The 144,179-nt window shown below is 38.6% G+C and overlaps 1 protein-coding gene across 1 annotated transcript; it reads right to left on the minus strand.

The window, feature by feature from the left end:
* Window positions 1-2,983: 2,983 nt before the first annotated feature.
* Window positions 2,984-64,382, minus strand: LOC122752958. The gene is made up of 22 exons (XM_043999983.1): window positions 64,309-64,382; window positions 63,689-64,017; window positions 51,050-51,163; window positions 49,649-49,778; window positions 47,045-47,138; window positions 44,967-45,117; window positions 44,668-44,827; window positions 42,932-43,057; window positions 36,512-36,574; window positions 34,549-34,671; window positions 32,127-32,282; window positions 26,081-26,134; window positions 25,463-25,683; window positions 24,525-24,601; window positions 22,949-23,059; window positions 17,463-17,549; window positions 14,478-14,531; window positions 13,292-13,399; window positions 8,004-8,125; window positions 6,854-6,976; window positions 4,971-5,010; window positions 2,984-3,883 (listed from the first exon to the last, which is right to left on the minus strand). The coding sequence occupies exons 1-22, from the start codon at window positions 64,380-64,382 to the stop codon at window positions 3,806-3,808; spliced, it is 2,595 nt and encodes an 864-aa protein (XP_043855918.1). The 3' UTR covers window positions 2,984-3,805.
* Between the last annotated feature and the right edge of the window lie 79,797 nt (window positions 64,383-144,179).

Here is a 144,179-nt window from a genome sequence, read left to right on the forward strand (position 1 = left end):
CTCTCCAACCTCCACTTAAAATCTTTTAAGTTTAGGTTTCCCCACCCCTAGGCAGCTGGGTGGCAGAGTGGATAGAGTTATGGGCCTGGAGTCAGAATCCAGCTTTGGGTACTTACTAGCTGAGTGACTTTGGGCAAGTCACTGCCTCAGTTTCTTCATCTATAAAATGGGGATCATAACAGCATCCACCTCCCAGATAGGTTTTGACTACTCATTACTAAAGCCTCCACAAAGTCTTACTCTGATGCCTCTATAGTTATTGGTGTGGAGGTGACCCTGAATTTTCTTTTTGGGGGGGTTAAGTGACTTGCCCAAGCTCACACAGCTAGTAAGTATCAAGTGTCTGAGGCCAGATTTGAACTCAGGTTCTCCTGAATCCAGGGCCAGTGCGCCGCCTGCCCGCGCCCCCCCCCCCCCCAATAAGTATAAAGTACTCTGCACATAGTACATGCTATTTAAGTGTTAAATGTCAATGATCTGGTGGTTCTTATATATTTTTTTATGAATGATCACTATTGAAATTTTGGAAGATAAATATGCAGTCTTGCCAATGAATTAGTAAAATTCCTGTCTCTTCTTCCTTTGAGGGTGGAGACAAACATTTATAGGGGACACAAACGAGCCTTACCTAGAACCCCACATGCTCTGTGTCTGCCAACTACTGATGGATGACCTGCTCTATAAATTGACCATGTCCTCCTTCAGGAGGCTTAAAGATCACCTGGTCCAACCATTTCATTTTATGGTCCAGGAAATGGAGGTTCAAGCAGGAAAGGCAACTTACCCAGCCATATCATATCCCTATCCCACAGTCTTCTGGATTTTTTGTTTTGTTTTTTTTTTTAGTGAGGCAATTGGGGTTAAGTGACTTGCCCAGGGTCACACAGCTAGTAAGTGTTAAGTGTCTGAGGCCAGATCTGAACTCGGGTACTCCCGACTCCAGGGCCGGTGCTCTATCCACTGCGCCACCTAGCTGCCCCCCTCCCTTTTCTTTTTACAATCAGGGAAGTAAAAACAGATCCCACTAATACATCATTCTCTTGTTCAGAGTGCTTTCCTCACAGCAACCTTGTGGGGCAGATGGTTGTTGAACTTTTTACATGGCTTCAATGTATAACAATCAGCACCAGTTGCTGGAGGAAAGAATGCCCCGGTCATCGTGTTAGCTAGTACTGGGCAGAGGAAGGACTGGGACCCCAATCTTCCAGCTTATCTAAGTCCTGTGCTATTTCCACTCTACTTCTCTGTCTCTAACCAAGGGGAAGGGGTGTATCAGTCACATGAAGAGACAGTACCCTTGAGTTTTCACAGCTGAGAGTTCCCAGAGCCACATGCAGTTAGAGGGATAATAACTCTCTTCTGGCTAACAAAGGATTATAAACAGGCAGTCTTCAGACAAAGAAATCAATGCTATCTATAGTCATCCGAAAAAAATACTCCATATATCACTACTGATCAGAGAGATGCAAATTAAAACAACTCTGAGGTACCATCTCACACCTATCTGGCTAATATAACAAAAAAAGGAAAATGCTGGATGTTGGAGGGGACGTGCGAAAACTGGGACGCTAATTCATTGTTGGTTGAATTGAGAACAGATCCACCCATTCTGGAGAGCAATTTGGAATTATGCCCAAAGGGCTTAAAAATTTTGCATACCCTTTGACCCAGCAATACCACTGCTAGGCCTATATCCCAAAGACATCCAAAAAAGGCAGAAAGGACCTATTTGTACAAAAATATTTATAGAATATCTTTTTGTGGTGGCTAAGAATTGAAATCAAAGGGATGCCCGTCAATTGGGGAATGGCTAAATAAGTTGTGGTACATCATTGTAATGCAATGTTATTATGCTATAAGAAATGATAAGCAGGATGACGTCAGGCCTGGAAAGACTTATATGAACTGATGCACAGTTAAGTATAGTGATGCATAGAGCAGAACCAGGAGAATGTTGTGCACAGTGACAGCAATAGTGTTTGATTAAGAACTCTGAATGACTTAATTATTCTCAGCAATATAAGACAATCCCAGAGGACTAATGATGAAGCATACTATCTACCTCTAAAGAAATGATATTGGGGGGCAGCTAGGTGGAGCAGTGGATAGAGCACTGGCCCTGGAGTCAGGAGGACCCAAGTTCAAATCTGGCCTCAGACACTTGACACTTACTAGCTGTGTGACCCTGGGCAAGTCACTTAACCCCAATTGCTTAAAAAAAAAAAAAAAGAAATGATATTGATTGAACAGACTGAAGCATGCTATTTTTCACTTTCTTTCATTTTTTTCCCTTTTGAGTCTTCTTATAAAAAATAATATGGAAATGTATTACATAATTGTACATGTATAAACCTATATTTGATTGTTTGCAGTCTCAGGGAGGCGGCAAGGAAGAGAGGGAAGAAGGGACAGAATTCAGAACTCAAAACTTTAAATAAAAATGTAAAAAAAAATGGGTACAAGTACATGTGATAAGGTTGTGTCCAATTTTCTTTAACTGGGAAGGACAAAATGACAATAGGTACTTTTTGGGGGAAGAGCATCTCTTTTTTCCCCCCAAACTTTTGAAAACCTAATTGAAATCAGGCAAATACAGGAAACTATGGGATTTATAAACAGAAGTTAAGCTAATGTTGGCTTAATCCTAGCCTTTCCACAGATCAGAGAAGAATAACTAATTTCACCCCCCCTCTGCATTTTAAACAAATCTGGCAGTGAAAGAAAGACAGTAGAGAAAAATAACAAAGTAAAACTTTATTTCATGAGGTTAAAGCAGAGCAAATAAAAAGTCTGATACTCTTCTTACATAATCTCTGAAAGTTTGAATATGATTTTTCAAAAATAATTTAGAGTCGGACAAATGAAGTAATTTCTAAGTCCCACATGTGCAAAAATACATCAGAAATCATTTCAAAGAAAATTGAAAGGAGGCATTTGGGAATACCAATTTCGGCAGGGTTTGAGGGACTTGAGGAACCACAGATCAGAGGCTGGACAAATGACACAAGCCAAGATACACTTCTGTTACCATTTTTATGAATTAGAACATAAATGGTAAATGTTAATGCAAATCATTAAGAACCTGGTTACTGACAATTTACGTATGACAGCAGCAAAGTGAGAAATTCTGAACTCCCCTCCTTTTAGGCAACTCTAACTAAAACAAAAAAAAAAAAAACAGGTTTGAAAATCTAGAGTATTTACTCAGATCTACCTTTATAAAACCTATGGTACTACAGTTTTGTTTAAATATTTAAAGGGGAAACATGGATCTTTAAATATTAGGTCAAAGGCCATACCTGTGATTTCTGATTGAAGGTTAAAAGAAAATTAACCCAGAAGGGGAACTACCTGAGTCCCTTTTTTCCCCCATGGGCCTGCTACCCTTCTTAATGTTATTTTCTGTACGAACACAGCTAACTCAAACCATACTCGCAAGAGAGAGTAATCTTCATGGCAGGGGATGCCTGCTTTGTCAGATGACAACTTAGATATTTTATAACTGTCCAAACCCTGGAAGGGGCAAAACTGGGTAGGGTGAAGGTAAACAATTGTCCCTACATAACTGAGACATCCCAACTGGTTTGTTTTCTATGAGGCACTCTTCCCCACTTCCCTCAATTCAGAATGTAATCGCAGGTGAATAAAAACACAGGCCATTAAGTTTGGCAATCGGGAGTCTTACTACCAAGACATCAAAATACAAAAAGAGGAAATTCTGAACACGAAGCAGTAATGGTAGGCTTGTAGGTGTCTGGCAGTGAGCTGTGACAAATTCCCAAGAGAAATGATTTAGGAAATACAGTTACAAATTCTCCAAAATAGATACAAATTTGTTCAACTGAAGATGATTTGCAGTCTCAAGATGAGGTCTTTTGAAAGCCTGCACAGACAACAAAGGGATAAAACAGATATTTGCTGAAGGAAATATTACAAATCGTGGTATGAAGTCAAACACCTAAAAAGTGTTAAAAGTACCAGAGAATGCAAAACATTTGTAGGGTCATAGGACTTAGAATAAACATTAGAGATCATCTCATCTAACTCTCAATTTACAGATGGGTAAAGAGAGGAAAGGATTTGCTTCAAGTCACCCAGAAGCAGAGCTGTCTCTGGAACCCAGGTCCTCTTTCCATAACATAATCTTTCCAATATACCATTCCAATATGTAGTATTCTTTTGGGAGATTAACAGAAAGGCAGAGGACTAAATAATCACTGAAAATGAAGTACAGACACATAGTGCTCTCAGAACACACAATAACTTCAACTCTAAAAATAAGAAACAAATTTGGGGGAGAGGGTGAATAGTCACATTACAGAAGAATTCTTATTTTGGCAAAGAGGTTCACTAAAGAGTTTTCTTTATACATGGAACTTGCCCGCTTTACATTTCAAATATGCTTTACTGATATGCATTTTTAGTCCTCTTAGCTTCCTAGGTCATTTCAAGCCAAAAAGTAGATCTTAATTCTTAAGCTGTCTGTCTCTATCACAAAGTGAAAGTAAAGTACATGGTGAACAAATGGGTGAAATATTCTATACCACTGGCAGAACTAATATGGGCAAAAATGAAACCAAAATGCCCACTTTATCTGATAACTTGGCTGATCTTACACAGATCGTTATGAAACACAGGATTATGTGAAAAGCAACTGCACTCCAAGGAGAGAAAATAAGGTAACAAAACAAGGCAAAAAGGGAAAATGTCATAATTTGGTAAATCACTTCAACACATACAATGTATGAGAAGATCCTATGCTTTAAAAAAATTTTGGGGGGGCTGGGGCAATGAGGGTTAAGTGACTTGCCCAGGGTCACACAGCTAGTAAGTGTCAAGTGTCTGAGACTGGATTTGAACTCAGGTCCTCTTGAATCCAGGGCCAGTGCTTTATCCACTGTGCCACCTAAAATATTTTTTTGATCCTATGCTTTAAAAAAAGTTTTTCTCATGAATGAACACAGACTTACTTTGAGACGAAAAACATCAAGTGACTTTGCCCAAGGACACCTAAAAAAAAAGGTAACACAATTATTTTTTCTTTTGATATCTTCACTGATCATGCTATTTTCCCACATAAAATGTGCAAGTTTCAGGATTCAGATTCACAAGACTGACTTACAGTTCAGCCCCGGGAAAGTTTTTTTTTTTTAATTGCATAGAGTTGGGGCAGCTAGATGGCACAGTGGATAGAGCATTGGCCCTGGATTCAGGAGTACCTGAGTTCAAATCCAGCCTCAGACACTTAACACTTACTAGCTGTGTGACCCTGGGCAAGTCACTTAACCCCAATTGCCCCTCACCAAAAACAAAAACAACCCAACACAACTTTCTCTAAACACATCAATCTTTTTTTTTTTTTTGTGAGGCAATTGGGGTTAAGTGACTTGCCCAGGGTCACACAGCTAGTTAAGTGTTAAGTGTCTGAGGCCGGCTTTGAACTCAGGTCCTCCTGAATCCAGGGCCAATGCTCTATCCACTGCGCCACCTAGCTGCCCCCTAAACACATCAATCTTACTGAAAGACTACTAGGCTTTGAATTTTTCTTTTGTTCTATCTGGAAGATGCAGTCTGAATGGAAGAAAAATCCCTTAACTATAATGGGAATGTTTCAAGTAGCAAATTAAGAAAACCAGTTTTGATTCATCTTCTAAACAGAAATAAATGAAAATGAATAGGTTATAAATAAGTCTATTTACTAATTATTAGTCTTCCTTTACATAGGATTAGGAATGAGGAAAGAGCAAGATTCAGCTATACTGTGTGCCAATTAGTGAGAGACTACTTACTTTTTTTAAGATTCAAAGACACCATCAACAAGAAATCAAGTCTTCTCACAAACCCACAGAGTAAGGTCAGTGTTTAGCATTTTAATTCTTTGAAATCCATAAGTATCAGTATCAAAGACAACTAACTTCTCTGAGTCTTATCTTTTTTTTTTTTTTTTTTTTTTTGCTGCGGGGCAATGGGGGTTAAGTGACTTGCCCAGGGTCACACAGCTAGTAATTGTCAAGTGTCTGAGGCCGGATTTGAACTCAGGTACTCCTGAATCCAGGGCCATTGCTTTATCCACTGCTCCACCTAGCTGCCCCCTTGAGTCTTATCTTAAAAAATAATAAAAAGAACATACTCTAAACAAGAATTTTTAAGTTGAAAGAAACAACTTTTTTGGCGGGGAGGGAATTAAATTTTCCCCTCCTTCTCTGTCCCCATAACTCCCCCTCTGCTCAGTCTGGTCTGAAAGAAGTGAGCAGCTGGATTGGCCCCATTGTGCGTAGGGATATTGACTGTCAGAAACATTAGATCAAGGCCTGAACTGCTCCCCACACTCCCCGACCCGAATCCCCCCCATTCCCCCCACCAAAAAAAGTTTTAGGAGCTGCACATTTAGCTGTTTCAGATGGTGCAGAGCACTGCAGCTTGATTTAGCTGAAATCAACTTTAGTTAACTTTGCATAACAGAAAGCCTTTTATAAATGAGACTATCTAGTCTAGAAAAGGCCAACTGATTTATTCTTAGGGGGTTACTAATGAAAATGTAAACTTTTTGTTTCCTAGAAGAACAAAGTTCATAGGATTTAATGGATTCTGGCCTCTGCATATACTAAAGACACAAATATATCAAGGATAATTACTGGTAACCCCCCCCCCCCACACACATCTGTGTTGAATAAATATTTTCAGTTCCCCACCTTCTAACAGCAGAATTAAAAGCACATTTAAAATACATCTTTCTACAGACCAAGAGACTATGCTGCTGCTAAGTCAGAAAGAAATTATCGGTACAACACCATTGGTATAAGTAATTGTTTTTAAATCATTCTATGCTAGAATTAATATTCATGATACTCACTGATTTAAGTTTTCTATTATCACATGTGATAGAAAGATGCCAACAGACTGCAACTGTGAATTCCTGAAGCTCAGGAAAAGGCAGAGTAGCTCCCCAACATAGTCTGGACCCAGGGTTTGCCACCTATTCAAACAAACATCTTAGCATCTAGTCATAGCTTTAAGTTAACCCTACTTGACAAGCTAAGCATCACTTTTGTCTCTCTTACAACATAACAAAAACACCAAGTGCCTCTTTTTTCTTTCCTACAGTGCAACCATTTTGAGGATGCTCAATAAGCACCTATTAATGTTGACAGCAAATACCTTCCAAGTCTATAAATGGGAACTTCTCAGAAAGGTGGGAAGGAATGGGGTAGAAACATAAATGTAAAGTTCATATTACTACTTAGAAAGGCTAAAGAAAGTGATTTTGTTGTAATCAAAAGGCTAATATAATATGTTATCATTACTCTCCCCATTATACAATTTTCTTCATAGGAAAATTACATATATGTATATTTATTGAAATCATAACTCTTTTATATACATCAAGTATATGTATCAAACATATAAATATAAAACATAGTTTCACTGAAATGCTAAATATTTAAATAATTGAAATCTTACCCAACAAACCCTGGATAAGAAAAGCAAGGAAGTACAAAAGCCGTATAATAAAATGGAGTTAATGCATATTGGGCTTGAACTTTAATGAGACAGAAGTACCTTTTATCAGGTAAAAAGCATTTATATAAAAATCACATCTCTTATTTCTATGAATTTATAAGCAACAGAGGCCAGTGACTTGTGAAACAGAAATTACTTATAGCAGAGCAGCTGTGCCTTCTAAGGCCTATTAACAGAATCATGACTCACTCATAACTGTGGAATATAAAAAATTCACAAAGCCTCACAGAAAGCCAATTTTCTCTACACAAAATATTCAAGGTTACATTTCTTCGATTTGGGATGAGGAATAGAAGGAAAGTAAATTTTCTTTCCATGCATCAGAAGACCCCATCCTGAAATAAGTGGCCAGGACAATTGCGTTCATCAACTACCACTTGGCAACAGATTGGTACCAATCATTATCTGATAAGCACCAACTGCTCACTCAGGTTTGCTTTCTGGCATTTTCTAAATGAGTAGTTCAAGGAGGAAAGACTTACAATTTTAGCAGAGTGTGTTTCTGGTAACTCAGATCTCTGGCAATCATACTGACAACATCATGAAGAACAGGCATTTGGTACAAGAGGCCTTCCAAAAATAGCTTTAGTGCCCAGAAATTTTTCTAGGAAAGTTAAAAAAGAAAAATCTAATTCACTGCCATAGGAAATTTTTCATTGTAATTCTCTTTTCCCTTTCCCTTTCTCTCTAACTTAACATCCCATACAGGTAACTGAAGTACCATTTAAGTATATGTCAAGGCCCCCAAAGTGACTCACATTTATAAATAAAAGCATTCACAATGTTCAGTCACCATCAAGGGCTGTGGTAGCTTTAAACATTTATAGGGTCCCCAAAAATCTTTGTGTAGTTGAAGTTTTAAGTTTTAATAGCTTAAAACTTGAGAATTTTTGGGATATCCTCCCCCCAAAAAATGTTTTTAATGTTTTTGGTTTGTTTGATAGCATGATTGCACTTGTATGCCCCTCATTTTATTCTGGGTCTTTGTTTTTTAAATGTGTTTTGTTGGTGGGGCAGATTCAATCTGTTACTTTTTTCTTTTATTGGACTGTTTAGTCCTGAGAGAAAAGACTCTTATTTGGACTCTTCCCAGAGCCCTAAAGGCAGAGAGTGAGTCTGGTTTCAGGTCCTACAGCTTTGTTGCCCAAAACTCCCAGCAGGGGGCTGCCTGGCACACGAGGCTCTGAGGAGCAGAGGCTCCTGGGCCTTAGGCCTGAGTAGGGCCTGGGTTTTGTGGGAGTGGGGCTGGGAGTTCACCTTGAGGTGCCTGAGGTGATTCCCACTTGACTTGGAGCTCAAGCCCTGACTTGAGTTTTGTTTTGAAAGGTTATGTTTACACAAGCACTGTTTAGTGGGAAATGGGGACATTCTTACTCCAGCATAGGGTTGGGGCCTAAGGCCGCAATCTGATTGGTTGATAAATGGAACAATCTGATTGGTCAAACCCCAAGTAAGGTGTTTTTTTTTTCCTCTTCTCTTGAAGATTTATGCATGTTAACACAGCATTGTTCTGAGGAGGAGCCAACATTCTTGCCCAGAATAAGTTATGGCCTGGTATCATAGTCTGTAAAATCTGATTAGTCAACCGGTACCACCTGACTAGTTTCTAGCACTGTGATTGGTCTACTTGGTACAATCTGATTGGTTGTTATTGTTATGCCATGTTGATAGGGTGAAAGTATGTAAATGAGGAATAGTAAAATGCCTTAATGTGATTGGTTGGAGGGGACCCCTTGAGGGATATAAATAGAGGTGAGAGATCTCACTTCAGTGCACTTTCCAGCCCAAGTTACCTTGACTGGATTATGCTTAAGTTCTGCTTTCCCTTTATTTTACCTAGTTAATTTAATACTTCCCATTTTCCCCTCAGTTAAGTAGTCAAGTAATAACCCTCCTCTGCACTTTCCTTTCGTTTGCTAGTTTTTAAAATATAATTTCCTGTGTCCTTTTCTAAAAAAAGAAAAAAAAATATTTTCCCTTCATTCTCTTTATTATTTATCTTCCCCTTTTGTCTGTTTGAGACTTATATTGTTTAATCTGTGGTCCTTATAATTATTTAGGCCTTTAGTGTCTGCATTCTCCATGGAATTAAAACTTATATGGTACCTATTTTAGGCTCCTTCTTCTAAAGTTTCTATATTATTGCCTTGTGGATCTTGCCCCATATGCCCTTTCCCCCATTTCTGTTGTGCCTCCTTCTTAGAAAAAACATTCTTGTAGGTGAAGAAGACTGTCTTCTTATGTTCCCAATCAGTTTATTACTGACTTCTGCCTGCCCCTTGGTTATTTTTTCTCCATTTGCCTCAAAATCTCCACCCTGGATCCATGCCCTTCCACTCTTCTCAGTCACTCTCTCCAGGCTCTCTTTTTTCCTGAGAGACCACAAAGGTTATTTTCCCTTCGTTGTTAGCCCTTAACCTGACTAGGGTACATCACATATTCCTCTCTACCCTCTTCCTCCTCTCAACCCCTTTGTGTCCACTCATTCTGTAATTTAGTCCCACAAAACCTGTGGATTTTCTAATAGGTTAAATGTTATGAGGTTTTATCCATTAGGTTTCAGGCCTGTTTCTCCACTATCTGCTTTCACTCATGACTTTTTGTGTACATTTAGAAAGAAATTTCTTCCAAGGTCTCTGTGTTCATCATATTTCTGTTGCCTTGGGTATTTGAGAAGCAAATAACTTTTTTGTCTGGTTTTCTTTCAAGGAATGTTTCAAATACCTCTTTTTGATCGAATGTTTATCTTTTTTAAGTTTATGGTTAGGCTCAGATTTGCAGGGTAAGTCACCTTAAGTTGCATTACATCTTGAGTTCCTTTACTCTACCGAAGACATTAATTCATTCTTTCTTCTGGTTTTCAGTGGGTTCAGTTCAGTTTTGTGTTATTCAAAATTCAAAATTACAGCTAGGTGGTGAGGTGCTAGGCCTAGAGTCAGGAAGATTCATCTTCCAGAATTCAAATCCAGCCTCAAACGATTACTAGATGTGATCCTGGGCAAATCACTTCACCTTGTTAGCCTTAGTTTCTTCATCTGGAAATGAGCCTGAGAAGGAAATGGTAAACCATTCCAGTATGTTTGCCAAGGAAATCCCAAATGGGGTCATAAAGATCCAGGCATGACCGAAATGACTGAACAACAATAACAAAAATTAAGATTTCCTTTCTATTTGAAGGTCTTTTTCCTGGTTTCTTACAGAATTTGTCATTTGTTAGTGGAATGGTTAAATTTAGCCTCTAGTTACTGTCTTGGAGTTTGCTTCTGGAGGTGATCTGGGGATTCTTTGGACTGGCACTTTTGTTTTCTTTGTTGAGATGGTCTGGGCAGTTTTCTTGTATTATTTTTTTGCATTATGGTGTTCAGGTATTTTGACTTGCCCTCTAATTCTTAAGTTATCTCTATTCATTTTGTGTTCAAGATCAATTAAGTTTTGCTTGTATGGAGACAATGCTTTCCTTTAATGTTACTGCTTTTTGCTTTTCTTTTTCCAGAATGCCCTACATTTCTATATATTTACATTAATTATCTTTCTATTGTTTAGTGAGACCAGCCACTGTGAATTCTTACCATTCAGTTCTCTCTTGCAGCAGTCCCACAAGGTCTTCTGCTTCAGTTATTGGAATAATTTTCCTTTGTCTTATAATACTTGTTCATAGAAGCCCAAATTCTCTAATCTGATTTGGAGGCCACGTGTCCTTTTGCTATTAGCATCTTCCCTGTTGGTTTATCTGCTTATGCTGAAGGTCTTTAATTTAGTTTTCTTTCTCCTGAGACCTTTGGCAATTTCAGTCCTTTTCCCCTTATTTTCCATTATTGTTCTTTGTTTAATCCTCCCCACCTTTGATGGCAGATGCCTTGGAGGCTACATCTCAAAGTGTCTGGTCTCCCTCCATGCTGGGTAACTCATGGTTTATTAGCCTTGGTTCTCTGGCCCAAAGGAATTCTGGGGGATCAGAGGTGGACCCAGCTGAATGCTGGGCTCTTTCCCTCCAGGATTAATAAAGTGACACAAAGGCAAATGCATATGTCCTATCTCCTTTCTCTCTGCTATTCCATTTCCTGGATGATCTCCTTGTCTGATATATAGCCTGAGACCAGCAACTACTCTTCACCTGGAATGCCACCCCCAGAGGCTGGTCCCCTCTTTAGTTCTCCCTGCATCTATGACCTGGAATTAGGCAATGAGCAACAGAGCTGCCGCTTGGCTCCAGTTGTATCACCTATCTTTGAGATGGACTGCATCACTTGGCATTCTTCTGGTCAGATGCCATTCCCAATAACCACAAATCTGTCTTCCTATCCTTACCTAGGCTAGAAAAATTACTTGCTGTCACTTTTTTCTTGTATTTCCTCATCAGAATCAGATCTTGTGCATTTTCTAGATATGTTTAGGAGTTAAGTGGAGACTGCTGTACTTCTTCCTGTCACTCTGCCATCTAGCATGACCCAAGCCCAGTACTTTTATCCAATATACCATATGGATTTTTATACAAATGCATAATAACTACAATGCCAAAGAGCATCTATATGGTGTGATTATAAGACAAGTACAAGTCCTTTAGGGAGGTCAGGAAAAGGAAAATATTTTTTTTTTTTAAAGTGAGGCAATTGGGGTTAAGTGATTTGCCCAGGGTCACACAGCTAGTAAGTGTTGTCAAGTGTCTGAGGCCGGATTTGAACTCAGGTCCTCCTGACTCCAGGGCCAGTGCTCTATCCACCGCGCCACCTAGCTGCCCCAATATCATTTTTTCTAAAGGAGTTTAGTGTTAGTATTTAGGGATCAGAAGAGGCTTCATGGACTTGACATCACTTGAGCTAGTCTTGAAGGATGGTTAGGATTTCAGAAGGCACAGATCTGGGAGAGGGCTAAGAGAAGGGGCAGTGTCTATCTCATCTTGGGCAATGGGACAGAGAGAGAAAGCTAGTTCTGTATGAGGACAGGAGTAGTCCAGTTTGCTGGTACATAGAGTACAAGTAGACTCAGGAGGAAAATCAGTGTAATGAAGGGCCTCCACCGCCAGGATAAGGAGTGTGGATTCATCATGTCATTCCCCTGTTTAAATCCCTCCAAGGGCTCCCTATGGACTACTGTAGTCATGCCTAGTAAAGGTTAATCTGGTAATAGGATAAAGAATGGAATAGGGGGTATTTGTGTATTTGGGGTGGTGGTGAATGCAAGGATGCAGGTAGGAGGAGGCTATTGATTGAAGAATTTCAGTCAGGTAGTAAAGAGAGTCTGAATGCATCATTATGGCAATAGGAATAGAGAGGAAGGAAAAGGGTGGTGACAGGGAATAGTGTAGAGATAGAATTCAAACCTGGTGAAGACTGGATGTGGGCTAAAGGGTTAGGGATTATCTTTGTATTTATGACTGTTAGTACCTGGGTTCAGATTTTTTCTTTTTTAAAGATTCATGCCCATAGGCTGGAAATATAGGGGTTCCTCATAGCCCGATACCACTTTGATCCACACAGGAGTTTTTCCCGGCTCCATTTCTGACCTGGGCTGGTTCATGGCCTCCCAATGCAATATAGTGGTCTCTCACCCCAAGGGATTCATAATATTAATGTCCAACCTAATGTAGAGATTGAAATGGCTTAGGTCAATGCAGCTAAGAACTCCCAAGTTTAAGAAATCTGCCAACCTCATCATCCCTACAGCAGAGATTATAGACATGTGCCACCATGCTTGGAGGTCTTTTGAAAAAGAAAAAAAAAATGGGGGAAATTGCTTTAATCATTTAAGATTCAAAATATTTAGAACTTACCCCAAAAGCTAATATTATTTCAAGAAAAGAAGTCAACCATGGAAAGTCAGTTAGCACCATCTGAAGGGCAGCTTGAATGGTGAGAAGAAAGCAGGCCTCAAGGTTTAGCTAATTAGAAAAACAAACAATAATCAGAGGAAAAGATCCACTACATTCATTCCTCTTTATTAAGCAATGCTGTGAGTGCAAAAGCACCCAGGACCTTATGGGCAAAGTAAATGACAGGTAGGACTCTTTAATCACAGAAACATGAAATAAATCTTGTAACAATTAACATTTATGAAGCACTTTAAGATTGACAAAGGGTGTTCTATTATCTCATTTGATACCCGTAATGACTCTGAGTTAGATAGTACATATTTAGGCCCAGTTTATAGATGAAGTAATTGAGGCTCAGAACTGATTGTAAGTAGAAGGGTCAGGATTCAGTTGAATTCAGCAAACATTAATTGTGTATACAATATGATAGGCCCTGTGTTAGGAAACAAAGACAAAACCAGTCTTCATTTAACACGGAGCTTAAGATTCCTGTAGAGGGGGTAAAACATCTGCAATTAAATCTATACAATGAAATACAAAGTAATTCAGTTTTCAACATTTGTTTTCATAAGATTTTTAGTTCCAAATTTTTCTCCCTCCCTTCCCTCCCCAAGACAGCAAGCAATCTGATATAGGTTATATACATACAATCACATTAAAGAGATTTATGCATTAGTCATGTTGTGAAAGAAGAATCAGAACAAAAGGGAAAAACCTCATAAAAGAAAAAAAACGAAGTGGAAACAGTATAGTTCAATCTGCATTCAGAATCTACAGTTCTTTTTCTCTGCATGTGGAGAACATTTTCCATCATGAGTTCTTTGGAATTACAAAGTAATTAAAAAAGAGGAAGCACTAAAAGAACTGCAGAGGTGAGAGAAGGTTTTGTGCTAACAAGTGGCATTGAAAAGAACTGAGAGAGAAGCTTAATTCTATGAGGTGGAGAGGAGGAAGGGAGTGTCAGATATGGGGCACTACCTAAGCAAAGGAGCAGGGGGTGGGAGCTGAAATGTAGCAAAGGGGAAACCAGTTTAAGCCAATTGCCTGTAAAGGAGTGTCCCTAAAATAAGAAATAAGATTAGACAAGACTATGGAGCCAGATCGTGTGGAAGGCTTTAAGTGCTAAATTGAAAATTTTGTATTTTACCTGGGAGGCAACAAAAACCCATGTCTTCTGCCTCCACATCCAAGTAAAACCAAGCTGCTTCAGCAATGAGAACATGAGAGAAGCACAAAGGGATTGCATGGATTAAATCACCCTTAGCAAGAGATATGATTATATCTTTCCACAGCCTAGAAGTTCTCCCCTGCCCACCAAAGTCTAAATTCCTTGGCTTGGCATTCTGGGCCATCTGTAACTAGGCTCTGATCTATCTTTTCAGACTTCCCTCTCTACTCTCTTTTCTGCATTCTCTTTGCCCAAATTGGACGACTTGCCCCATTCCTGCTGTTCCCACAAACGTGTCTCACTCTTATCTTGTTTCCATGCTTTTGCTCACATATTTCTTTATGACTGCAATACCCTCTCTATCTTTGCCTGTTGAAATTTTTCTCTTTCTTCAAAGCCTGGCTCAAATGCCAATTAAAAGAGAGCTAACAGTGACTTCTTCAAACTACATCTTATTTAGGTTTTTATTTCCTCTATTACCTAACACACAATGCCTTTCACATGTGTGCTTAACAATAAATATGAATGAATCAATCAATACTTATTAAATGCCTACCATGTGCCAGACACTGCGCTAAGTGCTGGGGATAAAAAAAGAGGCAAAAAACAATCCTTGCCTTTAAGGAGTTTACAGCCTCATGGGAGAGACAACATGCTAGCAAACATACACAAAGCAAGCTATATATAGGATTGCCGTTGTTGCTTGTCCTTTGCTCTCAAAAAGGACCATGAACATCAGGGTAATGTCATGACTTACAGTGAATTGGATTTTTTTTTTTAAAGTGAGGGAGGGCTGTGCAAGGTCACCAACCTCACTCTTTCCTCCAGAACTATCTGGGTCCAGTGTCAAGATATAGATCAGGCTGACTGGAGATGGTCCCAAATGTTTTAAGACAATTGGGATTAAGTGAATTGCCCAGGGTCATACAGCTAGTAAGTGTCTGAAGTGAGATTTGAACTCGAGTTCCCCTGACTCCAAGCTCAGTGATTTATTCACTGAGCCACCCAGCTGGCCCTATATATCGGATAAATAGGAAATTATTAACAGAGGGAACTCGAATCAAGAGGGGCTGGGGAAGCCTTCCTCTACAGGAAGGAAACCAACGAGGTCACTAGTCAGAATGGAAGAGGAAGAGCATTCCAGGCATGGGGGACAGTCAGAGAGAATGCCCAGAGCTGGGAGATGTTTCTTGTTCTTGGAACAACCAGGAGGCTGGTGTAACTGGATCAAAAAGTACATGCTGAGATTAAGGTGCAAGACTGGTTAGGCAGGAGGGGATTAGGTTAGGAAGGGCTTTGAATGCCAAACAGAGTATTTTTTATCTGTTTGTGGGGAGACTTAAGGCAGGCAGACCCACAAGTAGGCTGCTGTAATGATCTAGGTGTGAGATGATGAAAGCCTACACTAGAATGATGGCAGTGTCAGAAGAGAGAAGGAGATCTTGCCTTGGCAAGAGTTTGGATATGGAGGATGAGATAGTGAGCAATGCAGGATGACTCCTAGACTACAAACCTATGGACTGGGAGGATGCTGTTGCCCTCCATGCTAACAGTGATGGTAGGAGGGAGGTGGACGGGTGGATTTAGGGGGAAAGATAATGAGTTATTTTGGATATATTGCCTTTAAGATGTTTACAGGATATCCAGTCCAAGATATCTGAAAGGCAATTGGAGATGTGAGATTGGAGTTTAGGAGAAAGACTGGGGCAATTCCCAAGCTTATACATAGTTTAAATATTCAAACTGAGGCCTATGGTATTAAAGATTATTCACTGTTTAACACTGTGACCTCTGTAAAAAGAAATAATTATTAACTATAACTAACCTAACCTGGAAAAATGATAATAATTGGATTTGTGAAAAATTATGATCATATGAAAAATGCTAAGTTTAGAAAAATTATAATTGGGCTGTATGTCCTGCCGCGGTTGCCATTCAAATGTGAAAATATTTTGAATTGACTAGCCTAATTTTGGGGAGACTGATCTATGGAAGACTAATCTGGGGACTGTTGACTGTTGACTAGCTATCTGACTGCTATTATTTTAACGTAGGCCGTTTATAAAGTTCCACCACACTGCTCCACTCCCAAATTGATAAGCAAAATATTAAGAAGCCTCTTAACTAAATAATCAAAGGAGAGTTTATTTATGAGATACTATTTAAAATTAAGAATACAGGGAAATAAAATGTATAACCTGACTGCTTTCCTGCGGTCTCTTTCCCACCTGCTGCCATTTGAACTTCTTGAATACAATAAGGGCCTTAGCCGCCTCCTGCCTCAGGGCATGCTACACTTTCCTTGCTCAGCTACTTTCTTCTAACTCCTCTTAATCTTCACTTTCTCCAACCTGTACCCTGTGCTGACCCTTCTGTGCTCTCCGATGCCTCCTGCCGCCTTTGCTCCTAGTCCTGCATTGCTGTTCTTCTCATCCCTGTCTCTCCTTTCTAATCTCCTCAGCCGCTTGACCTCTTCTCAGCCTCTCTTGCCCGTCCTTGTCCCGAACCCCCTTGTCCATTCCAACCAAAAAACTCTCTAATCTCCTCAACACCCCCCCCCCTCTTAAATTTAAAAGCTAATCCTCCTAGGTCTATATATACACCTTTTCTTCTCTCCACTCAAATCTCGGGGCTGCCTGCACCCCCCACAGACCAAGCTAATCTGCTAGTCAGGGCTGCAGGTGGGGGGTGGGGGTACTCGAGCAGCTCATGCCTCAGCACAGGCTACGCCAGAGCCCAGCATCTCTCAGATACCTCCGCTCAGGTCGGAGGGAGCTGGGGGCTTATTCCCCGCAGCTGTCTGACCCAGCATCTTGCACAGCCCATGGGGCTTTCTCGCTCAGCTGACCCTGAGGGCCTAAGGCTTTCCAATCTCAGCCCAAAGGTAGGGTCCCCAAATCAAAATAAATTTCCACACCTCAAATATCAGAAAACAGAGAAAAAGAGGCAGAATTATAAACTTACAGAACCATAAAATACTTCTGAAGGCAAAGTAACATTGACTTTCAGTTTCAATTCTTCTAAAATGCCAAAGGACACGTCCCACACCATCTGCAACAAAGTCATATGTTGTGGAATTTAGAGCTGGAAAAGACCAAGCATACCATCTAATTTGACCCCTATCATTTTGAAAAAAAAAAATATAAAATTTCCATCCCCCCCCCCATTACAGGTTAAAACAATTTTTAACTTTTTTTTTTTGGTGAGGCAATTGGGGTTAAGTGACTCGTCCAGGGTCACACAGCTAGTAAGTGTCAATTGTCTGAGGCTGGATTTGAACTCAGGTACTCCTGAATCCAGAGCTGGTGCTCTATCCACTGTGCCACCTAGCTGCCCCCAATTTTTAACATTTTAAAAGAAGTTTTGAGTTACAAATTCTATCACTCCCTCCCCTCCTCTCCCCCCTCCCTGAGACCATAAGTAATCAGGTATGGGTTATACAAGTCCAATTATGTAAAACATTTTCATATTAGTCATTTTGTATAAGAAGACACCAATAAAAGAAAAAGAATGGAAGAAAATGAAAAATAGCATGCTTCAGTCTGTATTCAAACAGTATCAGTTCTTTTTCTGGAGATGGATAGTATGCTTCACCATTCATCCTTTAAGACTGTCTTAGGTAGCTAAGTCATTCACAGTTCTTCACTGAACAATTATTGCTGTTAATGTGTAGTGTTCTCCTGGTTCTGCTCACTTTTCTATATATCAGTTTCTAGGTTTTTCTGAAATCTTACTGCTTGTCATTTCTTATAGCACAATAATATTCCATTAAAATTATATACCACAGGGGCGGCTAGATAGCACAGTGGATAAAGCACCGGCCCTGGATTCAGGAGTACCTGAGTTCAAATCCGGCCTCAGACACTTGACACTTACTAGCTGTGTGACCCTGGGCAAGTCACTTAAGCCCCATTGCCCCGCAAAAACAAAACAAAAACAAAAAACAAAAAACAAAACAAAACAAAAAATTATATACCACAGCTTGTTTAGCCATTCCCCAATTAATGAGCATCCCTTTGACTTCCAATTCTTTGCCATGAGAAAAAGAGCTGTTATATTTTTATACAAATAGGTCTTTTTCTCTTTTTTGGGATGTCTTTGGAATATAAACCTAGCAGTGGTATTGCTGGGTCAAAGGGCATGCAGTTTTATAGTCCTTTGAGCATAGTTCTAAATTGCTTTCCAGAATGACAGGATCAGTTCATAGCTCTACCAAGAGTGAATATGTGTTCTAGTTTTCCCACATCCTGTCCAACATTGAACATTTTCTTTTTTTTTTGTCATATTAGCCACTCTGATACATGTGAGGTGGTACATCAGAGCTGTTTTAATTTGCATTTCTCTAAGCAATAGTGATGTAAAGCATTTTTTCATGACTAGATAGCTTTGATTTCTTTGAAAACTGTTCATATCATTTGAATTTTTATCAATTGGAGAATGACTTGTATTTTTATAAATAAGATTCGGTTCTCTATATATTTGAGAAATGAGGCCTTTATCAGAGACACTTGTTGCAAAAATTCTTTCCCAGTTTCCTGCTTTTCTTATAGTTTTGCTAGCATTGGTTTTGTTTGTGTAAAAGCTTTTTAATTTTATATAATCAAAATGATCTATTTTACATTTTAATGCTCTCTGCATTTTCTTTGGTCCTAAATTCTTCCCTAATCCATAAATTTGACAGATAAACTATTTCATGTCCTCCTAATTTGCTTGTTGTTTCACAATCATGTACCTATTTTGGCCATATTTTGGTATACTGTGTGAAATGTTGGTCTATGTCTAGTTTCTGCCATAATGTTTTCCAATTTTCCCAATGACTTTTGCTAAATAATGAAGTTTTGTTCCAAAAGCTTGGATCTTTGGATTCATCATAGATTACTACGGTCATTTACCATAATGTAATTTGTACCTAATCTATTGCATTGATCCACCACTCTATTTCTTAGCCAGTACCAGATCTTTTGATAATTACTGCTTTAAAATTCAGTTTGAGACTACACCACCTTCTTTCACATTTTTATTCTCTTGTTCTTCTAGATGAACTTAATTCTTTTCTAGGTCTATAAAAATAACTTTTTGATAGTTTGATTGGTATGGCACCTAATAGATTAATTTAGGTAGAATTATCATTTTTATTATATTGGCTCGGCCTACCCATGAGCAATGAACATTTTTCCAATTGTTCAGAGATGATTTATGTAGATTTATTTTGTATCTTGCAACTCTGCTAAAGTTGTTAATAATTTCAAGTAGTTTTTAATTTGATTCTCTAGGATTTTCTAAGTGTAACATCATCTTCAAAGAATGATAGTTTTGCTTCCTCACTGCCTATTCTAATTCCTTTAATTTCTTTTTCTTCTCATTGCTATAGCTTACATGCTTTTTTTTTTTTTGGTGAGGCAATTGGGGTTAAGTGACTTGCCCAGGGTCACACAGCTAGTAAGTGTCTGAGGCTGGATTTGAACTCAGGTCCTCTTGAATCCAGGGCTGGTGCTCTATCCATTGCACCACCTAGCTGCCCCTTCTCATTGCTATAGCTAACATTTTTTTTGTGGGACAATGAGGGTTAAGTGACTTGCCCAGGGTCACACAGCTAGTTAAGTATTAAGTGTCTAAGGCCGGATTTGAACTCAGGTCCTCCTGAATCCAGGGCCAGTGCTTTATCCATTGTGCCACCTAGCTGCCCCTATAGCTAACATTTCTAGTACAATATTAAATAACAGACATGATAATGGGTATCCTTGCTAGTCTGACTGTACTAGGAAGGCCTCTTGCTTGTCCCTGTTACAGATAATGCTTGCTGATGATTTTAGATAAATATTACATATCATTTTAAGATAAGCTCATTTATTCCTATGCTGTCTAGAGTTCTTGTTTTTGTTTTGTTTTGGTGAGGCAATTGGGGCTAAGTGACTTGCCCAGGGTCACACATCTAGTAAGTGTTAAGTGTCTGAGGCCGGATTTGAACTCAGGTACTCCTGACTCCAGGGCTGGTGCTCTATCCACTGCGCCACCTAGCTGCCCCTGTCTAGAGTTCTTAATAGGAATGGGTGCTATATTTTGTCAAAGGCTTTTTCTTTTCTTTTTTTTTTTTTAGGATTGGGATTTTATTTTAAAAAGGTAAAGCTATTGAAAACAAAATAAAACCAAAAACCAAAGGCTTTTTCTATATCTATTGAGGTAATCATATGATGTTTTTGTTGGTTTTGTTATTTCTATGGTCAATTATGCTGATAATTTTCCTAATATTGAATCAGCTCTGCATTGCTGGTATAAACCCACCTGGTCATAGTGTATGATCCTTGTGATATATTGTTGTAATCTCTTTGCTAGTATTCTATTTACATTTTTTGGATCAATACTCATTAGGGAAATTGGTCTAGAAATTTTTTCTGTTTTGGCTCTTCCTTGTTTAGATATCAGCGCTATATTTGTGTTGTAAAAGTAATCTGATAGGATTCTTTCTTCACTCATTTCCCCAAATAGTTTATATAGTATTGGGATTAATTGTTCTTTAAATGTCTGAGAGAATTCACTTGTGAATCTATCTGATTTGGTCTTGGGGATTTTTTCTTAGGAAGTTCAACAATGGTTTGTTCAATTTCTTTTTCTAAGACTGAGTTATTTATGTATTTCTTCTTCTGTTAATCTGGGCAATATATATTTTTGTAACTATTTATCCATTTTATTTAAATTGTCAAATTTATTGGCATATAATAGGGCAAAATATTTCCTAATGATTGCCTTAATTTCCTCCTTATTGGTGGTGAATTCATCCCTTTCAGTTTTGATACTACTAATTTCATAATTTAGTTTTCTACTTTCCTTTTTTTTTTCATAAAACCAGCTTCTAGTTTTATTAGGTCAAAGGTTTTCTTAGTTTTAATTTGATCAATCTCTCCTTTGATTTTCAGGATTTCCAATTTGGTGTTTAATTAGGGATTTTTAATTTGTTCTTTTTCTAGTTTTTCATTGCATGCCCAAGTCATTGATCAACTTTTTCTCTATTTTATTGATGTAAACAATTAGAGATAGAGAATTTCCCAAGTATTGCTTTGGCTGCATCCCATAAATTTTGGTATATTGTCTCATTGTTGTAATTTTCTTTGATGAAATTGATTCTATTTTCTCTTTGACCCACTTATCGTTTAGTTTCCAATTAGTTTTTAATCTCTCCATTGTCCATTGAATATAATTTTTATTGCATTATGATCTCAAAAGGATTCATTTACTATTTCTGCTTTTCTGCATTTGGTTGTGAGGTTTTTAATCTGTAGGTGTAGGTGTGATATACTGCTGAAGAAAAGGTATATATTCCTTTCCATTCCCATTCAGTTTTCTCCAGTGATCTATCATATCTAACTGTCCAGAATTTTATTAACCTCCTTAACTTCTTTTGTTTATTTTTTGTTTAGATTTATTGAGTTCTGACACAGGGAAATCGAAGTCCCTCTACTAGTATAGTTTTATTATGTAAAATAATAAAAATGAGTTACTCCTGTAACTCATTCAGCTTTTCCTTTAAAAATTTAAATGCCACACCATTTGGTGCATATATTTAGTATTGGGATGACTTCATTGTCTATGGTACCTTTCAGGAAGAAAGATAGTTTCCTTAAAGCAATCCTGTGTATTATATAGGGCAGGTGTTATTTTCTCCATTTTAGAGATAAGGAAATTGAGGCTCAGAACAGTAAGTGGCTTGCACACGATCATACAACCAGTAAATGTTGGAGGTGACAATAGAATTGACGTCTTCTTGATTCAAGACCCTTTAAAAAAATGTTACAATACATATCTAAATTATATTTTTCTGCTGGCTTGTACTATTATTTCTTTCTTTCTTTTTTTTTTTTTTAGTGAGGCAATTGGGGTTAAGTGACTTGCCCAGGGTCACACAGCTAGTAAGTGTTAAGTGTCTGAGGCCGGATTTGAATTCAGGTCCTCCTGACTCCAGGGCAGGTGCTCTATCCACTGCGCCACCTAGCTGTCCCTTGTACTATTATTTCTGAGGCTGTATGTATACATTTTAGATTCTGACCCTTATTCATGATGCCCCATGGTACACCCAGGACTGTATCACAGGCAGGGACTCACACAAACTGGGAGGCTGAGAGAGCAATGGGTACAAGAGCATAAGCAAGTATCTGAATATATCAGGTAGCTCAAGAAATTTAAAAGAACCAATCTTTCCTGAAAATAACATACTCCAGCCTATTTTCTACAGGTTGCATCTACCAGGCTTATTAAATTAGGCCACACCTGCACATTCAAATTACCTTTGGAGCAACTAGTACCTAAATGTTCAGTTCCAAGCTAAAACTAAAAACAAATAAACTTGACCATTATTCAGAGAAACCTTGGGAATGTCTATGCTGCTTTTAAATTTGAAGTATCAATTTAGGCCACCCCCAGGATACTAGCTTGTTTCTTTGAAGATTAAAAGTTACCTGTCTGAAGGAAGGTGATGGTTCTCTCAGTGTGAGAGTAGTTAGGAGGCCATTCTGTTCCAAAATAGGACTACTGCCCAAAATCGTGATGAGTGCACTCCAGCATCTTGACTGAAAAACAGGAGTTTTAATCAACATAAAACTGCAAAGCTCTCAAAAACTTACAAAGGATTTTGAAAAATAAAAAGGTGGAAGAGTGAGTAAGGCTGGGGCTACAAATGATCATCTTCACAACATATACTAAATAAAAAATAGTACTGTATTTCTCATGAAGTTTCCTTCTCTCCCCAAAGATATTAGAATTTAGGTATTTGGAGGGTGAAATGGGAGAAACAATGGAAAAGGCTCAGAGGAGGATTTTTGGAAGCAGGTGTTGCAACATGTCTGTTTAAAAAAACTGACTTTCCCCGCATAATACCTCTGTGTGAAGGCAGCACAAAAGTCGGTTGATCCACCAAGCTTAGTGACTATCTTGTGTTTTCATTGATAAAGGGAACCCTAAGATGAAGAGACTCCTGCCCCCAGTGCATTTCAGCCTCTTCTTTGTGACCTCTAATCTCAGAGCTGCCCAGAGCACACCAAGGCTCACTTTGAGGTACACATCTGGTGTGTCTGAGGCAGGACATCAAGCAGGGAACTGTACTGAGTAGACATATACAGTGCTCCCTAGGGTTTGCAATACATATTCTTTTCTTAGGGAAGAGTATCATGCCTATTTACAGAAGAGGAAGAAACAAGCTCAGAGAGTTTCAATGACGACTTTGCCCAGGACTAAAGCCATCTGTGTAAGAGGGCAGAAAGAGCTAGCCACCTTAATTCTTCTTTTCATTTAGGGCTTACTTTTCAGCAGGGGAGAAAACAGAGTAAAACTGGTCAGTAGTGTGGGAAAATAATGGGATTTGGAGATACTCAAAGGCTCACCTGGAGATTAATCTAAACTGATTGAATTGAGAGTGATTGATTTTGCTGATTAGCCTACTTCAAGTTAACTAGATTGTAACCACATCTGGCTGGCCCTTAAGTAGGTATTGTTTTCAGAAGCTAAGGACTGCCTCTGCTCCAGACCTATAAAAAGTTTCCACACTCAGTCTGAGGGGAGTTCATGATTGAAGCAGGCTCGTGGCAGAGGACTTGAGGAAGAACCCGACTAGGATGGAACTCTAGGCTAGATAGGCCTTTTCTTAACTTTCTGAACTCCATGTGAATACCTGGTATGCTTTAATAGATGCTTAATGCCCAAAGACTAGTGCTAAAGCTTCTAATTTAAGGTGACCACACATTTAGATTTTAAACATCACAGTAGCAACTTCTGAATTATAATAAGGAATGAGAGACTGGAATGGAAACTCAAACTTCTTGATTCCTAAAGCCTGTACCAATCTATTTCTGTGGCTGTGACAAAAAGAATTATCATAAAATCTAGTTTGGGTAAACATGAGTAGAGTTAAAACAAATATTAAGTATGCCACATCATTAAATGTTGAAACTAGATTTCATTTTTGCAAATTGTAAGGACTAGTCCACAGTAAGTATGAATATCATATGAAGCATGAATAAGTATGAATGGAGTTCTTACATTTCTGTACAAGGACTGATTGTTGTAGAGTACTCGGAGGGCCTGCTTAATTAGAACAGAACATTTTACAGGAGAACCTGGAGGAAGAGTTGAAAAACAAAATCACAGAACTGGCCTTAAAAAAGACAACATACTCTCTCACCTTTAAAAAAAAAATCCATACAAGTAATCTACTTAGCAAAATGCCTAACTCCTTCATAATTTATTTAAGGAACAAACGGTCATTTTAAATAGGAGATTGTAATTGTTCCAGTCTGTCTCAACTGCAGCAGTTTAAAGGGACCATGTGGAATGGAGAGGTTCAGATGAAGCTGTGAGTAGACACAAAGAACATCAAAGGTGATCAATCCCCACTCCCCCCCGCCCCCAATACATAAGGATGTACTTAAAAAAACAAATGTCTCTGGCCAGAGAAACTATACCCAGCTGAGAGTTGGGACACTGAGGGTAGTAGTTTGCTAAGAAGCAAAGGTGATCTAAAAAGGAAGGCTTAAAGATACCACAGAACTGTCTAATCACAGAATGTCAGAATAGAAGGAACCTTAGAAATCACCTACTGTATTTCAACCCCCTCATTTTTTGAGAGAAAACTGAGGTCCAGAGAGGGGAATGATTTACTTGAGGTCATGCAACCAATAAGTGGCAGAAATGGGACTATGTGGCCAATTTCACAATTTTGATGAATGCTTGGTCATATCTCTTATGCCACCTTTGATATGGACATGACACACACACAAATGCACACAGAGTGTAGATTATATATATACACATATATCATATACAATATACATGACCCATGCCCTGCACAATATATTTCACCCTCTGTAATACTATTTCAACATAAGCCATAAAAGGAGAGACATCCCAATGCACCAAAACCTATATCGAATATCACACCCAAAGCATGTGTAACAATGTGGGAGGATATCAATGCTCACCTACGTTCAAAATCCACATCTCAGAATCCTGGAAGTCTTTCCCTGAAGGGATGCTTCCTGTCCAGAACATTTTCAGGTAGCTCTCAAACTGCAAGGGTGAAAGCCGGCAGGCCGTGCAGCATGCTAGGTTGTTGATGGGAAGTAGTAACGAGTATGCAGCACTAGTGAAATCGCCACTTTTGCACAAGTATAAAGGAATCTTGTCTCTAAGAGCCTTTAACCTATGTAAAAGTTGCTTCCTTTAAAATTAAAGTTCTCAAAGGTATAAGAAGAGTGAAAATATATTTAGTGTCTAAAATATGCATAGAATCTACACAACTCTTATCAACAGGTAAGACCCCTTCATGTTAAAGGATTTGGGCAACTTTTTTTTTTTTTTTTGCGGGGCAATGAGGGTTAAGTGACTTGCCCAGGGTCACACAGCTAGTAAGTGTCAAATGTCTGAGGCCAGATTTGAACTCAGGTCCTTCTGAATCCAGGGCCAGTGCTTTATCCACTGCGCCTCCTAGCTGCCCTCCCCCCTCCCAATTTGGGCAACTTATAATTAGATCTTGAATGTAACTGCATACAAAATAGGATCACATGTCTATTTGGAGGGACAGACGACTTCTTTCTTACCCAACACCTTCATTACACTTTACTGCTCTCAAATAGCGAACTAGTTCTTTGTACCTAAATGGGGGTGGGGGGGTGGGGAAGAAAAACACAAATACTTTCTTATATCCTGTTTTCAGTTGTTTAAAAAGACAGAGGAAGAATTTCAATTTTGCGTCTGGTATTTTCCTGCCATAGTTTACAACTCTATAGACATTTCAATATATTACTGGAAAAAAGTTTATCCAAACTAAGAATGGTTGTATTTAATGTCAATCTGACAATATGTAAAAAAAAAAGAAAAGAAAAAAAGAAACGTCAATGGTTAAAATCAACATTCTATCAAAAAGCTTAAAATCTATTAAAGTATAAGGGAATTTTAGAACTGGAAGGGGACTTAAAGAACATAGAGCCAAACTTTTTTATTTTACAGATGAAGAAACTGAGGCCCAGAAGTGAAGGGCATATGAACTTTATTTTTAATTTTCTTTTTTACAATGAGCTTAATCATCAAACACAAATATTCTAATATACGAAAAAGAATAAAAAAAGGATTGCATAAGAAACCTTAAAATTCTGTTAGGTTTATTGAATTTAACCAAATAATAACAAAACTTCCCTGTTTATGTATCTGAAAGGTCCATTTACAAGGTTAAAAATTCAGATCTCCTGAATTCTAGTCCTTTGCCCCTTCTACTGAATCACCTTGTTTCTTCAACTGTTTATAACTGATTGTTTCTTATCACTGATTATAAAAAGCAACCACTTTCATGAAAGCATGTCAAATAAAAATTCTCCTCCTCTCAGTAACCCCCTTTCAAAGGAAAACTTCAAGGAAATCCTATGAATCCAAATGACATCCCAAGTCTCCCTATCTGTTCTCAAGGACAGCAGTTACATACTAACATTTTAAAACCTTTAGAAAATTGTACTTTTGATGAACTCTTCTGAAAAGGTCTCTTACAGCACTGGTAATACACTTAAAATATCTGCCCACTTAAAAGTTCTCTGCTCCATAGGCTATCATTCTTCACACCCCAAGCTGCTTATTTTTTCCAAAAGATGAAGAATAAATCCAATTAATTAAATACATAGCATAAAATGAAAAAGTTTCTGCCTTCAAGAAGATTACAGATTTGGAATGATGGAAAGCAAAGGTGTAAAGACTTAAGTGAAAGTGAGTGAAATGATATTAAACTGGTTCAACCAAAGTAGAAAAGCTGATTAGCATCATGGCCAAAAAAAAAAAAAAAATAGACCCCCTTTCCAAAACTGTGTTAAAATACAAATTTGGGGTCTTTAATATTTGTAATGAAGGAATAGACTTTTTCTTTTTTCTTTTGCACGTCACCATCTTTGGATTGTGGGGTCACAGGGGAAGAGTCAGCCATTATATCTCCACTACCATCTTAATTTTGGCTTTCCATCCTGCAGACACCTAGAATCTTGGAGCCCAATTTTCTCTCCTCAATTTATCCTATATATAATTTGCCTCATTAATTTTTCCTAAATTCAGCTGTCATTAGGTCATTCTTCTTCTTCTTCTTTTGTTTGTTTGTTTTTTTTAGTTTAGTGATGCAATTGGGGTTAAGTGACTTGCTCAGGGTCACACAGCTAGTAAGTGTTAAGTGTCTGAGGCCGGATTTGAACTCAGGTACTCCTGACTCCAGGGCCGGTGCTCTATCCACTGCGCCACCTAGCTGCCCCAGGTCATTCTTCTTCTTAAAAACCTTCCATGGCTGCCCATTGCTTAGAGGACATGAAGTCTCAATTCCTTAGCTAGTCATCCAAAGGCTTCTAGTCCACTGTGAGAAATAATTATTAGTAACTGATTTCTTGGGGGACCCCAGTGATCTCGCCTTCTTTCTCAAGTGCTTTCTCCTTTCCCACTACTAAAAGGCAAGCTCTCCTTGAGAGATTCCATCAGATCTCTTCATCTTGGTCAGGCCCAACCCAAGCTCACAAGGAATCATGGATGGGAGCTAGATCAATTTATCTATATAGCCGAAGGTTTCTCCATTCAGGGTGGGAGTCAACTGGGGATCCCCCTGCTCCCCACTGAAGAAGAGGACCTAAGAGTGGAGATAATCTCTCTGAGGGTCAATTTTTGGCCTCATTGACCACCTATTGTTTCAAGGGTATATAAGCTCTGTGCTCCATCACCATGATGTCTTTGGTCTGAGAGAGAAATGGTTATAGACCTCATTTTACCAATAACCCGCCGGCCTTATTAATAAAATAAATTACCCAGAAACTATGTCTCTCATATTTTTTAATCATCACACTATTCTTAACCAGAATGGTAGATAGTATGTGTATCAAGAGCATCAGACCTAGAATTAGAGGGTTTGACTTCAAATTCTAGCTCTGCCATTTATTACTTGTGTGACCCATGGATAAGCTATTTTTTCTTTTCTGGGTTCTGTATGCTTTTTAAAGTGTGATGGTTAGGTCAAATAATCTGTAAAGTCTAGGTGATATTGCTTCTTCAAGCTTTAAAAATGATCTTTTTACTGTCTCCCAAATACATCTTGAGCTTATTAATGCTGCATTTCTGCCCTAAAACTTAGCCTAATAATGTTCTCCTCCTGCCTCTACACCAACTATCAAAATTGAACACACATCCTCTGAGGCTCAGCTCATATCCTATTCTCTGTGTTTGAACCTTTTAACCACCACCCCCAGAGGTGGCTCTTATTCTCTCTTCTTCCCTCCTTAGAACTCTTAGAACACTTATTTTCTGTATCATCATAGAATCTCCTAACTGCTGGGAACTTCAAGGGCCTATCCCTACCTCAAATATTAATTTCATAGAGTATCTTTGACAAGTGGCCAACCAGCCTCTATTTGAAGATCTTCACTGCTTCCCCTCCGCAGCCTGGAGAGTCTGTTTGCAGTAGAAGTCTATTTTCTTTAACTCATGTGTGTGATTACTCTAATTAGATTGTATGATCTCAAAATGCAAGGACTATACTTTTTTTTTTTTGTGGGGCAATGAGGGTTAAGTGATGTGCCCAGGGTCACACAGCTAGTAAGTATCAAGTGTCTGAGGCTGGATTTGAACTCAGGTCCTCCTGAATCCAGGGCTAGTGCTTTATCCATTGCGCCACCTAGCTGCCCCCAGGACCATACTTCTTGACACCCTACATAGTACTTTAAATAGTTAGTAGTCTAATATTTTAAGAACATAATCTTGTCAAAGGGATCATCCAATTATAAAGCAATGAAAAGTTCTTTTTGTTGTTGGTTTTTTTTAATGGTGTCTCTATGTGGAAGAAAGGAGGTTAAGAACTGTTGGGATGAGCTAATTCTTCTTGGAGTTGGAGAACTAGGGAAACAGACTACAGAGTTCTGAAAGAGAATGAAAAATGAGCCCATATATTGCCTTATATACTTGGTGTCCAAATAACACATAGGATATTTTATAGTAAGGACACAATCAGATTTTCTATAATGGAAGCACAGTAAATAAGGATGCTGTTAGTGAGGAAGATGGTTGCCTATAAGGTAAGTTCAACCAGAAGTCTATAAAGGATTAGCCTGGGGCCCAAATAATTCTGGACTTTGCTCCTCCAGAGACAAAAAAAGAGGCAAAGAAAATAGCTGTATCTTGCTGTAGGAGGTATAACAACAGAAAAAACTGTAACCCCTCAAGAGTTTGGGTATAGAAGAGGTTCCCTTTAGAAGCCTAAGGAATAGAAATATATTCCTGTGACTGTAGTAGGGCCTAGTCTACTTCTTTGGTAATTAAGTTTGCCGGCCCCATTTCATAGGTGCAAGACAATCCTAAATATGAGATACTGAATAAAAAGTACCTGTTTACTGTTCTTAAAGCATGTCTTTAGGGCAAGAGTCAGCAAACTATGGCCCCTGAACCAAATCCAGCCTGCTACCTGTTTTTGTATAGCCTGTGACTTAACAGTAGTTTTTACAATGCTTTAGATTCTGGGGACTAGCACCGTTAAGAGTTAAAAAATTTAAGCCATAAATAGGCTCACATTCCTCTGTCCTCCATTTTGCCATGTATGACCTCATGGCCACCTAGGCATATTTCTCAAGTACTGTCAAAGCTAAGAGCAGACTCTTATCTATGAAAATAGGTCCAAAGTCAACCATGGGAGTAACTCAAGATTTTCCTCCTCTTTCACCCCCTAAATGATTTGTATTACACATACTAGGGTCGGAGGGGGCTGAGAGAAGATAACAAATAATACCTTGCTTCCTCACTACTCTCTGCCCAAGGAATTATGGGAATCATTTTTAACACATTAGAGATGAAGGTTTTCATCTCTAAAAGGCTCAAGCCTGGCTATCTTTCTGAGGTGTATTTTCTGCTAAAAACAGGAATTAAAATTGGTGGGAGAGCCAAATGACTTCTTTTCATTAAGAAATTTATCTCATGCCTAGGCCCACACTCCAAAGAGATCAAAGAAAGAGGAAAAGTACCCACGTGCACAAAAATATTTATAGCAGTTCTTTATAGTGGTGAAGTAGAAACCAAGGAGCTGCCCATCAACGTTGGGGGGAGGGAATGGCTGAATATAGTATGTAAATGCAATGGAATATTATTTTTCTGTAAAAAATGACAAAAGGGACTGTTTCAAAGAAACCTGGAACACTTGTGTGAACTGATACAGAGGGAAGTACAAACTATAGAACAAATTACATAATAACAAACAACTTCAGAAGACTTAAATGAACTCTGAACAAAGCAATGACCAATCAAAATTCCAGAAGATAGACGATAAAACAATCTGAATTTATTATGTACTTAATGCAAGTTATATATGAGGGTCAGTTTCTTGTATGATCCTTTATTTGTTCTACTCCACATATTAAGTATCCATGGTATTTGTTTTTAGTTCAACAATTAAAAAATTTAAAAAGAGAATACCCTTATAAATCTAAAGAAAGAACACTGCTCCAGTGACTCATGTAACTGGATCATTTATATTATATAATTTCATCACATTGTAGTAGTAATACTTGGTTGTACACTTGGGAAAAATAATGCTAAATTATGATAGACTGAGAGGGTTGGGGGCTAGGGTAGGTGGGGAGTGGCAAAAGGAAGTATGTTAGGGATTCCCAATGTAAAAAATAAAAAATGGAGAAAGGGACTATATTTGAAGAACTCTTCTTGAGTGATGAAAACAAAAACTAGAGATCATTGACAGAATATGGAAACTGGCTTATTAGGCCTTTACTAAGTTTAGGGGTAGCTTCTTTACTTTAAGCAGACTACCTCTTATTTCAACACAAATTTCTGCCAGTCCAGGGGTTCCTAAATTGGGGTCCTTAGATTTTAGTGGTCCATTAATTTGGATGGGAAAAAAATTTACACCTTTATTTTCATTAACCTCCAAATGAAATTCTTTCAATTATTTAAATAATTTCCTTCAATTATTTGAAAACCTTCTGAAAAGGGGCTGCTATGCTTCACTGGACTGACAATGGGGTCTATGAGATAAAAAAAATTAAGAATACCATGGCTGTTGTAGAATTAAAAATTAATCCTGCATTCTTTCAGAATTTTAATTTCCTATTTCACAAAAATTCATACTCCTTTTCTCTGAATATTTTCTTCCCTCAAATTAGATTAATCCATATTTAGATCTAACTAATCCTAAATTTGGTTGGCTTTGTTATTAGTATTGTTACTGTACATCTTGTCAGATCCCTTGATTTCTACAGAGTACTATGCAGCAAGGGAACATTTTATAACAAGGAACAGGATGGAATTCAAACACACCCTTTTCTTGCTTTTAGAGCAATAGAATAAAATACATAAAGAAATTAATGTTTCGCTCAATGAGATTATAATCTCACCAGAAAACAAATCTGATTAAATTGTAGAATGGCTGAGGGGAGGGGAAGAGGAAAGAGAGAGAAGCAATAGTAAATGAGAGAAAAAACAATAAAATAGATTTCATTTGGTTAAAAAGCACCTTACTCTTTGATTTATATTTCTTAGATTTGCAACCTCTACTCTACATGAAACACTATTTCTTAGTGATGTAGAACTTGGAGTTAATTCCCATAGGTATAGATAGAATGGTTAGGTACTTACTGTCCCATATTCTCCATTTTTTCAGTTCTAGCCTTTATCACCGTAAGAACTTCCCAGAGGAATTCCTTCTTCCCATTCTTTTTTTGTTCACCAGTAATGTTCTGGCCTTTTAAAACCGTGGTTAGTAATCTGTGATCCCATGATACAACATTCAGGCTGAAAGTTGGTTTAAAATGGTACAAACAATGATTCTTTCCTTATTCAGAATTTAAATATTTTCACAAAGAACCAACATATGTATAGACAGATATTGATGTTGCTTATAGGTGCATGCTCACTTGGTAAGGATCACATAGTTAAGCAAATTTTTATTTTCTTAGTCTTAAATTCTATGGCCTTAAAAATAATTTTCTAAAGTATGATTTTACTGGTATTAGATTCCTGTTTTTAGTGGAGTCATTTTCTGTACTTTCCCTTTCAACTTCACCTTTTTTGAGTTGTTTATCTAATCCAAAAAGCAGGAGAAATTTAACATCTCTCCTCGAATATATACATATACACATACCAAGCAAATGCATTTTCTAGAACTGCTATTCTAGAAAATATCCGGTTCATACAGAATGACTGTGAAACAATGTTATGGATGACTGAATATTCTGACTACCAATAGTTACTATCCCATGATTTTCTGCAGTATCAGCCACCCTGTTCTTGCCATCAAAGTGTGCATGCTTTCTAAAGCTCTTTTCTTTTCCTCCTTACTGAGCTCAACCAATCCCATTGTTTTAATTATGACCACTATGCACACGACTCCCAAATTTGTCTTTAGTCCCTTATTTCTCTTGAGCTCCAGTCTTCTAGCTATACCTGCCTGTTGGAATATCTCTCTCTCTCTTTTTTTTTTTTTGTGGGGCAATGAGGGTTAAGTGACTTGTCCAGGGTCACACAGCTACCAAGTGTCAAGGGTTTGAGGCTGGATTTGAACTCAGGTCCTCCTGAATCCAGGGCCAGTGCTTTATCCACTGCTCTACCTAGCTGCCCCCAGAATCTCTATCTGAATGCTTCACCTGGATGTATCTCTAATGTAACATGTTAAAAAATGAACTCATCACCTTAAATCTACCCTCTTCTGTGAACTTCTATCTCCTGATGGGATTGTAGGCCTATGTCTGATGTTACTTCTTTCATGATGCCTACCAGGATTCCCTCCCAATGAACATGTTCTTTTATATCCCATCATTTCTACTTGGTATTATGCTTATGGGTGAGGATGTACACATTTGACAATAAGCTCCTGAGGGCAGGCTATGCCTTTTTTTGTTTTTGCATTCCCAGTACCTAACATAATATCTTGTACACAGTAGATATTTAATAAGTACTGAACTGCCAGTAGCACTCCTATCCCGATCATATAAGGATAGTTAATTTTCTTTTTTTTTTTTGGCGAGGCAGTTGGGGTTAAGTGACTTTCCCAGGGTCACACAGCTAGTAAGTGTCAAGTGTCTGAGGCCAGATTTGAATTCAGGTCCTCCTGAATTCAGGGCCAGTGCTTTATCCACTGCACCACCTAGCTGCCCCAGGATAGTTCATTTTCAAAGCAGGATAAAATAAATTTAAAGTGTGTGTGTATCAATGCAACATATATGGTAAGGTAAATAAAACTTATAAAGAAAAAAAAAAGGAGCAAGTCAGACCTTCCACAGCATAATTTTTTACCTGATTTCTCTTGTTCATCTCCTGCATTCATACACATTTTCATCTGTTCCTGTTCCCCACCTAGCTAGCTCTGCTTGATTTCCAGTTCAACTTCTTTGCCACAAGAAACCCCCAAACAAGAAATATTTGGAACCACCAGGAGGTCACAGCAGTTATCTGAGTAAGGAATAGCAGATCTGGGGAGGAACCTGGAAGATCCCAACATCCTCTAAAGATCAGAAGTTGAAGGGCATACAGGATGCCAGAGGTACAAAGTTGGATTGTCTTTGTAGAGAACACACACTGAATGAAGGATTAGACCTTGGACTACCTAATACAGTTCACTGGATAGGACTAATAGAGGTGAAGAACACAGATGTTATTTTTAGTATGTACTACATTTAACCTCTTTGTCTTAGGTAAATTCCAGTTTTATCTACTAACTCTTAGAACTTTTGTATCTATTTAAGCCCAATGCTAATGAAATATTATTAAATAATCATAACCCATATGGTAAACAGTACTTTAATATTTGCTAAGTGCTTTATAAACTCTCATACAATGTCCACAATAACTTTGTTATACAGGAGCTATTACTGTCACCATTTTATACATGAGAAAATAGGCTGAGTGATATAGTGACTTGTCCAGGGTCACAAAGATAGGACGTGCTCAAGGCAGGATTTATACTCAGATCTTCCAGATACCAGTCTCCACTGAGCCATTTCTTTTTCAACATTCCCAAATTATCAGATATAAACATTTACAATTAAAATGATACACTTACCAATTTGTAAACTTAAAACAGTAAGGGGGAAGAGGAATGGTCTGGAAAAAGCTAATGAATTTTTCATAAAGTTTTTTGGGGAAGTCACTGAGCACAAGCATCCTTTGGAGGTTTTTGGTAATCCTAGATTTAAGAAAGAAAATTATTGTATGAAGTTAGGAAAAAGTAGGGAATATGGCTACTTTTCTAAGTATATGTAAAATGTTAGTATGTAAGTATAAAAAGAAAGTTATTAGGAAAGGAGCAATGGGTAAATATTCTAAACACTTAGGGGACTCTCCATCCCTAGAGGCAATGACATGTGGCAAATGGAAATAAGCCCTCCCTCCATCAAACTAGACCACAAGGTGTTAAGGAGGGAGATTACTGCTTACTGATTAAGTGCTGCTTCAATTACTTCACTGAATTAGGGATCAAAGTACAAAGCATTTAGGAGAGATGGCTTTCTATAATATGATTGCATGGGTTGGCAGCAGCCTACTTAATAAACCTTGAATTGCTCACAAAACCACAAATTACAGAGGATTTCCTATAGTTATCATATATCATGCCTTCTATCTAGAAGTGAAAAGGCGCTAAGAAAAATTAGGTATTTCTTCACATGAACATATAATTTAATATCCATAGGTAATAAACACAAACAATATAGAGCTATCAACTATTAATAATGAGGTATCAATAATTACAAAATATTTTAAGAGTTTTAAATTATAGACAATACAGTGAAGCATAGAAAGACTTCTATGAACTAATGCTAAATGCAGCTCCTTCCTTGGTAGAGGTGGGAGGCTACAGATGTGGAACACTGCATATATGGTTAGCCTCAGTTGGCAAGTTGTTTCTTTTTTTTCAATGAGGTAATTGGGGTTAAGTGACTTGCCCAAGGTCACACAGCCAGTAAATTTTAAGTGTCTGAGGCCAGATTTGAACTCAGGTACTCCTGACTCCAGGGCCGGTGCTTTATCCACTGTGCCACCTAGCTGCCCCAAGTTGTTTCTTCTTATTGAACTGCCCCTTGTCCCCGTCTTTTTTTCACATGGGGATGCATATGGACATAAATTTCAAGCTTTAATTTTATTTGAAATGAATGGTTTTGATAAAAAAACCCCCATTTATTTCATATTCTTTTAGGTAAATTATGTAATGTACTATTTTCTCTAAAATAAGTGCCTAATTCTATTGGAAAGTAAGCATATCAGAGAAAAGAAATGGAAAGCTATTTGGTAAGATAAGATTAGGGGGGCAGTTAGGTAGTACAGTGGATAAAGAACTGGCCCTGGATTCAGGAGGACATGATTTCAAATCTGCCCTCAGACACTTGACACTAGCTGTGTGACCCTGGGCAAGTCACTTAACCCTCACTACCCCTCAAAAAAAAACAAAACAAAAAAATAAGATTAGGAAGAATTGCTTAGTTCAGGACAATAAGTGATTCAAATTGGAAGAAATAAAGTTAAAGACTGGGGTGGCTGGATATGAAAAATACATGCACATATGGGACATGGGGGAACAGTCAGCTAGCTATAAGGGGAAATTAAGGAAAAAGCTGACCAAGACCAAAATTCTGCCTCTTTTAAACTTAAAATTAACAAAGGTTTCTTATAATTGGAAAACGTTCCTATAGTCTTGTTTTTAGAATGTAATTATCAAGAATCTGCTCATGTGAGTAAATGGGTAATAATGTACTTTTATTAGCTATTAGATAAATGTCCATTTGAAATTTTGAAGTAAATATGTTTCAATAGAACAATTAAAATGAAAATTTTACTTGCCACATATCTCTAAAAGGGTGACTTTTTAAGTAATCATTTGTGATGAAGAACCCTATCTTCAAACCAAGCCCAAAGCTCAGGAAGCCCAATATTTCTGTGGTCTTAAAATTACTTCAAGCATCAATAAAACAAGGAATTGTTAGGAACAGTGAGATGGCTATGTTTTTCATTCCTACATCAGAATAACTTACCTTGACATGAGAAAAGGTACAGCCAATTTCAAAGACTCAGATGGTCCAAGATTTTGACAGGATCTAAAACAAATGTTAAAAACCATCTTGTAGGTTAATCATACTGCCTTAAAAAGCAAAATCCATAGATTAAATTAATATCATTCTAATGAAGGGATTTTACTGAATATCCAAAAGTTGGAGGGCCCAGCACAGCCTGACTTTTCTTAACTCTACCAGAAACCCCTTTCACTGAACATTTCTAGGCACTCACTTCTGCTTTATTCACAACGTAACTGTTGTGTTTGTTTGTCATCATGATTGAAGCAAGGACTAGAGATAGTCTGATATGAAATACTACCCAAAAGCACACAGATCAAGTCTAATTTCTTTTAAACATTGTTCAATAGGGTCATGATAAACTTTAATGTTTGACCAGGACTAGGATGAAGATACTAGCAACTCACATTGATACAGCACTTTCTATTTTCACAAAAATCTTTGTTAAGTAGGTCAATTATTGTCATTTTACAAATAAGGAAACTAAGGTTCATAGAGATGAGATGGTTTTTCTGGGGTAAATGCAGCGGTGGACCCAGTGTGTTGAACAATGTCTTTGACAAGGTAAATGCCCTTTTCTTCTACATCCCAATAAAATCATGTGATGCCTCTGCCTTCTCAGTGGAAATGAACTACTCTCTAGTGGCTACTAAATCTTGAACTCTTACAGTTCTGTATTTGAACCACAGGCTCTGGATAGACTAGAGAGCCAAACCTGATCCAAAGCAGCCCCAAGCCTCACTCTGACATTCAAACCATTACAATGAATATTGTAAAGGGGGACAGCCCTGTGAGAAAGGCATCACTAACCCTCAGTCTACTTGTTAATATAATTTTTGATTTTTAATTTCCTAACTCTTCAAACCTAACAAGCATTAATAATGAATTGTTTTAGATATGAGTTTGAGATGCCCACAGAACATCCAGCTTGAGAAGTCCAAGAGGCAGCTGGAGATTCATGACTTAGCTCAGAAGGTAACTGAATCCATGAGGAGTTGGTGAGATCATCAAGCTAAACAGTATAGAGTGAAATTATGGTCCAAATACTATTGTGCTGTAAGAAACGATGAGCAGGAGGAGTTCAGAGAAACCTGGAAGGACTTGCATGAACTGATGATGAGTGAGATGAGCAGAACTAGGAGAACATTGTATACAGTATCATCAACATTATGTGTTGATCAACTGTGATAGACTTGATTCTTCTCAGCAATACAATGGTCCAAGATAGTTCCAAAGGACTCATGATGGACAATGCTCTCCAAATCCAGAAAAAAACAAAACTGTGGAACATGGATGCACATTGAACCCTACTGTTTCTTTTGTTTTTGGTGCTGTTGTTTTTCTTTTTTGAGGTTTTTCCTTTTTGCTCTGATTCTTCTTTCACAGCATGACCAGGCAGAAATATGTTTAATGTGATTGTACATATATAATCTATATCAGATTACTTGCTGTCTTGGGGAGGGGGAAGGGAGGGAGAAAAATTTGAAACTAGAAATCTTATAAAAACAAATGGAAAAACTATCTGGGGGGGGGGGCAGCTAGATGGTGCAGTGGATAGAGCACTGGCCCTGGATTCAGGAGTACCTGAGTTCAAATCCGGCCTCAGACCCTTAACACTAGCTGTGTGACCCTGGGCAAGTCACTTAACCCCAACTGCCTCACTAAAAAAACAAAGCAAAACTATCTCTACATATAACTGGAAAATAATAAAATACTTTTATTAAAAAAAAAATTATGGTCCAAGAGAGACCTTTGGGGGAGAACCACAGTTAGCAGGTGTGACAAAAATGAAGATCTAGCAAAGAACACAAGGAAAGAGCAGAGTCACAGAAACCTATAGAGAGAAACCATGAAGCATGAAGACAAAGAAAAGGCCATTTGTCAAGTGAAGAGATCATTAGTAATTTTGGAGAGAGGAGTTTAAGTTGAATAACGAAGCTGGAAGCCAGAAAGCAGATGGCTTAAAAAGCTAGTGAGGGGATTGGGAGGAACTAGTGTAGATGAGTTTCTGGAGGAATTTAACCAAGGGGAGAAGATAATACAATGGTAGCTAGCAGGGACAGCCAGATCAAATGAGGGTTTTATCAAAGAAGAGGGAGACATGGGCTTTGTAGGCAGTAAGAGCCAATAGATAGGATGACACTGAAAATTAGAAAGTGGGTTATGAGAGAGGGGGCGATTTGTTGGAGAAGATGGGAGGGAGAATGGATCAAATATTCATGTTGATGGATTTGCCTTGGCAAAAAGAAAAGCTACTTCTTCATGCCTGGAGAGGTCAAGAAGAATGTGGACTGAGAAAAGACCTTCAGATTTAGTAATTAAGACATCTTTGGTGATCTTGTCGTGAGCAACTTCCAAAAACACAAATAGTAGGACTGGAAGCAAGATTCTAAGGCTGAGATCTGCCTGACAAGAAAGAGCATGTTTCCAACCCACCAATTATTTGAAGACTTGTTAACTCAGGGTAAACTAAGACTAGTCCAGGAGTAAAGTGTGGTTGAAAATGAACCCTGTGGAACTACTGCTTGCAGAACAGCCCAATTATTTCTTAGAAAACAAGCAACGACCTTCAGAAGAACTTGGCAATTGGAGGGGTTGTTATTGATCCTTCTCTAGTAAAGTGGAGGCTTCTTAAGAGTTGGAATAACATGGTGCAGTGGATAAAACACCGGCCCTGGATTCAGGAGTATCTGAGTTCAAATTCGGCCTCAGACATTTGACACTTACTAGCTGTGTGACCCTGGGCAAGTCACTTAACCCTCATTGCCCCCCGCCCCCCCAGAGTTGGAATAATGGAAGAAAAACAGCTGCTAGCTACTGCTATAAAGAAAAAAAAATTGCTTGTCATAGGCAAGACTACTAGGACTGGAATACTGAAGATTGGAAAAAATTACCCAAGAGATGGAGATAAACATGCTTCACTGTACTTAGAACTCATCTGACTTAAACCCAACTGAAAAATCTATGGGCTTTAATTAAGGCTAGACCTGGAAAAATTGATTCTGTGTCAAAAGTAGGCTTATGTGATATAAGTGTAGTTTGAAGTAAGATTTATTAAGTCATTATGTATAATTATTTTTTCCCAGTTAAATGTCATGCCAAAGTACCTATTTGCATGTTGTCTTCCCCATTATAAGTTCCTTGAGAGCAGAACTGTTTCACTTTTAATTTTTTCATCTATAGTGGCTGGTACATATTTAGCACTTAAATCCTTACTGACTAACCGAAATAAACTCAAACACAAAAGAGGAAATCTTGATAGAGAAAGAAATATCAAACAAACAAAAAAGCTTCATAGAAATGATAAACAAAACTAAAAGCTATTTCTTTGATGAGAAAGTTCCTATTAGTCACATTAAAAAGAATCTGTCATTATATGGCATTCAAAAACATACAACTAATTTATGCTAAAAAAAAAACAAACCCTTAAAAGTATAGATACAGGGGGCAGCTAGGTGGCACAGTGGATAAGGCACTAGCCTTGGACTCGGGAGGACTGAGTTCAAACCCAGCCTCAGACACTTACTAGCTGTGTGACCCAGGGCAAGTCACTTAACCCCCACTGCCCTGCAAAAAAAAAAACAAAACAAAAAAACAAAAAGTATAGATACAGAAGGATAATTTTTAACGAAAAAGGGGACATATACATAAAACCCAAAGCTAGCATTATTTCAAATGGGAAAACACTAGAAGCTTTTACACTAAGGCAAGGCTCATTTTTTAAAATAGTATATTACATTCGTATACCACAACTTATATAGCCATTCCCTAACTGATGGGCATTTCCTCAATTTCCAATTCTTTGCTACCACAAAAAGAGCTGTTATAAAAATATTTTTGTGCATGTGGCCATTTTCTCTTTTTTATGATCTCTTTGGGATACACACCTAATAGTGGTATTGCTGGGTTGAATATACTACAATAGACACAGAGATTATAACAATGTAAACAGAACAACAAAACAACTGAAACCAAACACTATAAAATTATAATGAACAAGCTGGTCCCAAAGAAGAGATAAGGGAAGACATCCCTTTCCCTGCTGTTTTGCAGAGGTGTGGGATTATGGAAAGGGAACAATGCATACAATGTAAGACTTTTAAAGTATGTTGGTTAGTTTTGCTGAACTATTTTTCCCTCTTCTATTTTTTATTTGTTATAAAAAGATGGCTCTCTAGGAAAAGATTAGGGAGTTGAACACTGGGAATGTGATGTAAAAACAAAAGCTATCAATACAAAAATGATGCATATGAAGAATAACAGAAGCATGAGATTCATGTGAATTTATGCAAAGTGAAGTAAGCAAAACCAATAAAGCAATATATGAAATGGAAAGAATAACATTAGGTGGTGCAGTGGATAAAGCACCAGCCCTGGATTCAGGAGTACCTGATTTCAAATCCGATCTCAGACATTTGACACTTACTAGCTGCTGTGTGACCCTGGGCAAGTTACTTAACCCCCATTGCCCTGCAAAAAAAAAAGAAAGGAAAAAAAAAGGAAAAAAAGAATAACATGAAAAATTCAAACTGGATAGATACTGTGTAATTATGATTAAGCTTAGCTTAGAGATATAAGAATGTACTTGTGGGTGTGAAATATTGCATATTTACTGATGAGTAAGAGCAGGTAGCTAAACACAACTAATAAAGAATTTCAAAGAACAGGAGCAAGGGATATCGGTCAGTCAACAAACATTTATGAAGGGCCTACTATGTGCCAGTCACTGTGTTAAGCACAGGGGATATAAAGAAAGGCAAAAATAACAACAGTTTCTGCTCTCAAGGAGCTCCCACTCTAATGTGGGTGACAACATGCAAACAAATAAGCACAAATAAAGATATAGAGGATAAATTGAAGATAATCAAAAGAGGGAGGGAGTCAGTAAAAATGCCTGGAGTCAGAAGATGAAGTATCTTGTTCAAGGAAGAGCAAGGAGGCCAGTGCCACTGAATTATAGAGAGGGTGTATAAGTGTGTGCATGCACTTGTGTTGGCGATGGTAGTGGTCAAATGTAGAGATAATTTAGCAACCTGGATGTCATCAATCTCTGAATGGAAAAAAGGGGTTGAGGAAATAGTGGGGAGTCTAGAAGTAGAGGCATCAGATATACACAGATTTTTCAAGTTTAGCAGTAAAAGGAAGAACAAGAAGGTGGGGACAATAGTTAGGAGGGGAAGAAGAAAGGGTCAAAGCTTTCTTAGGATTGTAGAGAGCTAAGTATATATGTTGTCTTTCCCTCTGAAGAGGACCATGGCATCAAGGTGATGTCAGGACTTGCAGTGAATTGGATTTAAGTGAGGGAGGGTTGTGCAAAGTCACCAACCTCACTCTCTTCTCTAGAGCCATCTGGGTCCAGTGGCAAGATATAGATCTGGATGACTGAAGATGGCCCTGGATGTTTTAAGACAATTGGGGTTAAGTGACTTGCCCAGGGTCACACATCTAGTGTCTGAGGTGTGATTTGAATGTTGGTCCTCCTGATTCCAGGGCTTTATCCACTGGGCCACCAAGCTGTCACAAAGTATGTATGTAGACATAAATGGAAATGTGGCAAGAAAAATTATATGTGGTCGCCCTATTTCTGTCCCAAGTGTAGAGAAAATTAGCTGGGGTTTCTAATATAGTTGTTACTTATAAATTAGAAGCTTTAGCACCAGCTTTGGGGCATTAAGCATTTATTAAAATATATTAAATATTAGTAAAGAGAGCGCACATCTCTGAAAGTTCAGAAGGCCTATGTAGCCTAGAGGAGAGAACAGAACTCAGCTGGGCCTTCTAGCCTAGAGGAAAAATAGAGCTCAGTCTGGCCTGCTTCTTCCTCCAAGTCCTCTGCCACCAAGAGCACCTTAGAGAGAGTAACTCCCTGTGGAAACTTCCTCTGGGTCTGAAGGAGAGGTGGTCCTTACACACTGCTTCAAGCTAATTGGCTAGCATCACCCAAATCCATTGGTTCACTGGACTTGAGGGCTGGTCATGAGCAGAACATACCGAGGTCAGAGTTCAGAGAACCCCCCCCCAACCCCCATCCCAGGTCCAGGCTCTCAGGTAGGTGTGATTTCAATCAAGTCAACTTCAAGTGAGTCAATCAGCAAAGTAAATCCAATCAACCCCTTGAACGGCCCCCCTCTGGGCATCCCAAAATCCATTATTTTCTCACAGAAAGAAGTCAAAGGAGAGGGTGAGATTGAAAATGCAAAAATAAAATGACTCATGGAAGAAGGTCCTGGAAAGAAGGAATATAATGTGAGAAATAATTATTAATAAAAAGGCTGTCAAGTAGCAGTTTGAGGTTAGGTTGCCTAAGTTTGTAGAGGGTGACAGTCACCCATACTCTATTCCAGTGAAGGGATCCCAACATGCAAAAAATGAGATACATACTGAGTAGGGTCCTTGTGAAGTGCTATTTCCCTGGCTACTCCCAACAACATCACAGCAGCAGTTTTAGGCTTCTCTTTTTCTGCTTTATTTATAAATGAAGATACTAAATTGAAAACATCTGAATACCTAAGAAAAAAAAGAATATGCTTACATGATTGCATTTTAATATTTATATTATATTTATATGTAAATCATGGTCTTTATGAGATGATAGGAGGACAACAGAATCTATCCTCAGGATCCTTAGCCCTAGCTATTAAAATAGGGTCTAATTAAACCTGAAGATTGGGCAGAGTAACAGATGCTGGATCAGCTGGTTCACTTGTGTGTAAATCTATAATACATTTGACTAGGTATATAAAGTTAACTCAGTTGTCAAGAAGTAAAAATTTCATGTTGTATTAGGCTTTTAAAAATTCAAGTCAACATCTTCCACTTCTCTTGAAAACCAGCTGGTAGGCAGTTACAGGAGACAGAGAAGTGGTGTAGTCTTCAAAAATTTATTGTGATGAATAATCAAGTTCTTGTCCTCTCTGGTAGCTCATGTTTTAGGAGGTATCCTACATTAAAAATGTATTTCAACCCAGAGTTTATAAAGGCATATGAAATAGCATGTTGGCTGGACTAGAAGACAGAAGATCCAAGTCCCATTCCAAGTACTGCTACTTAGATCAACCTCTTAGCTTCTGAGCATCAATGCTCTCATCTAAAATGGGATTAACAATAGTTCTACCTAACTTGTAAGGTTTTGAGGATTAAAGAGACAATGCTTCTAAAATGACAGAGAATATTATTGTTAGTAAAATTGGACAATGAATTTAAAAGGCATTTTCTTTCTCCTACAAAACTGAAAGTTAGGAGATTGGGTAGTTAATCAACAGGGATCAAAATAGGAAAGAGGCCTTTACTAAAATTATCTCACTTTAAGAAGGCCAGCACTTAATTTTCCTGTATGAGACATTGTCTGTCTTAACTGGTAAAAACTAGAATGCTTTTCCTCTCATTATCCATCAAAAAAAGGACTGGATACTTAATTGCTGGGTATCAAATCATATCTAGAACCTCTCCTGGGAGCCAACTGCTGAAAGAGAAAGTGAGGTGGTCTACATATCCTCCTGACTAGACTTTTACCATAAAAGTAGCTAATTAACTTTAAATTTAAACAATTTTGAAAAGCTGACAGCAAAAATTCTTAGAGAAAGCAATTTAATAAGGCATTAACCAGATTGTATTTACAGTTGTACTAGGTTAATAAAGGGCTTTGTTGGATTGTGAACAAAATTAATAAGAAAGCTGTTTTGACTTCCCATAATATAATCTAAAAAAAAACCTTATGTTCTCAACAAAGTAACTGCTATTATAATGATTATATTATGATACTCTATTTTCTTATTTATCTTCCAGATGGGCATTAGTAACCCTAGACAACTGTGAAAATATCATAGAAAAAGAGACTGGAAGTCATTTTATCAGTGGTAATATGTAGATACCAATATCATTACATTTTCTTAAACGTTTCTAGAATTCTACAATACTGCCAAGGAAAAATCCAATAGGAATATATAATATGCTTAGGATACAAAGTTATCATTTAAGACTACCAGAGGAAAGAAAAAAAGTTTTCATAACATAATCTCTACTTTGGGTACCAATACAAGGTAAGTATACATTGCTAACAAGAGACATATTTGGTCCTCACGTTTTACTACAATGCTATCACTTAATAATTTACCCACCTATATATAACCTCATTTTGAAGCCGGCTGCAGACACTGCATTGGCCAGGTGCCTGTTTTGAGGGACACATACAGTCCTGAAGACTCAGAACAATCTCTCCAGAAAGAAAGTTGTTATACTGGATAGAAAGTTCTCGAAGAAATTTAAACAAAAGCTCTCCTAAAATAAAGGGATAGAGGAGAAACAAATCTTTTATTCAGGAGAAGAGTAAAAAAGTCACAGAAAATTATTTTAAGTGAGATAACAAAGAAACAAACTGTAATGGCTTTACAGCCACATAAAAATATCAATTACTTACCCCCACGACGGAGATCTGTGTCTATCTCTGTGGGTTCCAGGTTAAAAATTACGAGAACACCAGTCAAAGTAAAATTTCGCTGATCCTTCCAAAATTTACTTTTATTGTGGGCATTGCAATGACAAGAGGAAGAAGTCGTCCAATACTGACACTGTTTTTTAAAGAAACAAAATCTTTGATTTTCGGGAACAAGGAATTTCTTGATAGGTGACTGTTTCTTATAAGGTAAGGTATACCTTAGTTCTCAAAGCCAATAATGTGCTTTTTGTGTGTGTGTATAACAATGATACTATCGACCTGTCATTAATAGGGCAAGTATACTGAACAGTTTTTCCAGTATAATAATGGGAGTACACTGATCCATTTATACTCTTTTGCCAGGAATAGATGAGTGTCCTAGAACTACCAGAACTCAGGAGTTGGTGTGGTGGTGGCAATCCTGACACAGGGATCTAGCCAACTGCCCCCATTTGCTAGGCAGTCATTTCCAATGATATTAACTGACAGAAGATGGCTTCAGAGGAAGAACATTTTTCAAATGTGCTGAAGCATTGTATAGTTTGGAAAGCTTAGCTCTTTAAGACAGCCAAAAAATCATAGCTTTTTCCTACATATCTGGGACAACTTTCTTACAAGCCATCTTAACTGAAGTTTGTATGTAAATATTTTATAGTTTCTTTGAACACTGCTACTGTAAAGTATGTTGACAGATTTTGTCTTTACCTTCATTAAATAAGGCAGAAGCTGCATCTCATTCTAAGGTTAATCATGTTTCAGATTCCATGTTACTTTGGCCCAAGGAATTTCCCAAGATTGTTAGAAAATATCTACATTTTTACTCTATTTTCTTTCATTATGCTGCACTTTTAAAAAAAGTTACTGTTTAAAGGCCATCGCTGAAATCAAATTCAATTCATCAAATTGAATGATCAAAACAAATTCATTAAGGCAGCAGGGAGGAAAGGATGTCACAATGAGAGAGGCATTAACTGGCTCACAGAAGGGTCTAACTTATAATCTTGGCCTCGTTAAGCAAGATGATTGATTAAACCAATTAAGATACACTTCTAAAGATAAAAGATATACAATTATCCCTTCCACATCACAATGGATAGGTGCATAGTGCCCTCATGATCTGGAAAATCTGCATATAATTTCTTGGTCCTCCCTTCATACCAGAGAAGAAGTCTGATTTTTTTCTTTTTCTTTTATGGGGTGTTTATAGTACCTTGTAAAATTTGGGCTGATATTACATACTACTATATTTTATGCATTTCTGAGTTTCTAAACTTTTTTCTGTGTCATCTGCTGGCCTTCATGTGTTGTCTGTGGCTTCCACAAACTCCCCCCAAATTTCCATTTAATTTCTTATGCCAATCCATGATATATTGAAACTACAATGGGGAAAGTCGCAATGTAGAAAGGATAACTATACACAATGTACATTACTCAATTTAAAAAAATCTATATCCTCATTTAGTAATTTATGCATTTTCTATGCATTAATCACATGTTCATGAAACCACATAAAATATAGAAAAATAAGTATGGGGAAACAAATTTAAAAAATAGATTTATGTAATATTTCTATAGATATAGGAATATTTTGTATTTACAGATTACACTCCAACTTGTAAGTGTCTGATGGACTTAAAAACACAAAGCAAGTTTAGCAGTAATTTGAGGAAAGGGAAAGTGAATCATGCTATCAGCAAAGTTACTTCTAAATCTCCTTCATAAATAATTTAATGCTAATTCTGAGCTAATATTTTTCATAGAGAAATGACTACAAATTTCAGAAATTTTATATACATTTGGACAAATTGCTAAATCATGAAAAATGTGCAAATGATTATATAATTGTTTAAATCATATTATAAGGAAAATGTCAGCCTATATTTTGATTTATGTAGGTAGATAACCTTATAGAGGACTTATATAAAGGCTTTTATTAAATATATCAGCAGATTTTCCCAATATAACTAGTATAAAAGTCTAGTCACATGTAATGGTTCTAAAATCCATAAAATTATGTATTTTTTAGCACCTCAATCCTGATTTAACTTAATCTCACTTACCTCTGATGCCAGTTTATCACAAACATAGCAGTAGCACTGACCACATATATTTGAATTTTGCTTAACAGGAATACATGTCTCACTCTCTGTTCGTCTGAAATCAACACAAAATCAAAGTTAGTGATAAAAGTTATAAAAGAAATATTGGTATTGAATATAAGTTATACTCTCCTACTCACCGCAAATTTGGCATGTATAAAACCTATCCATGGTCTATAATTATGCTTATTAAGAGAATGATAGTGGAAACAAAGAGAATAGCAATGATAAAACATCGACATCTTCACTTGAACTGAAATGTAAAAATGTTCTTTTCAACAGTTATATGTAGCTCTTCCCCCAGTGGATAATTACATATTTTTTCCTTTCAAAAGAATTAAGTAATGAAATAGTAATGGAACACCTAGTTGCCCTTTAATAAATCCAGGTAAACTGCAATCTTGGGTCTTGAAAGAACTGGCAGATGTGACTTCTAAGCCACCATCAATGATTTGTCAAAGATCATATATAAAAGGCAAGGTTCTGCAGGACTGGAGAATAGCAACTGTTCCATTTTCAAAAGATAGCAAGGAATATATGTATGTGAAAATTACAGTTGAGTGAGTTTGATTTGGATTCCCTGCAAAATTATGGAATATGTCATTAAAGAGATTATTAATTTACACCTGGAAACGGAAGCAATGATCACAAAGAGTCAGGGCATTCTCAAGTAAGAATAGGTCACATAGATTGACCATATTTCTTTTTTAAGAGGATTACTAAGATGGGAGGTCAGTAAAATACTGTAAACAGTTTACCTCAATTTTAGCAAAACATCTGATAAAACAGCTTATTTTTAAGATGTGGGTGAGGATAATTAGGTGGATGTGAAAGTAGTTGGAAGGTTGGACTCAAAAGAGTAGGCATTATTTTCTGATGGAGTGCCTTAGGAGGTCTGTGCTTGATCCCCTGCCTGTCAACATTAACATTTTCACCAGTAACTTGGATCAAAGAACAGATAATGGTCTACAAAAAATCTTGACAGGCTAGCACATTAGGTTGAATCTCATAAGATAAAACTGAATAGGGATAAACATCAAGCCTTATGTCTAGGTTTTAAAAAAACTTCACACGTACAAGGGATAGACAGCAGTTTGGAAAAGATTTGGGGGTTTTAGTGGGCTACGAGCTCAAAATGAGCCAAGAGTATGATATGACCAATTAAAATGATAACATGAACTTTTATTTCATTGAGAGGCAGAGCTTCCAGGAGTAAGGAGGGATATTCTCAGAGCTTAATATAGTATCTGGGACAGAGCTGACATGTTCTGCACTCTTATGTCCAGACCTCCTCTGGAATACTGTATTCAATCCTGGACAATATAACTTATGAAACACGCCAAGAGGCTGAAGAACAATTGGGGGCAGCCAACTAGAATGGTAATGGCCCGAGTCCATGCCGTATGAGGGTTGTTTGTAGTCTGGAGCAGGGCTTCTTAAAATTTTTTCCACTCATGACCCCTTTTCACCCAAGTAATTTTTACATGACCCCGGGTACATAGGTATATAAAATAGGCATACATAACCTTTTACTGTTGTCAAATTTTTCACGATCCCCACATTCAGTTATGTGACCCCATGTGGGGTTGCAACCCAGTTTGAGAAACTTTGGTCTAGAGTGGAGAAGACTGGGAGGGAAAAAAAGGGGCCATATGGTAGCCATTTTCAAACATTTTAAAGGCTGTTCTGTGACAGAAGGATTAGACTTGTTATACTCAACCCCAGTGGCTAGAACAAGAACAATGGATAGAAGTTGCAAAGAAGCAAATTTAGGCTTGATGTCAGGAAAAACTTCCTAGCAATTTGAGACTCAGGGGCCAAAGCAATAATAAGCTTCCTATGATTGTGGGTCTTCCAGCAAAGATTAGATCACTTGTCTGGTATGTTGCAGAAGGCTACTGAGGTTTCCTCCAGCTCAAAAACTTGAGATTTCGTTTTAGGGTTTGGCTTTTAAAAAAAGTTTGAGTTCATGCAGACAAATCCCATCATGACAATTTCTATATAACAAAAAGATTCCCAGGACAAAGCTGATGGCTTCTCATTTCTAGCTATATTTGATATAACAAATGAATTTGGATAGATCCTTGGAGCTAAATGTAATAGGATAAATTCCATTAGTAGAAGCTTCACTTTTTTTATTTAGAAAGTTAAATACTTACTAGTAAAAAAAAAATCGACATGAAAAGATCACAAAATAGGCAGCTTCAAGTTGAACACGCTGAAATTATCCTTCTCCATAAGTTAAATTGTTTTGATCTATATCCCCAAAGTAAAGTTTATCCAGAAGTGAAAGGAAAGGACAACTCAATTAGATTTTACTGTTTGCCATGATTTGAATGGTCCAGTTGAAATAAACTCCAAAACTAAGTTTTAGTCATTTTTGTGGGACATTTTCATATTGAAGTGGTTCACTAATACATGTATAAGCAAATATAAATAGACCTTACGATACTTTAAAGGATGCTTCAGTTAACTTGAAGACAAGGTTTTCATAAAGTTGGTCAGAATACAAGTGTTTTTCCTTAAGAAAACGGTTCTCTATTGTTGCCATGGTAAAAAACATACTCAAAAGGGTGCGTCATACAGTCATGTCTTGCATGTGGCATCACCATCCCTTTTTTACAGAAGGTAACTACTAGTCCAGATTCCTCATCCACAATTTCTTCAGATTTCTTCTCTTCCAAATCAAGGTTTTCTGAAAAAGGTGGGGGAGGGAGAAGAGAAAGAAAGCACGTATGTTATTTTTTTTAATTAGAAGGACAAAATCCCATTTTTCTTTAGATTGATAAAATTTAAAAAGTCCACTAATCTGGGTTTATCTGGAAAAAAACATTCCAAAATATGGGGTGACGAAAAATATCCTAATTCCAAACCTGTAAAACTAAATAAACAACAGAAACTGAGCTCTACTCTCAGAATCTGTAATATTTACCATCACTTTAATAATTTATTCCTTCCTGTACGTTAAATAGTTGCTTTGGTTATGGCCTTATGGTTTACAGAAGTATAGCATTTATATAGTAGTTTAAGGTTTGCAAAGTGTTTTGCATATGTTAGGCTCCTAATTATCTTCAGCTGTATTCTTCCTCTATTTTTCTGTACCAATTAATATTTTTTCACTCCTTCTGTAATTCAGTTCCTATAGGAAATGAACGACCATGATTTTTTTACTGCTCCATTTCATGCTCCTTTGCTTATTAAGGAGCCTAGTGTAAAACCTAGAAAAGACTTTAGAGAGATGAACTAGTAGCCGTGGAAACCAATATACAAAACTTATTAAATCTGAATTTGTTGGCCTGCTGCTAATAAAGGGATTTTTCTGTTTTATGTTTGTGTATGCCCAACTAGCCTGTATATGGCCTGAATTTAGTTGATAGCATCACAAAGGTTTAGCACTGGTATTACAACTAATTATTTTTCCTTCCTATTTCACACCAAACCATACTCAGTAAAAGAGATGCTTTGTTATTGCTATTGTTGATTGAGGACGTTGTAAGTTACTTAAATCACAGGAAGACCGATAAGTAATTCCATGTTTTATGAAGTCTGATGGTATATTCAACCACAGATCTTCCTAACTGGTCTCCCTATGTTGATTATAAGTTTACATGGAGGATCATAATTCAAGCTGGAAAAGACCCCAGAGCTCATCTGTCCAACTCCCTCATTTTACAGATGAAGAGACTGAGGCCCAGATTTTAAAAATGATTTATCCAAGGTCACACAGGGTATAAATAGCAGAGCTGGGATTTGAACCCAGTTCTTCTGATTCCAGAGCCAGTGTTCTTTCCCCTTCATCATGCTACTTCTCAGTTTAAAATAAATTGATATGGGGGAAAGGGGTTAGAAGGAAAGAAAAAACAGGAAAAAGGCTGGTTTGGGGCTGTATGTTACTAGTACATATTTAAATTTGGGGGAAAAAACCAACAACAAAAACACCAAACCTTAAAAAAAAAAAGTACATACCAGAAGGTTCAATCACCACAATGGTATTCCCTAAGGTAGTTTCAGTGTCTGTTTCATCATCACTAATCAAAATCACACTTTCTTCACTGGTTTCTTTTTCAGGTCCCATGGTATCTAATTCCAGAATAAGCACATCTCATTAGGTTTGGATGAAAAGGAAGAATAAGAGACTCAAAAGAAAAACTCTCCCAACACAGAAGGCGTTAGTGTCTCAAATACTACTCATATTGTCTCCTGTACACATCATATGCTTTCTTACCTCTCTGCCTTTCGCTCATACCATGCACAACATCTGGAATTACTTCTTCCATTTCTATACGCTCAAACGCCACCTCTGCCAGAAAACCTGCTCTGACCCCTTCCCACCCAAATACCCTTTCCTTCCTGGGATCTCATCTAGCACTGTGTTCATACCTTCCCTCTATACATGTCCCATTCTGTTTTTCTTATCTATTTGTGTATGTCACTCACATACACTTCCTCCCCCATGTCCTCTGTCTGCTCTTCTCCCTTCTAGATTGTAAGCTTGAAAGGTTCAGAGACTATGTTTTACTGATCTTTGAATCTTCTACCACCATCTAGCACAGTATCTATAAGAGAGAATGAAACACATTTTTTAAATTGAAAGGCAAAAAGTACTTCTGATAAAGGACTCATCTCTAAAATATATAGGGAACTAAATCAAATTTATAAGAACCCATGTCATTCCCCAATTGAGAAATGGTCAAAGGATATGAACAGGCAGTTTTCTGATGAAGAAACGAAAGCTATCTATTCCCATATGAAAAAATGCTCTAAATCTCTAATGATTAGAGAGATGCAAATAAAAACAACTCTGAGGTACCACCTGACACCTATCAGATTGGCTAAAATGACAAAAAAGGAAAATAATAAATGTTGGAGAAGCTGTGGGAAAATTGGAACACTAATCCATTGTTGGTGGAGCTGTGAACTGATCCAACCATTCTGGAGAGCAATTTGGAATTATGCCCAAAGGGCGATAAAGCTGTGCATGCCCTTTGACCCAGCAATACCACTTTTGGGTCTTTTTCCCAAAGAGATCATGGAAGGGGGAAAGGGACCCACATGTACAAAAATATTTATAGCTGCTCTTTATGTGGCGGCAAAGAATTGGAAGTTGAGGGGGTGCCCATCAATTGGGGAATGGCTGGACAAGTTGTGGTATATGAATACAATGGAATACTATTGTGCTATAAGAAACGATGAGCAGGAGGAGTTCAGAGAAACCTGGAGGGTCTTGCATGGGCTGATGATGAGTGAGATGAGCAGAACTAGAAGAACATTGTACACAGTAACATCAACATTGAGTGTTGATCTACTGTGATGGACTATATTCTTCTCACCAATGCAATGGCACAGAAGAGTTCCAGGGAACTCGTGATGGAAGAGGATCTCCAAATCCAGGGGAAAAAAAAAAAGAACTGCGGAGTATAGATGCTAAATGAACCATACTATTTCTTTTGTTTTTGATGCTGTTGTTTTTTTTCTATTTTGAGGTTTTCCATCATTGCTCTGATTTTTTTTTCTCTTATAACATGACTAATGCAGAAATAGGATTAATGTTATTATGTGTGTGTATATATATAAAACCTATATCAGATTACCTGCTGTCTAGGGGAGGGGGGAGGGAGGGAGAAAAATCTGAAATTGTAAAGCTTGTATAAACAAAGGTTGAGAACTATCTTTACATGTAACGGAAAAAAAATAAAATACTTTATTAATTTAAAAAAATAAAAAAATTGAAAGGGAAAAAATTAGTCATTAATGCCAATGGAAAGGTTTTTGGAGAACCATAAAATATATTTAGAAAACAAAGGATCTTTTAAATATTACTTGTTCAGAACCACTTCTTTTCTGTGAAAATCTTCATAAGAAGTTTTTACTATTCTAGAGAAAAGGTGAACAAATAATTCCAAGTTTTCATTTTCACCTTTTGAGACTCGGTCCTCAAAGACAGCTTCAATCTCCATTCAGAAAATCACTTCCTATTGGCCAAGAACCCTAAGGTGAACAGGAAGGAAACAGATGACAACCTATACCCACCTCCAAAAGAAAACAGGCTCTATGAGTGTGTTTTTCTCTTAAGAATTACCTAAGGAAGCTATATGTAATATTTATTTATTGATAGACACTTATTAAGTGTTTACTGTGTACAATATAGTGTGTCAGGCATTCAGAGATAATTCTTGGTTGTTGCCACAAGTACATTGTGCTAAATTCAAAATGGGGGAGGACATAGCTTTATAACAAAAATTAGAATATGCATATATAGAAAGACTACATAATATTATGAGCTCTGATTAGGGAGGCAAGTCCCTACTGGTGATGAGTAGGATATTAAGAGATAAAGATAAAGGATTAGAAGAGAAAAAAAAGAGTAGGTATTTTAGTACTTTGAAGAATATGAACAAAGGTATCCAAGTGGGAAACTGTTCAGAGAGGGACCAGTTCAGTTTGGTTAAGTGTAAAGAAATAAACACTGAGTATAGTTTCCAATTGGTGAAGCACGTAGACTAGCCCTTGAGAGAAGGGAAGGCTGTCAATCATTCAAAAAAAAATCTGGGGGTGAGGGGGAAGGATGGAGATGGCTGGGGGAAGAATGAGTCTAGTTCAAGCACAGGGGACAGTATAAGTAAAGTCAAAGAAATCAATGGGAATGAACAAGAAAATGGAGGAGGGGGGAGAAAGGGAGAATAAAAGAATGACCAAGTTTGGTTGGAACTTGAAAAAAATTAAGAGAAGCTGAGGTTAGAAAAGTAGATTAAGTGCTAGAATCAGATTTTACTTGATTTGGCAGGCAATGGGGCAGTACTGAAAATTTTATATAGAGGAATGACTTATAAAAATGACTCATATTAAAGTCTATTTAAAAAACAATTAGAGCCTATTAGGGTTGTTGCAGTGTTCATAGAAAAAAGATGTAAAGGATAATATAAAGACAGAATTGACAGGATTTGGCAGTTGTTTGATGTGAAAGGTGGTAGAAGGAAGAGTCAAAGATGATTTTGAGCTTTCAAGCCCAGGGTGACTAGAAGGCAAAGTGTCATCAACACAACAGAGAAGTCAGGAGGATGATTAGATGTGACAGAGGAGTGGAAGACGTGAGATTCTGTTTTGGACATACTGAGTCTGAGTAGCAGTTAAACATCCAGATAGAGATGCAGGTATTTAACAAATACAGGACTGGCTCTCTGGAGAAGGGCTGGGTAGTGATACAGATTCGGGAGTCATTCGTATACAAGCAAAATGTACTCTTCTCACTTTCCTCATTGGTGTTGATGGTCTTTCTCAGTTTCTTCTGCTGGTCAATTCATGACCCTCAAGACAACAAGCATAAAGCACCTATCATATGCCAGCCACTGTGTTAAGTACAGGGGATCCAAAGAAAGGCAAGACAAAAAAATTCCTGCTCTCAAGAAGCTCACCCCGCCCCCCATCTCTCTCTCTCTCTCACACACACACACACACACACACACACACACACACACACACAGACATAATCATAGAGGGAAGGCAGCAGAATTAAAGGGAATTGGGAAAGGCTTCTTAAAAGTGAGATTTTAGTTGTGACCTGAAAGAAGTAAGGAGACATAGATGAGGAGGGAGTGAATCCCAAGCATTGGGAAGTCAGTGAAAATGAAAGCAGGAGATGGAGTGTTGTTGCCAGTATCCCTTGATCTCAGAGTATGTGAAAGGCAGTAGGATATGATTGTTGTTTGTCCTTCCTTCCTGAAGAGGACCTTTATAGATGTCATGACTTGCAATGCATTGAATTTAAGTGAGGAATGGCTGTGCATAGTCACCTAGCCTTACTCTTTCCTCTTTCTTATTTATTCCCTTACCTCCAGGCGCTCTGCCCAAAAGAATACTAATTTGTCTGCAGAAATTTCACAAGATTTCTTGGGGTTTACCAGCAAGATATTTTTTAAAACCACTCCTTAAACCTAAATAACTTTTGTCCTCATGGATTGGCCAACAAAAGGTCTCAGCTCAGGCCTCATTATGTCATTGTTTGCTCACTAGATGGCTCAGGTGGCCCCCAAAAGCCATTGTTTCTCTTTGGGTCAGAAATCCTGGTCTTTCCCTCTCCCCTTTATTCATTTTTGACTAGGTAAAAGAAAGAGGCCTTTCTTTGCCTCCTTTCTTTTACCTATTATTAATTACTGAATGTGCGCGGTCTCAGGCAAACTGAGACCAATGAAAAGCATTAGCATATAAGGCCAAAGTCTCTCACTGCATCCTCAACCATCTCCAGTAATCCCGACACTACATCTTGCCACTGGACCCAGATGGTTCTGGAGGAGAGGAGAAAGATATAAAAATACTGGTAAGGTAGGAAGGGACCAGATAATGAATGGCTTTAAAAGTAAAACAGGATTTTAAATCCCTTCCTTTGACCATAGGTATTCAACCTGAGGCTCTGTGCCCTAGGTCTTCCTTTTTTCCTGGTTACCTTATCAGTTCCTGTGGGTTCAATGATCATCTCTATAATACAGGCAGCTAGTCTCAAGGTTCAAGTCCCAGGCCTAACACTTACTAGTTAAATCCCTTAAGATATTTATTTAGTTCCTCTAAGCCTCAATTTCTTCACCTGTACAATGAGGCTAATCATATTTGTGCTACCCACCAAAACAGGTTTATTGTGAGGAAAGTTCTTTGTAAACTTCAAAGGGCTCTGTAAACTTTAAAAAATAAAAAATACCCCCCCCCCAGTTTTGAGTTCCAAATTCTATCCCTCCCTTCTGTAGTAGGGGTAGATTTAATTAATCAAATTGATCGTTAGGTGTCCCAAAGAATTACAAGACTTAGTGACTAGGTTTCCCAAGTTTTATTAAAACACTGTGGTGAACACAGGGAGAGAGCATCCAAAGGTGTCTCAAAAAAGGGGAAGAAGAATAGTTATATTTATATGAGGTTATCTCTTCATTATCTTAACCTCCTTAAGGAGGTACATGGAAGGTCTTATCCTAATTTGGACTTCCTGGAGTATCTTTTTCCTTGGAGGTGTGTTGTTGAACCTAAGCACACATTTGGCCTTTTCTGTGTATGTTCCTAAAGACCTGCTTAAACTTGTCAGACCCAGAGGGTCTCTGTGTTCATGATATCTCTTTACTTAAGATCTGGTTTCTAGGTGTCCTGTCATCTAGGAATATTAATGGCTATTAATGATCAATGGTCCCTAGTTATAGTCGCTGTTGATAGTGAGGGTTGATAGAGACAAACCCTCTTGGTTACAGTAAGAACACAAACCTTAGTTTCTCTGTTAACCCTTTTAGGTACTATTGATAAGGACTCAAGCCTCAGGCTATCTGTTAACCCCTTTTTTCCATCACTTCCTCCCCTCCCCTCTCCCTGAAGGGGTAAGCAATCACTTATATGTCATGCATGTGCAATTATGTAAAACATTTCCATATTAGTCATTTTGTATAAGAAGACTCTAATAAGAAAAAAAATCAAAGTGGAAAAATAGCATGCTTCAGTCTGTGCTCAATCAATACCAGTTCTTTTTCTGGAGGTAGATAGTATGCTTCATCACTAGTCCTTTGAAATTATCTTGGATCATTGCATTGCTGAGAATTGCTAAGTCATTCACAATTCTTAATAGAAAAAATATTGTTACTGTGTACATTGTCCTGGTTCTGTTCACTTCACTATACATCTGATCATGTAATGTAAGTCTTTTCAGGTTTTTCTGAAGGGCTCTGTAAACAAGCAATTAGTATTACCTAGAAATAGACCCATAGTGGACAATGTAGTTATGTTCCTGAAGGAACATATGAAGACTTTTGACATTCATCTACTGTATCCATAAAAAATTATTAATCATTAAAACTCAATGCAGTTCAAACAATACAACATGAACTCCTCCCTCAGGACTAAGTACCCCATGCCATTGAAATCTACTGGGCCAGCTGGCTGAGAGTATAGTTTGAACCTTCAGAGGGCATACAATTTGATCCAGACATAGGAAAGTAACAAAGAGAAGATGGTTCCCCAGACCCGATATGGCTTGTATGAATACTAGGTTAGGTCTTTTCCTTTAAACAATCCTGCTCTAGTTTTCAGAGGTTCATTGATTCAGTATTTCAAAACTAACCATACAAGGGTGGGGAGGGAGGGTGATGGTTGAGGTCAACAATTTTGATGGAAAGTAATATAGATGGATTCATAGAAGATGGAGGCTTATATAGCAGTAGGTGCCCAAGTGGCAAAAGTGGGGGATACCACATTGGCCAATGAAATACAGTGATTCTTTGATTTTATAAGTATACTTGAAATTTAGCTCTGAAAACCCAGGCTTTGATAATGCCTATTGGGTTTCAAATGGAGCTGCTTGCCTTTAGACTATGCCTTTAAACCCAAATCACTCTAGCTCTCAGTGATTGGTCAAGAATAGGCCCCAGTCCAAGCCTCAGTGGGTCACAGTTTGGGCTCAGATAGCTCAGAATGAGTGTAAATAGCAATTGTTTTTGTTCTGGACAAAAGCCCTGAGGGTCTTCCCCTCCCAGTTTGATATATATATTTTTTTGAGAGTAGGCAAACTAGGCCATCTTTGGCCTCGTTTCTTACCTTGCCCTAATCACTAAACAGGTGCTGCCTCAGGCAAAGTGAGACCTAGGAAAGACCTTAGGTCAAGGTCTCCCACTGAATTTAGGGCCACCTCCAGTTGTCCTGATGTATATCTTGCCACTGGACACAGATGGCTCTGGAGGAGAGTGAGGCTGGCGACTCTGCACAGTCCTGCCTCACTTAAATCCAATTTACTTGCAAGTCAAGAAATCACCTTCTTGATTTTTGTTGTTGGAAGAGAACAAATGATGACAACAACAACACAGGACTTACATGGTATACAGCCCAATCTCTCTTCTGCAGAACAAACCTGCTTATTCAATTGACAGCTAGACATTTACATTTGCACATTCCTTCTGGCATCTCAAACAATGTATTTAAAACAGCTCTCACTATCATGTCCTTTCCAAACTTTTGCTATTTCTTTCTTTCTTTTTTTTGCTATTTCTTTTGAGGTTACCAACATCTTCCAATCACCTAGGTTTGCCAATTTAGAATTATCCTCAGTTCTTCCCTCTTCTTAATTTCCCATATACTCCTATATTCCTACATTTCTTCCCTTCACCCCCATTCTCAAGTGGCCATTACCCTTATTCACAAAGGAAGAAACCTAGACTCAGAGAAAGGAAGTGACTTACCTAAGATTAAAATGGTAGCAGTAAGTGGCAGATTTGAACCAAAAAAACAAAACAGCCTCTTCTCCTTAAGAAATTACATTCTGTTGAAGAAGACAACATGCACAGACACACATACAGAGGTAACCTTGGAGACAGCAATTATCAGCAAGAAGGATGGTGATACCTTTGATATAACAGAAGCCTGGGAAAGAACTGAAGGAAGGAAGAAATGGAGGTCACAGTGAATATGAAGAACACGGTTAGCAATAATAAGCCAAAGGCAAAGATGGTGATGAGATTGGACTCTGCTCCTTTATGGCAAAAGTTTGAGGAATAGTGTCCCTTAGGGTAACATAGCTTAAAAGAAAAGCCCTCCAATCTCCTGAGGCATTGTGGTTGAGGGAAATCCCCAAGCCCTGAGCTTGAACTATCTACTAGTAACTTCAGCTACTTAGCATCTAATTATCTTCTAATTTATATTGAGGTTTAGGGATCCCCCCCCCCAAAAAACAGGATGCATTCTGTGATGGATCATGCTCAGACAGGACGTGCTTTAGCTCCACCCGGAGGGGAGGGGATAGGAAAGAGGCAGCACCCAAGGGTAAAAATCAAAGCCATTCCCTGGCTTGGGCCATTCTAGGACATACTTTAATATACAAGTTGTCTGTTCTTTGGACGAGACCTCAGGTGGATGAAAAATTACGACCAGATAAAAGAATTTTGGAATTTGTGGTCACTAAAGTGAAACACATGGTGATGGCAAGTTCAAGGACAGGACCATCTCTGTGTGTAACTAACCAGGAGTGGAAGAATACATCATGAGAACTGAGTATATGGAGGAACTGAGAAGTTAGCATATTTCAGGAAGCATAAATATGTTTGTTGAAGTCCCTATGAGGATGGGAACTGAGAAAAGACTGAGCCAGGCACTAAACTCTTTGAAGGAAGGATAATGACCTCTAGAGGTCAATAAGTAACAGCCACGTGGATTTAGATTAGGTGATGAATCTGGACAGCATGAATCTCAAAGCAGGAATCTGAGTGATGGTGGTAGAAGCAAAGTCTGGAATGGAAGAGGCATCGGCAAGCAAGGAGTAGTCTGATTCTCCAATTGTGACAAATGAATTGAGGGGTACGAAGGGAAAAAAGTAGCCAGTTTTGGAAAGGGTGGCAAGAGAGGCAGTGTCACCAGGAGGGACAGAAGATGAAAGGGAGTGAGAAAGAAAGAAATTTAAGATGAAAGAACTTTGTTCCTTATAGAGCAAGCATTCCACAGAGGGCAAAACAGAAGGAGCAGGATATCTAGAGTGGGACTGGGAATTGGGGGAATAGGACACAAATATGGTTTTGATACTTAAACTAGGCTGAGTCAAAACAGAAAAATAAAACTATTGATCAATATCCCTAATGAGCACTGATGTAAAAATTTTTAATAAAATATAGGCAGAGGCTACAATACCATAAAAATGATAAACTATTGGATTTATATGATTGATTCAACATCAGGAAAACAATAAACTTAATTACCTGTATTAATTACAAAAATAATAAACAATGATTTTAAAGATTTTGAGAAAATACAACAATCTTTTTGGTTAAAAGATGAGATGTACTTCTAAAACCAAGAGCTGGGCCTTATATTTTATGAGGATAAATTAGAATCCTTTTCAATAAGATACAGAGTATACTAAGGATATTCATTCTCACCACTTCTATCTGACACGTAAGAACTAGAAATTCTGGGTATAGCACTAAGATAAGAAAAAGAAAGTGAAGGATTAAGCAAATAAAACTGTAACTTTTTTGCAGATCATGTGATAGTGTTCCTACCCTACAGTCAACTAAAAATTATTTGAAACAATCAATAACTTCAGCAAACTTGCAGAATACAAAATAAACACACACAAATCATCAGCACTTTTGTATAATACCAATTAACCCTGACAGGAAGAGCTAGAAAGAGAAATTACATTTAAAATCAATTGCTGAAGTATAAAATATTTAGGAGTCTGCCAACAAAGAATTATTTAAATACAGTTACAAAACACTTGTTCTCAAAAATAGACACACCTAAATAATTGGAGAACCATTAATTGCCTATAGTGTTAAGCCCAAGTAATGAAAATGAAATACTTAGTAAATTAATTTACATGTTCAACTCCTCTCAGTTTCAATCTGTTCTATTCACTGGCTTCTCTACTACTTACAGATATGCCCAGGTTTCCCTTTATTCTTTTTATTCATTCATTTATTTTTTGCGGGGCAATAAGGGTTAAGTGACTTGTCCAGGGTCACACAGCTAGTGCCAAGTGTCTGAGGCCACATTTGAACTCAGGTCCTCCTGAACCCACTGCACCACCTAGCTGCCCCCATGGTTAGTATTGATTACTTCATTATCTATCATATATTTTAGCAAGATATAGTTTCCTTTCTTATCTCTTTTTTTTGTTTTTTGCAGGGCTGGCTTTGAACTCAGGTCCTCCTGAATCCAGGGCCGGTGCTTTATCCACTGTGCCACCTAGCTGCCTCTTATCTCTTTTATCTTATATCCTTTTCCCCATTTTACAAATTCTCTGAAGGGGTCATTTATACATATTATTTTGATTTTCTCATCTGCCATTCATTTGCAATTCCTTTGCAATCTAGCTTTTAATTCTACTGTTGTTTAGTAGCTTTTCAGACTCCTCGTGACCTAATAAGGGGTTTTCTTGGCAGAGAAACTGGAGTTGCCGTTTCCTTCTCCAGCTCATTTTACAGATGAGTAAACTGAGGCAAACGGGGGTAAGTAGCTTTCCCAGGTCACACAACTAGTATTAAGTGTCTGGGGCCAGATTTGAATTTACAAGGATCAATCTTCCTAACTCCAGGCCCAGAGCCCTATCAGCTGCCCCACCAATTTTTAATCCTATGACTTGATAATATACCAATAATCTAACTGAAATCCAATGACTTTTCCCAAAACTTTATTCAATTTAACCTCTCTGCAGTTTTTGATATTGTTAACCACCCTTCCCTCCTCCCTCCTTTCCTGCAAATCCTACTTTCCTTAGCTTCCATGGCAATGCTCTCAACCGACTTTTCTGACAATTCTTCACAATCTGCTTTCTTAAGGGTACACATATTATGACTGCCATGGACCATCTTTTCCTTTCTCTTTCTACTCTTTCCTTTGGTTATCACTCACCAGTTCCAATGGCTTCATCATTTCTATGCAGATGACCCCATAATCTATATATACAGCTCTAATCAGACCAACTCGGCTAACTGCAGGACCAATATCTTCACTTAAATATCTCAGAGGTATCTCAACTACAGCTTGTCCAAAACAACATTCATTATTTCTGTTCAAACCCATCCCTCTATCTCAAATTTTCTTATTTTTGTTAAGGGCACCACCATTCTTCCAGTAATCTAAATTCACAACCTTGGAGTTATTCTTTAATGTTCCTTTGTGCTCATTTCCCCATATTCAGTCAGCTGACTTGTATTGTTAATTCTACCTTCACAAGATCTCAGGAGCTCATCCCAGTCTCTACTCTAATTCAGGCCTTCATTATTTCTTTTCTTATTCCCCCAGGGCAATGAAGGATAAGTGACTTGCCCAGGGTCACACAGCTAGTAAGTGTCAAGTATCTGAGGCTACATCTGAACTCAGGTGCTCCTGAATCCAGGGCTGTTGCATGATCCACAGCGCCACCTAGCTGCCCCCAACCCTTCCTTATTTCTTATCAGGATTACTGCAATCCCCCCAACTGGTCTTCCCATTTCCTTTTCCAATCCATCTTTGGAACTGCTAAACAGTTACCCCTAAATTACAGATCTATGTCAATTCTCTACTCTAATCTTTATGGATTTCTAATGCTTCCTGGATAAAATCCTCAGCCTAGTATTTAAAATCTTCTACAATCTCACTCCCAACCACATTTCTCATCTTAGTTTACATCATTCCCCCTCATCTTGTCTTTCTATTTTCCCCAGGCAGAACAAGGGAGCTTGGTAGCACAGCCTGTAGAGGAAGGCCTGAGTTGAAGGACAGTCTTAGACATTCACTTGCTGTTTAACCCTTACCTTCCGTCTGCCTCAGTCAGAACTAGTTGCCAGGGTTGTCGTGAGGTAATCCCCTCCTTGTACACATGGGGATGATAATGGCCCCTACCTTCCCGAGCGGTGGAGAGAAATAACAATGGTTAGTTAGGCTCCTAAGCATCGGATCCTCACCACTACCCAGGGAAGCAGGTGCTATGATCATTCACATATTACAGATGAGGAAGCAGAGACAAACCAAAGGAGAAATGACTAGCCCAAAGTCACTGCTAGTGTATGTCTAAGGCTGAATCTGAATTCAGGAATTCCTGACTCCAGGCTGCGGACTGGACTCTATCCACGAGAGCACCAAGCTGCCTATCTGTTTGTAAAGTATTTCGCTCCCTGCGGGCGTACTGTGGAGGCTTAATAAAGACATATTCTCGGGAGCAGCTAGGTGGCGCAGTGGACAAAGCACCGGATTCAGGATGACCCGAGTTCAAATACGACTCAGACACATGACACTAGCTGTGTGACCCTGGGCAAGTCACTTGACCCTCACTGCCCCGAAAAACAAAAACAAACAAACAAAAAGACACGCTTGCTTGCTTCCTGCCCTCCCAGGATCTAGCCCAGTACCCAGCATATATTAGGTTGACTAATATGTGATTTCTCCCTCCCAATTATGTTCCCCTAACATATTCCCCCTCCAGTTTATCTGCTTACCTTACTCCCTATGGATTGTACCCTCTCTTCTTAGCCCCCCCAGTCAAATCCTTAACTTTTCCTCACACCTCTACCACGCCCTTCAAAGCCCAACAATTCAGGCGCTTACAAGCCTAGTCCCTCTTGAATTGACTTATTTCCCCAAACAGCGTAAGCCCCGGGAGGGCGAGGGCCGGTTCATTTGTGTTCGTTTCTGTACCTCCCCACCCCCCACCCCGGCAGCTCTTAGGAGGCGCTGAACGCGTGACAGTTGCACTGAATCTCGTAGTCACAGAAGGGGTGGTCAACGTCAAAGCGTTTGAAGGCTCGGGGGAGGGGGAGGGGAAGGGGTGGGGCAGCAAGGGTGGGCCACCTCTACGGGGGTCTCTACAGCTAGAGGAGGGGAGACAGTTGAGGTCTGGCGTGTGTGCCCGAGGCAGAGAAGCAGCAAGTGAAGATGCCAGAGCGAGATAGGTGATAGGGTCGAGGTCCCGACGCTTCCTCCCGCGCCCCCCTCCCCCGCCCTTGTCCCCACGCCGGCCAAGTTCCAGTGCTTTCCTCACCCCTTGGTCCAGCTCCTCAGACCGCTGCCGGATGGACGCCCCTGTCCTGGCCCGGCCAGCGCTGTGGGGACGAGCCCTGTCACCTGCGCCTTTTTTTTCTCCGCCCCGAGGGTCCCACTCGCAGCGCCGCCAGCACCTACCAGGTAGTCTACCACTACACTCCTCAACTTTCAATTCCCGCGGCACCAACGGCCTTCCGCCATCAACCGTCACTTCCGGGATGGGGAGTGGCCTTACCGCGCCTGCGCCGAGCGCACGGGACTCCACCCACCCTCTAGGTGGGGCCCGAAGAGAGCCACTCACTTGCCCTGGGTCGACACTCCCTGCGGCCATTTTGGATCCTGGCAAAGGCGGGCAGGGTGGGCGCCGAAGCAGTCGTCGTCTTCGTCGCCGGGGCGGCCATTTTGCATTTGGGTAGGGAGGCCTTTCTCCTTTTCTTGGAGTTCCCGGGGCCTCCTCGAAGTCGTCCCTGTAGGGTGGAAAATAGCCTATTGATTTAGGCCGGCGATCCCAACCAACAGCGTGGAGGGGATGGGCACTGGGATTGTGGGACTGGTCTGGGTGGGCCCAGGAGGTTACAGTGACCCACAGTCTACTATTTACGGAGGAGGCCCTGAGGCACGTGGCAGGGGGGGGCGGAGAGGGGAGAGAGAGGGAGGGAGGGAGAGAGAGAGAGAGAGAGAGAGAGAGAGAGAGAGAGACACACACACACACACACACACACACACACACACACACACACACACACACACACACACACCTTGCCGGGTCCACGTGACCAACGGGGCGGCGGAGGCAGAGTGGGGGCGGAGGGCGCCTCTTCTTCATTCTCATCATCCCATGTGAATAAGGGTCTAACCTTTTGCTGGGTTAACTATGGACCCTTGGGCTGCTATCTCCCTTCTGGGGGGAAGCCTCAGGCCTGCCCACACAGCCTTGAGTCTTGAGGTCCTGGACGGGCTAATGAACCATTCTGTTTAGTAAACATCAAGTGTCCACTATGTGCTCCAGAAGCTGCTGCTTCTTTAGTCATTTCAGTCAGATTCCTCAGGTGAAGATGTTATTTTTTTTTTGGCAAAGCTACTGGAGGGGTTTGCTATGTCACAGGGTTGAGTGACTTGCCCAGGGTCACACAGCTAGTAGGGAGGCCAAGGGAGCCTGCCCTCATAGACTTTAGAGTTTAGTCAAGTAAGCAGGTATTAAGCTGCCTCCCCTATGCCAGGCCTTGTGTGCTAAGCACTGAACATTACCTGCCCCTCCCCCCCCAAATAATAGAGAATCCACAATTTCAAGGAGCTCTTGTCTTGTGAAGATCACATATAAACCACTATGTACAGACAAGATACAATCAGGATATATTGGGATAACAGCAAAAGTAGGACACTGGGACAAAGGGATTTTGGAGAAGGTGGGATTTTAATTTAGTCTGGAAGGAAGCCATCAAGAAGCAATAAGGAGGGAGAAAACGACAAGCATAGGAGTTGCCAGTGGAAATTCGTATAGGGAGGGGTGTTTAAAAATCTGGGCCTGTGACTTCATAGGTGTAGGAAACTCCATGACTTCATCCCTGTTGGGAATTCCAGATTTAGACACATGAAGATCACCAACTTCATAGGCTAAGAGAATCTTGTGGGGTACTGGGAGGTTAACTAACTTGCATGCCCCCTAGTCACATAGCTATTATATGTCAGAGACATAACTTAAATATAGGCCATCCTTGCCCCAAAGGTCACCTAATAGAATATGTTTAGAATTACCAAAATCAAAATAAGATATATACAACATAGCTTCTTGGATAAAGTGCTTAGCATCAAATTAGCCAGTTGGCAACCACAATTTATTTTGAATAACTACAAAATAAAATGATGCATGTTGTAAGCTCATAGGTAGTCTACAAATTCACAGTAAAATGTGCAGAGAAGAAAACATTCTTTTGTGTTTGTTTCCAGGCGGTCAATAAATGCTTGTTTGATTACAGGAGTATTTGATCCAGGAGAGCAAAATACAGTCACAGAAGCTTTGTTCCAATGAAGTTTACCCCATGCATATGTTAAAATCCTACAAAGTTCTTTGATACATATGACCAAAATGATAGTTTTGTTCAACAGTTGTCTGATATCAGTTATGGAGATGTGGTTTGCAAAGGTGTTTACTGCTATTATGGTGAGCACCAAATACAAATGGAAGAGGGATTCTCTGTATATGGTGAAGTCTTCCAGCTATTGTTGTTTGAGGTTATTGTACTGCTTGCTTTGAGCCCTGGAATACTGTAGGGATTTTTCAGAATTTCATGGTCATAAAAAAAAAAATGGATGAAGACTACCCAGACAGAGAAGCAGCATGGTACTTTGGAAAGAGTACTGGATTTGTAACCAGAGGCTGGGTTCAAATTTTTGCTGTGCTACTTAATACCTGTGTGACCTTGGCCAAGTGATATCATGATTCTAGACCTCAAGTTCCTCATCTATAAAATGAGGGGCCCAGACTGGATGACATTTAATGTCCTTTATAGCTCTGAATTTATGGTATGCTTTCAATGGAAAACTCATTGAGTGAGGGGGCCCATCAATCTTGGGTAGGTGCTGTAGACAATCACACTGATCTGCGCCCAGAATTGAATTGGAGGAGAGTAGGCTGGGATACATTGCAAAATAGTGTTCTTTCAAAGATCCTAAGATGTTCCTTGCCTTTACTGTCCACTCATTTTATTACCTGGGTTTTCTTAGGGAAGCCACATGAATACAACTGAAACTGCTTTCCCTAGTTACCATTGATTTTTTAATTGTCAAGTCTAATAGCCTTTTTTTTTAAAGTCATGTCAAGTACACAAGCATTTATTAAGTGTTTAAGTATCCATTTACTCCACACCAGGCATTCTAATAACCCATTGAGATAAAAAGGAAAATAAAAGCAATCTCAGCCTTCAAGGAGCCACAATCTAATGAGAGGGACAGCCTACAAACATCTATGTACAAATAAGATATATTCAAGATAAATTGGAGGTAATTTCAGAGTGAAGGCACCAACATTAAGGGGAATCAGAAAAGACTTCTTGATGAAGGTAGAATTTTAACTGAGACATGAAGAAAGGAAACCAGGGAATCCAGGAGGCAGAGATGAGGGAGAGAATTCCAGGCATGGGGGATAGCCAATGCAAAGACTAAGGAGACTGAGTTATCTTGTTTCAGAAACGGCAGAGACCAGTATCATTTCCAGCATAGCGTAGGGGGAGGGGAGTAGATTGAAGTGTAAGAAGACTGCAGAGGTTGGAAGGTACCAGGTTATGAAGGGTCTTGAATGCCAGAGGATTTTTTTGTATTTGATTCTGGAGGTGAGGTAATAGGGAGCCACTGGAGTTTATTGAGTAGGAGTGATATGGTCAGTCAGACCTGTGCTTTCGGAAGAGTACTCTGATAGTTGATTGAAGGATGGACTAGAGATGGGAAAGACTTGAGGCAGAGAGACCCACCAGAAGACCATTACAATAGTACATATGTAAGGGGAAGGGGGTCTGAACCATGGTAGTAGTAGTGTCAGTGGAGAGAAGGTAGAATCGACAAGATTTGACAACAGTTTGAATATAGGGGTGCTGAGGGTGAGGAGTCAAGCATGATGCCTAGGTTATGAGCCTGGGTGACTAGAAGAATATTGGGGCCCATCATAGTAGTATGGAAGTTATGGGAGGGTTTGGGGATGGGGGAATCATAATGAGTTCTATTTTATACATGTTGAGTTTAAGATTTCTACCGGACATCCAATTCAAGATGTCCTGCAGGTAGTTGGAGATGTGAGGCTGGAAGTTAGGAGAAAGGTTAGGTCGGTATAGTTAATCATCTGCATAGAGATAATAGTTGAATCCAAGAGGAACCCATGGAAGGAGGTTCAGAAGGGGACAGACAAGCAGGACGGGTTTTTTTTTTCACTTCCATGCTAAATTTAATATACACAAGAAACACTAAACAGACATTCACAGATTCATATATGGGCCTCTTTTTTTTTTTTTTACTTTTGTATGTTTAAATGTCAATGTCAACATTTTAAAAATAAAGAAAGGTAATGAATTCTATTATGGAAATGGTAAGTTTAAAAGGCCTAATTTAAACACTAGGTAAAAATAAAACCTACCTCTTTTTTTCCTCCCTCTTCTCTCATTCCTTTATTTAGCATTAGATGGCGCTGAAGACCCATGAATTCTTCCAGTTGTTTCTACTTCCAAGTCTTAGGGGGAAATGAATATCTTAAGTATGATCAATCTTCAACTTTTGTGGAAGTAATGTTCCTAGAAAACAGTGCAGAAAGTAAAAAAATGCAAATGTTGATACGTTGAACCTATGGGAAATAGGAGGTTAAGTTCTCAGGATCACCAAAAAGCGTCATCTTTTGTTAGTGCTGAAAATAAATTTTTCTCCATACAATTCTTTTGTTTGTTTTTTTCTTTTTTTTGTTTTTTGTTTTTCCCCCCATACAATTCTTTATAACAAAATATTCATTCTGATAATATGCGCTTTTCCTAACGTAATAACCATGAAACAATCCATAAAATGGAGGGAAAAGGAAAGGCAACTCCAGATGAGATGGATAGGGACAACGGTAGTGATATCAGAAGAACCCCAGGTAAAAACAAAGGGAAAGGGGCAACGCCTGCTATCTCTAATCACCCTTTTGGCTCCATGGTTGAACTGTTCCCTATGAAAAGCACATGTCTAGGGGGTGAGTTCCTAGCTCAGAACTCCCACCTGGGGCAGCTAGGCCTGGCCCTGGCAGCTCTTGTTAGGCGGGATGTGGCAGGGTAGGTTGTGCACTGCTCTGCACTGAGCTGTAAACAAATCATGACTCTAATTTCTTTTTCTATTGCCTGTTGGTAATGTGCAAGGTTGCCAATATGAAAGTAAAAATGATATTACTGATAAAATCACGTGAATGCTTGAAGTCTTGAAAGTTAAATGGGAATGTTAAGGATTGACTGTACTTCATTTGTATGATGCATGGCCAAATGTGTAGTTTGTACAGTTCCAAACATTAATCTAACTTTCCTTAGTTTTCTTAGCATTCTCTTGCCTAATGCCCTCCTTTAGTGAATTATATTGCTTAAGACTTGTACAAAAAAAGAGTCTAAGACTCTAATTTCCAAAATTTAGGAACAAAAGGACCTTATTTATGATAGTATAGATAACTCGATGTAAATGATCGGCCTAATATGAAGTTGATCTATTTTTTGAAAATGTAATAATCTTAAAAGTATAGTAGAAAATAGTTTATGGGATTTAAAAAAATTAGTAGTTGTAAAAATGGTTTATGTGTATGTTTTTTGGATAAACATGTTTTGCTAAAATATATCACTATGTGTTTATATAAATTTCTATTAATATATTTTATAAAATACACATATTTCAGAAAATACATTTTTAATGTCCTCCTTGAGGGAAAGTACTTGTTTTATCTTTGTGTCCCCAGAACCTAGCACAGTGACTTGTGTACATAGTAGGAGCTTAATATCAAATGAGTGAATGAATGAACTTGTCTTTAGTTCTACTTCCTGCAGAATCTCTGGGCTAGCAGGGCTCAGTAATTAAATATTTCACACCAATTCATTTGATAAAATATGAACTCCTTGAAAGCAGGTCATAGTTAATTATTGTCTTTGAATCTCCAGTGTCTAACCCAGTGCTTGGCACACTGTAGGCACTTAATAAATGCTTACTAGTTGATTTGTTATTCATGAAATAAGAATCTGTTAGTTGACGATTACAGGTTAAACACTGTTTTAGGGGATTTGGGAAATCCAAAATAAGTATAGAAGTGGAAAACAAGCTGTCTGCCCTCAAGTAGTTTATAACCTACTTGTCCAGACAAAATACACACATACATGAATCTAGAGGATCATTTACGGCAATAAATAAACAAGTTCAAGGTAATATGGTTTATGTATCTATATATACACATATACATATATACACACATATGTATATGTGTATACATATTATATATATGTCTGTGTATATATATATATATATACACACACACACACACACACACACACACGCCATAGGAATATTTAAGGCACAAAAAATATTATGTCAATGATAAATGCAGGACTAAAATCAAACTAGATATTGTAGGTATTGTCTATTCTTATACCTTTTGGGTAAGGAATTTTTCTTTGAATATGGGAGATAGGGGGGCAGCTCAGTGGCACAGTGGATAAAGCGGCCGACGCAGTGGATAGAGCACTGGCCCTGCATTCAGGAGGACCTGAGTTCAAATCTGGCCTCAGACACTTGACACTTATTAGCTGTGAGACCTTGGGCAAGTCACTTAACCCTCATTGGCCTGCCCCCCCCCCCAAAAGAATATGGGAGATATCTAAATCTATTTATTGTCTACTTTGTACTATATTTGCTGAATAGTCATTTACTATAGTTCACCTATCATAAATTCTAGCTGAATTTCCCCCCCAGATTTATAGGCAGCAAATATTAAAAAAAAAGGCTACATATTCTATAGGCTTGCAATATTTGCTTATTGGAGAAGTTACGCAAGGTGATAGGAGAGGTATTTCTAGCTTTAAAATAAAGAAATTAATAGTAAGTTGTGAAAAATTGTTTTATTGTTTTACTGATGATAAAATTCTTTGAAAAAACTGTTCTGGGGCAGGTAGGTGGTGCAGTAGATAAAGCACCAGCCCTGGATTCAGGAGTACCTGAGTTCAAATCCGGTGTCAGACACATACTAGCTGTGTGACCCTGGGCAAGTCACTTAACCCCAATCGCCTCACCAAAATAAAATAAAATAAAAAACTATTTTGAAATGTTCTAGGTGATTTCATTTAAAAAGTGCCCTAGCTACATTTTATATAAGCAATCAACAAGGAGTAGGTAGTGTTCCTTAAGTTCTATATAAGCCGCAATGAGTAGTTGAATAATAGGAGCTCTGAGAGAAAAGGTGAGGTCTCTTGGTGGGGGTGGCCATTCAGCCATAAGGGATATTTAAAAATTGAGTGTTTATAAATCAGGGAGGATGCCTGTATTCTGAGAGGACCAAACAACATCATAGCAGGGGGATTTGGCATAGTGAATTTGTAGAATCTGGATATTTTAAAGAATGGATTTGATAGTTGTTTTGCTATCACAGTTTAGGTTTCTGGAGGTAGGGTGATGAGTGAAATAATCTAAATCTCTCCTCGCTCTAGCTTCCCCCCCCCCTCGTATTAGCCATGTCCAAAAATTTATTTTTCATTTTGAATCTAGAGTCCATCATTTTTGTTTCAGGAAGTAAGTGACATGCTTCATCATCTGGACTCTGGAATGGTTCTAGCTGAAAAAGCTACACACTGATAATAGTTACCAAAATCTCAAGAAGAAACTTTGAAAATTCAGTAGACATGCTAATTCTGCATCATACATCTGTATGGGGGAAACCTCATGCAGCCCAAGTTGGATACAATTCCATAAAGGCCTTTGATATGTGAGAAAGAATTGAACCTAAATTTGAGGATTGTATGGTTTCAATCCACTGACGTATGAAGTCAATATGAAATGTTCCTCCAACCGCAATAGCAGTGCCTTAGAGTAATCAGACCATTAAAACGTCCATTTGAAAAAATGTTCACATGTTCCATTTATATTTACTGCTGCTGTGCTCCATTACAAGTCGAAGGCCTCTTTGTGGCCGATGAAAAGCTGAAGGTAGGTCAATTGACTGGAAAGAACTCTGCGAAATGAAACATACAATTCCATGTGGGCAAGTGTTAATCCGCCAGTCCATTGAACCCAAACAAGGCACTGTAGATCTCACTAAAACAGAGTCATGGGAACTAACTGACAGCAGTTGGCTGGGGATTGGGCACAGTTATAGTATTTATGTCTCTGCTGCCTTCCTTTTCAATCTGTGTTTCCTGCCACTTTTTCGTTTGCGAGTTATAATGCGTTATCAATGTTTGTTTAGAAAGAAGATGGTCTTTCTGACAGACTTCTGCTAAACTTATCATTTTATTACAACTTGCCAGTGACTGTTCAGTTTCTTTAAGATGATGTGGCTATAAAAATTTTTTTAAAAGATGATATGATATGGCTAAGACAGAGAGCTGAAACACAATAATATTAAGAGAAGGAATTATTCTCAATGCATTTCTAAACTTGTTAGAAGCAAGAAATACCTTAAATTTAATGAAGTGAAAATGCTTCTCATGAAATCAACATCTTTAAAATGTAGATATTAGGATTTGAATTTGAAATTAGGATTTGAAATTTGGAGGTCCTAACCTGTAACAAACCTAACTCACCAAAATTGATAGTTGTATTGACTGCTCATTGGCTAAATATTTTTAAGTTCCAAGGCTTCCTTTGTTTTTTTTTTTAATACATTAATTTACCCCATACATTATTTTCTTTTACTGAAACTTATACTAGTAGTGTATATAACTAGGAAAACAAGGAATCTTATTTTTCTCAATTATTCCAAATAGAAGGCAAGACCTATTTCACTAAGCCAAATTTCATTGACTCAGGAAATGTGGGACAGTAAAAAGATTTTTCTTCATCCTCTATTCAATATTATTGTACTATGGGTGGTTAGATATCACAAACTATTGTGTAAAGTATGTCTTCTGAAACTTTTAGTCAAAAGAGAGACATTGGGGGCAGCTAGATGGTGCAGTGGATAAAGCACTGGCCCTGGATTCAGGAGAACCTGAGTTCAAATCCGACCTCAGACATTTGATACTAGCTGTGTGACCCTGGACAAGTCACTTAACCCCCATTGCCCTGCCAAAAAAAACCAAACCAAACCAAACCAAACCAACAAACAAAAAAAGAAATACAAAAGAGAGACATTAATTGCTGTAGTATTTTGTTTTGATTTTCCAATTCAGTGGCATATTGCTTCATAAAATTGCTTGCTTTCTCCAGATGGGAAGAGTGGAAGGATTTGAAGCAGTTATATCATGTATATATTCAACCATATCACATAGCTCTTGGATGAACCTCCTCCAGTTCTATAGAAAGGGACAAAAATAGTAAGGAATGTCTGCATATATGTCTTATTAGGGTTGATGGTTGAGACTAATAAAAAAGGAAGAAACGTGGTGAGAAACCTAAAGATTCTTCTGAAAAAGGTAGCTTTTTGTCAGGGAATAAAGCCAGAAACTGACTAGAATCCCACACCCTCAGTATTAGAAAGGAACTCAGAGGTATGAGCCTAGTCCAGCTCATATACCCCACCAGACAAGTGGTTATGTAATCTTTGAAGATCTTCAGTGAGGAGGAATGTGGGAGTCTTTTCCACCTTTGAATAGCTCTAATTGTTAGGAATATTTGTGTTATGTAACATGACCCCACTATCTGAGGGCCAGGTCTGTTACATTTTACCTTGCATAGGGTTCTCTAGCATATTTAAAGGTATGAGGAGTCTCTCTTTTCTACATTTGACTCAAGCCCCCACTAGTTGTGTTCTCCCCATTCTTAGGGGCACAGTAATTATCACTCCAATTCCATATAAGCACTTTATTTTGGATGAGCTTCTACAAAGGGATATTAACTTCAAAGATATAGCAAGAACAAATATCCAATCTTCCCCCCAACAGCTCAGTAGCTGGGGAGAGGTGTCCTTCCTACAAAGCATTAGTCCCTTCAAATTCAAGTCTAAAGCCTGCATTGCCAGCTTCCACCAGGCTGGAGTCTCTGTATCTGTGTGTTGTCACTGCTGCGCTGTCTGTTACACTTGGCTGGGATTAATGGACTCTCAGATTCCCACGGCTCACACTCAGGCTGGATTGCAGACCCCAGTCATTGTGTCTAGAATGGAAAAGAATGAACATAAAGTCCAAAGACCCAGGAGGAAGGAAGCAGCTGTCAAGTCCCCCCTGCTTAGAGCATGGTGTGAATGAAGGTGTCCTTCACCTTCAAATGCAAAAAACAGCAAAAAGCCCCTGTCAAGTGTTGAATCAGGCTATTTCAAAGATTCCAACAGCTCCAGCTAAACAGTGTATGGGAAAATGCTGCTCCTGGCCATGTGGAGAAAATGCAGAAAGTCAATCTTCCAAAAATAGTCCTCTAGCATCCTCACACAGACAGTGCCATCTTAGGTCATCTAGGTATGCTCTGAGCACCCATTACACACACTTTAACCTTAAATGTGTTGCCTTGCAAGTTCTACCAATTGCTCCTGGTTTTTCCCAGTGGAATGTGGGCAAACAAATCTAATCCCTCCTCTTCAACATGCTTCAACAGCTACTATGTCCCTCTGAAGTCCTTTTCTCCAGTAAACATCCCCAGTTCCTTTGGTAGACCTCATATGGCATAATCTCAAGGTTCTTCCTCATCCTCATTGCCTACCCAGATTCTAGATGCTCTCCAGCTTATTAGTGACTTCCTAACAGACCACAGAAATTCTGAGTTCAGTGGGATTATTATCTTTCTAGTCCTGGACACTGTTTGTCTTAGGCATCACCCCAAGGATTTTCTTGAAGACTATATAGAGAAATGTGAAATAGAGCCATATATAGTAGGCCTCCACCAGTCGCTGACGACTATGGATCAGTGCCTTGAAGAGCCACAGACCACAGTGTGGCTGTGTGTTGTATCTACCTCATGAGGAGTAGCTGGAGTGTCCTCTCCAGGGCGCTGGCCTGGGCAGATCAATATGGAAAATAAGCTGTTGCCCATGCAGCAGGTTTTCCCTCTCTTCGACATTGGTGGATCCAAAGGAGAGGCAGAGCCAGTACAGTTTGGCACCAGTGCCGCTGCAGGAGTTGCCAGAGGGATGTGATGTCCAACATCCAACTGCCTAAGGGACTCTGACTCCTGATTTTTTCCTCGGGGTTAACTCCTGAAGCCTTTCCCATATATGGGTATAGCCGCAAGGCAGTGGAGGTTTAAAATCAGGGTTTTCCTTTTCTAGGCGGGTTGCCTACCAAGGCTGAGGAGCCCCACCTGCCCAAAGCGACTTGTTTTAAGGCGCCAGTGACTCGCCTTCGCCCCTTCTCCTGTTAGTAGAAACAGTTCCACCATAAGAATTAAAATTAACCTAGAAGTCCTAAGAGTCTTAGGGCTGGAAAGAACCTGAGAGATCATCTAGTCCTTATTTGAAAAAACTGAAGCATGGGGAGATTAAATATTAAGTGATTTGACTATTGTGATAAAATTAGTATTCTATTGTAGGTAGTTTTTACATTAAATATAGTCCTTTTCACCTTTGAGGTCATCATTTCTTAACTTTGCTTCTTGCTGGTCCTTCTCACCTACAATATGGTTATCAGCCCATATTCCTTATACCCAAAGTGAATAGCCAAATTCAGGAAACAGGAGAGGGTGGAAAGATATGGTGAGGGCTGCTAAAAGTTTTGGGTAAACTTTCACAGCATGGAGCACACTAAAATACTTAATTAAGTGTAAATGAAGAAATACATTGACATTCAGTCAGGATCACAAGAACAAGTCCTTCAAACACAAGTCCCCAGAATATTTTAGACTTGAAATAATCATGAAATGCTACTATCAGTAGCCTGGTCATTGACACCATACTTGCCCCTGGTAGCAGCTGTTTTTTTATAGAACACATTGCCTTTCCTAGGAAAAAATACATTTAGTTCCATCATGCTCTGACACTTCTTTAATGAAATAGTGATCAAGTCTCTTGGTTTTTATACTTGATATTTAGTGGAGGCTTCTTAGACTTCTAATGAGTTCTTTTTTCCCCTTTATATATCAGACACTTCAGTCTGACTGTCAGTTTTATGCACCCCTTATGGAGTAATTTGACTAGCCGAGACAACTTGTATTCCTGTGGCATGATTTGGCTGCCAACATTTTTCTTTTGCCTTCAGCTGAGAGGATGTCTTTTGACCCCTTCTTCAACACTGATTCGTAGCTTCCTTGAAACTCTTATCCTGTCTGCTCCCTTTTGCTCTAGCCTTCCAGGGCTGAGGTTTCCTTTAGCATTAAAGCAGGAACAAACCCAGCCCTACTCTCCAGGAATTGAACTCTTGTGGTTATTCTTCTGAAAAGCAAACCAAATGTGGACTTGGGCTCATCTGGATTTCTTCAACAGCAAATGAATATCCAGACCTTCCTTTTTAACAGTCGTGTCTGCCCTCTCTTCTTTTTAAGTAGGGGATTTGAGAAGCTTATATGTGCACTTGACTGAAAAGTTGGATCCATTTACCTACCTCAGGGAGTGACAGCCAAGCATTAAAATATCAGAGGTCATTTAATTTAACCCAAATTTGAATTATTATCCTAGGATAAGATGAAAATAAAGAAATGCTGGGATTAGCTTTCCTTTATAGATACACATCACCTCATGATCTTATTTTCTACAGTTAGCCCCCCAACTTTGGTTCTGCCCTTTTGGCTCTCTGCAGTGTCTCTCTAATAGAGTCCCAATGTCAAGAAATATTGTCAAGGATGTTTGTCCCCTATACCAAAGACTGCTTTTGAGTCTTGTCTTTTTTGTTAAGGTTTCTGAATTTGGGGCTTGAATACATTTAGGGCCCAAATGTATATTGTACTTTCATTTTTCTATATAAAAATAAGTGGCAGACAATGAGGTGGTATACAGGTATTTTCTACTTTAAGAAAACCTAAAAAATTATGAAAAAAAGAAAACCTCACCTAAACTCTAAATTTCTGAAATAAATAAGAGTTATAATTTTGAATTACAGAAGGATTCATGACACTGTTCCTTGACATATAAACTCTTCTTAATTTTATAAAAATTGTGTTATACATAATTTTTCAGGACATGTCTTTTATATAAAGCAAATACCCTTCTGCACATTTATAATAAATAAGGGGGAAATCTTCCATTAAAATCCCACTCTAGGGCCTCATCTTGGCATGGAAATGACCTTGGGTTGTAAAGGCCATTCCAATGGAGAATAGGCTGTCAAGTTATGTACCAAGCTGGAAAGGCTTTGGGGACAGGCCTGGTGACAGACTATATATCTGTGTAAAGTGAAAAGTGCAAAGGTCCAGTGACAAATCACAGATCCTTGAAGTATAGAAGTAATATTAAAATGTGTTCCTAAAATGGGGGGAAATCTACTATTCTTATTTCAATTGAAAGAAATATTGGCAGTCAACATTTTGTCTTTCAAAAGTATTTTTGTAATTTTTGTAATTCACAGTATACTGTGAATTTTTAATGGAAGTGAAAGATATAAAGTTGCAAGCATCAAAGTGCAATTACTTAGCCATTAGACAAACATGTTTTAGGGGGTGATAACATTGTTATCACATATATACCCTTACTATACACATATATACCCTTATTGTTTTCCTGTTTCACATACAACACTGTCTAACTTAGACAACTAAGTACTGACCTATATACCTTTCATTCCTGACCTTTATCCTTACTATGGCTTTTATTTGACCATCCTTCTTTCACCCAAGCAATGTGATCTCTATTGCTTAATCTATTTTGCTACAGGGACACAAAAATTCTTATGTTTATCTGTGACATCTTATGATGTAATAAGCTAAAATTGTGATGTCATTGTGCAATTAAGTAAAGGAGAAACTGGAGTCCTTCTAGTGAAAAGGAAAGGTCTAGGCCCCTAAATAAGTCTTAAGAGAAGAAAAACTAGTCGATACAAATGAAAGTGCTAATTTAATAACCAATATTACCATTATAATCAGTATACACAGGAAATAATTCCTTTTGGAGGATGTTTGCTTGACTTCTATTTATACAGTGTAGTCTGGAACTGTGGGCCACTGAGTTAGCTTGGGGGAGAAGAATCAGAACATCTGGCCTTCCCCTACTTTTTTTTTTTTTAGCGAGTGAGACTGGTGTCTTTATTTATTTATTTATTTTTATTATTATTATTATTTGTTTGTTTGTTTGTTTTTTGGTTAGGCAATTGGGGTTAAGTGACTTGCCCAGGGTCACACAGCTAGTAAGTGTTAAGTGTCTGAGGCCAAATTTGAACTCAGGTACTCCTGACTCCAGGGCCGGTGCTCTATCCACTGCGCCACCTAGCTGCCCCCCTTCCCCTACTTTTTGCAACATCATCAGTGACTTTAAGAAACAAAATTTTACTTTTTATTTTGTTTCTTCTTTGGTCAACAAATTATTTTCCTATTGTTTACTATGATCCTATTCACTATGCCTTACTCATCTGCTATTTTAGAAATACTTAGGTCATTGGATGGCTTAAAAGATCTATGGATGCCAGATCTTTGGAGAAAAGGAGCTAAATTTTAATGTAACAGAAAATATTTTTGAACATTTTGTCACTGGTAAGATTCTACTACAATTCTATCTGACGATATTTACATCTATCCATTTTACTATCAACTCAATTCTTTAATACAATGACTCTCAAACTTTTAAAGTCAACAAATTATTTTAGTGGGGGCACCATTCCCACTTTCTTCATGTCCCCTACCCCAAAATTTTGCTAGAATTAATTTGGAAAATGTCCATTGATAATAATGAAACATTATTAAATTCATGTGAATTATTAATTATTAATTAATTAATTATTAATTATTAATTTTGTCAGTAAGCCAAAAATGTTCATATTATAAACATTAACACTACAAAAGACCAGCTCACTCAAGGGAAGGGATTGTCCACTTTTGTATTTTTTGTTCCTTGTGGCTAGCACAGGGAAGGCTGTGGTGCATAGTAGGTGCTAATAAATGCTTATTGAATGATATAATGATCACAGGGGAAACCATTGTGAAGATAGAAATCCAGAAAAAAACCCCTCGTAGTTTTGGGGGGTATGGTCTTTGCTATAGATTAGAAATAGTCCATGTGAACATTTGGAGTAGAGATGTATCTAAATTTGCATTGCTCATGTTTCTTTTGAACTACTGCAGTTCTGTCTTTCAGATCTACTTGATTTCTCGTTGTCCATAAGCATGTGCACATTCAAAAGAATGCAAAATGCCAACAATATCTGAAAAAGTGACTGAAGTTGCTAATAATTAGAAAACAAAACAACCTTGAGTTATCATTTCACACCCCCTAAATTGGCAAAGACAATAAAAGAAAAAAAATCAACGTTGGTAGAGCTGTAGGAGAATAGCTCCTCTATTTTACTGCCAGTGGAGCTATGATTTGTGTCAACAATTTTGGAAAACAATGTGGAATTATGCAAGAAAAATTAGAAAATTCTTTGTACTTCTTTGTTGTTGTTATTCATAGTATTCGATCCCATGATCCCATTTGGATTTTATAGCTTAAGGAACATGTTAATAGCAGGAAAAGTTTTTTCTGTAAGAAAATATTTGTAACACTATTTTTTTGGGCAGGGCTGGGCAATGAGGGTTAAGTGACTTGTCCAGGGTCACTCAGCTAGGACGTGTTAAGTGTCTGAGGCCGGATTTGAACTCAGGTCTTCCTGAATCCAGAGATGGTGCTTTATCCACTGTACCACCTAGCTGCCCTGTAACACTATTTCTAACTGAAAAAAGTTAGAAATAAACTATATGTCCAAGGAAAAAAGGAAGGAAGCAAACAAGGAAGCGTTAATTAAGTACCTATTATGTTCCGGGCGCTTTGTTAAGCACTTTAAAAATATATTCTCATTGGTTCTTCACAACACCTCTGGGAGGTAGGTGTTATTATTATTATTTCCATTCTACAGGAATAGGAAGCTGAGGCAGTCAGTGTTTAAGTGGCTTGCCTAGGTTCACAAAGTAAGGAAGTATCTGAGACTGGATTTGAACTCAGATCTTCCTGACTTCTAGCCTGATGGTCAAATCACTGTGCTACTTAGTTGCCAGGGGCTAGAAAATTCTGGCATATAAATATTATAGAATATTATTATACCTCAGGGAGTGATTAATATGAAAGATTCAAAGAAATCTATAAAAACACAGTTCCTGGCACATAATAGATTCTTAATGAATACTCATTGATTGATAAACAGTAAAGGAAGCAGAATGAAATGAATAATATATACAATGTAGATGAAAACGGCTTTAATCAGCAACAAATCACCTCTCAAATAATGAACAACAGGGGTACCAGTTTATTCAAAGTGGAAGCAAATACCCTTCCTTTTTATTGACAAATGATATACTAGTAAATAGTATTATTGCATTACTAGCAGTCATAATCATTCTTTTGTGATGTTTTTTCTAAAATAATAAATATTTGGGGCAGCTAGGTGGCACAGTGGATAGAGCACTGGCCCTGGAGTCAGGAGTACCTGAGTTCAAATTTGGCCTCAGACACTTAACACTTACTAGCTGTGTGACCCTGGGCAAGTCACTTAACCCCAGTTGCCTCACTAAAAAAACCAAAAAAACAACAAAAAAAATTTTATTTATAGTTAACAGTTCCAAATTTTATCCCTCCTTCCTTCCCTCCCTCCCCTGCCCTAAGGCAGCAAGCAATCAGATATGGATTATACATATGTTTTGTGATGTTTTGCTTATCTGTTTTGGGACTCATCCATTGAAGGTACTTATACATTGAATTGTGTTTGTTGGGATTTGCATAACGTGTCAGAACAAAATTTATCATTGAAAAAATGAAATATTTGGCATCCCTGATTAATTTTCTGTCATTGGAATGGGCCTTCAGGATCTTGCTAGTTTTAGATTGAGAATCAATTTCTCAACACAGTGGTCCATTAAATCCACTTTAAATGTTGTATTTTGTATTTATGGAGGTTTACAAAATTCAGATATCTGAACAAAGGAATTTTGAAATAACTCATTAACTTTATTGTTTTGTTTTAAAATTACAAATCTGAGCAATCATGCCTATTTACCATTTCTCTTTCCATGAATGTGAAAAACATAACTTTTCTGAAAATATATGGTATTCTCTCAGTTTTCAGACAGCTAATTTTAAGTTATGCCTTTCCAGCAAAGATATATAATTTAAGAACATAAGATATTCAAAATGCAAAGAATTTAAAATGGCTTCTTTTTGGGGAAGACGTTTCAGATGCTTAGAAGCTCATCTGTGGAGAATTAGATGGGTATTATTATTGTGGGAACTAATCCAAATTGCCTGTTATCCATAGGCAGAAAATTAAAGGAATACTTAAGCCCACTGTGCAGATTACAAACTTGGTGGCATAACTTTGAAACCAGTAGTACTAATAGTTTGAATTTGATATTTGCCAATTCTTTATGTGTAATAGTAACATCTGGTATCACTATATAGTCTGGCTTAAGCATTAACTATTTTCCCTCCTTTTGCATTAGTGGAACCCTGATTATTAAAGCCCTTCCCAAGATGGTTTTAGACAGGAATTTAAAATTGGTGGTGGGGCTGCATTTTGACTCATTTTAAGAACTGGCAACAATTTTATATTGAACTGGCTCATGCTGTCAAACTGGCCCTTAAATAATTTATCATTGTATACTGTCTTTGATAACTGAGATTCTTTTCTTTCCAATAGAAAAGCAAAATATTTAGGAAAATAATCTCTTTGATTAAAAAACTAAGAAATGAAAAGCATATGGAAATGACAATTGAATGCGAAATTTCTTCTCTTCTTGGTCACTGTTTTGAGTTCAACTCTAGATATAAGCGACCCAAAATTATTACCATCTATTCCCACTCAGCTTTTTAGGCCCTTACCTATGAAGTGGGCCGATCTCTAAGCTTCTTTGACCATTTTCTAGTATGTAACTAACTGACCATTTAACAATCCTTACCTAAAGTCACATTTAATGTTTTCTGATCAGGCACTAGCCTTACACTAAATTTCCTACACTCTATAACTTTTGAGACACCTTGGGGAAAATTTGCTTACTTACTGCTAAGGAAAAGACTACAGAGAAAATAAACAATAGCTTTTGTGTCTGGCTGTCAGCCTTTTATCAAGTTCCTCAGTAGCATAAACTGGAACATTAAACAAATTAAGTTAATTAAAGTTAAATAAATAAAGTTTTCTTCCAAATACATTTCTAATCAGGGTACAATAAAATAATATGAATATCTGAAGTTATACTTCAAATGGCTGAGGAATAAGCAGTTGTATACTTGAAAATGAGTCAGGCATTAGAACTAAAAGGAAATTTAGAGATCCTCTAAACCTTCTCATTTTACAAATGAAGAAACTGAGGCACAGAGAAGTGAAGTGACTTGTCCATGGTCACACAGGTCCAGTAGTAAATAGCATAGCCGGGCACTCTGGTAAAGTGGAAAATTTATTCGACTTGGCACCAGAAGGCCTGGTTTTGAGTCCTGGTTCTGATACTTAATTGCCATTTTGCTATGAACAGGTCACTTGGAATCTGTGAGCCACCATTTCCCAAAAGAGACCTTAGTAATCATCTAGTCTGCTTTTTCATTTTACAGATGAGGAAACTGTGTCTCAGAGAGGTGAAATCACTTGCCCAAGGGCATACAGATAAGTAGTGGCAGATCTGGACTGCAACCACTATGACCAGTGGTCTTGTCTTTATAATGCTTTCCCCTTTTCTCTGCTTCTTCCCCTCTGCTTGCTGGCCCCCCCATACAACCTTGTACTATATCATGCTACTTCTCTCATTGGTTTTCTCGCTCAAATGGGGATAACACTTGTGCTAGTGAGATTGTTCTGAGGAGAGTGTTGCTAAAGTGCTACATAAATGATTAATTACCATAAGAGTCATCATACCTGACATTTATATAGCTCTTTAAGGTTTACAAAACACTTCACACACACACTTTCTTATCTTATTTTACCCTCACAAAAACCCTGGGAGCTAGGTATTATCAGCTCTATTGTACAGAAGTGGAAAGGAAGGCTCAAGGAGCTTATGGCTGTCTTTGTCACATAACTAGTCAGTGTCAGAGGCAGGATCTGAACCTAGATCTCTCCTTACTCAAAATTTAATGTGTTTTCCAGTATATTACACTGCTTCTATACAAAAACCACACACTTTTCAGTTTGTTTATAGTAAATGATCACATTTTCATAAGGGTCTTCATTTCACAGGGATCTTTGTCAAAGTACAAACTGAGAAAATAGATGTTTCTGGGGGCAGCTACATGGCACAGTAGAGAAAGCACCGACCCTGGATTCAGGAGGACCTGAGTTCAAATCCAGACTCAGATACTCGACACTAGCTGTGTGAGCCTGGACAAGTCACTTATTTCTTATTGCCCCACCAAAAAAAAAAGAAAGAAAGAAAGAAAGAAAGAAAGAAAATAGATGTTTCTACCACTCAGAAGTTTAGAATGCAAATTACACCAAGATCTGTCTAAAATTCCTATTAAATTGTTCAACTTTTTAATAAAACTAGCTTGCATTTATATAGCGTTTTAAGGTTTGCAAAGCACTTTACAGATATTATCTCACTGGATCCTTACAACAACCCTGAGAAGTTAAATGATTTGTCCAGGTTCACATCTGGAGGGGTGCTGGTGATAGTTTAAATTCAGGTCTCCCAAATCTATAGAGAGCCATCCCTCTATTTGCTGTGCGGCCTAGCAGCCTCAAGAGTTTCAAATATGTCTTGGCAGCATTTTTGGATGGCTCATCATGAGAACCTGCCAATAAAGGAGAGAGAGTTGGGGATTTGGCTACAGATACCTGGCAAGCATCACCAAGCCCATGACTTAAATATTAATCTGAAATATTCTTTGTGGAGCAATAGTAGATATACCTTCCATCATCTTTTAACTGAAAAAACCATCTTCCCTCCCCCCCACCTCGACTCCCCAGTCTGAAGAGTAGCTGTGGTCCTCTAAATCTTAAGATCACGGATTTTATCCCTCACAGCTAGATTTACTGTAGGAAGCACATACATAGAGGGATAATTTTTTCCCTCTCTGAATCTGCACTTGAATTGCTGATGAGGGGTTGACTCAACTGAAATTTTGTTGTTTTTCTCTCCTGAGTTATATTGTTTTCTTCTCCACATAGTGACTGTAGGACCAGTGACTGAGGTCTGCATAAAGCTAAAAGAACACCACCCAAACCGTAAGAAATGGTGTCAGGAGGAATGCAAACATTACAAAGTCTTCATCCTGGGAGGGAAGTTTCCTGTTCTTGGGGGGGGGGGTGAAGGTAGGGGGGCAGTCCAGAAGCCAAATTAAAATCTGTCCATTTCACACTCAACTTTTTTTCCTTTGGCAGGTTTTGATATAACAGGTTTTGCATAGCTGCTAGACATCTTCCTAATAGTATCCCCTATGAATTCTAAATTTCAGTCACAGTCTCTAAATTTTCATTAAGAGCCGTCACACAGAGAGAATGATGGATTAGATTTTATTGTTGGAAAAACTCCAAATAAAATTAGAGTGCTTCTTTCATTCCCTCCGTCTTTTTTCCCTTTTCTAAAACCTTTAGTCTCCCCTTCCATTTTTCCTTACAAATAGGTATCAAGTAATGTTTATTCTTTTGAAATTAAAAAAAATTATGCAAGTGCCATGCTTACTCTTAGCTTCATTTGCTTTCTTTTTTATAATACTCTTCTAAGAGTCTAGGACTAGTCTAGACAGCACTACTCTGGGTATTGAGTTTAGATTCAAGCTTGCTTTTTTTTCTTCTTCGGTAAAGCTTTTTAGAATCTATATAACTTGGTAAACTTATTTTGAAAAATATCGATCACATTTCATTACCTTTTTTCTCCCTTTTTTCTCTCCTACAAGTTCTTTTACTATTTCTCTCATTTTTAGGTACTTAATCATCTAAATAGATGGCTGAAACAATAATCTGTTACAAACCTAAACCACAAAACTTGAACTGAATGTTTGTTTCAAAACCAGCCACTGTTTGGAATTGTCAGATTTTGATAAGTTGCTGTCCATCCTTACCATTCCCGGATGGTACATTTTAAAAACAGATGTTACTTCTTATTTCAGTGAAGAAAGAAAGAAAAGATCACACTCCCCTAAAACTGGGGCTTAAATGCATTTCGAGATGCTTTTAGCTCATCGTTTTAAAAGCATAAAGTAAGGAATTGTTAAAGTGCAGGCAATGGGTATGAAGCGTTCAAAAGCTAATAATGTTGGCATTATTCATGTGAGTGTCAGTTTCTTTAAATTAAATTCCATGTGGATTTAGTCAGCAAAGACTTTGAACAAATTTTAGACAGCCCCCACCCCCACACCTCTCACTTCACAGCATCTTAAATTAATATTGTGCAGAAAGATCAGCATTACTCAGGCAGCCAGTAGCTGCTGTTCTGGGTTTGCAGAAAGTGAGATTTCTCTGTTTTATTTAAATAGCAAGCAGAGCTCTGATATTCTTTTATATTCTATCACTGGCTGATATGACAACCATGTAAGATTTGCAAATGAAAACAGTGCTATTAGGTGTTAGAGATAAAGGGCAAGGACAAGCTCATGATCAGAATTTAGTTTTAAATGAATCAACTTTGCTAAAATAGGAATTCTTTTTGGCCTAATCGCTAAATCGATTCTCCTCCCCCCATTGCCCCAGAAATGCCATAGTAGGGTTTACACTCATAGAAAAATGATTCCACTAAAAATACCTTCCTTCCCAGGCTTCTAGGCTTTTCCCCTTGAATTTTAATGTTGTCCCAAAGGAAGAGATGCTGTCTTGGCAGCTGAAAATAAAATAAAGTTTAATGGATACTTTTATTGGTTTTTTGGTATCACATTTTCAGGATGATGGTGCCAGAAAAACCATTGGAACTTTTTTGAGACTAAGGATTTAGAGGACATTGGTAAATTCCCAGAAGAAATTAAGGGTGAGTCCAACGTGAATAAAATAGATCACTTTATACCAGCAAAGTCCCAAAGTGTTGTAACAGATCACATCCCCTGTCCACTTTGCATGACTCTTCCACCCATCCCATGCCCACTAAACCCAGTTCTTCCAGTAGAAGGAGAGAACTGTTGTGACAGCTTGATAGTATTCTGAAGTGCAGAGCTTGCTTGCCTCCAACCTCTCTCCCCCCCACCCGCCTCCTTCAGCCCCTAAGCAGTAAACTATATCACAGAGCTAATCCTTACTCAGGGATGAACTACGTATGTTTACTCTATGGAAGTGAGGAGAGCCCACCCTGCAGCATACCTCACCAGCCACCCTTGAACACCTGTGTGTGGACGGACATACCTGCCAGATTATAGAGCAAAAGGGTGTGTATGTGGGGGTAGGAGGAATGTGTCTGCCTTTTAAATAAAATAAATGTAAAAGCCATTTCAAACTACACCAAACATGGTAGAGAAAAATACTCTATTGGGAATAATCTTTTATAGTTTTGGGGTAGAGATTGTGAGCTGTTTTTCATGTTTAAAGTCCACATGTCTATGAAGTAGTCATCCAGCATTCTGCCCCTGGTAGCGTACCCGTTTGGCAAGAGAGGTAAACTTCACACTCCAGAGTTAGTAAGATTTATTTTCCTCCCCACCTCCCTTAACAACTACACCCCAAATTTCCAATATTCTACCTCCTCCCCCTACCCAGAATGTCATTTTGAATTCTCTATGATTTGTGAAATTTCCTAAATTTTATATTTGGAATACTACCTAGATTTCTTTGCTATGGCTTTAGGATTCAAGAGAGCCAAGCCTGGGAATATGGGAACCAGTTAAATGTATCCTCAGTTTCCAGGGGCTACTCCGAAGAACCCAGATGTAATGAAACTCTGTGGAGATTTAAGGGCCTCTTTTTATTATATACAAGTTCGCAGGTTCAAAGGGGCCCACCCACTTAAAGAAATTACTAAACATTGTTCCTTTTGGTGCTCGCTTTTGATTTTTTAGTGAGGGTTAAGTGGCTTGCCCAAGGTCACACAACTAGTAAGTGTCAAGTATCTGAGGTCAGATTTGAACTCAGGTCCTCCTGAATCCAGGATGGATGCTTTATCCACTCACTACACCACCTAGCTGCCCCCAGGTGCTCGCTTTTGAAAAACTGAACTTTTGTAATGTTTTTTTTTTTTAATTAACGAAGTATTTTATTTTTTTTCCATTACATGTAAAGATAGTTCTCAACCTTTGTTTATACAAGCTTTACAATTTCAGATTTTTCTCCCTCCCTCCCCTCCCTCCCCCCTCTGCTCTCCCACCTAAGCTAGACTTTCCAAGACCTTTGAGATGCATTTCACTAAGGCTTTTTGCTAGTTCTACCTACTCCACATAGCCAACACAAAGTGAAAGCTTTGTGTAATTATCTAAAATAACTATCCTTTCCCAAATAAATATGATTTGTGGGCAGCCTTGCTCTCTCATCTGGGCGACCCTCATTCTATCGCTCTATGGCAAAACTGATTTTTTGTAGTCAGTTGACCTACCCTGTGGTCTATTAATTTTGACTAGATAAACTCACTTTACAAATTTAGTCCTTTTCCTTCCATACTCTGCTCTGCCATTACCAATCACTGCTTCTTGAGTTCAAATATAGTCAATTATTTATCTTATTACTTGTTATCCATACTTAGTTCTTTCAGTATTTCAGTATCAGTAATAAGACCTTATGTTTATATTGCATTTTATATGTTTGAAAATGCTTCTCTGTTAGTGGCAGTCTATCTATGGAGATGAGTTGTTGTTCAACCTTCATACTGGAAAAGGACTATGGCTAATCAGTCCAATATCACCTTGGAAGTATCTCACATTTCCTTTGTGCTACTGGATTCTGCTTTACTTGTCTTTCTTTTCTTTTCTTTTCTTTTCTTTTCTTTTCTTTTCTTTTCTTTTCTTTTCTTTTCTTTTCTTTTCTTTTCTTTTCTTTTCTTTTCTTTTCTTTTCTTTTCTCTTCTCTTCTCTTCTCTTCTCTTCTTTTCTTTTCTTTTCTTTTCTTTTCTTTTCTTTTCTTTTCTTTTCTTTTCTTTTCTTTTCTTTTCTTTTCTTTTCTTTTCTTTTCTGGCAGGGCAATGAGGGTTAAGTGACTTGCCTAGGGTCACATAGCTAGTGTCAAGTGTCTGAGGCCAAATTTGAACTCAGGTCCTCCTGAATCCAGGGCTGGTGCTTTATCTATTGCGCCACCTATCTGCCCCCGATTCTCCTTTACTCGTAGAGCACATCGCCTTCTATGATCTGATTATGATGTACTGAATGATCCTGTGCTAGTGCCTCCCATGTCTCACTATCAATACCAAAGTTCTTCACAGAGATCTCGACAGCGTCCTTGTACTGCTTGTTCTTACTTTTTTGCGAGCGCTTACCTTGTGTGGATTTTTCTGTAAAATAGTCTTTTAGGTAAATGTAGGCTTGGCATTTGTACTATGTGGCCAGCCCATCAGAGTTGCATTCTTGGTGGTAGAGTTTGAATGTTTGGTGGTTGAGCTTGAGAAAGGACCTCAGTGTCTGGTACCTTATCTTCAGAATCTTTCTAAGATAATTCAGACAGAAGTGGTTCAGTTTTCTCGCATGGCACTAGTAGACTGTCCAGGTTTCACAAGCATACAACTGTGAAGTTGGCACAATGGCTCTGTAGGCCTGCAACCCAACACCTCTTCTGTCCCATACTTTCTTTTGGAGCCTCCCAAATGCTGAGCTTGCTCATCATCTATGTGGACATGTCTGGAAAGTATGCCACCAAAGTAAGTGAACTTAACCACAACATTCTGAATTTCTTCATTTGCCCTAACCAGTGGTTCCACATATGGATGGTGTGGTGCTGGCAGGTGGAGAACCTCTGTTAGGTGGCTCATTGGATAGAGTGCTGGGCCTGGAGTCAGGAAAACCTGAATTCAAATCCAACCTCAGATACTGGCTGTGTAACCTTGGGCAAGTCATTTTAACCTCTGAATGGAGATTAGTAACCCTTTTGTAAAGTATAGTCATAGAAAGCGCTTGGAGTAAAAAGAAATTAAATGATTGCACATGGCTACACAAGTGTCAGAGATAGAGCTTCAGGCTTTCTGACTCTACCAAGTGCTTACTGTTGTTATACACATGCACACACACATACACACACACTACTATCATGTATATATTCATACAAAACATATATATGGGGGGCAGCTAGGTGGTACAGTGGATAGAGCACTGGCCCTGGATTCAGGAGTACCTGAGTTCAAATTTGGCCTCGGATACTTAACACTTACTAGCTGTGTGACCCTGGGCAAGTCACTTAACCCCAATTGCCTTGCAACCCCCCCCCCAAAAACCAACCCCCCCAAAACCCAAAACAACATATATATGCATATTCCTTCATTTAATCCTAAATAATAGTTAGGGAAAGCATTATTATGCCCATTTTATAGATAAGGAAATAGAGAAACTAAACACCTGGAGGTAAATAGAGAAACCTCACCTACTTGATGATATAGCCAGGGCTCTTAATTTAGTAGTTTTTCTACTATGACACATTCTCTCCTGTCTTTTCTTCCTGATATAGAATGCTTTTAGGCTGCCTCTTCTTGCCATTACTTGTTGGGTCACCAAGAAATGGAAACTAATTTTAATGTCACCCTAAGAAATAATTAGGAGACCCAGTCCTTTGCCAATAAAATTAATAAAGTAAAATGCATTCTAGCACCAAATAGCATCAACTTTTTGCATTATGCCCCTTTCTGATGTTGCTACTCTTACTAAGGCAAATAGGACCATAGGATTGTTTATTAAGAATTGGTTGTGCAGGGGGCAGCTAGATGGCGCAGTGGATAGAGCACTGGCCCTGGAGTCAGAAGTACCTGAGTTCAAATCCGGCCTCAGACACTTGACACTTACTAGCTCTGTGACCCTGGGCAAGTCACTTAACCCCAATTGCCTCACTAAAAAAAAAAAAAAAAAAGAATTGGTTGTGCAGTGTATATCTTCTTGAGAAATGCCTTCCTTTCTTCACTGTATGAGGAGTCCTAAGAGCAGTCATCTCCATTGCATATCACAAAACACCCCACACCTTCCCCACTTTATCTTCTTTACTCAGGAACTTTCCAAGGCTTGGGGGTAACACCAAATTAGAAAGGGCCACATCTGTTTTTTGTGGGTGGTTTTTTTTTTTTGGGTTGGCCAGCTGGAGTCTTGCTTTCTTGTGGTTTTCTTCCCCACCCCCCACTTTTTATTATTAATGAAACATCACAGGCCATCAGTCTATGATGTGGATTAAGCTGTTCAGTTCTTTAAAAAACTGCCATCTTAGTGGCCATGAGATTCCAACTTAACCTCTTCACTGCTGGTTCTATCAACTCCACAAGAGAGGATGGTGCTCCAGATGAACTAGCTGGCTGTTTAAGAGAAAAAGACAGATTATTCTTCCTTTGTTTTCTATGTATAAAACAGTCTTCCTGAACCCATACTTGGAGTTGTTGAATCTGAAGAGACATCACAATGAAAATTTAGATTGTTCTAAAGCTTTAATCTAATGAACCACTCTTCCCCTTCACTACGGAAAGTCCTATATGTATAGGCTATTGATTTTCTCACCTCTAAATGATGAATGAATGCAAAAAAATGCATTAAATACTTATTACATTCAGGGCACTGTGCTTTGTGGGTGACAAGGATTAGAATGTTGGCTCTCTTATTGACTTTCTCTAAGAAGGTCAGTTTCCTATCTTCTTATGTTCCATAACTGACCCTCAATTTAGAAGGCATTTCTAAGACAATATGCATTTCCCCAGTCAAGTCCTAAGGAGATATGTATATATTTTTAAGTTAGGACTTGCATGGTATGTTTCTGGCAACTTTGGAAGAAGCAAATCAGAGAAAATAAAATTTTGATTGGAAGCAGGACATTTTGGTGTTAATGTTAAAACCTACACTACTGCAGCAATGCATATATACAGATTGAAGAAGCAATATGGGGAAAGGGATTGGAAACTGTGTAATTCAGCGTTTGCTTGAGATATTACATAGAAAGCACAGAGAACCTTATCACAAGACTTGGCCACCAGTTGTTTTTTATTTTGGGGCCCATGAACGCAATAAATTGTTTACTAAGGCATGGAAGGGTTGCCTTTGCATTGGTTGGGGGAGTAGCCACCAAAATTAAATTGTGGATTCTTGAGATATTGAGACAAGTACAGGCCACTTGGGCACTAGGAATGATGAAAAGATACTAATTCCACTAATGGAGTCTAACAGAATCTTAGTTGGAAGGGATTTTAGAGATAATCTATAATTATCCTTCATTTTTTTTTTTGTGAGGCAATTGGGGTTAAGTGACTTGCCCAGGGTCACACAGCTAGTAAGTGTTAAGTGTCTGAGGCCAGATTTGAACTCAGGTACTCCTGACTCCAGGGCCGGTGCTTTATCCACTGTGCCACCTAGCCGCCCCATATCCTTCATTTTTACTGATCACCCAAGGATAACTGATTTTCTTTATCAAGTTGAGTCATACTTACATTGCTTGTGGTAATCACAACTGCTTTTGAATTACTTCTATTCACTTAGAACACAACTTTATACTTTTCCTATATTAATGGAGTACAGCAGGGTGCCCATATCAGGCGTTGTAATGTTCAGTGCAGAATGATACATAGACTGACCCCAAGGATTGGCATCAGTGATGAAGTAGGGTAAAGTGGTTAGGCTGACCATTACTCAGTCTGTTGTGTACTCCATACACAAAAAGACCTGGGACTCAATGACTTGGCAGTAAGAGCAGAATCAATAGCACAAATAAAGGAAACCCTTATGACTGTGGGTTTTTTGTGACAGTAAAGAAATGCTATTTTGTTGTTGCTCAGTCCTTTCTGATTCTTCATGACCCCATGGATCATAACACACCAAGCCCTTCTATCCTTTACTATCTCTTGAAATCTGTCCAAGTTTATGCTCGTTTTTTCAGTGACACTATCTATCCATCTTGTCTTCTGTTGTCCCCTTTTCCTTTTACCTTCAATCTTTTCCAACATCAGGGTCTTTTCCAATGAGTCCTGTCTTCTCATAATGCATATAGTTGTATATCTGTAATCTACTTATAGTTAGCTCATACAGCTACTGAAAGATTTCCATCTGCATATTTGATTTCACTTGGTGATAATCATCTTTGTCTTTAAGGCCACAGTTGGCCTTAAAAATATTAGCTAGCAGTGTAGATAAAAAACTCATTAGAACTATTTTTCTAGCCGGGCCAGTTATATTTTTTATTGATATTGCTACTGCAAGCCTACTCTCTCTATACAGTGACTTCTAAATGGGGTGGCAACATGATTTGTAGTCCATCTTGGTGTGGAGGTGAATTATTGTTCAGATGTGTGCCTTTGCCTGTGGTAAGCTCACAGAAAATGAGTTATTAGGGTATGGTCCCAGTATTGTGTGTGGTAATGACCACTGATGAGCATGGTCACTAAGTCACTGTCATTGGTTTTTTTTTTTTTTTCCAATGGGCTCACTAAAACTTTATTCAAAAAGTATTTTCCCCCTTGTGTCTTTTTAAAAAAAAATAAAAATGTTTGTTACAATGTCATTATTTTTAAAGTCATGGGATTTATTTAGTTAGATCCTGTTGTTTCAATAGGAGCTTGACTTTAGTTTGGATTTAGTGTTCGGTGTACTTAATTGATTAAAAATACAAAACACAGAGCCCACAGATCAAAACTTCTCAGAATCAACAGGAAAATGCTCCCTTATTCAATGATCGTCAAGATAATTTGAGACAAAATAATCTCCCCTTGTCTTTAAGAATGGAAGTATTCTACTCTTTTCCCACCCTCCTCTGCCCCCACCTTAAATCACCTTACTGCTTTTGTGCTTTCCAGCCTAGAATCTTATTTTACTTTAAAAAAAAAAAGTATGTGTATGTGTATATATATGTGTATATGTATATAGTCACATATATTTTAAGAAAGAAAGGATCTGGCTTAACTCTAAAACTGTTTCACTTTCCTTCTACTTCTTTTGTCCCTCCACAGGGAAATCCTCAGTGCACAGTTTCCAAACACTAATGAACACCAGCCTCTCGCTGTACCTTTCAGGATCCTGATTCATGGCGATCATCCATAAATATCACTTTAAAAACTTTTTGGAGAGGCTCCCTAGAGCCTAGATTCCAGCCGACATCAGGAAATGTCAGGCATTTCTCCTTCTCCTCCTCCTCCTCCTCCTTCTCCTTCTCAAGAAGTTGGTAGCATAGCTGGAAAAGAACAGATGGGTTAAATGCTGTAAGATTTACAGTACCCTGTACCTCCGGGAACTATAAACCGACAATTTGTTCAATTTCAAAAGCAGACCTCTTGCCCGTCACAGGACCTTTCAACACTGTTCATAAAGCAGGGTTTAAAAAACCTGAGATCTTTTTTGATAAAAATGGATACAAAGTTCATTTTTCAAATTGTGCCACAAAAGCTCTTTGAATGATGGAGATGTATGCAGTAGGAAGGAAGAGTGGAGAAGACGGGGTTCTTTAGAGCAACTTTTGCCAGTTGTGGGTTTTTTTTTTCTCCAGAGATGGGAATATGTGGCCAGCTATCTCTTCAACTTCTGCCCTCTCACTTGCGGAGATGCAACTTGTTGGGGGGTTTTTTGGTTGGCTAAAGAAAATGTCATCTTTACCTGACAGCTGCTAAAAGTTCAGTGAGAAAACAGGGAGGAAAAACCGAAGATGTGGAAACTTTATTCTCTAGAAGTCAATTCCTTGCAAATACTATTAATTCTCTGTCTTTCTGACTGTCTCTGTGTCTGTTTCAATCTCTCTCTCCTCTCTCTCTCTCTCTCTCTCTCTCTCTCTCTCTCTTTCTCTCTCTCTCTGTCTCTGTCTCTCCTTCTCTCTCTGTCTCTCCCCCTCTCTCTGTCTGTGTCTCTCTCGGCCCCTCTTTCTTTCCTTCTCCTTTGGCAGACAGGACACTAGAGGACAAGCTGGGTTTCTGGGAAGGATTTGGGTAAATTAAACTAGTGCCAGCTTTCAGAGAGAATGTGATTGTCCTGGCTGAAGCCAAGCTCAACAAGCTAAATTGATTTACAAACTTTTACCTCGTGATCTTCTACTTAGTTTATTCACTGATTATTTTATGGATACGTTCATGTTTTTCACAGAAATTGCTTCAGGACTCATGTATATGATTAGGAAATATTTAACAAATATAATACAATAATCAGACTATTCAGCCACATTATCAGATCACATTTTAAGAATTAATCAAAAGCCCCACAGCATTTTAAAGCAGTGAACAGCAAACAGCCCCCTCCTTGGGGGCAATACAGTTTTGTCCTGAGCCACAGGGTGATCTAGCTCGAGCTCTCCTGGGCCAATGTGGGTCCTCCCAGAGGTATATCTGGTTGCTGCTATGTCTCCCCCTCCCCCTTCACCACCAGTCCCACAGGATGTCAGTGGTCCTCAAGTTTGACTTAAAACTCTCTGTTGCTGCAGGAGTAGGTTTCCCCACTATGGCTAAATTTAGATTCAGTAAATACGCTTGCTCTTCCACTGTCCTGGTCCAGTGAATGTTCATTACCTAACCTTGTTCTAAGGCATAACATAGGTAGATTTATTTCATGTTTTGGCATGGACTAATGTGCTTCAAGGGGAGATAGATAAAACCACAAAATTCATTTTCATTTGTATGACTTAAGCTAGATTTCTATCCAGTCAGATTTCTTGTGTAATGAGATCATTAATAGGGGAGCAATGGTTCCCATAAGCCATGTTCCTGGAATTCAGTCAATTAAAAGTCTTGAATCATCTCTGAAAATGAGAATTTATTCCTGAAGAGGGGGCGGAGGCTATCTTTATGTTTTAACAGATTAAGATGGTAGTAAATTCTTTAAAAGTAAACATGTACATAAGTCTAACATTATGTATGAGTATTTCAGGAACACTCTTGACAGCTGACTTCAACCATACTGTTGAGTTTCTTTACCACAAACCACTCTCAGGCTCAGTTGGCCCTGATGACTGACTCAGTGGAAGAAGACCATTGATTGCACCGGTGGTAGTTCAGGCCATCTGATCCCCATTTGGATGTGGCTCCTCCAGGTCAATTTTGAGGAACACTCACACTAAAAAAAAGAAAGTAAAAGGACTGCTAGAAAGTCAGTATAGTCAGCACACCTATCGCAGACTAGAAATTTATGAAGTATACAGTATTCTAGTACTGGATTCTTATCCTTAAATAACTGTTTAAATTTTTTGCCTTTCCTGGATTGTGTCTCAGTTTTCCCCATCTCAGAAAAAGGCTAATAAAGGTAAATGGCCCTTTAAATCTTTTAATTAGGTTCTCCAAGAGTAAAGTGGCCTCCCAAATTTGGATTAGCCCCTCCCTCACCTCCCTTAAAACATTTCTACTTTTTTTCTGCCACTTATCCTTTCACTAGGTTAAGAAAAATACAATACAACAAGCATTTATTAAGCATCTACCATATGTCAGACGCTGTGCTGAGTGACGCAGATACAAATAAGAAAAAAAACAGTCTGACCTCAAGGAGCTTACAATCTAATGGGGGAAGACTACACACAAAAGGAAGCTGAAAAGGGGGACAGGGAAGAGAAGGTCCTGGTGAAATCCAAAGAGAGCAGATGATGGAAAATAAAGAATCGGTTATGCTTCTGAGCCCTCTCTAAATGAAGACTGTGGAAGGATCTTCTCCCTCCCTCCCTCCTCTAGCCCTTCAATCAGAGGGACAGAGGCATGCTTCTTCCTGAATGTTGCATATATCCTCAGATTCTTCTCAGATCATCTTTCTTTCCTCTCTCAGCAGAAGGCCTTGCCTCCTGCTTTACTGAGAGGCTGGAGGTCATTTGGAAGTTCCGAATCTCCCCCTCCCCCCCAATCTGTAGTATGCATGACGTTGGGAATGGGGGACACCCTAAAGCAACATGCTCAGACAAAAATCTCTTTAGCCTCTTCCGGAGGCAGGTTTCACCCCCAGGAGATATCCCTTGTAATTGGATCCATTGAGGCTAGTGCCTCAGTTTCCTTTTGTTGTCCACAGAGAGACATAGACAAAGGGTCCCTCTTAGAGATCCCTGCTCTCTTGGAAAACAATATATCATACTCTGCTCTCTGAACTCCTGGCGAATACACTGACTCAAACAAAAGGGTAATTAGGGGAGGGAGGAGTCCTAGTTCTGTGGGCAAACTGGTCTCTAGTTAGTGTTATAATTAATGAGCCAGGCCAGGGCGCGATTGTTGATTCTCTTCAAGGATACTGCCTAGACAAGGAGGGAGAAAAGTCAGCTTTTGAGGACACTTTAGCTTCTAGTACAGGAAAAAAAACCAAAACCCTGCTAGGGTTGAGTAACTGAAGCTGCTTCTTTTCTCCCATTTCATGCCTGATAATTTGGGCCTTCTTTGGTCTCATATATTTTAACTTTTCCTCCCATTCCTCTTTGTGGACTGGTTCTCTTTCACATACAATCATATTAACCACTCAACTATTTTTCTTTCTATCTCCACCCATATTCCTTACTTTCCAATTTTAAATGAAGAGTTGGCATCCCTTCTAGCTAAAGTTAATCCCTCTACCTGTGCTTTTAATCCCATCATCTCTCCACTCTTCTGGGTTCTTGTTCTATCAGTCATTTTTCTGTGTCCTTCATCCTCGGTCTTCCACATGTTCCCAATGCTCATTTAACCACCAACCTGCCCCTGTTGGATGGGTAAAATTATCAACCCAAATGGTGGGGGAAACAACAAAAACAACAACAACAACAACTCTACTGTGGGGAAAATGACTTGCCCAAAACAACATAGTGATTCTGTGGCATTTCAGTGTTTTAGATCTCTAAGGCACATTCCTACTCAAATATTCCATCACAAATTACTTGTAATAGGAACAAGGTCTCTATTTTGCTCATCTCATAGGGAATACCGTATATCTGATCATCATTTTTTATTTGCAAACAAGTTACATTTTGTGGTGCCATGGTCTGTTGCTTCCTGTTTGAAACCTCTTTGTACAACTTTTTACTTCAGTCAGGAAGTCTCAGAATTTGGATCACTTATGGCTCATATGGGTTTTAGCCGCCACAACTTTTCTTTAGTTGAGTTTTTAAACAATCAATTTTACTTTTTTATTATAAATTTAAGTACCCAAAAAGAGCATTTCCATATACACAGCAGAACACAAGATGATTGCATGTGAAACCATGAATCTCAATTTCATGTTGCTTTTTAAAAAAAAGGATACAATGAATCCCACACATTACTTTCAAAAGTGCCCTGTTGGTCTGTGTTTACTTCTGTACTTCCTTCTGTTTTCTTCTGTGCATTTAAAAAAATGTTTCAATGACTGCCTTTTATCAGCGTCACTATTGCTAATCACTCCCATCATCTGCTGCCTCAATGTCTAAAACTGAAGTTACTATCTAGCCACCAAAATCCTCTTCTCTTTCTAACTTCCCTGTTACTGTTGAGGGCACCACATCATATGACTTGGTCCACTACAAATTTGTTACATAATTTCAGTTGTATCCTTACTGAAGCAAGTCAGTTCTTTTATTCCTTCTTAATCAATTCAATATTCCACTCACCACAGCAATATTTTGCAAACCTTTTTCCTCTTCTTTAAACCTTCCATTGCTCCCCTTTCCCTAAATCTCTCAGCCAAGGAGCTTGTTTCATATTTCACTAAAAAAAATTGAGGCTGTTTGCTGAGAGCTTTCTCTTCTCCCCATCCCATCTCATATCACTCTTCCTCTCCACTCTCTCCTTTCACCCCATCTCACATGAAGAGGTGGCCCAACTCCTTGACAAGTTAAACCACTCTAAATGTGCAAGTGATCTCAGTCCATTCTGTCTTCTCCAGGAAATTGCCCATTCTATCATCCTCTCTTTTACTAATCTTCAATGTCTTCCTGTCTACTGTTTGCTTCTCTAATGGCTATACACTCCTGTTTCTCTCATTCTCAAAAAATGTCATTTCATTCATCTGTCCCTAGTAGCTATATTCCTATTTCTTTCCTCCCTTGAGTTGATAAACCCCTTGAGAAGCCTGTTTACAATCAGTGTCTCCATATCCTTTCCTCTCATTCTCTTCTTAACTCTCTGCTGTTTGGCTTCTGATGTCTTCGTTCACCTGAAAGAACTCTCTCCAAAGTTACCAGTGATCTCTTGTTTTTTTTTTGGTGAGGCAATTGGAGTTGAGTGACTTGCCCAGGGTCACACAGCTAGCAAGTGTCAAGCATCTGAGGCTGGATTTGAACTCAGGTCCTCCTGAATCCAGGGCTGGTGCTCTATCCACTGTGCTACCTAGCTGCCCCTACCAGTGATCTCTTAATTGCTATATCAAATGACCTTTTCCTCAGTCTTCATCCTTGATCTTCCTACAGCTTTTGATGCTCTCAATCATTCTTTCTACTTGATGCTTTTTCTCTCTAGGCTTTTTTTTTTTTTTTGGTGACACCATTCTTTTCTGGTTCTCTTCCCATCTATCTGACTGCTCCTTTCCTGGATTTTCATCCAGGTCATGCTTGCTAACTATGGATGTGCCCCCATGATCTGACCTAAGCTCTCTACTCCTCTTTCTCTATATTATTTCACCTGGTTATGTCATTGAATACCTTGAATTCCATGATCATCTCTATGCTGATGATTTTCAGATGTATTTATCCATTCTTAACCTCTCTCCCAACCTCCATTCTCACAGCTCCAATTGCCTATTGAACATCTCGAACTGAATGTCCCACAAACATTTCAAACTCAACGTCTAAAACTGAACTTATGATCTAGCCACCAAAATCCTCTCCCCTTTCTAACTTCCCTGTCACTATCAAAGATACCACTACTTTCCTAATCACTCAGTCTTACAACCTAGGTGTCTTCCTCAACTTCAGAGAGTCTCTCATCCTCCCATACCAATCTATTGCCAGCTCCTGTCCATTCTACCTTCAAAACATTTCAGCTAAAGTGCCTTCTTTTCTGACATTGCCACCACCCTGATATAAGCCCTTATCACCTCATGCCTGGACTATTGCATTAATCTTCTGGTTAGTCTCCCTACCAAAAAGTCTTTCCCCATTCCAGTCCATCCTCCAATCCACTAGCCAAGTGATCTTCCTAAAGTACAGGTTTGACCATATCCCCTCTTCCCTGCTCCCAGTCAGTAAAATCCAGTGGTTCCCTATTACCTCCAAGATCAAATATAAAATCCTGTATTTGTCTTTTGTTTTTTTTGTTTTTTCAGTGAGGCAATTGGGGTTAAGTGACTTGCCTAGGGTCACACAGCTAGTAAGTGTTAAGTGTCTGAAGCCGGATTTGAACTCAGGTACTCCTGACTCCAGGGCCGGTGCTCTATCCACTGTGCCATCTAGCTGCCCCCTGTATTTGTCTTTTAAAGCCCGTTCTAACCTGTCTCCTTCCACCTTTCCTGTCTTCTTACATTCCCCTCCCTGCATATACTCTATGATCTAGTAATAGTGGCCCCCTTGCTATTCCTTACACAGAAAACTCCATCTCCTGATTGTTCATTTTCATTTTTTTCATTTTTTTTTTTTTTTTTGCGGGGCAATGGGGGTTAAGTGACTTGCCCAGGGTCACACAGCTAGTAAGTGTCAAGTGTCTGAGGCTGGATTTGAACTCAGGTCCTCCTGACTCCAGGGCCAGTGCCTTATCCAGTGGGCCACCTAGCTGCCCCCAAACAGGGTTAAATCTTGTCCAGGATCACACAGCTAGTAAGTGTCTGAGGTTGGAATTGAATTCAGGAAGATGAGTCTTCCTGACATCAGACCTGGTACTCTATCCACTGCACCACTTATTGATTTGATTTCCTTTTGCCCTCTGCTTCTAATAGTGTTTACATTTATGATTTCTTGAAATATAGCATCCAGGGAATTTTTTGATCAGGTTTCATGAATTCCAATGATTTTTTTTAAACAATAAAATGTTATTGTTTTTTTTGTGTTTTTTTATATCACCAAAATTTCCCCCCAGTATCCTTATTCCTATCCCCTCCCAAAGAGCCATGACATATTAACAAATTTTTTAAATAAAAAAATTGAAAAGGAAGAGAAAAATCAACAAAATTGGTTAATACCTTGAAAAAGTCTAAAAGTAATTTCAGTATACCACAGCCAGGGACCTACCATCTCTGCAAAGGAATGGGGTGAGGGTGTTTTCTCATATCTCTTCTTTGGGGCTATGCATATTCTTTTTAATTTTGCAACATCCTTTTTTTTTTTTCTTTTTCCTTTTTGCAGGGCAGTGAGGGTTAAGTGACTTTCCCAGGGTCAAACAGCTAGTAAGTGTCGAGTGTCTGAGGCCGGATTTGAACTCAGGTACTCCTGAATCCAGGACCGGTGCTTTAATGCACTGTGCCACCTAGCTGCCCCAACATCCTTTTTTTAAAAAAATGTTTCTACTGATGTCTCATTTGTTTACATCAACATTTTTTAACCAGTCTTCCTTTCTTCCCTCCCCAGAGTCATTCCATATAATAAATAGTATTTTTAAAAGACCAAAAAAAGAAAAAGAAGAAAATATTTGCATAATTAATTAATACATTGAAAAAATCTGCAAATATTTAACACTTCTCAACATCCCACTCCTACAAAGGGGTGGATTTGGAATGTCTTCTCATTATTCATTCTTTCCAGTCATGAGTGTTCTTTATAATTTTAATTTTGCAACATTCACTTTTGATGTTTTTAGTTGGTCTTTCTTTTTTAATTTTAATTTTTAGTTTATAGAATAAAACAAGTATTTCCATAACATTATAATAAAAATATGGTTACATATGAAACCACAAATCTATCATATACAACTTGATATTTCTTTCAAATATACAACAAAAATTATCATTTTCCTTTTTTTCTTCCATATCCCTCATCCTAGAGATGGCTACCATTAGACAGAAATAGGTATATGTATATATGTATACATATATATGTAAAATTACTCCATATATCTATTTATCAGTTCTTTCTTTGGATTCAGATAGCATCTTTCTTTATATGTCCTTTATAGTTAATTTGAGAATCTATAATAGTCAAAATATCTTATTCACACAAAGTCTTTTTTTTTTTTGGTGAGGCAATTGGGGTTAAGTGACTTGCCCAGGGTCACACAGCTAGTAAGTGTTAAGTGTCTGAGGTCGGATTTGAACTCAGGTACTCCTGAATCCAGGGCCAGAGCTCTATCCACTGCGCCATCTAGCTGCCCCCCACAAAGTCTTTTTTAAAAACAATATTGCTGTTCCTGTATACAATGTTCTCTTGGTTCTGCTCATTTCAGTCTTCATTATTTCATGCAAGTCTTTCTATGTTTTTCAAAAATCATTAAGTCCATCATCTTATAGCACAGTAGTATTCCCATAACAGTCATATACCTTTCCACTTACATATATTGTTTTCTTCACTCTATTTCACTCTTCATCAGTTCATGTAAATCTTTCTTTGCTTCTCTATTTTCATCATATTTGCAATTTCTTACAACACAGTGTAACAATTGGAATGATACCACCTGCTGGAGACTTACTGTAGGAAAGCTCCAACATGAGGAGAGGGCCTCTGAGGGCACGACCATGTGTCTTTTCTTTGGTGTCAGGAAATGATGTTGGCTGGTGGGAGGAAGAAGGAGGAGGCTGGCGCTCTGACTCGCTCTCTTTCCTGAGGACTCTGGTGGAGAAGGGAGCTAGAAATGTGCTCTCCCTTTGATAGATGAATCTAGGCCTTTCTCTCTCTCTTTACCAAATTCTTATTCTCCTTAATAAATGCTTAAAAGTCTAACTCTTGCTAAAGCTTATAATTTATTGGCGACCACTCATTAGATTTTACATAGTTTAGCTAAAATTTTAGCCTCTTACAACAGTGATATCCCACTACATTCATGTACCACAATTTCTTTAGCCATTCCCCAGTCAATGGGCATTTACTTTGTTTCTGATTGTTTACTGTGGAAGCATATTAAAAAGCTACTGGGGCAGCTAGGTGCTCAGTGGATAGAGCACTGGCCCTGGAGTCAGGAGTACCTGAGTTCAAATCCAGCCTCAGACACTTGACACTTACTAGCTGTGTGACCCTGGGCAAGTCACTTAACCCCAATTGCCTCCAAAAGAAAAAAAAAAGCTACCTATTTCTCTAAGAATATTAAGGAAATATTATTTCTTCAGTTTACACTTTTCTCATACTTTTCACTTGGGAATGTGGGAAGAATGAAAGTTGAGCCTTCCTTCGAAATGACGTGTGAGTGATAACCAAACTTAACTCTTGTCTATAGGGAACAATAGCCTTGTCAACCCTTGAAGTGATTGTTGCTACAATTCGCCTGGGTTGTCTTTTCTCTTTTGAAAATCAAGGTTGAGGGGCAGCTAGGTGGTGCAGTGGATGAAGCACTGGCCCTGGATTCAGGAGGACCTGAGTTCAAAGCCAGCCCCAGACACTTGACGCTAGCTGTGTGACCCTGGGAAAGTGACTCATGACCCCACAAAAAAGAAAGAAAGAAAGAAAGAAAGAAAATCAAGGTTGAGATATTGATCACAGGAAGAAACTCTTTTTTTGGGGGGGGGGGAGGGAAGAAACCCTTAAGGGAAAATAATCCAGGAAGGAACTGTTATTATTCTGGAATGTTAACTTTAAATGTATTTTTTTTAACACATTATGATCTTCTTTAGGGTCAGAGAGTTATGTTGGAGGGCATGAGAGACTCTGCCACTTTGGGCATCTTTCTCTCTGAAAGCTAGAAATCAATAACTCAATCAACCATTAAACCTATGTTAAGTGCTTATTCTGTGTCTGGCACTATACTAAGTGCTGACACAAAAGGACATAACAATCTATTGGGGGAAACGACAAACATGTGTATATAAAGAAGCTCCACAGAAATGGCCTCTATATGTGTGTGTCTATATACATGTGTGTATACACACACACACACACACACACACATATATGTATTAAATTCAATTAATTTATTTCTGGAAGACTTGGGTCTAAATCACAGGTTTTATCATCATCACCAGTATTATCTTTAACATTACTGTCAGAAAGATATATAGATATAGCTATATGCCATAAAGATATAAATATATACATATACTATAAATATTTTAATGTATAAGGAGACCTTCTTCTTATCAATGACTTCCTTGGTGAATAAACTTAGGAATCTCTGGCTCAAAATACATGACTCTTTTAGTCATTTATATAATTCCAAGTTGCTTTCTAAAATGGTTGTACTCATTCATAGCTCCACTAACAATGTATTAATGTGCCTATCTTTCCATGACCCCTTCACTAATGACTATTCCCTTCTTTTGTCATCTTTCCCAATTTGCAAGGTATGAGGTGAAATCTCACAGTGTAGTTTTTAAAAAAATTATAATAAACATTTTTACTTAAAATTTTGAGTTCCAAATTCTATCCCTCCTTTCCTCTCTCCCCCCTGTCCCCTCCCCCAGGCAGTAAGCAATCAGATTTAAGCTATTTATGTGCAATTATGTAAAACATTACCATATGAGTCATTTTGTATAAGAAAACTTGAATAAAAGAAAAGACATGAAAGAAAGGAAAAAATAGCATGCTTCAGTCTGTGTTCAATATCAGTTCTTTCTCTGGAGGCGGATAGTATGCTTCACCATAGTCCTTTGGGATTGTCTTGGACCATTGTATTGCTGAAAATAGTTGAGTCATTCACAGTTCCTCATCAAACAATACTGCTGTCACTGTGCACAATGCCCTCCTGGTTCTGCCCACTTCACTATACATCAGTTCATATAAGTTTTTCCAGGCCTTTCTGAAATCATCCTTCTTGTCATTTCTTATAGCACAATAATATTCCATCACTATCATATACCACAGCTTGTTTAACCATTCCCCAATTGATGGGCATTCCTTTGATTTCCAATACTTAGCAATTACAGAAAGAGCTGCTATAAATATTTTTGTACAAATAGGTCTTTTACTCTTCTTTGGGATATAAACCTAGCAGTGGTATTGCTGGATCAAGGGGGTATACACAGTTCTGTGCTTTTTGGGCATAGTTCCAAATTGCTCTTCATAATGGTTGGATCTTTTCACAACTCCACAAACAGTGGATTAGCATCCCAGTTTTCCCACATCCCCTCCAATATCCAATATTTTCCTTTTTTGTTATATTTGCAACTTTGATAGGTATAAGGTGATATCTCAGAGTTGTTTTAATTTGCATTTCTCTGATCAATAGTGATTTAGAGCATTTTTCATATGACTATAGATAGCTTTGACTTCTTTTTCTGAAAACTACCTGTTCATATCTTTGACCATTTATCAATTGGGGAATGACTTGTATTTTTTATAAATTTGATTCAATTCTCTATATATTTGAGAAATGAAGCCTTTATCAGAGATACTTGTTTAAAAAATTCTTTCCCAGTTTTCTGCTTTCCTTATTATCTCAATTATATGAGTTTTGTTTGTGCAAAAGCTTTTTAATTTTATATAATCAAAATGATCTATTTTATATTTTGTATTGCTTTCTATATTTTTTTGGTCCTAAATTCTTCCTCTGTCCATAAATCTGATAGATAAACGATTTCATGCTCTCTTAATTTGCTTATGGTATCACCCTTTACTCACAGTTGTTTTGATTTACATTTCTCTTATTGGTGATTTGGAAAATTTTTTCATATATTTTTTGTCAAAACAGAAATTTGTCCCCCACAAAAAAACCCCAAAACAAAAAAACCAACACCAGAAACAGAATGAAGTACAGGTCTCTAAACAAGCACCCATTTTATTTCTGTTCAGCAAGATGAGCATTAATTCATCCATAGGGAATCTCAAGAGAGACCCTGCATTAATTCAGAGAAGGGGATATTTAAACAGCAGGGTCACAGTTTTAGGGGTACAGTTAAGATTTATGTCTTTGTTTTTTCCTGGTAAAAGAGATGTTTGTACAATCAGGAATCTGCCACTATTGCTGATAAAGACAAACTCTCTGGTTCCTCATTCCATTCTTGAGCATAAACAGTAAAACAAAGACAGGGGAGAATCTCTGTAGATAAGCTGATTTGAGCTCCAATGACTTTAGAGGGTCTGCTGTTGGTTCCAGCAATGAATTGTTGGTGTGTAAATCAAATCTTCATGCAGTCTTCTGGTTACCTGCATAACTAGGGGCTCAAGTCAATTAAGGTATGCTTATTTTTCTACATTGTTAAACTAAATTCTTCTTTTGAGAATTGTTTATTCATATTCTCTGACCACCTGCCTATCAAGGGGATGTTTTTCTTTGTCTAGTGCATACATACTAAACTCATCAGATTAGTGTGATACAAAGATTTTCTTTTCCATTTGAGCACTTCTCTTCTTATCTTGGGTGCTATAATTTTGTTTGTGTAGAAACTTTTTAGTTTCATGTAATGAAAGTTAGCCATTTTACCTTTTATAATTGCTTTTGTTCTTGGTTAATAACACATCTCCTACCCATTACTATTGAAAGCATATTATCTACTTTTCTTTTAATTTTTTGTTATGATTTTTAATATTAAGTTCACATATACATTCAAAATGTGTTGTGGAATATATTGTTAAGGGATTGGTCTAAGCACAATTTCTGTCAGGCTGCTTTCCAGTTTTCCTAACAGTTTTTTCCTCCTAAATAGGAAGTTCTTTACTAAGTAAATTATGTTTTCCGGTTTATCCAAGACTGGGTTATTGAGTTAAAATTTTCTGATTTTCCTTTGTCTAATCTGTTAAATTGATATGTGTTTTCTTGGTATTAATTGTTAGGCCAAAATTATCACAAGCAACAGAGAATTGGTCCAATTGGTCCAGTTGCACCTCAGCTTCAGAGGCTGCATTGAGTGTACAATCATCTGCAAACAAAAAATCATCCATAAACACTCCCTCCACTTTAGTCTTGGCTTGTAGCCTTTTCAAGCTGAAGAATTTACCATCTGTGCAATAGCTGACCTCATTGAAGGCATTTGATAACATGGCTGAAAACATCATGCTAAAAAGCATGGGAGCAAGTACACAGCCCTATTTCACTCCATTGGTGGCTGGGAAAATGTGAGAACATTGTCCATCATCCAGAATACTGGCAAGCATGTCATCATGAGATAGACATATAATATTGATGAACTTCTCCAGGCAACCAAATTTTGACATAATTTTCCCTAAGCCCTCACAACAGGTCTATGAATGTTGTATACAGACCTCTGTTCTGCTCCTGGCATTTCTCCTGGAGTTGTTGGGCAGCAAACACCATATCACCATATCACTCCATCAACCAGCACCACACCATCCATATATAGAACCAGCAAATGGAGAATTTTAGAATACTGTGGATAAGTTCACCCTCCTTGGCAGTATACTTTCCAGGAATGTACACATTGATAATGAGATTGATGCACGCATTACCAGAGCTAGTTTTGGGGGGCTCTGAAGGAAAGTGTTGGAGAGAAGAAGTATTAGACTGACTACCAAACTGAAGGTCTACAGAGTCATTATGCTGACTTCTGAAACCTGGACAGTATACCAGCACCATGCCAGGAAACTGAATTGCTTCCATTTGAATTGTCTTAGGAAGATTCTGAAGATCACCTGGCAGTATAAGATACCAGACACTGAGGTCCTCTCTCAAGCTAAACTGTCAAGCATTCAAACTCTACTGCAGAGAGTGCAACTCCAATGGGCTGGCCATGTTGTTCAAATATCAAATGTACACATGCCTAAAGGACTATTTTATGGAGAACTCACAGAAGGCAAGCATTAGCATGGTGGTCAGAAAAATCGATCTAAGAACACTCTCAAGATCTCTCTTAAGAACTTTGGAATTGGTTGCATGACATGTAAGACACTGGCCTAGGACCCCTCCAGCATAGTGTTCCCTCATCAGAGAAGGTGCTGTGCTCTATGAGCAAAGTAGAATGGAAGTACCTCCAAAGAAACATGAGATGCACAAATTTAGAGAATCCAACCCAAATGTTCGCATGGATTATTTGTGCCCAACCTCTGGTCAAGCATTCTGAGCTCAAATTGCTCAGATCAGCCATAGTTGCACATGCTGTAACTTGACTCAAACATATTGATATTTTGGTCCTCTTTGAGAATGAAGGACAACCAACTAACCAAACTGATCTACCTCTATACTTCTATATTTATTGGGAAAGCTTCCTGTATAACTCCATTGCATATTATACTTGCTTTTAATTTTAGATAAATAACTTTTTATGATACTAAAAACGATTTGTCATGCCAATCCTATGTTGGATTTTTAATATGACTGTTGTCCTTTGTCAGAGGCCTTTGATGTATTTATTGAGATAATCATGTGGTTTTGAATATTTTTGCTTTTAGTGTGATTATAATTTTTTGGGGGGAGGGGGCAGGGAAATGAGGGTTAAGTGACTTGCCCAGGGTCACACAGCTAGTAAGTGTCAAATGTCTGAGGCCAGATTTGAACTCAGGTCCTCCTGAATCCAGGACTGGTACTTTATCCACTGTGCCACCTAGCTGCCATTACAATTGTTTTTCGAATGTTGAGCCACTCTTGCATCCATTGTATAAACCCAGTGTGGTCATAATGGATGATTTTTAAAAAATGAATTTGTGGGGATTTTTTTACAAGATTTAATAATTTTGAATCCATATTCATTAATGATATTGGTCTATTGTACTTATTATTCCTTCTTTAGTCTCTGTTTTCTTACTGAAATTAAATTTTCTAAGTTAACCAATTTTGAGTTCTCTCTTCTAAACATTTTCTATGCGATTATCTTGCAGATCTTATGTCTTGCCCTCACTCATTCCCTCTCATTCTTAGAAATATGATTTCTTGGAAGAGACAGAGAAGATATAAGTATTGCTCCATAGTAGAAATTTTGCTGTGACCTGATTGTATAACCCCTTGCCCTCTCCTGTTCATCTCCCCCTCCCAATTTGTTATGAAATCTCTGCTCTTTTGGATGTTGGATGACCCTAGGAGTTCTCATTCCCCTTCTGTGGCAAGATGCTGTTGATGAAGGCACAATACTCTCTTAGAGGTAGTGGTCTTTCTAAGCAAAAAGTCGCTGCAGAGTATACCCATTGTAAGGGCAGCTAGGTGGCACAGTGGATAGAATTCTAGGCCTGGAGTTAGGAAAACTCACCTTTCTGAATTCAAATATGGCCTCAGACACTTACTAGCTGTGTGACACTGGGCAAGTCACTTAACCCTAAATAGGTAAATGCCTCAGTTTCCTCATTTGTAAAATGAGGTTAAGGAAATGGCAAAAAACTCCAGTATCTTTGCCAAGAAAGCTCCAAATGGGGTCTTTTTAAAAAATTTTATTTTTTAAGGTAATTATTTTTCTTTAATTTTATTCATGAGGCATATTTCGAATTGAGAAACATACTAAAGTGTTAACTTTTAAAATTTGTTATCTATAGTTCTTTTTTTTAAAGCAACAAACATTTATTTTATTTTTTTCCAGTTACATGTAAGGGTAGTTTTTAACATTCATTTTCATAAGATTTGGAGTTCCAAATTTTTCTCCCTCTCTCCCTCCCTTTCCTCCCCCCTCCACAAGATTGCAATCCACAAGTGTTCTTTTTATCAGTTCTTTCTATGGGGGTGAATAGTAAGCTTCCTCATTAGTTCCTTGGGATTGTCTTGGATCATTGCATTGCTGAGAGTAGCTAAGTCATTCACATTTGCTCATTGAACAATACTGCTGTCACTATGCACAATGTCCTCCCAACTATGCATCAATGTTCATTAGTCTTTCCAGGTTTTTCTGGGATCATCCTGTTTGTCATTTCCTATAGCACATGACCTCATTCCACCACAATCATATAACACATCTTTTTCCATCATTCCTCAGTTAATGGACATTCCCTTGATTCTCAGTTCTTAGCCTCCACCAAGAATTGCTATAAATATTTTTTGTACAATTTCCCCCCTTTTCTCTTTTTCATGATTACTATTGTTAACTGTTTCCCTTCCATCCTATTCCCTTCCCCATGATATTTATTCTATTATCCATCTTCTTTCATCCCATCACTCTTCAAAAGGATTTGCTTCTGTCTGTCCCCTCCCCCACTCTACCTTCCCTTTTTTGCCCCTCTCTCTTTATCCCCTTCCCCATCTATTTTCCTGCAGGGTTAGAGAGATTACTCCACCCAATTGAGTGTGTACATTATTCCTTCTTTGAGCCAATTCTAAATGAGATTTGAGGTCTTTGAGCCAATTCTGATGAGGGTTAGGCTCTTTTACTGCCCAGATTAAATAGATTACTCCACCCAGTTGGGGGTGTGTGTGTGTGTGTGTGTGTGTTAGTCCCTCCTTGAGCCAACTCTGATGAGTTTAAGGTCTTTGAGCCTTTTCTGATGAGTGTAAAATTCATTTACTGCCCTACTCCTCTTCTATCTCTTCCCCCACTCCATAAGCCTTTTCCTGTTTCTTACATGTAGGATTTCACCTCTGCTCTTCTCCCTCCCCCAGTGCATTCCCCTCACCCCTAAATTTAACCCTTAGGATGTCATCATGGGGGCAGTTAGGTGACACAGTGGACAAATCATCACCCCTGGACCCAGGGGGATCCCAGCCAAAACCCGGCCTCAGACACAAGACAGTCACCCACTGTACGACCCCAGGTATGTCCCCCAGCTCCAATTTTTTTTATGGTTCTCTAGGGTCTTGTATTTGAAAGTCAAATTTGCCATTCAGTTCAGGTCTTTTCATCACAAATATCTGAAAGTCTTCTTTTTCATTAAAGTTCCATTTTTTCCGCTGAAAGATTATGCTGAGTTTTGCTTGGTAGGTGATTCTTGGTTGTAATCCCATTTCCTTTGCTCTTTGGAATATCATATTCCATGCCCTCCGGTCCTTTAATGTAGAAGCTGCTAGATCCTGTGCTATCCTGACTGGGGCTCCACAGTACTTGAATTCTTTCTTTTTGGCAGCTTGCAATATTTTCTCCTTGACCTGAGAGCTCTGGAATTTGGCTATAATATTCCTAGGAGTTTTCTTTTTGGGATCTCTTTCTGGAGGTGATCAGTGGATTCTTTCAATTTCTATCTTAGTTTCTTCTTCTAGAATTTCAGGGCAATTTTCCCTGAGAATATCTTGGAAGATGATGTCTAAGCTCTTTCCTTGATCATGGTTTTCTGGTAGACCAACAATTTTCAAATTATCTCTCCTGGATCTATTTTCCAGGTCAGCAGTTTTTCCCAGAAGATATTTCACATTGCCCTCTATTTTTTTTATTCATTTGAATTTGCTTTATTGTGTCTTTGTTTCTCATAAAGTCACTGGCTTCCATTTGTTCAATTCTCATTCTTAGGCAATTATTTTCACCACAGAGCTTTTCTATTTGGCTTTTCAAGCTGTTGACTTTTTTCTCATGTCTTTCCTGCATCACCCTAATTTCTCTTTCCATTTTTTCCTCTACCTCTCTAACTTTATCTTCAAAGTCCTTTTTGAGCACCTCTATGGCCTGAGACCAATTCATATTTTTTTGGAAGCTTTAGATATAGGGGCCCTGATGTTGACATCTTCCTCTGAGGGTGCACCTTGGTCTTCCTTGTTACTGAAGAGACTTTCTATGGTCCTCAGCTTTCTCTGTCTGCTCATCTTGCCTTTCTTTTACGTGACTTTTAGATCCTTAAAGTGGAGCACTGTTTCCAGGCTGCAGTATCCCAAGCTTAAGAAGTCCCAGGTGGTATGAATTAAGTAGGATCAGGTTCTTCACTCACTCAGCCTGTTCCCTGGGCCTTAGATGACCCCAGACCAACTTGCTAATCAACCAGCTTTGTGTGTTGTGGTTGTCAGCTCCAACAAGCCTGTGCCCCTACCCAACCTGGGCCACTGCTACTCAAGCCTGCCTCCTGGTTCCCAGCAGGGGTGAAAAACCCAAGTTCTGCCTCAGCACCTGCATAGACCCCTGTAGTATCCCCCCTGCCCAGGGCTCAGCCCTCTCACCAGACTTTGAGCTTAGTTCCAGATGACACTGGTGCTTCAGCTGATCCAGAGGCTCTGGGGGTCTCTTTCTCTGGTGAGGCCTTGCTGGGACTGGATCTGTGTCAGGGTGACTGGGGGGTTGGGCTTGACTCCTGTATCAGCACAGCAGCTCCCTCCTTCTGACCTTCCAAGCCGTTCTTGGTTAGAAGATGATTTCAGGACATTCTTCTGTGAGTTTTGCTGTTCTAGGCATTTTCCTATGGCATTATTTGGATGTTTTTTGGAGCAATTGTGTTATGAGTTCGAGAGCTCACTGTCTTTCCTCCACCATATTGGCTCCACCCTAGAAGTCATTCTTTTTCTTTTCTCCAAATGGAGTCTTAAAGGGTTAGACATGATTTAAAATGACTGAACAACAACAAACAACAACAGACTCATTGTAAGTGCCTGTCTACCAGAGTAGATTATTTCTTTGCCTCCCTGGGAATATTCTTCATTGGAATAATCTCTTACAATTTAAGAAGTTATTCCTTCATTGTTACTTTTATTTCACTTTCTCCATTTGCCACCTCAATTGTTTTCCTATAGGCTGTCTTTTTCCCGAGAGACAATGAGTTACTTTAATGTCATCTACTTCTCTTTCCTGTCCCTCTTTTGTTTCCCTCACTCAGAGTCCAGTTACAGATTCTTAGCTTTTTTTTTCTTTCCTTTTAAACACCTCTTTGCTATTTACCTGCCATGGTCGGAGTTTATTTTATTTAGGACTAATCCCTCCCTTAATCTACTCTGTCTCTTATTCCCTGCTTTCTCTTCTTCACTTTTTCTCCTGTTTTTCTGTTGAGCAAATGTATTTCTGCACCCAACTCTGTATGTGTTTTTTCTTTTCTCTTTTGACTAGTTCAGATGAAAGTGAAGTTTAAGTGTTACCTGCTTTCCCCAATCCTTCTCCATTGCTTATATAGTCTTCTACTAGTGTACCCTAATTTTGAGATAATTTTCCTCACTTTTCTTCTCCTTTCCTTCTCATTAGAATATTTCTCCTTCCTCCCTTTCCTTTCTTTTAAGATTACAAAAACATAACAAAGCCTACTCCTAGGGCCTCTGTCTTATTAGACTTCCTCTATTACACTCTGATGATGATAGGATTCTAGGGAGACACGTGTATCATCTTCCCACGTGAATTACTAATTAATTTATGGAATTATGAAATGGAGGCAAGTACACTAGGAAATCCACTTGGGTATCCACTAGGAAAGACCATGAAGGCAGCAGGAAAAAATGCATCAGTTATACTTTAATAAAGCATGGAGATTTGGAATTATGCCCAAAGGGCGATAAAGCTGTGCATACCCTTTGACCCAGCAATCCTACTTTTAGGTCTTTTGCCCAAAGAAATCATGGAAGGGGGAAAGGGACCCACATGTACAAAAATATTTATAGCTGCTCTTTACGTGGTAGCAAGGAATTGGAAGTTGAGGGGGTGCCCATCAATTGGGGAATGGCTGGACAAGTTGTGGTATATGAATACAATGGAATACTATTGTGCTGTAAGAAATGATGAGCAGGAAGAGTTCAGAGAAACCTGGAGGGTCTTACGTGAGCTGATGATGAGTGAGATGAGCAGAACCAGAAGAACATTGTACACAGTATCATCAACACTGAGTGTTGACCTACTGTGATGGACTATATTCTTCTCACCAATGCAATGGTACAGAAGAGTTCCAGGGAACTCATGATAGAAGAGGATCTCCAAATCCAAGAAAAAAAAAAGAAAGAAAGAACTGTGGAGTATAGATGCTGATTGAACCATATTATTTCTTTTGTTTTGGGTGCTGTTGGTTTTTTTTTCTATTTTGAGGTTTTGCATCACTGCTCTGATTCTTTCTCTTGTAACAGGATTAATGCAGAAATAGGATTAATGTTATTATGTGTATATATATATGTGTGTGTATATATCTATATCTATATGTATATGTATAGAGATATATAGATATAACCTATATCAGATTACCTACTGTCTAGGGGAGGGGGGAGGGAGAGGAGGGAGGGAGAAAAATCTGAAATTGTAAAGCATGTATAAACAAAAGTTGAGAACTATCTTTACATGTAACGGAAAAAATAAAAAACCTCATACATTAAAAAAAATAATAAAGCATGGAGAGTGCAGGGGCAAAAGGTGAAGAAAATAGAGAAAAAAGTGGTACAAAGGTTGGGGTACAGAGGCAGAATGCATAGGGAGTGGGTTGGGCTGGTGGAGTAAGGGAGGCAGCATGAGGAACAGAATGGGAAGGGAGAGTCACTTAACCACAGATAGGAGTTGGGAACACTAGAACAGCATGAACCTTTAGCAGATGAAAAAGTACTTGAGGGACAGGAGTTTAGGATCTCTTTTTTATAAGGTTTTTGTGAGGGACAGACTAACTCTTTTTTTCTTTTTTGTTTGTTTGTTTGTTTGTTTTTGCGGGGCAATGGGGGTTAAGTGACTTGCCCAGGGTCACACAGCTAGTAAGTGTCAAGTGTCTGAGGCCAGATTTGAACTCAGGTACTCCTGAATCCAGGGCCAGTGCTTTATCCGCTGTGCCACCTAGCCGCCCCCAGACTAACTCTTATCCATGCTGCCTTAATTCATTAACTTACCCACATCAACTCAGCTATCAACAACATTTTGTGTTCTGTTGGTCTTACTTTGAACATCTGGAGTTTGTCTAAGGCTTACAGACCATGATAGGAAGCAGAACCAAAAGGCCCTGACAGAAGGGCAGAGACGGCTTCCCCTGATTTAACACTTAGGTTGAGGATGCCATTTTTAGTTAATTTGTGATATGGTTTGCAAGTTATACTCCTTTGATCTATGGGATAGTCTGTAAGCCATGTCTAGGTTTCCCTTTACAATCTTACTTCCTGCTATTATTTACTTTATACTGACTATTTATAAATTTATTTATTATACTTACTCGAAGGGGGTGGGAGGAGTCAGGGGGACCAGAACAAAATATAATTTTACCATAACATATTAGAATATAAACAGTTCATCTTTTTTAGCCTCTTATGTTTACTCACTCATATCTGCATTTTACTGTTTCTCTTGACTCCTGTGTTTGTATTTCAAAGTTACTATGTAGCTCTGGTCTTTTCATCATGAAAGCTTGGAAAGGCTGTAGTTCATTAAAGGTCTATTCCCCCTGACTTCCACCCCACCCCTCTCGTATACTTGGTTTTACTGTGTGAAATTTTCTTGGTTTTAAGCCTTTGATTTTTGAAGTATTGTATTCCAAGGTCTCTATTTCTTTTCTTTCTTTCTTTGTAAATCTTAGACATTTTATTTTATTTTTATTATGTTTTTTATTTATTTAGACTTTCCCCATTACATGTAAAAAATAAATTTTTTCACATTGATTTTTTAAAATGTTGTGTTCCAAATTTTTTTCCTCCCTCCCTCCCCATCCTAAGAAATGAAGCAATTCAATATAGTTATACATGTGCAGTCATGCAAAACATCTCCACCTTAGTCAGGTTGTGAAAGAAAACAGACAAAATACCTTTAGAAAGTGGAACTAACGAAATAAATTATGCTTCAATCTGTATTCAGATACCATCAGTTCTTCCTCTGTAGATGGATTGCATTTTCATAAGTCCTTCTGATAACATCCTGCTCATCATTCTTTCACAGTTACTATTGCTAACTGTATTGCCCTCCATCCTATTCCCTCCCCTTGATATACACTCTATTTTCCATCTTCTTTCACTCTATCCTTCCCCAAAAGTGTTTTGCTTTTTACTGCCCCCACCTCCAGTCTGCCCTCCCTTCCTTCACCTCTCCCCCCTTATCCCCTTCCGTTCCCACTTTCCCACAGGGCAAGATATATTACTATGCCCACTTGAGTGTGTATGTTATTCCCTCTTTGAGCCAATTCTGATGAGAGTAAGGCTCACTCACTCCCCTGTTCCTCCCCCATTTTTCCCTCCACTCTGTAAACTTTTTCTTGTTTCTTTTATGTAAGCTACTTCACCCCATTCCACCTCTCCCTTTCTTTCAGTGTATTACTCTTACCCCTTAACTTTATTTTAAAGATGTTATCATGAGTCAGTGAGGTGACACAGTGGACAAAGCACCAACCCTGGACCCAGGAGACCCCAAGCCCAAATCCGGCCCCCAACATAAGCCACTCTACCCTTCCTGGCCCACAAAACAAAGAAACAAAAAGGACAAACAAAAAATAAATTATTTACAAATATCATCTCTTCATATGCAATTCACACCTGTGCCCTCTGCCTAAGTATATTCCTTTCAGCTGCCCTAATACTGAGAAAGTTCTTATGAGTTAGAAGTATCATCTTCCCATGTAGGAATGTAAACAATTTAACCTTTTAACATCCCTCATGATTTCTTTTTCCTGTTTACCTTTTTATGCTTCTCTTGGGTCTTGTATTTGAAAGTCAAATTTGCCATTCAGTTCAGGTCTTTTCATCACAAATAGCTGAAAGTTTTCTTTTTCATTGAAGTCCCATTTTTTCCCCTGAAAGATTATACTCAGTTTTGCTGGGTAGGTGATTCTTGGTTGTAATCCCAGTTCCTTTCCCCTCCATAATATCATATTCCATGCCCGCCGATCCTTTAATGTAGAAGCTGCTAGATCTTGGGTTATCCTCACTGTAGCTCCACAGTACTTGAATTGTTTATTCTTAGCTGCTTGCAATATTTTCTCCTTGACCTGGGAGCTCTGGAATTTGGCTATAATATTCCTGGAAATTTTCCTTTTTGGATCTCTTTCAGGAGGGGATCGGTAGATTCCTTTTTTTTTTTTTTTTGGGTAGATTCTTTCGATTTCCATTTTACCTTCTGCTTCTAGAATATCAGGGCAATTTTCCCCAACAATTTCTTGGAAGATGATGTCTTAGCTCTTTTTTTGGTCACGGTTTTCAGGTAGTCCAATGATTATCAAATTATCTCTCCTGGATCTATTTTCCAGGTCAGCTGTTTTTTTCCAAGGAGATATTTCGTATTGCTCTCTATTTTTTATTCATTTGGTTTTGCTTTATTGTATCTTGATTTCTCATAAAGTCATTAGCTTCTATTTGCTCTATCCTAATTCTTAAGCAATGATTTTCTTCAGAGAGCTTTTGCATCTCCTTTTCCATTTGGCCAATTTAGCTTTTCAAGTTGTTGATTTTTTTTTTCCACGACAGGGTCTCTATTTCTTTTTCTTTTTTTTTTTTTTTAGTGAGGCAATGGGGGTTAAGTGACTTGCCCAGGTTCACACAGCTAGTAAGTGTTAAGTGTCTGAAGCCGGATTTGAACTCAGGTACTCCTGACTCCAGGGCCAGTGCTCTATCCACTGTGCCACCTAGCTGCCCCAGGTCTCTACTTCTTTATGGTGGTGGTTAATAGATCTTAAATGATCCTGATTGTGGCTCCTTGATACTGGATTTTTTTTTTCTTTCTGACTGCTTGCTGTATTTTTTTCTTTGATCTGAAAGCTTTAAATTTTAGCTATAATGTACATAGAAGGTTACTTTCAGGAGGTGGTCAGTGGATTCTTTCTATTTTCATGTCGCTTTCTGTTTCTAAGATATCTGGGTAGTTTTCTTTCATATATATATATATATATATATATATATATATATTTTTTTTTTTGTCATCAGGGGGCTCATGGCTTTCAGGTAGCCTCCTAATGATTCTGTTTTTCAGGTTGGCAGGTCAGTTGTTTTTGTTTTTTTTCTGAGATTCTTTACACTTCTATTTTTTAAAAGTCTTTTGACAGTGTTTTAATATTTCTTGTTGTCTCGTGGAATCACTAACTTCTACTTGGTCCATTCTAATTTTTAAGGGGTCTGTTGCTTGGGTAAGGTTTTGTACCTCTTGGCCAAGCAGTTGATTATCTTTCCAGTTCTTTCTCCTATTGCTCTCATTTTTAAAAAAAAAATACTTATCTATCTATCTATCATTTATTTAATTAATTTTGTGGGGCAATGAGGGTTAAGTGATTTGCCCAGGGTCACACAGCTCGTAAGTGTCAAGTGTCTGAAGCTGGATTTGAACTCAGGTCCTCCTGAATCCAGGGCTGGTGCTTTATCCACTGAGCTACCTAGCTGCCCCTGCTCTCATTTATTTTCTCCTATTTCTCTCATAGTCCTCTCATTTTTCCCCTAGTTATTTCCACTAGCAGCCTCATTTAATTTATAAAATAATTTTTATCTCTATGCTGAGTTGGTTTGGAGAAATGACTCACTGTAATTTGTTTTGCATATAGTCTGTACACAATTATTTATGGACATGTTACATAACCTGATAGAATGTAAGCTCCTTGAGTATAGGGACTATTGTATTTTTCTCTTTGTATCCTCTGTGCTTCCCATAGTTCCTGGCACATAGTAGGTGCTTAATCACTACTTATTGATTTTAAAATTCTTTTTAATGAAGCCCTTCTTCCATGAAAAAAAAAAAGGTGTAATAGATGTCAGCTAGCCTATGGGGGCACCAGTCTGAGGAACATGGATATATATATCCTTTTAGGGTCCTGGCCAAATGACCACATGGAAGCTTAGTGTTAACCTACTTTTGGCTGTGATGACTCAAGGGGTAGTATTATTAAACAAGGAAAAGTCTTTGACTTGGTCATGGAACTGGAAGAAGTGATGATTCAAGACTTGTTGAGCTGGAACTTAGTGAGCATACAAGAAGGAAACTGAGAGGAAAACAGGACTACTTAGATCAGGTCCAAGAGTCAGGTGGGAGAGGTACTACAGCCGTGCCTTCTACTTGGCCTTGGTAGCTTGTGAGCACATGGTTGCTTCTGTTTCTCTGTGTTTATTTCCTGATCTTAGGGAGATGACTTTTCTAAAATGGAAGAATCTACACAAACTTGTGAGTTTGGAAGATCCAGAGGTCTCATTAATGGTTTGAGCCAAATGGTGAAAATGGCAGCAAAAGTGGCTTCAGACTGATATTAGAAGATAGTGGCAGCTTCAGGAAGGGTGAAATCTCTCATGCCAGAGAGAAATGCCAACTACGGACTCTAGGAAGACATTAATTTTTGAAGCTCAGCAGAGAGTTGTACCTAAGGGGATCTCCATAAGGAATCCACAAAGCCAGAAGAGCACTTCCAGGGCTAGGAGTGACTGGTACCCTTTTGCCACATGTATTTCCTACATGTGTTCCTTACTCCTGTTTTATTTTATGTTTGAGCCTACTTTCATCGTGAACCTTGCGTGTATTTGTGGAAGGATGTGCTCCAGGTTCTGGGGGAATGTTTTATACCAACTGTTCTTATTATACCTGCTTAGTAAATACCTTTTATAAAAGCTAATTTAGTCTGGATGGCTTTAGTTAAGGGCAAGCATATCATATCAGTGGGGACTCATGAGTAATAGAAACAGTCTCTTGAGGTTACTCCTAGATCATTGAAGGCAGTAGCAGTCTCCCCTCTGGGGATTATGAGTATGAATGCGGGGGAGTAGTCTCAGGCAATGCTATATAAGGAATACATCATTTTTCCTAATTGAACCTGGAGAGTGAAGAGGAATCTTCAAGCTTCTGTGCCTCCTTTGCTAGGAGGAAGATAAATGGCACTTTGAGCAAAGAAAAAAATTCCTTAGACATGTCAGAAAAACTAACTTTGCACACCATGTAGGTCACTGCCTAGTTCTTTAGACTCTATACTTTCGGAAGCAATATACTCCGTCCTTTGTTAGTCTTACTCATAATAACTCCTTACCTTGTTAGGACCTTGACAATCACACTCTACCTTTCCCCAGCTCTGGTTCACTGTCCTTTAATTTCTTTTTGAGTCATCTCAAATTTTTCCTCTTTAAATTTGGCCTTTGGCCTTCTTTGTGATTTAACCTCCCCCCCCCACCCCTCCAACTTCCTTTTCAGTTTTTTTTGTTTGTTTTGAAGGGCAATGAGGGTTAAGTGACTTGCCTAGGATCACACAGTTAGTAAGTGTCAAGTGTCTGAGGCAGGATTTGAACTCAGATCCTCCTGAATCCAGGGCTGGTGCTTTATCTTCTTCAGCTTTAATCTTTCTTTTACTGTTTCTCAGATCCAACCTACGTGGCATAATGGATAAAGTGGTGGAACTTGAGTCAAGATATGAGTTTAAATGCTGCCTCAGACAATTCCTAGCTGTGTGACCCTGGTCAAGTTACTAACTTTTCTCAGCCTCAGTTTCCTCATTTGGAAAAACAGGGATAATAATTTCAACTACCTTTCAGGGTTCTTATGGGGATAAAATAAGATTTGATCAAAAGTGATCTAGGGGCAGGTAGGTGGCAGAATAGATAGAGTACCACCCATCCTAAGATCAGGAGGACCTGAGTTCAAATATTGCCTCAGAGACTTACTAGATATATGACCCTGGGCAAGTCACTTAACCCTGATTGCCTCTAAAAATACTCTTATTTTAAATATTATTATTAGTTATTATTCTCCCCTGAAACTAGATGAATCCAGGACTTCTGTGCCCACTTCTAGCTCATCTCTGCCAGTAGTGCTGTGAGCTTGAATATAGAATCATAGGATCATTTGATTTGGGGCTTAGTAATCATGACTAGATAAGTTTGCCTTGATCAATGTTGTTTCCTAATAACATTATTTCATTAGAACCAAACTCCTGTAAAGTTCTAAAGCTCTGGGATAATATTGTTTGACCAGCCACCTATTTATAACATCTGTAGCAGGACCCACTGCATCATGTAATATCTTTTTTGTCCAGCATCATGTTTCTGTGGAATCAATGACTAGCACTAGGTGGGCTGTGCAATAGTCAAACAAATTCTATCCTTCCTCTTGCCCTCCAAGCCTGCTCAGCTTTGGTTGTATTTCATTTAGAATTCTGGGAGGTCATATAGCAAAACAGCTCCCTAAGAAATGGACAGTCTTAAAATATAAAGACTTCTCTAACTGGTCTCAGTTTGAAGTTCAAAGGAGCTTTGTTGTCAGCACTAGGTTATGGGTGTTAGTGGGATAGAATAGACTAAAAGGAACTGGGAACTGGGTTAGCGTAGCATGAGTGATGGTGCATGTGCACTGAGGTAGCAACCAAGGAGTTACAGAGATGGGGCATCAGCTTATTTACAAAAAGGGGTTAATTAAGTATGATGAATCCAGAGGACAAAGCCAAAGTTAGAGTTGGTGTAGGTGAGACAGGGCCAGCTGTCAATGGTTCAGACTGAGTAAGAGGGCATTTCATTTAGCTCCTTTTCCGGCAGATCGCTTCCTACGTAGGGCTAGGCACACAGAATTCAAAAATCAGGCATAAGAAAACAAGTGGAAACAGGAGATCTTGAGGTCAAGTGGAGAGGAGGCATGCCCATACAGCATTGCTGTTTGGAGTATACCTACACATCCTAGGATGGGCTGGTTGTCCTCTGACCACAAAACCCATTCTTATTACAAACAGTTTAATGCTGGTGATGATGATGATAACTAGCCTTTAAATAGCTCCCGTTATGTGCTAGGCTCCATGCTAAGTGCTTTACAAATATTATCTCATTTGAACCTCATACCACAATCCTAGAAGTAGGTGCTATTATTATCACTATTTTACAGAGGAGGAAACTGAGGCCTTCAGAGATTGAGTTACTTGCCCAAGGTCACACAGGTAGATTGTGTCTGAGGTTGGATTTGAATTCATGGTCTTGATGGACTCCAGGCCTGGCATTCTATCCACAACACCACCTAACTACTTGCAAGAGGCAGCATTGTATAGCATTGGGATCCTAGCTCTGTAATACTGGGGTTAGCTAGGAGTACACAGGTGTTTGTGTCTGCTAATTGTAGGGCAGAGGTCTAGCTCTTCTGAAGAGCTCTCAGAGTGATGTTTCATCTCGGAAAATGCCTAATGATATACATTGCAAGCTAAATATGAAGAGCAAATGAAGGGATCAAGGGCTACATAAAAAGATAGAATTCTCTCTTTTTGTAGGAGAATTGGAAAATGAGTCTAAATCACTAAGGACATAAGCAAAATGCCAAGAAGTTGAATTTGGAAATTTTTATTTGACTCATATGATGTTCAGCAGTAATAAGTGGTGATGGAAATATTGTCTTTTTTTATGGAAAAGATTTTGGATACTAAAGTAGAATAGTTCCCAAAGGAAAGAGTAAAATCAGGCCGAATCTCAATTGAATGGAAACCCAATTTTTTTGATCCTTGAACAGATGGAAAGGGTGTGACTAAAAGAGCCCAGAATGAGACTGGGCTGGGCAGATTTTATGTCCGTGACATTTAGAGACCTATCTATAGTAAAAAAGAGAAGTCATGCCCTCTTTTCCACTGCCACCCCCATACATCTACTAACAAGTTTCATTTCTTCCTGAAACTGTTATCCATTCTGAGCCAATACTGTTACTCTTCTTTTTGTTTTTCTCAAAAGGCTATATCCGGGGCAGCTAGGTGGTGCAGTGGATAAAGCATTGGCCCTGGATTCAGGAGGACCTGAGTTCAAATCCGGCCCGAGACACTTGACACTTACTAGCTGTGTGACCCTGGGCAAGTCACTTAACCCCCATTGCCCTGCAAAAAAAAAAAAACCCAACAACAACAACAAACAAAACAAAATTATTTTAAAAAAAAGACTATATCCAAACTTTTCCCATAAGGCACAATCCATGATGGTCAAGTTTTAGTAATATTGGTGGTATCAGTCCTGTTTCTCTTGAGCATAGCAAAAGCCTGTGGACCCTAGCAAGATATTCCTATGAGTTAATCAGAGGAGCAGCATGACAGAGTATCACTTGGAATCAGGAGATCTGGATTTAAAATCCTGGTTCTAACACTTACTAGCAATGTAATTATGAACAAACTGACTTCTCTGAACCTGTTTCCTTATATGTAAAATGAGGCTATAACCCCATCCCACAGGGTTGCTGTGAGGACCAATGTTTTGTAAACTTGACACACTATATGAAATCATAAGTTGTTAAGACAAGAAGACACTGGTGAGTCTATGAGATAAACAGTTGTTGGATTTTTAAAAAAATTCTATCTGGCCAATCTTTTTTTTGGGGGGTGGGGTGGGGCAATGAGGGCAATGGGGCAATGAGGGTTAAGTGACTTGCCCAGGGTCACACAGCTAATAAGTGTCAAGTGTCTGAGTCCAGATTTGAACCCAGGTCCTCCTGAATCCAGGGTGGGTGCCACCTAGCTGCCCTTTTATCAAATCCCAGGAAACAGAAAACACTCCAAGCATATTCAGTCTGTGATAGTGGGAAATCCTAGTAAAACAACTATGCAGCTATCACTAGGCCTGCAAAAGAATGAAAAGCAACTATAGTTGTATACTCTAAAAATCTGTAGCTTGGATATATTTATTATGGCCACTGGATTAACAATAGCTTTACATTTTCTGTCCTAGGTTGCAAACCTCAGTCATGAATTAATTTCATTGGAGATTGGGGATAGCTGAAAGCAATTAAGAAGACTGACCCCAAAGATGTCTTTAGCTATCAACTTCAGGTAAGGATCATGTAATGTGAAACTTAAAATATCTCCAGGTTAGGGCTAGGACCAATCTTTTGGGTGCTCTGGGAAGAGAGTGAAAGTTGTGCCCCTGTGTGTTACTGTCCACTGAGGATTTGGTTCTTCATTGTAACACAGGTAACTTATCTACATTCCTTGGAGAGAATTTCCTGGCATTAAAAACAGATAGCATTATATGACTGTTTCCCAAACTATAGTATGTAGTTGGTTGGATATTCATGCAGCCCATTGGTCAGTACATGTATCCTGGGCATGTGTTGAGAGTAGGTAATAAGCTGGACACACAATTAAACAGAAAGAGAACTGTCTGGATTGCCTTTAGGGAATTGGGCAGTGCTTTCAATAGCTCCAAGTTTCTCCCTGAAACAAAGGACTATATTTTTAAACAGTATGCTTCTGGAGATGCTCTTGTTCTGAGTCATAGAATATCATAGTCTTGAAGAATTGAAGTTGTAGGCCACCCAGAGAGCAGTGGAAAGGCCCACCTCTAACCAGGGAAGAATTATATAAAGGAAGCAGTGCAAAGATTATTATTAAAGAGATGTTAAGACAAGAAAAGAAGGGGGCTTGTCATGTAGCCACAGTAAGGGCTTAGTGACGGACAATCTGCACACTCCTCTGGTATTCACATAAAGCTAAGAGCTAGAAATGAAGGTCCTATTAGAGGATTTACAGTCGGGTCTAGCTCTTCTCTTTCCTGCCTCCTTCATGCCCCAGAGCTGTCCTCTAGGCAGATGCTTGTCTTTCCTTACCACTGCTCCTGGTGTGGCTTCAAGGTAATGCTGGGGCAAAAAAGCTAGTGCTAGCTGAGTTGGAGTGCATAGGACTTTGTTTCAGGGCTGTTGCCCTATATACAGTTTCCATTACCAGTGATCTGGGATACAAGTCCTCATTAAAGCAACCTGTGGATGCTTCTGTCACAACATCAGTTGCATTGGCCTTGGTAAGTAAGCCAGGGTTTGATTTATTCTCTAAGCTTAGGGTTGTTCTCATGCTTTTCAACATGGTGAAAGCACTTCCATTTGGGTCTTTGTGTGCATTTGGCCTGGTCCTGGTCAGTTTGATTTGCCTTTCTTTAAATAGATAAACATCTCTCAGATCAGCACTTGTTTGAAATGCTAATAGTCCCTTCAGTAGGGTTTGTGTTCTCCAATTCCAAAAGCCACGAACCTGAAGTTGTTAATTTCTATGAATTTGCCTCATATGAAAATATTCTCTTTCCTATTTTTAGCTAACTGCTCTAACATTTTCTTTCAAGTCCAAGCATGAAACATATACAACCAGAACGGAGGATTTTACTAAGAAGTCAGGTCTGATATAATGTTTCCAATGAGGAATTTTTATTAGCCAAAAGGAGATAGGGTATTTTGGTAAGAAATCAATCATCAGGGGCAGGGTGGCACAGTGGATAAAGCACCAGCCCCGGATTCGGGAGGACCTGAGTTCAAATCCAACTTCAGAAAGTTGACACTTACTAGCTGAGTGACCCTGGGCAAGTCACTTAACCCTCATTGCCCCCCCCCCCCCAAAAAAAAATCAATTATCTCTGCCAATTAGACCTTCAGCTCAGAGGAAGAAACCCTTGACCCAAGTGGTAGCACCACTTCCTTTTAATGACTTAGCCTGTCCCAGTCTTAGTTTTCCATATTCAATTTACTTAAATATTTCAACCATTTGTGATTTTTGTCAGTGCAGATACTCCACAGACTTATAACCCTTCTGCGCCTTTGTAGAACTTTATGAGTTGCTGTGACATCCCTTTTTAGTTAACCTTTGGGGCATGAGACTCTCTACATGTAGATAGACTGACCTTGGATGACAGACCTTGGTGACCTTGATCTTTCCAAATTAAGGTCATCATTTCTAAACTGAACCTGGAGGGGTAGAAGGGAAGATCGTCCTCCTGGTTTGGGGAGACTCACACATTGTGACAATACTAAACATTACCATTGTGTTCAGTTTCTGACATTTCCTCTTGCCATCTGTTTCTGTGTCTGTCATCCAAAGGACACAATTAGTTCAAAGCAAAGGTTTTTAAGAGCAGCTGGATGATGCAGTGGATAGAATGCTGGTCCTGGAGTCAGAAAGACTTGAATTCAAATCTGGCCTCAATCTGGGCAAGTCACTTCATCCTGTTTGCCTCAGTTTCCTCATCTGTAAAATGAATTGGAGAAGGAAATGGTAAAACACTTAAGTATCTTTGCCAAGAAAATCCCAAATGGGGTCATGAAGAGTCGGACACGAGTAAACAACAACAAAGGCATTTAATGACATAAGATAGCAAGATTTTCAATAGAACATTTCCCCTACAAACCTAGGGTATACTCTCTCTCAAATATATGCACCATTAGTGGGGAGAATATTTATGCATAGGGATTGTGTCTGAAGGGTCCACATTAGGTGAAGGTCTATAGAAGATGAACTTGCACCTGATGCAGTCTGATGTCTTCTGGTGATGTCACAGAACTGCTCTTCCTGATTTGTAGTAGTGTCTCCACCAGTCTGTGTGGCTGCACCGGGTCCTTTTGGCCCTTTCTCTTCTCAGTGTTGTTCCCTGCTGATGTTTTCTAGGTTCATTCTCTTCAGGGCCAGACATGTCAGCTCACCTTTACTCTGCTGGAGTATAGTAAACTAGAACCTTTCCCTGATAATGGTGAGCTATGAGTTCTTTAGGCATAAACAACAAGTAACAGGATCCAGGGAGAGTGCCTCTAGGATAAGAGTATGTCTTTCTTTTCCAGCTTCTAAATCTGGAAAGAGATCAAAGTCTTCTCTTATACAGAACTATCTAATTTAAGGTTCTGACTCTCTTAGATGCTCCTAAAATATTCTCCAACTGAATTGCGAATGAACTTGAACTAGAACCAAGTGTATACCAAGAAGGAAAGGTAAGTGTTCTCCGCCTACCTAGCCTGAATTTTTGTCTTCATTTATACTTATCTGTTAGCAGTAAAACCTGAATTCCTTTGTGCTGTATTTTGGCTGCAAAAACTTGTCTCCCTACATTTCTTTTATTATCTACCCTGTGATGGTCCAAGATACTTCTCTGCCTTTTTTTTTTCTTCTTCTCTGAACACTTGGAGCAGGATGATTCTGTTACAGACATGTCTTTGCCTCCTGCTTAGCCATCACTCTTTCCCCTTTTCTGTGGAAAATTCCATACCCCTTGGTTATACAGTTAGGGTCTCATCAGTTAATCCCTAGCATCTCCTTGCCTGTGACATGAGAGGTAGGAAACCCATCAAAGATGTCATAATAAGAACTTGACTTCCTCCCTATCAAATCCATATTCTTCTAGCTTCTTCAAGATTCCTTGGCATGGAGCTTATGAAGAACCAAGACACAGAAACTCTGAGAACCGACGAGAAACTGGTGGAACCTGGGAGTTCCAGTCCAAGGGCAGCTTATCTCAGGACCCTTAGTGCTTGCCCTTCTGCTGTAACCTGAAGACCACTGCCTTAGAGGCCCAGAAGCCCCCTTCTGCAAAGCACCCCCACCATGACTGCCCCATGTGGATTGCACTAGGACCCAGAACCCCTACCACCCATTTCCTGTCAGTACCAGAGGCAGGAAGTACCTGTCTCAGCCAGGCCTGGAAAGTACTCCTTGTGTGCCCAAGACAGAATCACTAACAAAGATCTGTATTCAGGATTATGTCAGCTATGACAAAGCACATGTGGGGCAGGAGGGGTGTCCATGCCCAAGGCTCTTCCTTTCACATAGATTCACCTGATTCAGAGAAAAACAAGAAATGAACTACAACAGTCTCATTCCTGCATAGTTCTCACTCTCTAAGTCTCATACATCACTTACTAATAACTCAGCTGCAACTCCCAGGGGCCTAACCTCATATGTATATACTCCATCACTTGATAATAAGCAGTCAAGAGAAGTCTTGACCTGCTCTTTTATAGCCAGGGGGTAAGGTGGGGTGACCATTATGATAGTAAACAGCTGTTTTCAAGGTGACCCGCCTTCTGTTTCCTTTTTTTCTCCCCTATAATTCCCATTCTGCACAAAAGTACATGAGAAATACAGTTTACTTCTTCAGAAACCCTCCTCCCTCCAGCTTTCCCCATTTAATTCTACCCAACATGACCATTCCTTTTTGTGTTTACTTTGAACAATAGAAGATTTAATGTGTGGGTACTTCTTCCTCTACCAAGATAGATCACAACCATTATCTCTCTCACTCTTGTCCATGTTTTTCTAAAAACTTTTCATGGAAGAGCTATCTGATATTGAGAGTACCAGTGTACCACCTGTTGCTAACTCTCACTATAGGGTTTTTTGTTGTTGTTTTATTCAGCAAATTTTCCTTGGTCTTCTATTATGCTAAAGGCCCTGTGCCAAAAGAGTGGGACTGATATAAGGAAGATGAATGAGACATGGGTCTTGCTCTTAAGAACTTAGTGTCTAGTAGAGGGAATAAGACAAAGGGTTGTAACTAGGTCATAGTGAACTAGGCTTTGCCCCAGGGCACTGACATCTGGGGATGGTGCTCTTTTCATGGTTCCCCATTGACCTGTGCCACTATGTGGTTCAACTACTGTCATTTCCAGGATCTTGTCTGTATGGTACCCCTCTCCCAGAGCCCATCTTCCCTACTAATCCCCCTAGGGTCACTGGTTTGGGGGATTGGATGGCCAATCTCCAATTATCACTATGCCCAAGGTCAGACTGTTTTCTGTGTTGCTAACCCTCTACTCCTGCAACTGTTTTTACCCCAGGTGAAAAAAATTACTAGTTATGTCTTTGATAAGAGAAATAATCTAATTATTCAAATACAGGTTAGAAAGAGAGGCAGGTACCAGTAAATTCTATAGAGTTTGGCAGAGTTTGGGAGGAGCATAGATCACTTATCTAGTGGGGATCAGTGATGGACATTAATTTAAGGTTTGCACATTTCTTTTACAATTTTATTAAATTTTTATATATGTGCATATCTCCAACTAGATTGAAAGCTCTTTGAGAGCAAGGACCATTCATTCATTCATTCATTCATTCATTTATTATTCCTTCAAAATATCTCATAATGGGCTTTTCACAAGTTGGACACTCAGTAAATGATGTTGACTCACTGTTCTGTGTTGAATTTGCCCAAGGCAAATTCATTATGCATGCTATACTATTTAGTGTATGGTCAACATAGAACTTATGAACCAAGAAAAATGACTAAAATATTTTGACTCTTGAGAATTTTATAAGTAAAAGTACATCTTCATCTTTCTTTTTCTTCAACTTTTGACCCATGTTGTGAGCACCTCTCTCCCGGGTACTGGCATTGAGTAGAGGAAATGCTTCCTGTCTTCAATTTTTTATTAGTGACATGTTAAAAAGCCATGTGCAGTCAAAGAGCCATAGTTTGAGCTTTCCTTATGATTTCATTTTATGTTTTCTCCAATCCTAGTCCTGTCATTTCAATGAGACCAAATTTGGGAATGCTGGTAGAAGGGATAGCTTTGGTTTTGTTGGATTTTTTAAAAGAGAGAGAAAGAAAATGATTGGGGGCAGCTAGGTAGCAAAGTGGATAAAGCACTGGCCCTGGATTCAGGAGGACCTGAGTTCAAATCCAGCCTTAGACACTTGACACTTACCAGCTGTATGACCCTGGGCAAGTCACTTAACCCCAATTGCCTCACCAAAAAAACCTCCCCAAACCAAAAAATAGTAATGTTATCTAACCTTAAAACTCAAGTACAGTACTCACTGTTTTATTCACCTCCCTGCAAAATTCTAGTATAGACCTCTGATACAGTTTGTAACCTGAGGCCCAGATGGAATTGTCGTCCATACAGTATGAGGAGATTTTAATTGCTTTCTGTGTCCCAGAGGGTTCAATATGGCTTTAGCTTATAAAAATGAAAATTCTAGATGTAGATGTACTGGGATCTCTTCTTATTAGTACCAAATGGAGGCAACAATAATGATGCTAAGAATAGAGATTACCCTACAGTGGTATTTCCCAAACTAATTTGTTCATGGAACACCTTCAGGCTAGAAATATTTTGGTGGAGCTGATAAATGCTTATCTTTGGATATACCAAGAATAAAGTTAGAGCTATGGTGATCTGGGAACAAAATAGGGGAAATTAAGCTTACTTATATATTGAAAAGTTGCCATGCATAATAAGTATTTTGATATGTACATAATTTTGCAGTTAATATTTTAGAAAGGAAAATATTGGCAGCATCAAAATTCTTAGAGAAGTCCTATTTACATCATTTGGAGAAAAATTTTGGAAAGGCTGATCTGTAGGTTCACACACATCTGTTCTGTGATTCTGCCTTGAACAGTCACTGATATAAGGCGCTGAAAAACTTGATGGACATTATGAGGGAAAGCCCATAACACATGCCCTAATTCAATCCAGGGAAACTTTGTCCTGAATCCAGGGAATGTTCTGCTATTAAGTTTGGGGTTAGGAGGGGAGAGGAGAGGAGAATGTGGGAATGAGATGGGATTGTTTGCTGGTGATTACTATTCCATTTTGCAGATGAGAAAATTGAGTTCAAGTTATTTCTGAGTCACACATCACCAACAGAAATAGATGAGCAATCCATAGCCCTTGATTTGCTTATTTAAAGCCTATAGGGAAATATAATGGCCTCTAAAGACCACAGGGTTCTTCTTTAGCATTTGGAAATTTAAGGTAAAAAGCTATGAGTTCAGTCACAATTGCTCTGAGCTTCAAGTTAGGACAATTCCTATCATTTGTCAGCGGTTAGATTCTGCCTAACTTTACAGTTAAATCTATCTCTAGTTAACTCCTGGCCTGTTTGTGTTTAAGCAAAAATTCAGTTTACTGGAAATGTTTACATAATGAAATAGCAGATAACATTATAAAGTCTGTGGACAGACAGGAACAGGGAGGGAGGGGAAGTTGGGGAAGGAGCCAAACTTTTCTCAGTACTTCTCCCAGGGAGAGTCTTGTACCCTTGGGGACCTTTAGAGTTAACGAATCTCCTTATATCTCCCTTCTCTGACACAGTTCAGTTTAGCTTTGCTCCTCAGAGGTGTGCTAGAAGGCTATGCTTGCTCCAACTTCTCAAATCCAAACCCTGAGGATCTCTCCTTCTGAGACAGAGCCTTCCTTTTTTTTTTTTTTTTAACAAATTCCTTAGGTAATGGCTAAATCTCCAACATAATGACTTTGATTTATTCAAGGAGGTAGAAAGGCCCTTCACACTGAGTTTTGATTGATTCAATCAAGAAGTGTAATTACCTAACAAAAATAATTACTTCTAAGTGGGTGAGATAATCAACAGAATCCCACTCCTACATAGGAAATGTTATTTGGAATGATAGAAAATTGCACTTTACCCAAATTTCATAGAATTGCAGAATTTCAGCACTGAAAGAGACCTTAGTCACCATCCAGTCTGACTTGCATCTGAACAAGAATCCTCCCTAAAACATCCCCAAGAAATGATTATCCAGTGTTTGTTTGAAGACCTCAAGTTTTGGAAGGGATAGTTCTCTAAGACATGAGAGTGGAGATACAGGGAGAAATTTAGGTGTTATAAAAACAAAAGCTATCAATCCAAATTTATTTAAAAAGCTTTTGTGGCTACTGCATCATACTGTTGACTTACAATGATTGTGCTGTCCATTCAAACTGCCAGACCTTTTTCAGATAAACTTCCACCTAGCCATGTTTTCCTTTCCTATCTTCCTTCATGCCATCCATACTGTTGCTTCTAAATGGTGACAAAGATTCCCAAAGAGTCAAGTAAAAATCAAATTTGCTTCAAGGAAATTCCATCCATCTTGCAATTATTACCGTTCTGCTTTACAATATAAAGAGGAAACTATTGATCTTAACAAAAGTGATTTTTCAGGATCTAGTAACCCACTTGTAGTACTGTAGCTCAGGTGTACCTGTTCATCCATCATGCTGCAAACTTAGGGGAATAACTAGTGAGATTTCCAGATGTGGATGCAACCATTGGCAGAGACCTGAGACGTCTTAGGGTGAATGAGTAGGCCACTAAGGGTGTTTTATTCCACTTGTATTATTATAGTTCAAACTTTGTGACTTCTTACCTGACTGTGATGAAGTGACACTGCAGAAAGATGTACAGATAGAGAATAAAAACCAGAGCACAAGTTATATTTACTTAAAGAACAATAACAGTTCTTTAAACCATCAGGGGCAAAGACAAATTCAGTGGGACTGAGGATGACCTTGAGGAGAGACCGATACCTCTGACCTCTGGACCCAAGGCCCCCAGGGAACAGAGTTGGGGGAGGTGTTGGTGTGAGAAGTTGTATGTGTGAAGATGTGGAGACAGAAATTCTAAACTCAGTGACTGCTGGAGAGGCTATCTCTGGGGGATAAAGGAGAGTCAGACTATGCTAAGGAGGAGCCAAGCATCAGGACTAATTGTATGTTATTAGGTGATAAGCTCAGTTCTTTCTTTCTTTCTTTCTTTTTTTTTTTTTGCAGGGCAATGAGGGTTAAGTGACTTGCTCAGTGTCACACAGTTGGTTAGTGTCAAGTGTCTGAGGTCAAATTTGAACTCAGGTCCTCCTGAATCCAGGGCTGGTGCTTTATCCACTGCGCCACCTAGCTGTCCCCTAAGCTCAGTTATTTCTACATGCTGAAGGAGTACAAGGATTATCAGTGACTTCTCACTTTCTTGTCTTGGACAATTGCCCTACCCTAGTTATAGCACTCAAAAGAGACAAGGAGGATTAGTGAGGGCTAAAGAAAATCTGTATTTTACATATCACTCTGGATATATCTGGGGCCACCAAATTGTGAAAACTTTGCATTGGGGCTATTTATTAAATAGAACTCATATAGCACACATCTTCTAGGGCTTTTGTAAGGATAACATGAAATAATATTTGTAAAGTATCTGGTAAACCTTAAAGTACTATGTAAATGCTAGCTGTTATTATTATTATATTGTTGTTGTTGTTGTTGAAAGGGATAGTGTTCAGGACTAGGAAGGTGAGAGTTGTGCTGTTCTTTGTCCTGATCAGACCACAGTTAGGGTATTATATTCAGTTCTGGATACTGCATTTAAGGAAAGAGATGGATAAATTGGAAAATTTCCAGAGGATGGTGACTAGGATGTTGAAGAATATTAAGGTCACGACATAGAAGAATTAGTTGAAGGAAGAGGGCATATCTAGTTTGAAGAAGGAAGACTTAACAGGGAATAATATAACTAAAAAACATTTAAAAAGTATTTGAATGGTTGTCATGTGGAGGAGAGCAGAACTAGGAGCAATAATTGAATTGCAAAGATGCAATTTCAGATTTGATGTAAGGAAACATTTCCAAACAATTAGAGCTATCCAAAACATGCAGTGAGAGGTAGGATATTTTCTCTTAAGCCAAAGTTGGATGCACCCTTTTCAGATTTGTTGTAAAAAAGGATTCTTGTTCAGATATGGGTTTTGTTAGATGGTCTCTGAGATCCTTTTCTGTGATCCTCACATCCCCATTGTTTTAAGCTACTTCCCTGCATAGAAAGACTGATGCATATATTCCAGCTGCCCAGGTAAAAGTTCCACTGAAATCAGTAGAAGTGTTGTCTGAAGAGGAAATCTGAGCAAGAGCTGGAAGTCTATCGTACTATTGACTTTTCTTTTGATTTCAATTGGAAGTTTTTCATAGAAAGATAGTGTGTTTTTTGTGGGGAGGGTGCAGCAAGAGACTGAATTCTGTTTGTGGTGGTACAAGGCAGGGGGTTAGAACTAAAAGAAAAAAAGTAAGTAAAAAAACTTGCATACAAGTAAAATATAAGATTAAAAAAAAAGATGCAAAAGCTTCATGGAATCAGATAAAACAAAGGGAAGGGAAATCCAACATTGAGATATGCATTTCTGTCTGGGTGAACAGAACTGTCTCTGTCTGCCTGGGAGAAAGAAGCAAAACAGCCATGTTTTTTCATCTCAGCAGGTTAAGTCTTCTCAGAACAGACATCCATTAATGTGAAGCCTTCCTGCCAAATCTTTTCAGTGGTTATACGTCCCAATGTGCTTTGAGCTATTCAGCATGAATGTGATTAAGGGTCAAGTCAATTTTGACAGCATTAATGTATAGTAATGGACCAAATACTTTTGGCTGGCATAATTGGCATTCAGATAATAGTGAGGTGGTACTAAAGATAAGCTTCAAGGTCTCTTTCAACTCCAAGATTCCAATATTCTGCGATCGCTTACATGCAGGCATAGAGAGGTATGGGGAATTCTTATGACCACATTGGCATTTTCTTATTGTGTTTTCAGACAGTGCAATTTCCTTAGTTTTTTTCTTTTAATCTGTAAAATGAAGAAAACAATCCAAATAATGCCAGTTAGCTACTGTCATAAGTGAGGCATAACTATTAAAGATCATTATCAAGTATACATAAAATAACACCTTTTCTGAATCTTAAAATTCCCCAAAGATTCAGTTCTACCCAAATTTTTCTATTGTCTCAGGAACTTCATTCATAGACTCATAGAGCTAAAAGGGATATTGAGAGTTTGTGAGGAGCTGTGGTTGCTGACTAGTTGGACTTAAAAACACTGGTCCTATGGACTGGCTTTTGCCTCTTTAATTCATGTGTCATAATGGATTATAAAATATGTGAGTAGTTGAATATTTCTATAATTGACCTGAGTTTTGTGTACTGTGCTGAAATATTAGTCATGAAATGACTTTGTCATGGAATTTTTGACATATTCTATCAAATAACCACTGGAAAAAATAATTGCAAAAGAATCTGAATGGACATTAATATTGAATAAGAGGGGAAGATTAGCATTTCCTAGACATTTCAATATGTCCCCCTGAGAAATTTGAGATGCATATGCTTGATGCCTTATTATTAGAGACCATTTTTACCAGGAACCTCAACATACAGTAGATAGCAGGAAATAGAAATACAGTCCTATGGAGATCTATAATTCCTTTTCTTCAGATAAACTAAGAGAATTTTCCTGTGCACTATCATATCTCATATATCCATCTTAATTTCAGTGATTTGCCCAAAATCATAGGGTGTCAATAGTAAGAACAGAATTAGACCAAGATCTCTCAGTTCCAGCCCACTCATCTGAAATCTCTTCCTCCTTGCTTTCTGCCAGTTCATGTTCTTTCTCAACCTAGCTCAAGACTCACTGCCACCAAGAAAGGCTTCTTAGATAATACCACCTCAGAATGAAGACTCTTTTACTCTGTGTTCTTGAGAACAGAAGTTGTTTCATTTGGTCTTTGTATCCTCTGGACCTAGCGCAATTCCAGGACCACAGTAGATACTTAATAACTGTGTTGATTGATCCATTGTACTATAGTGGAGTGGATAGAATGGATTTGGAATTAGAAAGACCAGGGTTCAAATCCTGCCTCTAATACTTAACTAACACTGAACTCCTAGGCAAGACAGTTAACCTAGCTGAAGCCCAGTTTCTTCATCTGTAACACTGAGATAAATAATCATTCAATTAACAAGCACTTATTAAGGGTCTATTTTGTGCTAGACATTATGCTAGGTGCTGGAGATACAAGTATAAAGAATTAAACAGTTCCTACTCTCAATAAGTTTATATTATCATGGAGAATACAAGTAGATATATAAGTATATACAGAATAAATGTGGGTAGCTAGGTGGTACAGTGGGTAGAGTGCCAGCCCTGGAGTCAGGAGGACATGAGTTAAAATCTGGCCTAAAGTCACTTACTACCTGTGTGACCCTGGGCAAGTCACTCCACCCTGTTTGCCTCAGTTTCCTTATCTATAAAATGATCTAGAGAAGTGTGAGTGATTTTAGACTTTAGTAGCTGATAATACTTTGATTGATAGACTATTGGAAAGATGCAAAAGTAGATTATGGGTCAACTTCTTCTTTCTATATCTATCCATGTATGTAGCCTACAGTTTTTGGTCAGATTAGCCATTCTTTACTGATATATGTGATTTAAGAGTATTTTAGCAGCTTCAGTAATTAAGCAAGTAATTAGTGATAAGATGCAAAAATAGCTAATATTGCTCTAAGCTTATGGATCAAATTATCCTCCCTATGTGCATTATCAAAAAGCAAGTAGCATCTTGTGGTTAGAACAGACCACTCAGAATAAAAGTCAGTTACAAAAATTGGTGGAATAAACCAATCAGAGTTGTTAAAAGTAATACAGGATGGGGCAGCTAGGTGGCACAGTGGATAGAGCGCTGGCCCTGGAGTCAGGAGTACCTGAGTTCAAATTCGGCCTCAGACACTTAACACTTACTAGCTGTGTGACCCTAGGCAAGTCACTTAACCCAAATTGCCTCACCAAAAAAACCCACCCCAAAACAAACAACCCTCCCCCCCCCCACTAAAAGTAATACAGGAGTACCTAAAAATTAGGACATCACAAATGATGGTGCCTCAAGAAGCATACCCCTGCATACTACCCATGCATGCCATTTCTTCAAGATTTGAGGCATGCCTATTGCAATTATATGTGTGTTTACCATTGCTACTTAGCAATGATGGTACTTTAGGATCAGTATATGAGGAGGAAAATGATCATGCTGTTATTGTATATTGCATTTGTTACACTTTCCAAAGTAATCTTTTGGGGACCTACCTAACAAAACTGACCTGTCTCTGAGAGTTGGAATCTTTGCGTCCCAGAAGACTGCCTTTCTTGTGAGACAGGATCCCTCTTTCAATAAGCTTATTTTCTTTTGACTTGGAGACTTTGATTTTTTTCTTCCTCTAACACTGCAACTTAGAAAATTTTGCCACAGAAGGAAATGGAGAACCACTCCCATATCTTTGCCACGAATACCCTGAATGGTGACATGAAGATTAGACATAACTAATTGACTAAACAACAGCAAAATGAATGCAAAGAGAACAAATACAAATAAGTACCAAAATGTTAAGAAACTATAAAAAGGTAGTAGTAGTTGTTGTTTTTGTGGAGGGAGGATGAAAAGCAGTTAGGAGCAGGAAAGTATGATGTTTAACTAAGTTTAACTGAGAGATAATTTGGGGGTAATCCTTTTATTAATAATGCTAGCATTTTATTAATTAAAGAGGTCAGTGGCACTCTCGAATGCTAAAGACAATCATGGTGGCACCTTTTTTTGGCAACACTATTTGTGACAGTTCTTGAAGGCAGCAGACATATTATGAAAAGTATATTAAAAAAATTTAAAAAAAAGTATATTTGCACCCTCAGCCTGTGTTTTTGTTAGAGGGTGGTGGGTGGAGGAAAAAGTAAGAATGAAGGTAGAAAAGGACATGAAATTGGTTAGACTATCAAACTTTCTCATTTATATCAATACCAATCAAATCCCCAAAATCAAAACAGAGTCATTCTGAACCAAATCTAACTGAAGGGTCTCGACAGAGCTAGTTGATTTTTAGTCATTTACTTAACTGTTATCAAGTTTCAAAATTGTCTCAGGTGAAAGCGAATGGGGGTTGGTGGTTATGTAGGCGGCTTGGAAACATGTGAAAGTTGCTGTGGTGATAGAAATGGCAACTGATTGCCATTTGGCAACTGATTAGATATGGTGGTGGTGGTGAGGGAGGGAGATTGAGTAGTCAGAGGTGATACTAAGGTTGGCAACCTGGGTAACTGGAAAGATGATATTACCCTCAATAAAAACAGGGAAGTTTGGAAGAAGGTTGGATTTGAGGAGAAAGGTAATGAGTTCTGTTTTGGACATGTTGAGTTTGAATTGCCTGAGGGACAACTTGTTTGAAGTGTTTGACTAGTGTTGTGGGGTTGGAAATATAGAGCTGGGAATCATTCATAGAGATGATAATCAAATGCATAGGATGTTGTGATGTCACCAAGTGAGAATGGATAGAGAGAAGGAAAGGGGTGGGATACTAGGACAGAACCTTGGGGGACAGACTAGGAATAAATGATGATCCAGCAAAGAAGATTGAAGAAGATTAATTAGATTTAGAGGTGGAGAACCAAGAGAGCAGTTACAAAGTCCCATAGAGGAGAGAGTATCCCAGAGGAAAGGGTGATGAACAATATAAAATGCTATAACTAGTAATACCAGCTCACCAGTCAGTTACCTGACCAAAACAGAGTATCTATGAATTGGAACCTGCTTCTCTCCCATCTTAGAAACACAACTCTTGCAAAGGGCAGTTCTGATGTAGATATCCTTTAATCTTTAAATTAGTGGCCTGGAATGGGTTCTGATATAGCAGAAATCACTTGTCCATTTAACATACTACAAAGTTCTATCTATGGTAGATTTGGAAAGAAATAGCCATTTAACTATATTTAGAGGCCGCTCTAGTGTCCATTTGTGTGTTTTTTTCCTTAAAGAAATATAATACTAACAAGCACAGAGAATATAAGAACCTGTGTTTTATCTAAATGCTTGGTGATTTTAAAAAAGATTTTATTAATTTTTTTACTTTGTTTTTTTAATCTTGTTTTTACACTATAGATCTTTTCTCTTATACCTCCCAGCCAAGCTCCACACTATTGAAAACATTTAAAGAGAAACAACTGACAAAGTAACCAAATCTTTTGCTGCTAATAGCATATATGACATTTCATAGCCAAAATCCTTTGTCTCTGTATATAAAGGAGAGAAGCATGTTTCATGATAAGTTTAAGGGGGCAAGATTGTGCATTAAAATTAATCACTTTTACTGCCTTTTAGTGTTGTTTTTGTTTACAATTTTGAAGTTGTGTATTATTCTACTTGTTCTTCTAATTCACCTGTTACTTTCTACAAGTCTTTCCAGATTTCTCTGAATTGCTTATAGGTGCTGTTTCTTAAAAAATATGAATATCTCATATTTATATAATGCCCACAGTAAGCTATGCTAAGCACTCTACAAATGTTATCTCATTTGATACTCAACACAATCCTGCAAGGTAGATGCTATTATCATCCCCATTTCACAATTGAGGAAACTTAAGAAAAGAGGTTAAGCAACTTTCCCTTGTTTAAGCTGTGACACAGCTGGTAATGTCTGAGGCTACATTTGAATTCAGGTCTTTCTGACTCCAGGCCCAGGACTATTCACTGTATTCAATGTCCCTGTATTAATGGGTCAAGGAGACTTGGAGCATTAAGAGAATTAATTTCCCAGCAGATTAATTTCCCCATTAAATGTAATCTGGCCAAGTAAACCAAGCAACTCAGAGCTATGTCCTTTCTAGGACAAGGGTGGAATACCGTTTAGCTCATCTCCTCAGCTACTTCTAGGCCAGAAAGCTCCTGCAATTAAATTGTGAGGAGCTGGTGATGACCACTTAAAAATTAGTTTTCCAAAATAATTTAGCTGCCTAATTCGATCTGCAAAAATTTCATGGGCTGCACCTAAATTCACCAATAGCCTCTCTTTTTCCTAGTTAAAGGACAGGCAGACTAGAATCTATTTATAATGGGTTGACTGCTTGATGTTCAGTAGGCCTGCCCTGATTTCTTTAAAGCTTTGAACAGCTGAGACTATGCTCATTTTCATAACACTATTGAGATATTTCCAGTAAGTGATGTTTGAGCTTCTTATATTCAAACTAGGGGAAGAGTTGGGTGGAGAATCTTTCTCAAAATGAAAATGATCAGGGGAATTTCTGAAGATGATATTTGGGAATATCAAAGCATAGTACATTCTTCCCTACCCTGATATGGATCACTATTAACAGCCCCAGTGATCTGTCAAACTGAGTTCCCCAAGGGGATTGTTTTGAGGACACATTAAAGAGTTCCACATCTTGCCAGGTTCAGGGCCTTCTAAGATGAATATTTCAGTTTTGAACTGGATGAGTAACCAGGGTGGGAAAGTCTGGAGGAGAGTCAAGAGAACATGATGGGTTTTTCTGTTCAGAAAGCAAGTAGCTTTCCTTTTTGCCAGCTATAATTCTCATGTGCTTTCCTGTGTAAGAGGCAGAACATATTGGAATAATCTGACCTAGATGTAAACTCATATATGAATCACATTGGCTGTGTTTTCATCCAGGAAGAAAGGCTACAATTGGCAGTGGAAAAACCATTCTGGCCACTATAGCTCTGTACAAGTCCAGGGACAATATGGACCCAATATCACCCCAAAGCAACATTCCAGTTAGCAGACATCCGGTTGGCTACCTCAAGTGGAGACAGAGTTACACAACATAGACCTTTGTTCAAATTCTTCCCCTCCACCTCTTATCAACAGCATTTTCAGTTTTTCAGGGCTTGAGTTTCAGCCAGTTAGATTTTGTTCAGTTTCCTATTTCTAGTAGGCATGAGGGAAGAAAAGGACATGGCTTATTGTTATAAGTATGCATGAAGAAAGGAGCCAGGGGAGCCATCTTTCAAGATGTTGCAGTTAAGAAGTTGTCTTAAAAACACTGTGGAGGGTTCCTTGCTGTTTACAAATGTCCTATTTCCTAAAACTTACAAACTGTCAGGGAACATTAAAGTCCTGTCTATGTCGATAGCCCATCTTGGCATGGAGTTCTTGAAGGTTATTCAAGTGGAGCAGAATCTCTGGCAGGTCCTATAGTATGGAAAGACTTCATCAGGACTCTCATGATGGATTCTGTTTTCATCATCTGAGGACCATTTTAGAATTGAAGAAGGTCATCATCAGAACATTAGCTACCGTGGGCTTTGGGATTGTGGCTGCAGACACTCATGAAATGTGAGGCACAGAGGGGTGGTAGTTTGTGTTACTCCCTTTCACACATTCTTTTCTTTTAGACAATATTGTTCAGCAATAACTAAACTCTAGCCCTCACCTGAATTGCACTTCTTCCTTACCTTTACCTCTTAGAATTTTTAACTTCCTTAAATACTCAGCTCAAGCTACATCTCTTGTGGTAAGACTTTTCTGGTCTCCTTAGCTGTTAGTGTTTCTTCTTTCTTCCTCAAATTATTATGCATATGCTTATCTATTTTCACATTGTATCCGCCCAATATAGTATAAGTGTCTTGATGGCAGGACTACTTTTCATTCAGTATCTGCAGTGCCTTACACAGAGGACTTTGATAAATGGTTATTGAATTTAGGTTAAACCATTAGAGTAATTTTGGCACTGATCAAACTGGAAGAATAGAATGATTCTTGAAGTACTGAAATATCTACACATTTAAGTTTGTCATGCATTATGCTAGTCACTGGAGATGCTTTTAAATTTAGAACTATGATTATACTGGCATAGGGAATTCCCTCTACCAGTGTAGACTGTTGACTATTCTGCAATTTATAGTCTCATAGAGTTATCCGGGGCACTGAGAAATTAAATGACTTTCTCAGAGTTTTACAACCTGCATATGTTAGAGGTAGGATTTGAAACTAGGTCTTTCTGACCCTGAGACTAGCTCTCTATATACTTTACTGCTTTTAACTGGGAATATAAAGATTAAAATGAAATAGTTCCAGCCCTCAATAATTTGCATATTATTAAGGATTTTGGGTGGGATAGAATCCATTTGACCATTTTGACTGAAATCACCAGTCACTGCATGCAATGCTTGAGTGAATCTGATCTTACTGATATCAATTCTCCCTGCACTGATACAAATCACCACTCATCCATGCCTACCCATCTTGTGCAACTAAAGTATATCATCTTCTATAAATATTCCATAAGAGGTGATACTAAGGACCTTCCTCTCCTGATATATCGTGAATGCCAATGGAGACTGTGTGCTATGTATCCAAGATACATGCCATGATGAACCAGTTTTATCGCTTATCCATCTGTCTGTGTGTCATTATGTAGACAAAAGGCATTCTTCATTCATTTGGTTTTTCCTGTGGGGTTAGTTGGGCAGAATAATTTTGAGTGATTATGGTTCTCATTTAGGACACATCTTCTGGGGCTTGGTACAATCACCATTCGTGACAAGAACTATTTAAAGACAGGAAGATCAGATTCCCAAAGTCAAAACCCAGCACATCTTATCCAAGCTTAATTGAGGGCGGGGCACTCAACATGGCTAGTTGATTTTAGTCATCTACTGAGCTATTATCAAGTTGTAAGTTTCAAAATTGTTCCAGGTGAAAAAGGATGAAGGCCTGAATAAGTATGGTAGTTGTGAAGGTGGATTGGAGATACATGTTAGAGCAACTATGTGGACATAGGAATGGCAACTGATCATTTTTGAGTGATTGTGGATCTCATTAGGAGACATTCTTATCTTCTGGGGCTCAGTGCAATCACTATTCATGTCAGCAACCATTTATGGACAGGAACATCTGGAAAACTTCACCTTTAGGAGATCCCTTTTCTATTTGGTGGAAAACATCTTTGGCCCACCTTGTGTCTCATCTGATATTAATCACCAAAAGAATATTGACAGAAGTGATCTCTATTGTTACATCTTTCAAGGAATATTGTGTAATTTTTGACATATAAATGAAAGACAACTACTTGTAGGACAGCTTTTAATAAAAAATTTTGCTCGACTAGAAAAAACTTTTTGTAGTTAACAAACAGTAAGTTCAGTGGACATAGTGTCATGGAAAGTATGATTGACTTCGAGTTAGGAAGACACTGAATCCAATTCTTCTTCAGACAATTACTAACTGTTTGACTCTGGATAAGTCAAAGCCTCTTTGAATCTCAATTCTTCATCTATAACCTGGGGATAATAACAGCACTTGTTGCAAAGGGCTGTTTAGAGGTTCAGATGAATTAATGTATATAAAGTGTTTTGTAAAATTTTAAGGTGCTATAGAAAACTAAACTGTTATTATCTGGGAGAATACAAGTTTCTTTCTTTCTTTTTCTTTTTCTTTTTTTTTTAGTGAGACAATTGGGGTTAAGTGACTTGCCCAGGGTCACACAGCTAGTAAGGGTTAAGTGTCTGAGGCCAGATTTGAATTCAGGTACTCCTGACTCCAGGGCTGGTGCTCTATCCACTGCGCCACCTAGCTGCCCTGAGAATACAAGCTTCTTGAAGGTACTCTCTTTCTGTACATAATTGATTTAGTCAAGCTGCTTTCCCTGTTTTTGCTTTCTTTAGTGTCTTTTCTATTTTCCTATGATCTCAGGACCAGTTAGTGTTCAAATATGTTCAAATTAGCTCTCTCTGATATCATATCTGGAGCCATTGCTGCCAGTGACAACACTGTATCTCCCCATTATTATAGAGTCAGGCTAGAGTTTGATTTTTACCATATATTTGTGCGTATATGTAGTCAGTTCTAATGCCTCATGAATTCTATTCTTATATCACCAGCTCCCATTGCCTGTATTTATTTTATTTTATTTTTTTGTGGCATTGCCTATCTTTAAGTGGATGTCTTATAGAATCTTTTCATGATGACTATTGTTAACTGTTTCCCTTCCATCCTATTCCCTTCCCCATGATATTTATTCTATTATCCATCTTCTTTCATCCTATCCCTCTTCAAAAGGGATTTGCTTCTGTCTGTCCCCTCCCCCACTCTACCTTCCTTTTTTTTTTTGCCCCTCTCTCTTTATCCCCTTCCCCTCCTATTTTCCTGCAGGGTTTGAGAGATTACTCCACCCAATTGAGTGTGTACATTATTCCCTCCTTGAGCCAATTCTAATGAGACTGAGGTCTTTGAGCCTTTTCTGATGAGTGTAAAATTCATTCACTGCCCTGCTACTCTCCCATCTCTTCCCCCACTCCATAAGCCTTTTCCTATTTCTTTCATATAGGATTTCACCTCTGCCCTTCCCCCTCCCCCAGTGAATTCCCTTCACCCCTCAATTTAACCCTAAAGATGTCAGCACCTAGCTAAGTGACACAGTGGACAAAGCATCACCCTGGACCCAGGGGGATCCCAGCCAAAACCTGGCCTCAGACACAAGACAGTCGCCCATTGTATGACCCAGGTATGTCCCCCAGATCCAGTTTTTTATGGTTCTCTAGGGTCTTGTATTTGAAAGTCAAATTTGCCATTCAGTTCAGGTCTTTTCATGACAAATATCTGAAAGTCTTCTTTTTCATTAAAGTCCCATTTTTTCCTCTGAAAGATTATGCTGAGTTTTGCTTGGTAGGTGATTCTTGGTTGTAATCCCATTTCCTTTGCCCTTTGGAATATCATATTCCATGCCCTCCGGTCCTTTAATGTAGAAGCTGCTAGATCTTGTGCTATCCTGACTGGGGCTCCACAGTACTTGAATTCTTTCTTTTTGGCAGCTTGCAATATTTTCTCCTTGACCTGAGAGCTCTGGAATTTGGTTATAATATTCCTAGGAGTTTTCCTTTTGGGATCTCTTTCTGGAGGTGATCAGTGAATTCTTTCAATTTCTATTTTAGCTTCTTCTTCTAGAATTTCAGGGCAATTTTCCCTGAGAATATCTTGGAAGATGGTGTCTAAGCTCTTTCCTTGATCATGGTTTTCAGGTAGATCAATAATTTTCAAATGATCTCTCCTGGACCTATTTTCCAGGTCAGCAGTTTTTGCCAGAAGATATTTCATATTGCCCTCTATCTTTTTATCCATTTGAATTTGGTTTATTGTGTCTTGGTTTCTCATAAAGTCACTGGCTTCCATTTGTTCAATCCTAATTCTTAGGCAATTATTTTCATCAGAGAGCTTTTGTACCTCCTTTTCCATTTGGCCAAGTTGACTTTTCAAGCTGTTGACTTTTGTCTCATGTCTTTCCTGCATCAACCTAATTTCTCTTTCCATTTTTTCCTCTACCTCTCTAACTTTATCTTCAAAGTCCTTTTTGAGCACCTCTATGGCCTGAGACCAATTCGTATTTTTCTTGGAAGCTTTAGATATAGGGGCCCTGATGTTGACATCTTCCTCTGAGGGTGTCCCTTGGTCTTCCTTGTTACTGAAGAAACTATGTCCTCATGGTCCTTTCTATGGTCCTCAACTTTCTCTGTTGGCTCATTTTGCTGTTCTTTTACTTGACTTTTAGTTCCTTAAAGTGGGGGCACTGTTTCCAGGCTGCAGTATCCCAAGTTTCAGAAGTCCCAGGTGGTATGGTTTAAGGAGGATCAGGTTCTTCACTCACCCAGCCTGTTCCTTGGGCCTTAGATGACCCCAGACCAACTTGCTAATCAACCAGCTTTGTGTGTTGTGGCTGTTAGCTCCAACGAGCCTGTGCCCCTACCCAACCTGGGCCACTGCTACTTGAGCCTACTTCCTGGTTCTCAGCAGGGGTGTAAACTCCAAGTTCTGCCTCGTAGTCTCCCTGTTCCCAGGACTCAGGCCACTCACCAGACTGTGAGCTTAGTTCCAGACAACACTGGCACTTCAGCTGATTCAGAGGCTCTGGGGGTCTGCTTCTCTGGTGAGGCCTTCCTGGGACTGGATCTGTGTCAGGGTGACTGTGGGGTTGGGCTCGACTCCTGTATTAGCACAGCAGCTCCCTCCTTCTGATCTTCCAAGCCGTTCTAGGTTAGAAGATGATTTCAACACATTCTTCTGTGAGTTTTCCTGCTTCAGGCATTTTCCTATGGCGTTATTTGGATGTTTTTTTTCTTGTAGACATCTTGAAAGCAACGTTTCTGAATTTGGAACTGCTTTATTTCTGTTGAGGGTATCATACTTCTAGGCACCCAGCTTCATAACTCCTTGACTCTTTCTTCTCTTTTACCTTTCCCAACTAGTTGCCAAGTCCTGTAGCGTACACCTCCTATCCACCATCTTCTCTGAACTTACACAGACACTAATGTTGTTTAGATTCACATCAGGCCTACTTCAGATCTTTATCTCTTGCATGGACTCTTTTTAAACATTTCTTTTAGTTTTTTTTCAATTAACAAGCACTTATTTTCTTTTCCTTCCAATTCTTGCATCCCTTTAAAAAAAAAGAAATTTCATAATAATTATGCATAGTCAGGCAAAACAAATTCCCACATTGGCAAAGTCCAAAAATGTATGTCTACTTCTGTATCAGGAGACCATCATCTCAACAGGTGGGTATTGTGCCTCTTCCTCAGTTGATGAGAGTCCTAACATCTTTCAAAACTGGTTTTCTTTATGGCATTATCATTGTATAAATTATTCTTTTGGATCTGCTTACTCCCCTCCGCATTAGTTCATGCAAATCTTCCCAGGTTTTTCTGAAACTGTTTTGTAATTTCTAATAACAGTTCAGCCATTCCCCTACTGATGGACACATCTTTAGTTTATAGTTCTTTTTCACCACAAAAAGCTGTTATAAATAATTTTGTATTTTTTTGCATCTTTTCCTAACCTTTTTTGATCTCTTTGAGAGGAAAGACCTACTAGTAGTATCATGGAATCAAAAGGTATGTGACTTTTGGGGCACAGTTTCTAATTGTTTTCCAGAATGGCTGGACCAATTCATAGTTGCAATAGCACATTAATGTGCCTCTTTTTCCTTAACTCCACCATTTTCAATTTTTCTTCTTTTGTCATCTTTGCCCATATAATAAGTGTGAAGGGAAGGAAACCTCATGGTTGCTTTAATTTACAATTTATAATTATTAGTGATTTGGAGCATTTTTTCATATGGCTTTTGATCTTGAATATCTTTTTTTTGAAAACTGCCCGTTCATATCTTTTGACCATTTATATATTGGGGAATGGTTCTTAGTTTTATAAATTTGACATTATGTGTCTCAGAAATGAGACCTTTTTTCAGAAAATTTTCTGCAAAGATTCCCTCCCTCCCAATTCACTGTTTTCCTTCTAATTTTAGTTGCATTGGTCTTCCCCAGTTAACT

The sequence above is a fragment of the Dromiciops gliroides genome, chromosome 1 (assembly GCF_019393635.1).
Source record: "Dromiciops gliroides isolate mDroGli1 chromosome 1, mDroGli1.pri, whole genome shotgun sequence".
Taxonomy (NCBI): Eukaryota; Metazoa; Chordata; class Mammalia; order Microbiotheria; family Microbiotheriidae; genus Dromiciops; species Dromiciops gliroides.

Coding starts and splice junctions, on each gene's coding strand:
- LOC122752958 (XM_043999983.1), bottom strand. CDS start 64,382: ATGAGAATGAAGAAGAGGCGCCCTCCGCCCCCACTCTGCCTCCGCCGC. Junction 44,828..44,966: donor CACAGATCTCCGTCGTGGGG/GTAAGTAATTGA, acceptor CCTTTATTTTAG/GAGAGCTTTTGTTTAAATTT. Junction 17,550..22,948: donor CATCACCTTCCTTCAGACAG/GTAACTTTTAAT, acceptor ACTTTGTTGCAG/ATGGTGTGGGACGTGTCCTT.